Source organism: Macaca nemestrina, chromosome X (genome assembly GCF_043159975.1).
Source record: "Macaca nemestrina isolate mMacNem1 chromosome X, mMacNem.hap1, whole genome shotgun sequence".
Lineage (NCBI taxonomy): Eukaryota > Metazoa > Chordata > Mammalia > Primates > Cercopithecidae > Macaca > Macaca nemestrina.
Genome location: NC_092145.1, coordinates 104051847 through 104196025, shown reverse-complemented (window position 1 = coordinate 104196025; position 144179 = coordinate 104051847). Strand labels below are relative to the sequence as shown.

Genomic DNA, 144179 nt, shown 5'->3' with positions numbered 1-144179 from the left:
ATGATCGTCTCAATAGATGCAAAAAAAAAAAAAGGCTTTCAATAAAATTCAATGTCCCTTCATGTTAAAAACCTCAACTAATTAGGCATTGAAGGAAGATACCTCAAAAAAGTAAGAGCCATCTGTGACAGACCCACAGCCAACATCATACTAAATGCGCAAAAGCTGGAAACATTCTCCTTGAGAATCTGAAAAAGACAAGGATGCCAATTCTCACCATTTCCATTCAAAATAGTACTGGAAGTGCTAACCAGAGAAATAAGGCAAGAAAAAGAGAAAAAAAAGGCATCCATAGAACAGAAGAAATCAAACTATCTCTTTTCACAGATAATATGACTTTACACCTAGAAAAGCCCATAGTCTCAGCCCAAAAGCCCCTACATCTTATAAACAACTTCAGCAAGATTTTAGAATACAAAAATCAGTGTACAACATCATTTCTACATGCCAAAAACCCCCAAGCTGAAAGCCAAATCAAAAATACAGTCCCATTCTTAATAGCCAAAGAAACCTAGGAAGACAGCTAACCAGGGATGTGAAAGAAATTTTGTACAAAGAAAATTACAAAACACTGCTGAAAGAAATCAGCAACAAGACAAACAAATGGAAAAGCATTCCATGCTCATGGATAGGAAGAATCAATATTGTTAATGTGGCCATACTGCAAACCAATTTACAAATACAATGCTATTCTTATCAAACTACCAACAATATTTTTCACATACTTAGAAAAATCTCTTTGAAAATTCATATGAAACTAGAAAAGAGCTCAAATAGCCAAAACAATCCTAAGCAAAAGAACACAGCTAGAGGCATCACAATACCCAATTTCAAAGTATATTACAAGACTACAGTAACCAAAATAGTATGGTGCTCGTTCAAAAAACAGACACATAGACTAATGGAACAGAATGGAGAACCCAGAAATAAAACAGCACACTTAAAACCATCTGATCTTCAACAGAGTGGACTAAAACAAGCAATAGGGAAAGGATTCCTTATTCAATAAATGGTGCTGCAATTAAAATTGGACCCCTTCCTTTCACCATACACAAAAATTAAGTCAAGTTGGATTAAGACTTGAATGTAAAACCTAAAACTATAAACACCCTAAAAGAAAACCTAGGAAATGCCGTTCTGTACATAGCACATGGAAAAAATTCCATGACAAAGATTCCAAAAACAGTACCAAAAAAAGCAAAAGCAGGCAAATGGGACCTAATTAAACTAAAGAGCTTCTGCACAGCAAAATAAACTATCAACAAAGTAAACAGGCAACCTACAAAATGGGAGAATATAATTGCAAATTATGCATCTGACAAAGGCCTAATATCTATAATCTGTAAGGAACTTAAATTAACTAGCAAAACACAAAGAATCATGTTTAAAAAATGGGCAGAGGACCTGAACAGACTCTTCTCAAAAGAAGACATATGTGCAGCCAACAAGCGTATGAAAAAATGCTCAAGATTTCTAATCATTAGAGAAATACAAATCAAAATCACAAATAGATGCCATCTCATACCACTCAGAATGACCTTTATTAAAAAGTCAAAAAATAACTGTGCCAGCAAGATTGTGGTGAAAATGTAATGCTTGTATACACTGCTAGTGGAAATGTAAATTAGGTCAGCCACTGTGGAAAGCAGTTTGGCTATTTCTCAAAAAACCTAAAACAGAGCTACCTTTCAACTCAGCAATCCCATTAATGGGTATATACCCAAAGGAATATAAATTATTCTACCATAAGGACACACACACACCCGTACTTTCACTGAAGCACTATTCACAATAGCAAATACATGGAATCAACATAGATGCCCATCTATAGTGGACTTGGTAAAGAAAACATGATACTTATGTGTGATGGAATGCTACATAGCCATAAAAAGGAACAAGGTCATGTCCTTTGCAGCAACATGGATGGAGATGGCAGACATTATAAAAAGGTAATTAATGCAGGAACAGAATACCAAATAATGCATATTCTTTTATAAGTGGCAGCTAAACATTGGGGTACCTATGTACACAAAGAGGGGAACAGACACCAGGGCCTACTTGAGGGTAGATGGTGGGAAGAGGGTGAAGATCGAAAAACTGCTTATTGGGTACTATGTTTATTACCTGAGTGATGAAATAATCTCTACACCAAACCCTCATGACATACAATTAACCCATGTATGAAACCTGCACAAGTTCTAGCTCCACATAAAATAAAAGGTGGAAAGAAAAAAATGAAAACGCTGCACCTCCAGTAAAAAAAAAAAAAAAAAAAAAAAAAAAAAAATGCTATACCAATTTCCATACCCATCAACTGTGCATGTGCATAAAACTTTCTTCATACTCTTGCCAACACAGAGTATTATCAACTTTTTAAAAAATTGACAATCTAAGGGGCTAAAAACATCTCATTCTTTTTTACTTTGCATTTGTTTTTTGTTTTTTGTAGTTTTTGCAGTTTTTTGTTTTTTGTAGTTTTTTTTGAGATGTAGTCTCACTGTCACCCAGGCTGGAGTGCAGTAGCATGATCTCTAGTCAATCCTCACGCCTCAGCCTCCCAAGTAGCTGGGACCACAGGCGCATGCCCCCACACCAGGCTAATTTTTTTATATTTTTGGTGGAGACAGGGTTTCACTGTTGTGTTCAAGTTGGCATTGAACTCCTGAGCTCAAGTGATCCGCTTTCCTTGGCCTCCCAATATGCTGGGGTTACAGGCGTGAGCCACCATACACGGCCAGCATTTGCGAACAGTTAATTGAAGTTAAGACTCAGGTCATTTATATTTTCCTATGAATTGCCTGTTTGTATCCTTTGTTCATTTTTTTGTGTGTGGGTAGAGAGTGGATCATATTGTGTTAGGTAAGAATTTAACTTAGTTATTCCGAAATGAATAGCTGGTTTGCCAAGTGCAATCTAATTTATTTGTAAATTAAAGATTATTTAATTCATTAAGTAATTTATTTTTTCTAATTTTATATGCCACCACATTTATCCAATACAAACCCTCATATTTTTGAAATCTCTTATTTTCTTTAATCTGTTTGTTTAATCATGTTTCATTAGCACCCTGTTTTTGTATCTGTGAATGTATGGTATCTTTTTATGTTTGGAAGAGTAAAACTGTTCATATTTATGTTGAAATTACAGTTATAGCTTAACTGGGGGAAAACTGACATGGTATTAATGCTTACTTATGTAGTTTGAGGACAGAATCAAGCACAAGTGTATCCTTAATAAGTTATATGTGGTGATGCCTTCACTACCACCTGGTGATGATACAAATGACCAAAGATCTCACCTGAAATCCTGCTCTCATGCTGGAAATATAAACAGAAGTTGTATGAACAATAATTCAACTATTACCAAGACTTCACCTCTCATGAATGCTATGTTTTCAGCGAAGACAAATTGCTCATTGTGGCTCGAGCACAGTCTTGTGCAAATCAAGACTTCTGTGCCTTTTGCTTGTGCTGTTTCCTCTACCTAGAGTATCCCTTCTTTTCTTTTCCCAGCAAATTTCTATTTATCTGTCAGAACTCACTTCATTCTGTCCCTTCTCTGTTACGATTTCTCTAATAGGCAATTATAATTTTTGTGGAACCTATGAAGTAAACCAAAAAACTATCTTTTTGTTTGTTAGTTTTAACTATAGGATTTTATCCTTACCATTTCACTGAAATGTGCTTGTCAAGTTCGCCCATAACCTCCAAGTTATTAAATCCAGTAGTAAAATTTCAGTCCTCATCTTACTCAAAATTGTATGTAGCAAAAGATAGTTCTAGTCATTTGTTTTCTTGGAAACAGTTTCTTTATGTTACTTTTAGCTTCCTGTGCTCTCTTGGTTTTCCTCCAACCTCTCTGACTCTGGTTTCTTTACTGAATCTTCCCTATCTCATCCAACTCTAAACTTTGGAGTGATAAAAGGATCAATCTTTAGAGCTCATTTCTATGTATGCTCACTTTTTAGGTACTATCCTCCAGTCCCATGACTTCACATGCCATCTAAATGTCAACTATTCTTAAGTTGTATATACCTAGCTAAAACCATGCCCCTAAAATTATAACATATATCTAACCACCTACTTGATATCTTTACTTGAATATCTGTTAGGCATCTCAAACTTAACAAGTCCCAAACTTAAGTCTTGTTCCCTACCCTTTATCACCAAACCTACTTAACCTTCATTCTTCTCCATTTCAAATAATGACAATTCCATCTTTTCATCTGGCAAGGCTCAAAACCTTGAGGTCATCTCTTGGAAGTCTCTGTAACACTCTACACCCTATCCAACAGCATACTGAGGAAATTCTGCCTTGGAACATGATCTCAACACCTCTACCATTACTACTGTGATACAAGCTACCATAATCTCTCATCTGGATTAATGCAATAGCTGACTTAGTGGTCTTTTTCCTTGCCCCTGTCCTAAAGTGATACTTTAAAAACATGGATCAGACATTGTCACTCCTCTCTTTGTAACCTTTTGATTGCTTTCTATCTCATGCACAATAAAAGTCAAAGCCTGACCATGACCTCCAAGGCCTTATGCACTCTGGGCTTCTGCTACCTCTCTGACCTCATCTCTTGCTACTCTTCCCTTTTCTGTCTGTGCTTTTGCCACACTGGTCCCCTCACTGTTCCTGAAATGTAGCACACATGCTCTCATCTCAGGCCCCTTTCATTAGTTATTCCCTCTGCTTAAACCATTTCTTCTAGATTGTCCTATGTCTTTCTCTGTTATCTCCTTTATGTCTCTGCTCAAATGTTACTTTCTTTAAAAAGCCTTCCTTCATTAAGACAGCAGCCCCTAATCACTCACTGTCTTTTACCTTGCTTTAATTTAACACTATCTGACCTTAGATATTTGTTTATGTGTTTATATCTGTCTCCCCAACTTGAATGAAGGTAACACAAGGACAGGGATTTATTTTTCTTATTCACTAATATGCCCCCCAGTGTCTAGAATAGTGCCTGAGACATAGTAGGCATTCAACGAAGATATGATAGATGAACAAATGAATGAGTGGCATATGTAATAGACACCCTTATTTCATCCCACTTTCCCTTTCACATCCCTAAACTTAATTCCGTTACCAAGTTTCACCCCAACCCTTACCATTCTTTACTTCCTCCCATTTCTGATCCTATGAGGTAAATCTCAGTGATGGAATGAGAGTCATGAATGTGTGTTATATATGTCTCTTGAAAATAAAACAGGGAGAAAGAAAAATTTTATACTTTGTTGCAACCATTTAAACAATCTTGTCAATCTTGAACTGCTTTGATAAATTCAGTGCCTGATATATAGTAGAACTTCAATAAATGTTTATTCAATGAATAATTGAATAAAAATCCACAGGGTGAAATGCATCCAAGATAAGTGTCAAGTTCTGTACTTGGAAACGTTGAGTCAAGTATGGTATTACAAAATATGGGAAACCCAGAATTTGTGAAGAACAACAACAAAAGGGGATTTCATTCAATCACTAATTTAATATGACCCAACACTGGTGATATAACTGCCAAGATTATTCGATCAGTTGTGTACAGTTTCTTCACCAAATAGCCTGGGGCAACTGGATATCCCCATACAAAAGAATGTAGTGTATCTTACTTCTTACCATATACAAATATTAACTTAAAGATTAAAATGTAAGAACTAAAACAGTAACTCATAGGAGAAAATATAGGGGTATATTTTCATGACCTTGTATTTGGGATTGGATTTTTACATATAACACCAAAGCACAAACAATAAAAGAAAAAACAAATAAATTGAGCATCATCAAAATTAAAAACTTTTATGCATCAGTGGGCACTATCAAGAAACTGAAAAGGCAACCTGTAGAATAAAAGAAAATATTTGCAAATCATATATCTGATAAGGGTCTAGTATCAGAATTCATAAAGAACACTTTTCTTTCGGCTGAGTGTGGTGGCTCACGCCTGTAATCCCAGTACTTTGGGAGGCCGAGGCAGGCGGATCACAAGGTCAGGAGTTCAAGACCAGCCTGCCCAAGATGGTGAAAGCCCTTCTCTACTACAAATACGAAAAAAAAAAAAAATTAGCCAGACATGGTGGCGGGAGCCTGTAATCCCAGCTACTCATGAAGCTGAGGCAGGAGAATCGCTTGAACCCGGGAGGTGAAGGTTGCAGTGAGCCGAGATGGCGCCACTACACTCCAGCCTGGGCGACACAGCGAGACTCCTTCTCACAGAAAAAAAAAAAAAAAAGAGAGAGAGAGAGAAGAAAAGAAGTTTATTTCTTTGTTTGCTTTGAGATGGAGTCTTGCTCTGTTGCCCAGGCTGGAGTGCAGTGGCACCATCTCAGCTCACTGCAACCTCTGCTTCCTGGAATCAAGTGATTCTCCTGCCTTAGCCTCCCACATAGCTGGGATTACAGGCTCACACCATCATACCTGGCTAATTTTTGTATTTTTGGTAGAGACAGGGTTTCATCATGTTGGCCAGGCTGGTCTTGAACTCCTGACCTCAAGTGATCCACCCACCTTGACCTCCCAAAGTGCTGGGATTACAGGCGTGAGCCACGGCACCCAGCCAGAATACATAAAGAACTTTAGAAAACTCAACAAAAGAAAGACAAGCCACTTAAAATATGGGCAAAGGATTTGAAGAGACATTTTTCCAAAGATATACAAATGGCCAACAAGCACATGAAAAGATGATCAACATCACTAAGCATTAAAGAAATGCAAATCAAAGTTATATAGTGTGATACTACTTCACACCAACTAGATTGGAAAATAACAAGTGTTGATGAGAATATGGAGAAATTGGAACCCTCATCCATTGATGTTGGGAAAGTAAAATGATACACCTACTGTGGAAAACTGTGAAAAATAGTTTGGAAGTTTCTCAAAAAGCTACAGTTACCATATGGTTCAGCTATTTCACTCCCAGTTACATACCCAGAATAATTGAAAACAGATGTTCAAATAAATTCTTGCACACAAATGTACATAGCACTATTCACAATAACCAAAAGGTAGAACCAACACAAATATCCATCAACAGATGAAAAGATAAACAAAATGTAATATATCCAAACAATGGAATGTTATTCAGTTATATAGAGGAATGAAATACTGTTACATACTACAACATGAATGAACCTTAAAAACATTGTGCTAATGAATGAACAGGCAACCTAGAGAATGGGAGAAAATTTTTGCAATCTATTCATCGGACAAAGGACTAATATCCAGAATCTACAAAGAACTCAAACAAATTTACAAGAAAAAAAAAAAAACATCAAAAAGTGGGCAAAGGATATGAACAGACGCTTCTCAAAAGAAGACATTTATGCAGCCAACAAATACATGAAAGAAAGTTCATCATCACTGGTTATTAGAGAAATGCACATCAAAACCACAGTGAGATACCATCTCACGCCAGTTAAAATGGCAATCATTAAAAAGTCAGGAAACAACAGATGCTGGAGAGGATGTGGAAAAACAGAAACGTTTTTACACTGTTGGTGGGAGTGGAAATTAGTTCAATCATTTTGGAAGACGGTGTGGCAATTCCTCAAGGATCTAGAACCAGAAATACCATTTGACTCAGCAATCCCATTACTGGGTATATACCCAAAGGATTATTACATCATTCTACTATAAAGACACATGCACACGTATGTTTATTGTGGCACTATTCACAATAGCAAAGACTTGGAACCAACCCAAATGTCCATCAATGATAGACTGGATAAAGAAAATGTGGCACATATACACCATGGAATACTATGCAGTCATAAAAAACAAGTTCATGTTCTTTGCAGGGAAATGGATGAAGCTGGAAACCATCATTCTCAGCAAACTAACACAAGAACAGAAAACCAAACACCACATATTCTCACTCATAAGTGGTAGTTGAACAATGAGAACGCATGGACACAGGGGAGGGGAACATCACACACTGGAGCTTGTCCGGATGTGGGGGGTTAGGGGAGGGATAGCCTTAGGAGAAATACGTAATATAGATGACAGGCTGATGGGTGCAGCAAACCACCATGGCATGTGTATACCTCTGTAACAAACCTGCACGTTCTGCACATGTACCCCAGAACTTAAGGTATAATAAAAAAAAAAAAAAGAAGAAGAAGAAGAAGAAAAAAAAGAGGTTAAAGATTGTCTGTGAAAAATGTTCAAGATTCTACCCAGATGGGAGGAATTTTTCAGTTTTCAAAACCTTATCTAAAACAATTCTGTTGTGAAAAAGGTTTAAAACACATATTTTCTTTTGTTATATGAATAGAGACATAATCTTAGGGTCTCTTTAAACAGAAAGTACAATTCAGCTTTAAGTTGTACTCTAAGAACTTCCAAAATCTCAGCACCAATAGCAGTTGCTGTTTTCCCTGGGTGAGTGTATGACTGTGGGAATGCCTGTAGGGAGTTTGATCAAGATTCCATTTTAGGTGGCCTGGTGGAAGAAAGAAGAAAGTACTGTAAAAAAGGAAATTGCATAATAGCATCATGTTATTAGACACATTAGAATGTGGCATATTGCACCAGTCATCATATAATCAGGGGGAAATGGAGAGGAGAAACAGACTCTCATAGGGCAGGATTTGAAGAGAAGGAGCCTAAGGCTTGGAACTGCTGCTAGTGGTGACAGAGCATAAAAGAAAGTTTTCCATTCTGTACAGGTTCTCACCTGTGCTGAATGAAATTCGACTGTAAGGAGAATTTCTGGGAAACGTTGCTTTGACTATAGTGTAGTATTGTGGCATCTTAAAAGGGGCTTTTAACTCTCACAGATATTTCTAGACTTGAAGTCTTACATGTTTTAGAATAAAAGAAATCTTGATGGGATTTGTGCAAACAAAACAAAACAAAACAAAAAATAAAAAACATTGTGCTAACGAAAGAAACCAGTGACAAAAGGACACATATTTCATTATTTCATTTATATGAAATATCAAGAACAGGAAAACCTATAGAAGTAGAAAAGAAATTAAGAGTTGCCAGTGGGTGGGATTAGAGAAGGGTAAGCAGTGACTACTTAAATGGTATAAGGTTTATTTTTGGTGTGATGAAAACTTTTTGAAACTAAATAGAATGCTAGCATGGTGGCTTATGCCTGTAATCCCAGCACTTTGGGAGACCGAGGCAGGTGGATCACATGCAGTCAGTAGTTCGAGACCAGCCTGGCCAACATGGCGAAACTCTGTCTCTACTAAGAATACAAAAATTGACCAGCACAGTGGTGCACATCTGTAATCCTAACTACTTGGGAAGCTGAGTCACAAGAATCTCTTGAGCCTGGGGTGGCAGAGGTTACAGTGAGCCAAGATCATGCCACTGCACTCCAGCCTGGGCAACAGAGTGAGACTCTGTCTCAAAACAAAACAAAACTAGATAGAAGCAATGGTTGCACAACATTTTAAATGTACTAAATGTCACTCTAATTACATACTTTTAAGTAGTCATTTTTGTATTATGTGAATTTTACCTCAATAAAAATGTTTGGGCATAGGCTACATGCTGTGCACACCTCACAGATATGCATGCACACCCTCAGATATTAATAATGCACTTTTGGTATTAATTGTTCCTTGAGCGGATATTCAAAGAATGAAAAGATAATTTAAAACCCTACATAATAAAGCAAAATATGAATAACTTAAAATTAGGCCCTAATTCTTCCAAATATTCTTCCTTTTCTTTACTGTTGTGTTCTCCTACTCACAAAAGTTACAGAACTCATTAACCAACTCCATGTCTCTATTGTTGGTGAGTTTATACCATTTCTTAAGAACAAAAATACATTCGAATTTTAAAACAAAGGGTCCTCCACAAGCTTTTTTTTAGAGAAATACACCATAACTATACTCTATGCTCCCTATGAAGTAGAAGTAGCAAAAGAAAAACATGATAATGGCTCTGTGGATTTTGTTAAGAAATGTGTATTTGTCTGTTCTTACACTGTTAATAAAGAAATACTCAAGACTGGGTAATTTACAAAGGAAAGAGGTTTCATGGACTCACAGTTCCACATGGCTGGGGAGGCCTCACAATGATGGCAGAAGATGAAGGAAAAGCAAAGGGATATCTTACATGGTGGCAGGCAAGAGGGCATGTGCAGGAGAATTCCCCTTTATAAAATCATCAGATCTCTTGAGACTTATTCACTACCAGGAGAAGAGTATGGGGAAAACTGCCCCATGATTCACTTATCTCCACCTGGCCCTGCCCTTGACACTGGAGATTATTACAATTCAAGATGAAATTTGGGTGGAGACACAGCCAAACTATATCAAAATGGAAGGCTTGCGGAATGTAAATATTGATTCATTTACCAAAGGCAGCATCTATAAGCCCGGACCCATGAAGGGCTTCATAGCCCATATAAAGGGTTTTCATTTTATTCAAAATATAATGGAAGGCTTTAGGTAAATGAAAATTAAACTGTTGGGAGCAAGAATAGAAGCAGAAAGACCAGTGAAGGAGTGGTTACATTAGTTCCAACAACAGATGTTGGGTCTTGGAACTAGAGTGGTAGTGGAATAAATGAAGAGAATGGGGCATTTTTATATCTGTAATATCTGAGTAGTGACACCTGATGTCTATATCTACGTTGTATATTTAGACATAAAACTCTGGAACGTAGAAGAGAAGTCAAGGATAGAAGTTTAGATTTGGCGTTCATCTAATGTTATTGCATGAGATTCAAAGGGAGAGGGTATAAAGCAGAGGGTTGATATGTTCTCACATATAAGTGGGAACTAAGCATTGGGTACACATGGACATAAAAATGAGAACAATAGACACTGAGGACTACTAGAAAGGGGAGAGGGGGAGTGGGACAAGAGCTGAAAAGCTACCTATTGGGCACTATGCTCACTGCCTGCCTGATAGAATCATTTGTACCCCACACCTCAGCATCATACAATACACCCAACTAACAAACCTGCACATATATGCCCTGAATCTAAAATAGAAGTTGAAAGTGTAAAACAAAAAAAGAAATGCAAAAAACCCAAAATTAAAAAGAAGAATGTTGCAATGTGGGTAGTGTGCAGGTTCAAAATGTCTCAAAGATAACACCTAAAAATTGAGTTATTTGCTAATGTTAAAAATTATCAAATATTTCACAAAGGTCCAGATTTCTGATTTCTCCTAGAAAATCCAAAGATCTGGCAATACTGGGGCTCAAATCTCAGTAGGCCCTTAAGAACAGCCCCCTCCCAATTTTCCCTTTTAGAGTCACAGGCACACCATTTTTCTGATTCTCTAAGGCATACCTTAGAGAAACCTTTGCTTTTTTACATTTTTATTAACTTTAGAGACTTCTATTAATTTTTAAATGCTGAGTACTCCATGTAATTCAAAATATGTATTGTTAAGCACTGGATTCACCAAATATCTTTTCTCTACTTGAATGTTGGGCAGGAGGTCCACTTGGAGTAAAGACTCAGTCTTCTCTGTTGTACATAGCCCTGGAACATGAACTGATTTTAAATTTTAGATTCTCTTCAAGTCAAATGGCCATGTACAAAATGTCTTCCTTAGCCCTAGGCTGACGGCAAGGTCATCCTGACTTAGCTATGAGTGAACAGAAAGGAGAAGGAGACAGAGCCTTTAGTGAAGGTTCCTTAACACCTTCACCTCAGATGAAGTTCATAATAGATGAATCTGGAGCTTTATTTCCAGAAAAGCAAATGTTTTTCTCCCTGCCCTAATCTTAGCCCACCACAACCCACTCCTACTGACATGGATGCTTATTTTTTAAAACTCGCAATAATTTTAAGAACTTAGATACTGCTTTGATGTCATTTTTATGTGAAAGCTATCTGAAGGCAAAGAAGCTTTGGTATTTACATTAACTCCAGCACCTGGTACAACAGCTGGCATGTAGTGTGTATTTTGTCAAATGAGTAATGTGTCATCTATATCAATGAAGGAAAGGCAAGCTATCAGCGATGGATGGTTGAGGACCCCTCCACAGACCTGCTGTGTTCGATGCTCTGGGCCTGTAGTTCCTTAAAAATAGTCTCTCTTTGGTTCCCATTACGCAACCTCCTGGCTGCCCTCCTATCCCTGGGCTACTCTCACTAGGACTCTTTCTTCTCTTCCTCTTTATATGTCAAAAATATCTGTTTCATCCAGAATTGCAGTCATCTAAAGACTTGACTAGGATTACAGGATCTCCTTCCAAGATGTTTTACCTACATGGTTGCTGAAAGGAGGATTTATTGCTGATAATTATTATTAATCATACTAATATAAAACTGTAATAAGTTCAACAAAGAAAAATATGTTGTTATAAAATGCTAAAATGGATGATTTGCCCTCCTCAGAAGGTCAGAGAAGGCTTGACTTCTAAAGGATTAGTAATCTAGGCTAAACCAGGACAGAGCAGCATTCCAGAAAAAAGGGAACATCATAGGCAAAGACTATATGGAGCAGGAGGGAGTATGGTAAAAATAAGAACTCAAAGAAGTATAATGTAGCTGTTGCTGAGAGAACAAAGGAATTAGAAGCAAGTTGGCCCTACAAAGGTAGGGCCAAACAGTGTAGGGATTTGTATGTCTTGGTAAAGACTTTGTGTTTTCTTCTAAGAGTAATGAGAAAGCCCATTTGAAAGGTTTAAGTAAGGTAGGGATGTAGTCTTTTTTTCTCACTTAACAGCATCACTCTGGCTACTTATAAAGAATACAACTATAGATGTAATCTCTATAAGAGAATGGGGATGGAATATGAGAAGACAGTTAAGTGGTTACTGCGAGTACAGACAAGAGTATATTGGATTAAAGTAGAAGTAGAAATGAAGAGAAGTGAACAGACTTGAGAAAGATATAGAAAGTAAAATTGACAGTACTTGGTGATAGATTGGATGTGGGTGGTAGGAAGTATGAGAGAAGTGAGTGCCAGGATGATTCCTCTGATTTTTGGGCTTCTGTAACTGGGTGTGTGATGGTGTCCACACAAATATTGGGAACAGTGGAAAAGAACACAATGGGGAAAGAGTGCTGGGTGGGGGTGTGGAGATCACGAGTTCAATTTTGAACCAGTTCAGTTTGAGGTACCTTTGAAACAGCCAAGTAGAAAATTGGTTAAATGGATGTGAAATTGGAATGAGAGATATGAGTTGAAGATATAAATGTGAATACAGTGTTCATATACATTTGAGAATTTAAGTTCTAGGCATGCAGGAGCTCTCTTATTGGAGGGAGAAGAGAAAAGAGAAAAGGGCCTAGAGCTGAACCATAACACACCTTGGCATTTAATGGCCCACCTTGTTAAAGCATCACGGGAATGGAGAAGTAAATTTAATCTCTAGTATGGCATATTACAAAATACAAATAATCCATTATTTTAAATTTGATTTCTTGATTGACCCAGCAATTATGTTTTATAAATTTTTACATTTTCGTTTTCTCTTATATATTTTTGTTTTTAATTTGGAGTTTTATTATATAGTTAGAGAATATGACTGGCCTGCATTGATTTATAGTTTTAGGAATTTTCAGGGATTTTCTTTGTAGCTTAATACACAATGGGTTTTTATAAATGTTATACAGACATTTGAAAAGAATATATACTCTATTTTTATTTCTTATTCACCTGTACTTCCAGTTGTTGTCTAAATGAATTCAACAAGGTGCTGAACCTCTAACGTCTTTGTTGAATCAGATTATCTATAGGTAATTATATAAGGGGGTCATAGAGCATGGCAGATGTTACCTTCGTGTGAGATTTTCTTTGGAAGGTGGTCATTAGATATTAGAGACATAGAGAGCTTAGGCCTTGGACCTAAGCCCTGTAGACAAATGGGTCCTATTTGATGCTCTGCTGTGTAATCATAGAAGGTGGTTTTGCCAGAAGATAGTGACTTCTTTGAGACTTTCAGAAGAAGGGTTACCTGGGCAGTATAGGTCCCAGAGTTCTTTACTGCACAAAGACTTAGATAATAGTAGAGGAGGGATGACAAATACATTGTCTCGAAGTGGCACTTTTTCAATATTTTCTAAAGGTAATATATTCACATAACACATTAGTTAGAGGAAGCTGTGTGGAAATAAGTGGGTGAAACTTGGGTGGGGGTTAAGACAGAGAGAGGGAAAGGTAATCAAAGGTAGTGCTTTATTTTTTACTCTTTCTGGCACCAACCTAAAGCAGAGGCTTCACCTGCATCTCTGCACTCCTCAGATGTTAAAAGTCCTATACCTCTAAAAGATACTGTTTACTATGTATTCTAACTTCGCAGTGTGTACTAACACAGTTAATCCTTACTATGCCCAGTAAGCATTATACTCCTCTTCATTACACAGGAACAAGCCCAGAGAGCTTAAGTAACGTGTATGAGCTCACATAGCGTAGCATCAGAATCCAAATTCCTTAGATTGTTGACCAATATTCTCAAACTTTTTGGTCTTAGAGCCTTTCATACTTTTAAAAATCATTGAACACCCAAAGAGCTTTTGTGTATGTGAGTTACATCTATCAATATTTACCATAGTGGAAATAACAATGAGAAATTTCTAAAACATATATTTATTAAAAAATTTAATATGACATAAGTAAGCGAATAATATATGAATGTAAATAGCTTTTTTTATGTAAAATATTACATTTCCCAAAATAAATTAGGCTTAAGAGTAACGTTACCTGGGCATGGTGGTCCGTGCCTATAGCCCCAGCTACTTGGGAGGCTAAGTCAGAATAATCACTTGAGCCCAAGAGTTTGAAATGAGCTATGAATGCCCCACTGCGCTCCTGCCTGGGGAACAGAGTGAGACCCATCTCAAGAAGAAAAAAAAAAAAAGAAGAAGAGTAGTTTTGCCTTACATTTCAGCAGATCTCTTAATGTCTAGTTTAAAAGAAGACAGATGGATTCTCATACCTGTCTCTGCATTCAATCGGTAGCAATTTGTTTTGGCTCAAACATATGAAGAAAATATGACTTTAAAAAGATATGTACTTAGAAAAAGAAGTATCTTTTTTTAATTTCAACTTTTATTTTAGTTACAGGAGGTACATTGTAGATTTGTTACATTAGAATATTGCATGATGCTGAGGTTTGGAATACAAATCCCATCACCCTGGTAGTGAACACAGTTGCCGATAGGTGGTTTTTTAACCCCCACCTTGTCCTTCCACCCTCTAGTAGTCCACAGTGTCTACTGTTTCCAGATTTATTTCCATGTATGCTCAATACTTAGGTCCTACTTATAAGTGAGAACATGTGGTGTTTTATTTTCTGTTACTGTGTTAATTCGCTTAAGATTATGGCCTCCAGCTCCATCCATGTTGCTATAAAGAACATGATTTCATTTTTATGGCGCATCGTATTCCATGATATATATGTGCCACATTTTTTTTGTCCAATCTACCATCGATGGGCACCTAGGTTGATTCCATGTCTTCGCTATTGTGAATAGCACAGTTGCAAACATTCAAGTGCATGTGTCTTGTGTCTTTTTGGTAGAATAATTTGTTTTCATAACATTTTAAATACTTGTTTATATTCTTCTTTGATGTTACATCAAAACTTGACAAGCAGTAATTTCTTTTTTGTTTCTTTGTTTTCATTTTTAAGTTCAGGGGTACAAGTGCAGATTTGTTACATAGGTAAACTTGTGTCATGCAGGTTTGCTGTACAGATTATTTCATCACCCATGTATGAAGCCTAGTACCCATTAGTGATTTTTCCTGATCCTCTCCCTCCTCCCACCATCCACACTCCAATAAGCTCCAGAGTATGTTGTTCCCCTCTATTTGTCCACATATTATCATCATTTAGCTCCCACTTATAAGTGAGAACATGACATATTTGTTTCCTGGTCCTGCCTTAGTTTGCTAAGGATAATGGCCTCCAGCTCCATCCATCACCCTGCAAAGGACATGATCTCGTTCTTTTTTATAGCTTCATAGTATTCCATTCCATGGTGTATATCTTTATCCAGTCTATCATTTTTGGGCATTTAGGTGGATTCTATGTCTTTGCTATTGCAAATAGTGCTGCAATAAACACATGCATGTATGTATCTTTATAATAGAATCATTTATATTTCTTCAGGTATGTATCCAGTAATGGGATTGCTGGGTCAAATGGTATTTCTGTCTGTAGGTCTTTGAGGAATTGTCACACTATCTTCCACAATGCTTCAACTAATTTACACTCCCACCAACAGTGTATAAGCATTTCTTTTTCTCCACAACTGCACCAGCATCTGTTATTTTTTGACTTTTTAATGATAGCCATTCTGACTGGTGTGACATGGTATCTAACTGTGGTTTTCATTTGCATTTCTGTAGTGATAAGTGATGTTGAGCTTTTTTCATATGATTTTTGGCTGAATTTATGTCTCCTTTTGAAAAGTGTCTGCTTATGCCGTTTGCCCACTTTTTAATGGAGTTGTTTATCTCTTGTAATTTTTTTACGTTCCTTATAGATATTGGATATTAGACCTTTGTCAGATGTGTAGTTTACAAAAATTTTCTCCCATTCTGTAATTCTGTTTACACTCTTGATAGTTTCTTTTGCTGTGCAGAAGCTCTTTAGTTTAATTAGATTTCATTAGTCAATTTTTGCTTTTGTTGTAGGTGCTTTCAGGAATTATAGTTCTTTGTCACTAAACCTTTGCCCACTCCTAAGTCCTCAATGGTATTGTCTAGGTTGTCTTCCAGGGTTGTTATACTTTTGAGTTTTACATTTAAGTCTGTAATCCATCTTGAGTTAATTTTTGTATATGGTATAAATAAGGACACCAGCTTTGATCTTCTGAATATAGATACCCAGTTATCCCAGCACCACTTATTTAACAGGAAATTCTTTACCCATTGCCTGTTTTTGTCAGATTTGTCAAAGAGGCCGGGCGCGGTGGCTCAAGCCTGTAATCCCAGCACTTTGGGAGGCCGAGACGGGCGGATCACGAGGTCAGGAGATCGAGACCATCCTGGCTAACCCGGTGAAACCCCGTCTCTACTAAAAAATACAAAAAACTAGCCGGGCGAGGTGGCGGGCCCCTGTAGTCCCAGCTACTCGGGAGGCTGAGGCAGGAGAATGGCGTAAACCCGGGAGGCGGAGATTGCAGTGAGCTGAGATCCGGCCACTGCACTCCAGCCTGGGCAACAGAGCGAGACTCCGTCTCAAAAAAAAAAAAAAAAAAAAAAAAAAGATTTGTCAAAGATCAGATAGTTGTAGGTGTGCAGTCTTATGTCTGGGTACTCTATTCTGTTCCACTGGTCTATGTCTCAGTCTTTGTACCAGTATCATCCTGTTTTGGTTACTGTAGACGTATAGTATAGTTTGGGCAGTGCAATGCCTCCAGCTTTGTTCTTTTTGCTTAGAATTGACTTAGCTATTCAGGGTCTTGTTTGGTTCCATATGAATTTTAAAATACTTTTTTTAGTTCTGTGGAGAATCTCAATTGCAGTTTAGTAGGAATAGCATTAAAATTAATAAATTGCTTTGGGCAGTATCTGCAAAGCCAGAATCGAAGCCGACCAGGGGTGGAGGCAGTCCCCCAGCACAGCACAGTTGCTTTGCAAAATCATGGCTAGACAAGTAATTTCTTAAAGCTTGGTTGAAATGTATAATGTAAAACAATATCAGTGAGCTTTTCATAATCTGTTACATTAAAATCCATTGGTCTATCTTGCATTTTAAATGGATCTTTTTCCTATGCATGATTTTTTAATATCACCACGTTGGTGACTTAAAAAATATTAGTTCACTCAGTTGTGTGGGTCCTCAAAAGGTTGTCATATTTCATTGTACAATAACAAAAAATCTGTCTGGGCATGGTGGCTCATGCCTGTAATCCCCATATTTTGGGAGGCTGAGTTGAGGATTGCTTGAGGGCAGGAGTTCAAGACTAGCCTGGGCAACATAGTGAGACCTCATTCAAGAAAAAAATAAATTTAAAAATTAGCCAAGCATGGTTCTACATGCTGGTAGTCCTGGCTACTTGGAATGCTGAAGTGGAAGAACTGCTTGAGCCCAGGAGTTCAAAGCTGTAGTGAGCTATGATTGCACCACTGAACTCCAGCCTGGGTGACAGAGTGAGACCCTGTCTCAAAAAAAAAAACAATGCCTTATTTAATATCACTACCAATCTCTTCAGAAAAACATTTTAAGTTTTAAGAAGACTTCTGCCTCATAGAGGCAGATACAAATTTTTCAAAATTTTAACTTTTGCTTGAAAACTCAAATTTTACTTTTGGTAAACTCTCTATCAAAGACCCAAATCTGAATAATCACAATTTGCCTCCCAGTTGCTCTTTCAAGTAAAAACAGCATTCAATAAAAATAGTAACTAGTTCTACCTATACCCCAAACAATCACTTAAGTGCTTTTTTTTTTCTGAAACAACCATTGCACTTCAGTGTACAGTGTACTGAAGAAGTGCTTTTGGCCATATAGAATATTAAAAAGACTTTTACTTAATAGTTAATATTTAATAAAATTAGTACTTTATATAGTTTCATCAAAGTATTCTTAAGTGAAACTGATGTTTTTAAAACTGAAATATATGATATTCTTCTATATAACATCTACTAGTTCACTTTGCTGCTGCCTTGATTTGTGCTAAGATGCCAACAGTTTAATCGACCATTGCTCTTGCACCATCAGGACAAGTATCAATGCAGTGAAGAAGGCAAATAATGTCTTCATATTATTGTAAAAGTATTGTTTGGCCTCACAGACCCCTGAAAGTGTCTTGGAGATCCTGGGATATGTGTAGATACATTAAGAACCACTCATGTAGCAATAGAAATGAATGGAATTTGCGCTATAAATACTGTTTTTAATGGACATGTGGCATCTACAGATGGAGTGGCATATAGTGGTATTCTGTATATGCCAACTTTAAAGGTGAGTTCCATTTTCATTCAGGGCTCTTTAATGTCCCAAGATTTCCTGTTCATTGACACTGTAGGAAACTGTCAGATAGATTATACAGCTTTACTGTTAACTGACCAGCTAATAACAGCAGTAGGTGTTCTCTAGGAGTGTGATTTGTTTTCTGGGGAGAAATCATTTGTTAGCAGGCTGGGTTGAAGCCTACTATAGAGATGCTCCAGATGTAACAATTGCCAGGCTTTGAGAAACATCGTCTATTAATTGAGAACCCAAGAGGCCTATCCAAGGATTTCATGCTTGCAGTCAAGTGTCTATGAGTTCTGATGCATGTGTTTGGGAACATGATGTGTGTAAAAGCCATATGTGTTCCATTTTCTGGCCACTCTAAAAGGACAATGAGTGAACCTCTCCCTCATGATCTGAGACAAGAAATAATACTGCAGAAGGTAATGGAGTTGCCACATGTGACACATTGCTTTTTTTTCTTTCTTTCTTTCTTTTGGGCAGGGGGATGGAGTCTTGTTCTGTCATCTAGGCTGAAGTGCAATGGCACTATCTAGGCTCACTGCAACCACCGCCTCCTGGGTTCAAGCGATTCTCCTGCCTCAGTCTCCCAAGTAGCTGAGATTACACAGGCCTGTGCCACCACACCCAGCTAACTTTTGTATTTTTAGTAGAGATGGGATTTCTCCATGTAGGCCAGATTGTCTCAAACTCCTGACCTCAAATAATCCGTTTGTCTATGCCTCCCAAAGTGCTGGGATTACAGTGCGAGCCACCATGCCTGGCCCACATTACTTTCTGATTTGAGCTCTTCTCCAGTACCCTGTAATCGAAGAGACTGGGAAGTGGATTAACTCTATAGTATTGGCTGGAAGAACCCATCCCTGTTAAGCTTCATTCATGATGCTTGGCTTCAAGAGAGCCAACTAGGAAACCCCCTGAGAGTGAAACAGTGAACCTGTGGACTCCAGCTAAAGGACTACTGGGGAATTACATGATTGTTGGAGTCCTATTTAATAAGAGTAGTTGATGACAATGATTGAGCCCTTACCATGACAGGCACTGTGGCTGGGCATTTGCTATGTATATTTATGTGTGGTATGTATATGTATAATTTAATTCTCACAGTAATTTTATGAGTTGGATACTATCACCATTCTCATTTTACAGAAAATAAAACCTAAGCAAAGAAGATTAAATTACTTACCTAAGGTCACACTTTAAGTGACAGAGACAATATCCCAGTTCAGGCAATCTTTTTGTAGAACCACATTCTAAAATGTACTACCTCTTGATGACCTGTGGAAGTTTTAAAGCAAAATCAAACATATATTACTTAGCAGATTTTAAATGAGCAAACCAAAGTGGAGAAATTAGTTCCATCCGATATTCAGTTATTTTTAATGCTGAATTTTCATAGCAAATACCACAGGATACCCATAAAGGGAGCTATATCTCCACATATTTTTCCACCAGTGGAGATTTTTATCAGTTTGAAAGGCTGCCCTGAGGGATTTAAGGAACACAATTTTTTCCGATAAACAATGGAAAATTGGTGAAAGTCATAAATCTCATGAAAATGTGTATTTTTCTCGATAATGTCACAATTTTAGGCAAAAGTATTTTAGGCTTCTAAATAGTGTCCTCAAAAAACTGTTAGAACTGATGAACAAATTCAGTAAACAAAGTCAACAAACAAGAATCAGTTGCATTTTCATACACTAACAATGAATTATCCAAAAAGAAATTATGAAAACAATTCTATGGACAATAGTATCAAAAAGAATAAAACTTAGAATAAATTTAACAAAAATAAAATATCTGTGCACTGAAAACTGTAAGACATTGATAAAAGAAACTGAAGGTGACAAAAATAAATGGAAAGATATCCCATGTCCATGGGTTAGACAAATTAATATTGTTAAAATGCTTATGACTTTTAACACATAAATAGAAAAAATAGTCTTTTTTATTATTATACTTTAAGTTCTAGGGTACATGTGCACAACATGCAGGTTTGTTACCTATGTATACATGTGCCATGTTGGTGTGCTGCACCCATTAACTCGTCATTTACATTAGGTATATCTCCTAATGCTATCCCTCCCCCCTCTCCCCACCCCACGACAGGCCCCAATGTGTGATGTTCCCTATCCTGTGTCCAAGTGTTCTCATTGTTCAATTCCCACCTATGAGTGAGAACATGCGGTGTTTGGTTTTCTGTCCTTGCAGTAGTTTGCTCGGAATGATGGTCTCCAGCTTCATCCATGTCCCTACAAAGGACATGACCTCATCCTTTTTTATGGCTGCATAGTATTTCATGGTGTATATATGCCCAAATTAGTATGGTAGCACAAAAGACCCTGAATAGCCAAAGCAATCTTGAGCAAGAACAAGCTGAAGACAACACATTTCCTGATTTCAAAATGTATTGCAAAGCTATAGTAACAAAATAGTATGATACTGGCACAAAAACCGACTTCCATACCAGTCAGAGACATGAGGCCCCCTTTCAAGGCCCTGGCTTCTGGATGACATTTCTAGCCACACTCTGCCAGAAGGGAAACTGCTGCCTTAAAGGGAATGATCTGGTCCTGGCAGGATCCATCTCCTGCTGACTAAAGAGCGCTTGATCCATGAATAATCAGCAGTAATACTCAGGTAGTAACCCATAGACCTTGGATAAGACTCAGATTTACCAGCTTCAGATAAGACTCAGCACATTCCTACCTGTGGTGGCTACAGGAAGACACTCCTTTTTTGCCTGATAAAGGTGGAGGGAAAAGTAAAGGGGACTTTGTTTTGCACCCTAGGTACCAGCTTGGCCACAGGAGGATAGAGCGGCAAGTTCGCTCTTGGGGTCCTTGATTCCAGTGAAAGTCCAGAAATGCTCTTCCATGGCATTTCTGGACCTGCCTTGGACCAGAGTGGAGCCCACTGCCCTGAAAGGTGAAGTCTCAGGACAGTCATAAGCTGACTGAAGAGCCCTTGAGCCTTAAGGGAACATAAGCAGTAGTCTGGCAGTAGTCTCTGTGGACCTGTGATGGTGGTGGCCATGGAGTTAGGCTCCTCTGGCTGTGCAAAGGAAAGAGAAGAGTGGGAAGGACTGTGTCTTGTGGTATGAGTGCCAGCTCAGCTGCAGTATAATATAACATGAGGTGGACTTCTAAGTTTTTTTGACTCCAGTCCCTGGCTCCTGCATGGCATCTCTGGACCCACCAGGGGCCTGGGGTAACTTGCTACCCTGAAAGGAAGGACACAAGCACATCTGGCTTTGCCATCTTCTGACTGTAGTGCCCCAGGGCCTTGTGTGAACATAGGTAGTAGCTAGGTACTGGCTCAAGTGGGCCTTGGTTGAGACCCAGTGTTGTGTTGGCATAAGGTCTGACGAGCACAGTCTCAGTGGTCATGGTCACTGGGATGCTTGTGTCTGCAACCCTCAGTTGCAGGTGGATCAGAACAAAGACAGAGACTTTGTTTGGAAGAAAGTAAGGGAAGTACACAAGAGTCTCTGACTGGTAATCAATAGAATTTTTCTGGATCTTATTCAAAAATATCAAGATGGTACATCTGTTAGTCTAGAAAAACCACAGCATTAGTGGACTTGGGGTGCCCACTAATGCAAACATAACTTAGATCACAACAACCAAGTCCATTTAAATACCTGGAAAGCTTTCCCAAGCAGGATGGGTATAAACAAACACAAAATGTGAAGATTACAATAAATACCTAACTCTTCAATGCCCAGAACTGACAAATATCCACAAGCATCAAGACCATCCAGGAAAACATGACCTCACCAAATGAACTAAATAAGAAACCAGGGACCACTGCTGCAGAAACAGAAATGTGACCTTTCAGAAAGAGAATTGAAAATAGTTACTTTGACAAAACTCAAAAAAGTTCAAGGTAGCACAAAGAAAGGATTCAGAATCAGACAAATGTAACAAAGATATTGAAATAATTTAAAATAATCAAGCAGAGGTTCTGGAACTAAAGTGCAAATTAGCCTAGTGAGAAAGTCATCAGTCTTTTTATAGCAGAATTGGTCAAGCAAGAGAAATAATTAGTGAGCATAAAGACAGGACATTTAAAAATATACAGTTAGAAGAGTCAAAAGGAAAAAGAATTAAAAACAAATAACACCTACAGGATCTAGAAAATAGCTTCAAAAGGGCAAATCAATATTGACCTTAAAGAAGAAATAGAGAGATAGGGGTGGAAAGTTTATTCAAAGGAAAAATAACAGAGAACTTCCCAAAACTAGAAAAAGATATCAGTATCCAAGTACAAGTAGGTCATAGACCACCAAGCAAATTTAACCCAAATAATCCTATCTCAAGGCATTTAATAGGCAAACTCTCAAAGGTCAGGGATTAAGAAAGCATCCTAAAAGCAGTAGGAGAAAAGAAACAACATGCACTGGAGCACCAATATATCTGGCAGCAGACTTTTCAGTAGAAACCTTAAAGGACAGGAGAGTTCATTCTTCAGTCAGAAAGAAAAGGATGTTAATGAGCATTAAGAAATAATCTGAAGATACAAAACTCACTGACAATAGTAAGTCTGTAGAAAAACATAAATATTATAGTACTGTAACTGTGGTGTCTAAACCACTACATCTTTAGTAGAAAGACTAAACAAAGAATCCATCAAAAAATAACTACAATAACTTTTCAAGACGTAGACAGTACAAAAAGATATAAATAGAAACAACAAAAAGTTTAAAAGCAGAGGGATAAGTATAGAGTTTTTATTAGTTTTATTTTTGATTTTTTTTGTTTATGCAAACAGAGTTAAGTAGTTATTAGCTTTAGATAATAGGTTATAATATAGTATTTTTATTATACTTTAAGTTCTAGGGTACAGGTGCACAATGTGCAGGTTTGTTACATATGTATACATGTGCCATGTTGGTGTGCTGCACCCATTAACTCGTCACTTACTTTAGGTATTTCTCCTAATGTTATCCCTCCCCCCTCCCCCAACCCCACAACAGGTCCTGGTGTGTGATGTTCCACACCCTGTGTCCAAGTGTTCTCATTGTTAAATTCCCACCTATGAGTGAGAACATGTGGTGCTTGGTTTTCTGTCCTTGTGATAGTTTGCTCAGAATGATGGTTTCCAGCTTCATCCATGATGCTACAAAGGACATGAACTCATCCTTTTTCATAGCTGCATAGTATTCCATGGTGTATATGTGCCATATTTTCTTAATCCAGTCTATCATTGATGGACATATGGGTTGGTTCCAAGTCCTTGCTATTGTGAATAGTGCCTCAATAAACATACATGTGCATGTGTCTTTATAGCAGCATGACTTATAATCCTTTGGGTATATCCCCAGTAATGGGATGGCTGGGTCGAATGGTATTTCCAGTTCTAGCTCCTTGAGGAATCGCCACACTGTTTTCCACAATGGTTGAACTAGTTTACAGTCCCACCAACAGTGTAAAAGTGTTCCTCTTTCTCCACATCCTCTCCAGCACCTGTTGTTTCCTGACTTTTTAATGATCGCCATTCTAACTGGTGTGAGATATCTCATTTTGGTTTTGATTTGCATTTCTCTGATGTCCAGTGATGACGAGCATTTTTTCATGTGTCTGTTGGCTGCATATGTGTCTTCTTTTTAGAAGTGTCTGTTGATTTCCTTTGCCCACTTTTTGATGGGGTTGTTTGATTTTTTCTTGTAAGTTTGTTTAAGTTCTTTCTAGATTCTAGATATTAGCCCTTTGTCAGATGGGTAGATTGCAAAAACTTTCTCCCATTCTGTAGGTTGCCTGTTCACTCTAATGGTAATTTCTTTTGCTGTGCAGAAGTTCTTTAGATTAATTAGATGACATTTGTCTATTTTGGCTTTTCTTGCCGTTACTTTTGATGTTTTAGTCATGAAGTCCTTGCCCATGCCTATGTCCTGAATGGAATTGCCTAGGTTTTCCTCTAGGGTTTTTATAGTTTTAGGTCTAACATTTAAGTCTTTAATCCATCTTAAATTAATTTTTGTATAAGGTGTAAGGAAGGGATCCAGTTTCAGCTTTCTACATATGGCTAGCCAGTTTTCCCAGTATCATTTATTAAATAGGGAATCCTCTCTCCATTTCTTGTTTTTCTCAGGTTTGTCGAAGATCAAATGGTTGTAGATGTGTAGCATTATTTCTGAGGGCTCTGTTCTGTTCCATTGGTCTATATCTCTATTTTGGTATGAGTACCATGCTGTTTTGGTTAGTGTCGCCTTGTAGTATAGTTTGAAGTCAGGTAGTGTGATGCCTCCAGCTTTGTTCTTTTGGTTTAGGATTGCCTTGGCAATGTGGGCTCTCTTTTGGTTCCATATGAGCTTTAAAATGGTTTTTTCCAATTTTGTGAAGACAGTCATTGGTAGCTAAAGACAAGGAAGTATAACTAATTCTAATTTATAGAATCTGTAAATTGGCCGGGCGTGGTGGCTCAAGCCTGTAATCCCAGCACTTTGGGAGGCCGAGACGGGTGGATCACGAGGTCAGGAGATCGAGACCATCCTGGCTAACACGGTGAAACCCCGTCTCTACTAAAATATACAAAAAACTAGCCGGGCGAGGTGGCGGGTGCCTGTGGTCCCAGCTTCTTGGGAGGCTGAGGCAGGAGAATGGCATAAACCCGGGAGGCAGAGCTTGCAAGTGAGCTGAGATCCGGCCACTGCACTCCAGCCTGGGCGACAGAGCGAGACTCTGTCTCAAAAAAAAAAAAAAAAAAAAAAAAGAATCTGTAAATTACCTTGGGCAGTATGGCCATTTTCACAATATTGATTCTTTCTATCCATGAGCATGGAATGTTCTTCTATTTGTTTGTGTCCTCTTTTATTTCGTTGAGCAGTGGTTTATAGTTCTCCTTGAAGAGATCCTTCACATCCCTTGTAAGCTGGATTCCTAGGTATTTTATTCTCTTTGTAGCAATTTTCAGTGGGAGTTCACTCATGATTTGGCTCTCTGTTTGTCTGTTAATGGTGTATAGGAATGCTTGTGATTTTTGCACACTGATTTTTTTTTCCTGAGAATTTGCTGAACTTGCTTATCAGCTAAAGGAGATTTTGGGCTGAGAAGATGGGATTTTCTAAATATACAGTCAAGTCATCTGCAAACAGGGACAATTTGACTTCCTCTTTTCTTAATCGAATACCCTTAATTTCTTTCTCTTGCCTGATTGTCCTGGCCAGAACTTCCAACACTATGTTGAATAGTGGTGAGAGAGGGCATACTTGTCATGTGCCAGTTTTCAAAGGGAATGCTTCCAGTTTTTATCCATTCAGTATGATATTGGCTGTAGGTTTGTCCTAAATAGCTCTTATTATTTTGAGATGTGTTCCATCATTACCTCGCTTATTGAGAGTTTTCAACATGGAAGGCTGTTGAATTTTGTCAAAGGCCTTTTCTGCATCTATTGAGATAATCATGTGGTTTTTATCATTGATTCTGTTTGTGTGATGGATTACATTTATTGATTTGTGTATGTTGAACCAGCTTGCATCCCAGGAATGAAGCCGACTTGATTGTGCTGGATAAACTTTTTAATGTGCTGCTGGATTCGGTTTGCCAGTATTTTATTGAGGATTTTTCCATCGGTGTTCATCAGGGATATTGGTCTAAAATTCTCTTTTTTTGTTGTATCTCTGCAAGACTTTGGTATCAGGATGATGGTGGCCTCATAAAATGAGTTGGGGAGGATTCCCTCTTTTTCTATTGATTGGAATGGTTTCAGAAGGAATGGTACCAGCCCCTCTTTGTACCTCTGGTAGAATTCAGCTGTGAATCCATCTGTTCCTGGACTTTTTTTCGGTTGGTAGGCTATTAATTATTGCCTCAATTCCAGAGCCTGTTATTGGTCTATTCAGGGAGTCAACTTCTTTCTGGTTTAGTCTTGGGAGGGTGTATGTGTCCAGGAATTTATCCATTTCTTCTAGATTTTCTAGTTTATTTGCATATAGGTGTTTATAGTATTCTCTGATGGTAGTTTGTATTTCTGTGAGATCAGTGGTGATATCCTCTTTATCATTTTTTACTGCATCTATTTGATTCTTCTCTCTTTTCTTCTTCATTAGTCTTGATAGTGGTCTATCCATTTTGTTGATCTTTTCAAAAAACCAGCTCCTGGATTCATTGATTTTTGGAAGGGTTTTTTGTGTCTCTCTTTCAGTTCTGCTCTGATCTTAGTTATTTCTTGCCTTCTACCAGCTTTTGAATATATTTGCTCTTGCTTCTCTAGTTCTTTTAATTGTGATGTTAGGGTGTCAATTTTAGATCTTTCCTGCTTTCTCCTTTGGGCATTTAGTGCTATAAATTTCCCTCTACACACTGCTTTAAATGTGTCCCAGAGATCCTGCTATGTTGTGTCTTTTTTCTCATTGGTTTCAAAGATCATCTTTATTTCTGCCTTCATTTCATTATGTACCCAGTAGTCATTCAGGAGCAAGTTGCTCAGTTTCCATGTGGTTGTGTGGTTTTGAGTAAGTTTCTTAATCCTGAGTTCTAATTTGATTGCACTGTGGTCTGAGAGATAGTTTGCTGTGATTTCTGTTCTTTTACATTTGCTGAGGAGTGCTTTACTTCCAATTATGTGGTCAATTATAGAGTAAGTATGATGTGGTGCTGAGAAAACTGTATATTCTGTTGATTTGGGGTGGAGAGTTCTGTAGGTATCTATTAGGTCTGCTTGGTTCAGAGCTGAGTTCAAGTCCTGGATATCCTTGTTAACTTTCTGTGTCATTGATCTGTCTAATGTTGACAGTGGGGTGTAAAAGTCTCCCATTATTATTATGTGGGAGTCTAAGTCTCTTTGTAGGTCTCTAAGGACTTGCTTTATGAATCTGGGTGCTCCTGTATTGGGTGCATATATATTTAGGATAGTTAGCTCTTCTTGTTGAATTGATCCCTTTACCATTATGTAATGGCCTTCTTTGTCTCTTTTGATCTTTGATGGTTTAAAGTCTGTCTTATCATAGACTAGGATTGCAACCCCTGCTTTTTTTTTGTTTTCCATTTGCTTGGCAGATCTTCCTCTATCCCTTTATTTTGAGCCTATGTGTGTCTCTGCACGTGAGATAGGTCTCCTGAATACAGCACGCTGATGGATCTTGACTCTTTATCCAGTTTGCCAGTCTGTGTCTTTCAGTTGGAGTATTTAGCCCATTTACATTTAAGGTTAATATTATTATGTGTGAATTTTATCCTGTCATTATTATGTTAGGTGGTTATTTTGCCCATTAATTGATGCTGTTTCTTCATAGCATCAATGGTCTTTGCAATTTGGCATGTCTTTGCAGTGGCTGGTACCAGTTGTTTCTTTCCATGTTTCATGCTTGCTTCAGGAGCTCTTGAAGGCAGGCCTGGTGGTAACAAAATCTCTCAGCATTTGCTTGTCTGTAAAGGATTTCATTTCTCCTTCACGTATGAAGCTTAATTTGGCTGGATACGAAATTCTGGTTTGAAAATTCTTTTCTACAAAAATGTTGAATGTTGGGCCCCACTCTCTTCTGGCTTGTAGGGTTTCTGCCACAAGATCTGCTGTTAGTCTGATGAGTTTCCCTTTGTGGGTAACCCAACCTTTCTCTCTTGCTGCCCTTAACACTTTTTCCTCCATTTCGACCCTGGTGAATCTGACAATTATGTGTCTTGGGATTGCTCTTCTCAAGGAGTATCTTTGTGGTGTTCTCTCTATTTCCTGAATTTGAATGTTGGCCTGCCTTGCTAGGTTGGGGAAGTTCTCCTGGATAATATCCTGAAGAGTCTTTTCCAACTTGGTTCCATTCTCCCCATCACTTTCAGGTACACCAAACAAACGTAGATTTGGTCTTTTAACATAGTCCCACATTTCTTATACATTTTGTTCATTTCTTTTTACTTTTTTCTGTAATCTTGTTTTCTCCCTTTATTTCATTAATTTGATCTCCCATCACTGATACCCTTTCTTCCACTTGATTGAATCAGCTATTGAAGCTTGTGCATGTGTCACAAAGTTCTCCTGCCATGGTTTTCAGCTCCATCAGGTCATTTATGGTCTTCTCTACACTGGTTATTCTAGTTAGCCATTTGCCTAATCTTTTTTCAAGATTTTTAGCTTCCTTGCGATGGGTTTTAACATCCTCCTTTAGTTCGGAAAGTTTACTATTACTGACCTGCTGAAGCCTACTTCTGTCAACTTGTCGAAGTCATACTCTGTCCAGCTTTGTTCTGTTGCTGTCAAGCAGCTGCGATTCTTTGGAGTAGAAGAGGCGATCTGATATTTAGAATTTTCAGCTTTTCTGCTCTGGTTTCTCCTCATCTTTGTGGTTTTATCTACCTTTGGTCTTTGATGTTGGTGACCTAGCGATGGGGTTTTTGATGTAGATGACCTTTTTGTTGATGTTGATGGTATTCCTTTCTGTTTGTTAGTTTTCCTTCTAACATTCAGGTCCCTCAGTTGCAAGTCTCTTGGAGACACTATTTGCCTGGGTATCACCAGCGGAGGCTGCAGAAAAGCAAATGTTGCAGAACAGTAAATATTGCTGCCCAATCCTTCCTCTGGAAGCTTTGTCCCAGAGGGGTAGCTGCCTACATGAGGTGTCTGTCAGCCCTTACTGGGAGGTGTCTCTCAGTTAGGCTACACGGGGGTCAGGGACCCCCTTGAGGAGGCAAACTGTCCATTTTTGAAGTTCAAACACCATGGTGGGAGAACCACTGCTCTCTTCAGAGCTGCCAGACAGGGATGTTTAAGTCTGCAGAAGTTGTCTGCTGCCTTGTTTTCAGCTATGCCCTGCCCACAGAAGTGGAGTCTAGAGGCAGTAGGCCTTGTTGAGCTGTGGTGGGCTCCACCCAGTTGGAGGTTCCAGGCCGCTTTATTTACCTACTCAAGCATCAGCAATGGTGGACGCCCCTCCCCCAGCCAGGCTGCCACCTCACAGTTTGATCTCAGACTGCTGCACTAGCAGTAAGCAAGGCTCTGTGGGCCTGGGACTCACCAAGCCAGGCACAGGAGAGAATCTCCTTGTCTGCCAGTTGCTAAGACCTTGGGAAAAGTACAGTATTTGGACGGGAGTGTCCCGTTTTTCCAGGTAGTCTGCCACGGCTTCCCTTGGCTAGGAAAGGGATATCCCCCAACCCCTTTCACTTCCCGGGAGAGGTGACTCCCTCCCCTGCTTCAGCTTGCCCTCCATGGGCTGTACCCACTGTCCAACCAGTCCCAATGAGATGAACCAGGTACCTCAGTTGGAAATGCAGAAATCACCTGTCTTCTGCGTTGATCCCGCTGGGAGCTGCAGACTGGAGCTGTTCCTATTTGGCCATCTTGGAACGCCTCCCCACCCTGAGTTAGAGGAGACATTTTAATACAAGGATGCAATGCACAATAATCACATCAGGGTAAATAAGCTATCTAAAGTGTAAAGCATTTTTCCTTTGTGTTGCAAACAATACAGTTATACTCATCTAGTTATTTTGAAATGCACAATTAAACTATTTTTATTATAGTCACTCTGTTGTGCTAGCAAATACTAGGTCTAATACATTCTTTCAAATTTTTTTGTACCAATTAAGTATCCCCACTTCCCCACACCACTGAATTACCCTTTCCAACCTCTGGTAAACATCCTTCTACTCTCTATCTCCATGAGTTCAATTGTTTCAATTTTTAGTTCCCATAAATAAGCCTGAACATGTGAAGTTTGTGTTCCTGTGCTTGGCTTATTTCATTTAGTTTAATAGCCTCCAATTCCATTCATGTTGTTGCAAATGACAGAATTTCAATCTTTTTTAAGGCTAAATAATACTCAATTGTGTATATGTACCTTTTCTTTATCCATTCATTTGTTGATGAACACTTCAATTGCTTCCAAGTATCCGCTATTGTTGATAGTGGTGCAATAAATATGAGAGTGCAGATATCTCTTAGATATAATGCTTTCCTTTCTTTTGCATATATACCCAGCAGTAGCATTGCTGGATCATATGGCAACTCTATTTTTATTTTTTGAGGAACCTCCAAACTGTTCTCCATAGTGGTTGTACTAACTTACACCCCCACCCGAAATATATAAATGTTCCCTTTTCTCCACATCTTTGCCAACATTTGTTATTGTCTGTGTTTTGGATAAAAGCCATTTTAACTGGAGTGACATGATATTTCATTGTATTTTTGATTTGTATTTCTCTGATGATCAGTGATGTTGAGCACCTTTTCATATACCTGTTTGCCACTTGTATGTATTCTTTTGAGAAACATCTATTTAATTTTTTTGCTTTTTTTATTGGATTATAAGATTTTTCCCTACAGAGTTGTTTGAGCTCCTTATGCATTCTGGTTCACAAACCCTTGTCAGAAAAGTAGTTTGCAAAGATTTTCTCCCACTCTGTGGGTCATTTCTTCACTTTGTTGATTGTATCCTTTGCTGTGCAGAAGCTTTCTAACTTCATGTGATCCCATTTGTCCATTTTTGCTTTGGTTACCTGTGCTTGGGGAGTACTGCCTAAGAAATTTTTGCCCAGGTCAATGTCCTGGAGATTTTCCCCAATGTTTTCTTGTGGTAGTTTCATACTTTAAGATGTTTGACTCAAGTCTTTAATCCATTTTGATTTGACTTTTGTATATGGTGAGAGAAAGGGGTCTGGTTTCATTCTTTTGCATATGGGTATCCAGTTTTCCCAGCACCATTTATTGAAGAGATGGTCCATTCCCTGATGTTTGTTATTGGCACCTTTGTCAAAAATGACTTCACTGTAGATATGGATTTATTTCTGGGTTTTCTCTTCTGTTCCACTGGTCTATGTGTCTTTTCATGCCAGTATCGTGCTGTTTTGGTTAGTATAGATTTCACATAATTTGAAGTCAGGTAATGTGGTTCCTTCAGTTTTGTTGTTTTTCTTTAGGATAGCTTTGGCTATTTGAGGTATTTTGTGGTACCATATAAATTTAAGGATTGTGTTTTCTATTTCTCTAAAGAGTGCTACTAGTATTTTAATCGAGATTGCATTGAACCTGTAGATTGCTTTTTGTAGTATAGATATATTAAGAATATTGAGTTTTCCAATCCATGAGCATGGAATGTCCTTCCAGCTTATGTTGTCTTCTTCAATTTATTGCATCAATGTTTTATAGTTTTTGTTGTCAAGATATTTTATTTCTTTGGTTAAATTAATTTCTAGGCATTTTCTTTAACTTTTGCTATTGTAAGTGGAATTACTTTCTTGATTCTTATTTCAGGTGGTTTGATCTTGGCATTAAGAAATGCTACTGATTTTTGCATGTTGACTGTTTTATCCTGCAACTTTACTGAATTTGTTTATCAGTTCTTGTGGAATCTTTGGAATTTTCCAAATATAAAAAAAAGATTTTGTGGAATCTTTGGAATTTTCCAAATATAAAATCATATCATGTGCACACAAGAAATTCTGCCTTTCCAATTTCTATGCCCTTTATTTCCTTCTCTTGCCTGATTGTTTTAGTTAGGTCTTCCCATACTATGTGAAATAACAGTGGTGACAATGAGCATCCTTATTGTGATCCAGATCTTAGGCAAAGGCTTTAAATTTTTGCCATTCAGTATAATACTAGCTGTGGGTCTGTCATATATAGCTTTTATTAGTTTGAGGTGTATTCTATCTATACCCAGTTTTTAATTAATGTTTAACATAAGGTAATGTTGAATTTTTATTAAATGCATTTTCAGCATCATTTCCTTCCTTCAAAGAATGAAGGAATAATTTTGCCATTCATTCTGTTGATATGATGCATCACATTGATTAATTTGCACATGCTGAACCATCCTCAAATCTCTCAGATAAATCCCAGTTGGTTATGATGAAAGATTTTTTAATGTATTGTTGAATTCTTCCTGCTAGTATTTTCTAGATAATTTTTGCATCAATACTTATCAGTGATACTGGCCTGTAGTTTTCTTTGTTTGGTGTCTCTGTCTGGTTTTGGTCAATACTGGCCTCATGGAATAAATTTGGAAGTATTCCCTCATCTTCTAGTTTTTGAAATAGTTTGAGTAGGAGTGGTATTAGTTCTTTAAATGTCTGATAAAATTTAGCAGTGAATGTATCAGGTCCCAGGCCTTTCTTTGCTGGGACAGTTTAAACTACAACTTCAGTCTCATTACTTGTTTTTGGTCTGTTCAGGTTTGAAATTTCCTTGGGATTCATTGTTGGTAGGCTCTATGTTTCTAGCAATTTATCCTTTTCATTTAGGTTTTCTAATGTATTGGCATGTAGTTGCCCATAGTAGCCACTAATGATCCTTTGAATTTCTGTGGTATCATTTATAACATCTCCTTTTTCATCTCTGATTTTATTTATTTGGATCTCTTTTTTGTTTTTCTTAGTCTGACTAAAGGTTTGTCAGTTTTGTTTAAGTTTTCAAAAAACCAATTTTTGTGTAGTTAATCCTTTGTATTATTTTCTTTTTCTCAAATTCATTTATTTCTGTTGTTATCTGTAGTATCTCTTCTGTTCTACTAATTTTGGGTTTGGTTTGCTCCTGTTTTTCTAGTTCTTTAAGATGCATCATTAGATTGCTTATTTAAAGTTTATCTTGTCTTTTGATGTAAGCAGTTATAGCGATAAACTTCCCACTTCATACTGGTTTTGCTGTATCCGATAGCTTTTGGTATGTTGTGTCTTCACTTGTTTCAATAAATGTTTTAATTTTCTTCTTACTTTCTTTGTTGATTCACTGGTCATTGAGGAGGATACGTTTAATTTTCATGTGTTTGTATAATTTCCCAAATTCTTATTAATTTCTGGTTCTATTCCATTGTGTTCAGAGAAGATGCTTGATATTATTTCAATTTTTTGAGAGTTTTAAGACTTTTTTGTGACCTAAACTATGATGTTTCTTTGAGAATGGTACTTGTGCCAAGGAAAAATGTTTATTCTACAGCCATTGGATGAAATGTTCTGTAATTATTTATTAGGTTTATGTGGTCTATAGTGCAAATTAAGTTTGATGATTCTTTGTTGATTTTCTGTCTGAACCATCTGTCTAATACTGAAAAAGGGGTACTGGAGTCTCCAGCTATAATTGTATTGGAGTCTATCTCTCTTTTTAGCTCTAATGATAATTGCTTTATATATGTGAGTGCTCCAGTGTTGGATGCATATATATTTACAGTTGTTATATCCTCTTGCTCAGTTGACCCCTTTGTCATTCTATATTGACCTTCTTGTCTCTTCTTATTGTTCTGGTCTTGAAATCTATTTTGTCTGATAAAAGTATAGCTACTGGCAGTTTATTTACGTTTCCATTGGCATGCAATATATTTTTCCATCCCTTCATTTTTAGTTTATATGTTTCTTTACAGAGGAAATGTGTTTCTTGTAGGTAAAAAATCATTGGATCCTGATTTTTTATCGTTTGAGCCTCTCTCTGTGTTTTGATTAGAGAGTTTACTTCATTTACATTAAATGTTATTATCGATAAGTAAATAGTTACCCTTGCCATTTTGTCATTTGTTCTCTGTTTTGTCATCTTCTCTTCCTTCTTTCCTTTCTTCCTGTCTTCCTTATAGAGAAGGTAGTTTTCTCTGGTGATATGATTTAATTTCATGCTTTTTAGTTTTTGTGTATTATTTTGATTTGAAGTTACCATGAGGCCTGTAAATACTATATTATAGGAGGGTTCCAAGATGGCTGAATAGGAACAGCTCCAGTCTACAGCTCCCAGCATGAGCAGTACAGAAGATGGGCGATTTCTGCATTTCCAACTGAGATACTGGGTTCATCTCACTGGGGCTTGTTGGACAGTGGGTGCAGCCCACAGAGTGTCAGCTGAAGTAGGGCAGGGTATTGCCTCACCCGGGAAGTGAAGGGGGTTGGGGAATTCCCTTTCCTAGCCAAGGGAAGCTGTAACAGATTATACCTGGAAAATCAGGACACTCCTACCCTAATACTATGCTTTTCCAACAGTCATAGCAAACGGCACACCAGGACGTTATATCCCATGCCTGGCTTGGAGGGTCCCATGACCACGGAGCCTTGCTCACTGCTAGTTCAGCAGTCCAAGATTGAACTGCAAGGTGGCAGTGAGGCTGGGGGAGGGGCATCTGCCATTGCTGAGGCTTGAGTAGCTAAACAAAGCAGCTGGGAAGCTCAAAAAGGGTGGAGCCCACCACAGCTCAAATAGGCCGGCCTGCCTCTGTAGACTCCATCTCTGGGGGCAGGGCATAGCTGAATAAAAGGCAGCAGAAGCTCCTGCAGACTTAAATGTCCCTGTGTGACAGCTTTGAAGAGAATAGTGGCTCTCCCAGCATGGAGTCTGAGATCTGAGAATGAACAGACTGCCTACTCAAGTGGGTCCCTGACCCCCAAGTAGCTTAACTAGAAGACACCTCCCAGTAGGGGCCGACTGACACCTGATACAGCCAGGTGCCCCTCTGAGATGAAGTTTCCAGAGGAAGGATCAGGCAGCAACATTTGCTGTTCTGCAATATTTGCTGTTCTGCAGCCTCTGCTGGTGATACCCATGCAAACAACGTCTGGAGTGGACCTCCAGCAAACTCCAACAGACCTGCAGTTGAGGATCCTGATTGTTAGAAGGAAAACTAACAAACAAAAAGGACATCCACACCAAAATCCCATGTCTAGCTCACCAGCACCAAAGACCAAAGGTAGATAAAACCACAAAGAGGGGAGAAAACAGAACAGAAAAGCCAAAAATTCCAAAAATCAGAACACCTCTTCTCCTCCAAAGGAACACAGCTCCTCGACAGCAACAGAAAAAAGCTGGATGGAGAAGGACTTTGACAAGTTGACAGAAGTAGGCCTCAGAAGATCAGTAATAAAAAACATCTCTGAGCTAAAGAAGGATGTTCGAACCCATCGCAGAGAAGCTAAAAACCTTGAAAAAAGATTAGACAAATGGCTAACTAGAATAAACAACTTAGAGAAGACCTTAAATGACCTGATGGAGCTGAAAACCATGGCACAAGAACTGTGTGACGCATGCACAAGCTTCATTAGCCAATTTTATCAAGTGGAAGAAAGGATATTAGTGATTGATGATTAAATGAATGAAATGACAGTAGAAGAGAAGTTTAGAGAAAAAAGAGTAAAAAGAAACAAACAAAGCCTCCAAGAAATATGGGACTATTTGAAAAGACCAAATCTATGTCTGATTGGAGGACCTGAAAGTGATGGGGAGAATGAAACCAAGTTGGAAAAGACTCTTTGGGATATTATCCAGGAGAACTTCCTCAACCTAGCAAGGCAGGCCAACATTCACATTCAGGAAATACAGAGAATGCCACAAATATACTACTTGAAAAGAGCAACTCCAAGACACATAATTGTCAGATTCTCCAAAGTTAAAATGAAGGAAAAAATGTTAAGGGCAGCCAAGAGAAAGGTCGGGTTACCCACAAAGGGAAGCCCATCAGACTGAGAGTGGATCTTTCAGCAGAAACTCTAAAAGCCAGAAGACAGTGGGGGCCAACATTCAACATTCTTAAAGAAAAGAATTTTGAACCCAGAATTTCATATCCAGCCAAGCTAAGCTTCATGAGTGAAGGAGAAATAAAATCCTTTACAGACAAGCAAATGCTGAGAGATTTTGTCACCACCAGGCCTGCCCTACAAGAGCTCCTGAAGGAAGCACTAAACATGGAAAGGAACGACCAGTACCAGCCACTGCAAAGACATGCCAAATTGTAAAGACCATCGATGCTAGGAAGAAACTGCATCAACTAACAAGCAAAATAACCAGCTAACATCATAATGACAAAGTTACCCTTATAATGACAATATAACAATGTTACCCTAAAATGTAAATGGGCTAAATACTCCAATTGACAGACACAGACTGGCCAATTGGATAAAGAATCAAGATCCATCAGCGTGCTGTATTCAGGAGACCCATCTCACGTGCAGAGACACACATAGGCTCAAAATAAAGGGATAGAGGAAGATCTGCCAAGCAAATGAAAAGCAAAAAAAAAACAGGGGTTGCAATCCTAGTCTATGATAAGACAGACTTTAAACCATCAAAGATCAAAAGAGACAAAGAAGGCCATTACATAATGGTAAAGGGATCAATTCAACAAGAAGAGCTAACTATCCTAAATATATATGCACCCAATACAGGAGCACCCAGATTCATAAAGCAAGTCCTTAGAGACCTAAAAAGAGACATAGACTCCCACACCATAATAATGGAAGACTTTTACACTCCACTGTCAACATTAGACAGATCAACGAGACAGAAAGTTAACAAGGATATCCAGGACTTGAACTCAGCTCTGCACCAAGCAGACCTAATAGAACCTACAAAACTCTCCACCCCAAATCAACAGAATATACATTCTTCTCAGCACCACATTGCACTTATTCCAAAATTGACCACATAATTGGAAGTAAAGCACTCCTCAGCAAATGTATAAGGACAAAAACCGTAACAAACTATCTCTCAGACCACAGTGCAATCAAATTAGAACTCAGGATTAACAAACTCATTTAAAACTGCACAACTACATAGAAATTGAACAACCTCCTCCTGAATGACTACTGGGTACATAAAGAAATGAAGGCAGAAATAAAGATGTTCTTTGAAACCAATGAGAAGAAAGACACAACATACCAGAATCTTGGGGACACATTTAAAGCAGTGTATAGAGGGAAATTTATAGCACTAAATGCCCACAAGAGAAAGCAGGAAATATCTAAAATTGACACCTTAACATCACAATTAAAAGCACTAGAGAAGCAAGAGCAAACACATTCAAAAGCTAGCAGAAAGCAAGAAATAACTAAGATCAAGGCAGAACTGAAAGAGATAGAGACACAAAAAAACCTTCAAAAAAATCAACAAGTCCAGGAGCTGGTTTTCTGAAAAGATCAACAAAATTGATAGACTGCTAACAAGACTAATAAAGAAGAAAAGAGAGAAGAATCAAATAGATGCAACAAAAAATGATAAAGGGAATATCATAATTGATCCCACAGAAATACAAACTACCATCAGAGAATACTGTAAACACCTCTATGCAAATAAACTAGAAAATCTAAAAGAAATGGATGAATTCCTGGACACATACACCCTCCCAAGACTAAACCAGGAAGAAGTTGAATTCCTCGATAGACCAATAACAGGTTCTGAAATTGACGCAATAATTAATATCCTACTAACCAAAAAAAGTCCAGGATCACATGGATTCACAGCTGAATTCTACCAGAGGTACAAAGAGGAGTTGGTACCATTCCTTCTGAAACTATTCCAATCAACAGAAAAAGAGGGAATCCTCCCTAACTCATTTTATGAGTCCAGCATCATCCTGATACCAAAGCCTGGCAGAGACACAACAACAACATAAAAAGAGAATTTTAGACAAATATCCCTGATGAACATCAGTGCAAAAATCCTCAATAAAATACTGGCAAACCGAATGCAGCAGTACATCAAAAAGCTTATCCACCATGATCAAGTTGGCTTCATCCCTGGGATGCAAGGCTGGTTCAACATATGCAAATCAATAAACGTAATCCAGCACATAAACAGAACCAAAGAAAAAAACCACGATTCTCTCAATAGATGCAGAAAAGGCCTTCAACAAAATTCAACTGTCCTTCATGCTAAAAACTCTCAATAAACTAGGTGCTGATGGGATGTAAGTCAAAATAATAAGAGCTATTTATGACAAACCCACAACCAGTATCATACTGAATGGGCAAAAACTGGAAGCATTCCCTTTGAAAATTGGCACAAGACAGGGATGCCCTCTCTCACCACTCCTATTCAACATACTGTTGGAAGTTCTGGCCAGGGCAATCAGGCAGGGCAAAGAAATAAAGGGCATTCAATTAGGAAGAGAAGAAGTCAAATTGTCCCTGTTTGCAGATGACATGATTGTATGTTTAGAGAACTCCATCTTCTCACCCAAAATCTCTTTTAGCTGATAAGCATGTTCAGCAAAGCCTCAGGATAGAAAAATGATGTGCAGAAATCACATCCATTCCTATACAGCATTAACAGACAGATAGCCAAATCATGAGTGAACTCCCATTCACAATTGCTTCAAAGAGAATAAAATACCTAGGAATCCAAGTTACAAGGGATGTGAAGGACCTCTTCAAGGAGAACTATAAACCACTGCTAAATGAAATAAAAGAGGACACAAACAAATGGAAGAACATTCCATGCTCATGGATAGGAAGAATTAATATCGTGAAAATAGCCATACTGCCCAAAGTAATTTATAGATTCAATGCCATTTCCATCAAGCTACCAATGACTTTCTTCATTGATTTGGAAAAAAACTGCTTTAAAGTTCATGTGAAACCAAAAAAGTGCCTGCATTACCAACACAATCCTAAGCCGAAAGAACAAAGCTAGAGGCATCACGCTACCTGACTTCAAACTGTACTACAAGCCTACAGTAAACAAAACAGCATGGTACTGGTACCAAAACAGAGATATAAACCAATGGAACTGAACAGAGGCCTCAGAAATAACACCACACATCTACCACCATCTGATCTTTGACAATCCTGACAAAAACAAGAAATAGGGAAAGGATTCCCTGTTTAATAAATGGTGCTGGGAAAACTGGCTAGCCACATGTAGAAAGGTGAAACTGGATCCCTTCCTTACACATTATACAAAAATTAATTCAAGATGGATTAAAGACTTAAATGTTAGACCTAAAGCCATAAAAACCCTAGAAGAAAACCTAGGCAATACCATTCAGGACATAGGCATTGGCAAGGGCTTCGTGACTAAAACACCCAAAGCAATGGCAACGAAAACTAAAAGAGACAAATGGGATCTAATTAAACTAAAGAGCTTCTGCACAGCAAAAGAAACTACCATCAGAGTGAACAGGCAACCTACAAAATGGGAGAAAGTTTTTGCAATCTACCCATCTAACAAAGGGCTAATATCCAGAATCTACAAAGAACTCAAACAAATTTACAAAAAAAAAAAAAAAAAAAAAAAACCATCAAAAAGTGGGCAAAGGATATGAATAGACACTTCTCAAAAGAAGACATATATGCAGCCTACAGACACATGAAAAAGTGCTCATCACTGGTCATCACAGAAATGCAAATCAAAACCCCAATACCATGTCCTACCAGTTAGAATGGCAATCATTAAAAAATCAGGAAACAAGAGTTGCTGGAGAGGACGTTGAGAAATAGGAATGCTTTTACACTGTTGGGAAGAGTATAGATTAGTCCAATTATTGTGGAAGACAGTGTGGTGATTTTCCAAGGATCTAGAACTAGAATTACTATTTGACACAGCAATTCCCTTACTGGGTATATACCCAAAGATTATAAATCATGCTTCTATAAAGACACATGCACACGTATGTTTATTGCAGCACTATTCACAATAGCAAAGACTTGAATCCAACCCAAGTGTCCATCAATGATAGACTGGATTAAGAAAATGTGGCACATATACTCCATGGAATACTATGCAGCCATAAAAAAGGATGAGTTCATGTCCTTTGCAGGGACATGGATGAAGCTAGTAACCATCATTCTCAACAAACCATCAGAAGGGCAGAAAACCAAACACCGCATGTTCTCACTCATAGATGGGGATTGAACAATGAGATCACTTGGACACAGGGCAGGGAAAATCACACACTGGGGCCTGTTGGGAGGGCTGGGGCTGGGGAAGAGATAGCCTTAGGAGAAATATCTAATGTAAATGATGAGTTGATGGCTTCAGCAAACCAACATGGCACATGTACACCTATGTACCAAAACTGCTCATTGTGCACATGTACCCTAGAACTTAAAGTATAAAAAAAAAGTATCTTCTAACTCATAAACATATACGCCTTGTGTGTACTCACAAAAGCTAAAACTTAAAAATTATAAAACATGGTGACCCAATGAGTCTAAAACATCTACAAAAAATTGAATATAAAACACATAAATATATAAGTAAATATTTTAAATTAAAAATAATATTAAATGGTTTTGGGAAAATTGGACATTCACATGCAGAAAAGTGAAATTGGGCCTTTATCTCAAATGACATACAAAAATTAGCTTGCGTGGAATAAAGACTTAAATATAAGACCAGAATCCATAAAAATCCTAGAAGAAATCAATAGGGAAAATATCATTCACATTGGTCTTGGCAATGATTTTATGGATGTAAAACCAAGAACACAAGCGAAAAAAACAAGTGAACTACATCAAACTAAAACACCTCTGAGCAGCAAAGGAAACAAACAACAACAAAAAAAAACAAAAAGCCATTTTATGGAATGGGAAAAAATATTTGACAACCATATATCTGATACATGTGTTAATAATCAAATATATAAGGAATGACTACAACTCAACAGGAAAAAAATTAATAATAACCCACTTTAAAAAGGCAGAAAGGACCTGAATAGACATTTTTTCCAAAGAAAACATACAAATAGTCAAAAGGTATATGAAAGGCACTCAGCATTATTAATCATTAGAGAAATGCAAATCAAAATCACAATAACATCATTACATCACATCTTTCAGGATGGCTATTATTTTTTAAAAAATAAAAGATGACACATGTTGGTTAGCATTGTGGAGAAGGAAAAATTACTGTACAGTTTTGATGAGAGTGTAAGTTGTTACAGCCATTATGGGAAACAGTGTGATGTTTTCTCAAAAAATTAAAAATAAAACTACCATACGATTTAGCAATCCCACTTCTAGGTATTTAGCCAAAGAAATTGAAATCAGGATCTCAAAGAGTATTTGTATTTCAATGTCCATTGCAACATTATTCACAATAGCCAAGACAAGAAAACAACCTAAATGTCCATTGGCACATGAATGAATAAAGAAAATGTGACATATACATACAGTGAAATATTATTCACCCTTTAAAAAGAAGTAAATTCTGCCATTTATGACAACATGGATGGAGCTGAAGGATATGATGCTATGTTAAATGAGCCAGGCAAAGAAAAACAAACACTATATGATCACACTTATATGAAGAATCTAAAACAGGCAAACTCACACACAAAAACATGGTAGTTGTTAGGGGTTGGCAGGGGTAAATAAGGAGATGATCATCAAAGGATACAAAGTTTCAATTATGCAAGGCAATTAAGTCCTGGAGATCTACCATACAGCATAGTGCTTATACTTATCAGTATTTTATTGTATAGTTAAAATTTGGTAAGAGAATAGTTCTTATATTACGTGATCTCACAAGAAAGAATTATTATAATGAAAAATACAGAAGGAAACTGGGAGGTGATGGATTTGTCTATGGCCTTGATGGTTGTGATGGTTTCATGGATATATACTTATCCTCAGACTCATTTAGTTGTATACATTTAATATGTACAGTTTTTACATGTCAATCATACCTCAATAATGTGCAGCCATAAATTAAAATTACATTAATAGAGGCTCATCAAAAACTCAGTAGCCTAAGTATGGCTGGCCCTAAGTCAGTTTTCAACAAATTCTTGTTTTCCTGGACTTAAATAAAATACATGAGTTATTTCATTTATCAAGTGGAACAGAATGGAGCCATGAAAACTGATCATGGAGATCTGTGGATACCTTACCAATATTAAGAATTCAGGACTTTCTTGGGATTCAGAAAGTATGTCAACAACTTCTCCCTCATTGCCAAGCCCATTAAGACTTGACTTGGCAAGTATCTAAGCCTCCTGGAGAAGAGTATCGACTCCCAGAGAGTGAGTATGAAGAAAGGTGGTACTGTCCAGTAGTCCTCCAGGTGAACTGTTGGGTATTTATGAGAAAGAAGAGCTACAAACTGACTTTTGAGGCCCTACCTTTTTTTTTCACATTGCATGACTAAGTCTTTTGATTTGTCTTTTTGATTTGTTTGTTTGTTGGGTTTTTTGTTTGTTTTCTTGTTCTGTTTTGTTTTTTTATTTTTGTGGGTACATAGTAGGTGTGTATATTTGTGAGGTATATGAAATGTTTTCGTACAGGCATGCACTGTGAAAGAAGCACATTATGGAGGATTAGGTATCCATTCTCTCAAGCATTTATCCTTTCAGTTACAAACAATCCAATTACACTCTTTGTTATTTCTACATGTACAATTAAGCTATTGTTAACTATGGTCACCCTGTTGTGCTATCAAATAGTAGGTCTTATTTCCTCTTTCTAACCATTTTTTTTGTACCATTAACCATCCTCACCTCACCACCTGCACTCCATTATCCTCCCCAGCCTCTGGAAACTATCCTTCTACTCTCTTTGTCTATGAGTTTCATTGTTTTTATTTTTAGATCCCACAAATAAGTGAGAACATGTAATGTTTGCCTTTCTGTGCCTGGCTTATAACAGAATGATCTCCAGTTCCATCCATATTGTTGCAAATGACTGAATATCATTCTTTTTGTGTCTGAATAATATTTCATTTTTATATTTACCACATTTTCTTTATCCGTTTATCTGTTGATGGGGTCTTAGGTCCCTTCCAAATCTTAGCTATCATAAACAGTGCTGGAACAAACATAGAGGTTCAGATATCTCTTTGATATACTGATTTCCTTTCTTTTGGGTATATACCCAGCAGTAGGATTGCTGGATCTTATGGTAGCTCTATTTTTAGATTTGGAGGAACCTCCAAACTGTTCTTCATAATGGTTGTACTAAGTTACACCCCCACCCAAAATGTACAAGTGTTCCCTTTTCTCTGTGTCCTTGCCAACATTTGTTATTGTCTGTCTTTTGGATAAAAGCTATTTTTAACTGGAGTCGATGATATTTCATTGTAGTTTTGATTTATATTTCTCTAATGATCAATGATGTTGAGCACCTTTTCATATTCCTGTTTGCTATTTGTATGTCTTCTTTTGAGAAATGTCTATTTAAATGTTTTGATCTTTTTTTATTGAATTATAAGATTTTTCCCTATATTGTTATTTGAGCTCCATATACCTTCTGGTTATTAAGCCTTTGCCAGAAAGGTAGTTTGCAAAGATTTTCTCCCACTCTGTGGGTCGTTTCTTCACTTTGTTGATTGTATCCTTTGCTGTGCAGAAGCTTTCTAACTTCATGTGATCCCATTTGTCCATTTTTGCTTTGGTTACTTGTGCTTGTGGAATATTGCTCAAGAAATTTTTGCCAAGGCCAAAGTCTTGGATATTTTCCCCAATGTTTTCTCGTAGTAGTTTCATGGTTTAAAATGTTCGATTCAAGTCTTTAATCCATTTTTATTTGACTTTTATATATGGTGAGAGAAAGGGGTCCGGTTTCATTCTTTTGCATATGGATATCCAATTTTCCCAGCACCATTTATTGAAGAGACAGTCCATTCCCCAATGTATGTTATTGGCACCTTTGTAAAAAATGACTTCACTGTAGATGTGTGGATTTATTTCTGGGTTTTCTATTCTGTTCCACTCGTCTATGTGTCTTTTCATGCCAGTACCATGCTGTTTTGGTTACTGTAGATTTCGCATAATTTGAAGTCAGGCAATGGGATTTCTTCGGTTTTGTTGTTTTTGGTTAGGATAGCTTTGGCTATACTGCTTTTTTTTTTTTTTTTTTTTTTTTTTTGTGGTTCCATATACGTTTTAGAATAGCTTTTTTCTAGTTCCATGGAGAAAGTCTTTGGTATTTTAATAGGAATTGAGTTGAATCTGTAGATTGCTTTAGGTAATGTGGACATTTTAACATAGTCGATTCTTCCAATTTTGAACATAGAATATTTTTCCAATCTTTAGTGTTCTCTTAAACTTCTTTCATCAGTGTTTTATAGTTTTTATAATAGATATCTGCCACTTCTGTGGTTAAGTTAATTCCTAGATATATAATTGTATGTGTGGCCGTTGTAAATGGGATTACTTTTAAATATTTTTCAGACTGTTCACTGTTGGCATATAGAAATGCTACTGATTTTTCTATGTTGATTTAGTATACTGCAACTTTACGGAATTGGTTTGTCAGTTCTAATAGTTTTTTGTGGAGTTTTTAGGCTTTTCCAAATATATGATCGTATCATCAGCAAACAAGAATAATTTGATTTCTTCCTTTACAATTTGGATGCTCTTTATATTCTGCTCTTGTCTGATTGCTGTAGATAGGACTTCCAGTACTAGGTTTAAGAACAGCATTGACAATGGGCCTCCTTGTTGTGTTATGGATCTTCAAGAAAAGGTTTTCACTGTTTTCTCATTGAGTATGATACTAGCTGTGGGTCTGTCATATATGGCTTTTATTGTGTTGAGGTATGTTACTTGTTTCCCCAGTTTTATTAGGGTTTTTTTTTTATCATGAAGGGATGTTGAATTTTGTTAAATGCTTTTTCAACATCAATTGACATAATCATATGGTTTTTCTCCTTCATTTTTTTAAGTTCCTCTGTCAGACCTTCTGTTGTCCTATGAAAGTTCCAATGTAAGTTGCCCAGCAAAATACAAAGTTAAGCTTAATCTCCATAGTATGACATTAAACTGTCTCTAGATAACAACAGTTTGATTCTAAATGGAGACCACTGATCTGTTTCATTTTAAGGGTAACCTACCGCTTGGGGACGGGGTTGGGGGAGAGTATGTGTGACATACTTTACTGAATCTGTGTTAATCCCATCCTTCCCCACCTTCGTTCTAATTTTAGAAGCTGAGCAGAGAAATCAAGATGGAAAATGACATACAGATATTACAGTTTTATTCTGTGGAATATGGAGATTGTCTATTAGTGTGATGGTAACAATCAACTAATAAAATTTAGATACTAGACTGCTTGTTATGTCTGGGGTTCAATGGAAATAAATGATTCACTGGAACAATTCTCCCGTCAAAAAAAAATGAGGTTTATAACTTGCCCTAAGTATAACAAGGGATATATTTTAATATTGGATGTATTTTTTCTTAAGAAGCAACCATTTCTCAGCTTATACATAATAGCAATAATAAAAGCTTTGACCCTATTAATGATTTCCTTATTTTATCTTGATTTTTACAGTTGATCGCTGCATTCATTATGGGAAGATTTAAATATTAAATAGAAACTAGCTAGCTTAATAAAATCTGAACACAGTTAATGTCTGTCATAATACTCATTTTAATACATTTCTATCCTTCATTCTGTTGATATTATGTATCATATTGATTGATTTGCACACATTTCACCATCATTGCATCCTAGGGATTGCACTTGGTCCTGGTGAATGGTCTTTCTAATGTATTGTTGAATTTGGTTTGCTCATAGTTTGTTGAGGATTTTTGCATCAATACTCATTAGAGATATTGGCCTGTAATTTTTTAATGTGTCTTTGTCTGGTTTTGGAATCAGAGCAATACTAGCCTTGTGGAATGAATTTCAAAGTATTCCCTTTTCGCCCATTTTTTCTGAATAATTTGAGTAGGGTTGATGTTAGATCTTCTTTAAATGTTTGGTAGAATTCACCAGTGAAGCCATTGGGTCCCAGGATTTTCTTTACTGGGAGACTTTTTAATACAGCTTCCATCTCATGACTTATTATTTGTTTGTTTGGGTTTTGGATTTTGTATTAGTCTGTTTTCAGGCTGCTAATAAAGACATACCCATGACTGGATAGCTAATAAAGGAAAGAGGTTTAATTGACTCACAGTTCCACATGGCTGGGGAGGCCTTACAATCATGGCAGAAGGCTAATGAGGAGCAAGGTCACGTCTTACATAACAGCAGGCAAGTGAGCTTGTGCAGGGGAACTCCCACTTATAAAACCATCAGATCTCATGAGACTTAATTACTACCATGAGAACAGTATAGGGGAAACCACCCTATGATTCAATTATCTCCACCTAGCCCTTCCCTTGACACATGGGGATTATTACAATTTGAGGTGAGATTTGGGTGGGGACACAGCCAAACCATACCATCCCACCCCTGGTTCCTTTCACACCTCATGTCCTCATATTTCAAAACCAATCATGCCTTCACAACAGTCCCCCAAAGTCTTAAATCATTTTAGTATTAACTCAAAAGTCCACAGTCCAAAGTCTCATCTGAGACAAGGCAAGTCCCTTCTGCCTATGAGCCTGTAAAATCAAAAGCTAGTTAGTTACTTCCTAGATACAATGGGAGTACAGGCGTTGGATAAATACACCTATTCCAAATGGGAGAAATTTGCCAAAACAGATGGGCTACAGACCTCATGAAAGTCCAAAATCCAATGGGGCAGCCAAATATTAAAGCTCCAGAATGATCTCCTTTGATTCCATGTCTCACATCCGGGTTATGCTGATGCAAGAGGTGGACTCTCATTGCCTTGGGCATCCCTGCCTCTGTGACTTCTTAGGGTACAGCCTCCCTCCTGGCTGCTTTCATGGACTGGCATTGTGCCTACAGCTTTTCCAGGTGCATGGTGCAAGCTGTTGGTGAATTTACCATTCTGGTGTCTGGAGGACAGTGACTCTCTTGTCACAGCTCCACTAGACAGTGCTCCAGTTGGGACTCTGTGTGGGGGCCCCAACCCCACATTTCCCTTCTACACTGCCCTAGCAGAGTTGCGTGATGGCTGTATTCCTGCAGCAAACTTCTGCCTGGACATCCAAGCATTTACATACATCCTCTTAAATCTAGGCAGAGGTTCCCAAACTCTTGATTACTGTGCACCCACAGGCCCAAAACCACATGGAAGCTGCCAAGACTTGGGGCTTGAACCCTCTGAGGCAACATCCTGAGCTAGAGCTCAACATAGATGTTGGCCCCTTTTAGCCATGGCTAGGACACAATTCATCAAGTCCCGAGACTGCACAAAGCAGCAAGGCCCTGGGCCCAGCCCATGAAATTATTTTTTTTCCCTTTAGGCCTCCAGGCCTATGATAGAAGGAGCTGCTCTGAAGACCTCTGACATGCTCTGGAGACATTTTCCCCATTGTCTTGGCGATTAACATTTGGTTTCTTGTTACTTGTGCAAGTTTCTGCAGCTGGCTTGATTTTCTTCTCAGAAAATGGGTTTTTCTTTTTTATTGCGTATCAGGCTGCAAATTTTTCAAAATTTTATACTCTGCTTCCCTCTTAAACATAAATTCAAATTCCAAACCATTTCTTTGTGAATACATAAAACTTAATGCTTTTAACAGTACCCAAGTCACATCGTGAACACTTTGCTGCTTAGAAATTTCTACTACCAGATGCCCTAAATCATCTTTCTCAATTTCAAAGTTCCACAGATCTCTAGGACAAGGGCAGAATGCCACTAGTCTCTTTGCTAAAGCATAACGAGAGTCACCTTTGCTCTAGTTCTCATCTCCATCTGAGACCAACTGGGCTTGGACTTTATTGCCCATATCACTCTCAGCATTTTGGTCAAAGCCATTTAACAAGTCTCTAGGAAGTTTCAAACTTTCCCACATTTTGCTGTCTTCTGATTCCTCCAAACTGTTGCAACCTCTGCTTGTTATCCAGTTCCAAAGTTGCTTCCACACTTTGGGTACCTTTACAGCCACACCCCACTCTACCAATACCAATTTACTGTATTAGTCTGTTCTCATGCTGCTTACAAAGACATACCCAAGACTGGTTAATTTATAAAGAAAAGAAGTTTAATTGACTCACAGTTCCACATGGCTGGGGAGGCCTCACAATCATGGCAGAAAGTGAATGAGGAGCAAAGTCACATCTTACATCGTGGTAGGCAAGAGAGCTTGTGCAGTGGAACTCCCATTTATAAAACCATCAGATCTTAGGAGAGTTATTCACTATCACAAGAACAGTATGGGGGAAACTGTCCCCATAATTCAATTATCTCCACCTAGCCCTGCTGTTGACACATGGGGATTATTACAATTCAAAGTGAGATTTGAGTAAAGACACAGCTAAACTATATCAGATTTCTTTCTGGTTCAATCTTGGTAGTTTGTGTGTGTCTAGGGATTTGTCCATTTCTTCCAGACTTTCCAATGTATTGGCATATATTTGCTCATATTAGCCACTAATGATCCTTAGAATTTCTGCAGTATCAGTTCCAATGTCTCCTTTTTCATTTCTGATTTTATTTATTTGGATCTTCTTTCTTTTTTTCCTAGTCTGGCTAAAGGTTTGTCAATTTTGTTTAACTTTTTAAAAAACTACCTTTTTGTTTCACTGCTTTTTTATACTTTAATTTTAATTTATTTCTGCTGTAATCCTTATTTTTTTTCTTCTACTAAATTCTGGTTTGGTTTGCTCTTGCTTTTCTAGTTCTTTAAGATCCACTATTAGATTGTTTATTTGAAGGTTCGCTTGTTTTTTGATGTGAGCACTTATAGCTGTAAACTTCCCTATTATTACTGTTTTTGCTGTATCCCATAGGTTTTGGTATGTTGTGTTTCCATTATCATTTGTTCCAAGAAATTTTTCAATTTTAATTTTTTCATTGATTCACTGATCATTGAGGAGCATATTCTTTAATTTTCATGTATTTGCATAGTTCCAAAATTCCTCTTTTCAGTAATTTCTACATTCATTCCATTCTGTTCAGAGAAAATACTTGATATTATTTTAATTTTTTAAGAAATTAAGACTTGTATGTGATCTAACATATAGTCTATCCTTGAAAATTGTCCACGTGCTAAAGAATAAAAATGTGTATTATGCAGCTCTTGAATAAAATGTTCTGTAAGTATCTATTAGATCCATGTGGTCTGCCATGCAGATTAAGTCTGATGTTTCCTTGTTGATTTTCTGTCTAGAAGATCTGGCTAATGCTGAAAGGGGAGTGTTGAAGTCTCCAGCTATGATTGCATTGGGATCTGTCTTTTTAGCTCTAATATTTTCTTTATATATCCATTTGCTGTCGTGTTGGGTGCATATGTACTTAAAATTGTTATATCCTCTTGCTGAATTGACCCCTTTATCATTATATACTTACATTCTTTGTCTCTTATAGTTTTTGTCTTGAAATCTATTTTGTCTGATATTAGTATAGTTACTCCTGCTCTTTTTTTGGTTTCCATTGACATGGAATAGCTTTTTGCATTTTTTAATTTTCAGTCTCTGTGTATCTTTATAGATGATGTGTGTTTCTTGTAGTCAAGAGATCCACGGGTCTTGTTTTTTCATTCATTGAGCCAGTGTGTCTTTTGGTTGCAGAGTTTAGTCCATTTACATTCAACGTTATTATTCATAAATAAGGACTTTAGCCGGGCATGGTGGTGAGTGCCTGTATTCTCAGCTCCTCGGGAGACTGAGGTTCAATTGCTTGAACCCATGAGGCAGAAGTTGTGATGAGCTGAGATCATACAACTGCACTCCAGCCTGGGTGACAGAGTGAGATTCCATCTCCAAAAAGAAAAAAAATTAGTAAATAAGGACTTACACTGCCATTTTGTTATTTGTTTTCTGTTTTGTTTTTGTTTTTGTTGTCTTCTCTACCTTCTTTCTTTCCTTCCTGTCTTTATCTAGTAAATGTGATTTTCTCTGGTTATATGATTTTGTTTATTGCTTTTTTTGTGATTCATTGTATATTGTTTGGTTTGTGGTTACCATGAGGCTTGCAAATACTATCTTATAATCTATCATTTTAACCCAATAACAGTTTAACACTGTTTCCATAAACAAACAAACAAGCATAAATAAAACTAACAAAAACTGTATGTTTTAAGTTTGTCCTCCTGCTTTTTAATTTTTTATAGTTTCTATTTGTAGAAACTTATTTAACTTATTTAATGACTATGTCTTGAAAAGTTGTTGTAGTTTTTATTTTTTATTGGTTCATTGTTTATTCTTTCTACTTAAGGTAAAAGTAGTTTGCACACCACACTTACAGTGTTATAATACTTTATATTTTTCTGTGTATCTACTATTACCAGTGAGTTTTGTACATTCAAGCGATTATTTATTGCTCATTTATGTCCTTTTCTTTTTTATTGAAATGCTTTCTGGCATTTCTTGCAGGACAGATCTGCTATTCATGAAATTGTTCAGCTTTTTTCTAGGAAAGTATTTATTTTTTCTTCGTGTCTGAAAGATACTTTCACTAGATATGCTATTCTGGGATAAGTTTTTTTTTCTTTAACACCTTAAATATTTCATGCCACTCTCTCCTGGCCTTTAAGGTTTCCGCTGAAAAGTCTTCTACCAGAGGAATTGCAGCTCTATTATATGTCATTTGTTTATCTTATCTTGCTACTTTCATGATTCTTTCTTTATCCTTAACCTTTGGGAGTTTGATTTTTAAATGCCTTGAGGTAGTCTTCTTTGGGTTAAATCTGCTTGGTGTTCTATAACCTACTTGTACTTGGATATTGATATCTTTCTCTAGGTTTAGGAAGTTCTCTGTTATTATCCCTTTGAATAAACTTTCTATGCCTATCTCTTTCTCTACCTCCTCTTTAGGGTCAATTACTCTTAGATTTGCCCTTTTGACACTATTTTTTAGATCCTGTAGGCATGCTTCATTTTTAATTTTTTTTTTTACTTTTATCTCCTCTGTATATTTTCAAGTAGTCTGTCTTCAAGTTCACTAATTCTTTCTTCTGTTTGATGAATTTTGCAATTAAAAGTCTCTGATGCATTCTTCAGCATGCCAATTGCATTTTTCAGCTCCAGAATTTCTACTTGATTCTTTTTAATTATTTCCATCTGTTTGTTAAATTTTTCTGATAGAATTATGAAATCCTTCTCTGTGGTATTTGAATTCCTTTGAGTTTCTTCAACACAGCTATTTTGAATTATCTGTCTGAAAGGTCGCATATCTCTGTTTCTCCAGAATTGGTCTCTGGTGCCTTATTTAGTTCATTTGGAGAGGTTAAGTTTTCCCTGTCTGGTGTAGATATTCTTCGGTGTCTATGCATTGAAGAGTTAGGTATTTATTGTAGCCTCCACTGCCTGTACTTATTTGTAGCCATCCTATTTGGGAAGGCTTTCCATATATTTGAAAAGACTTGGATGTTGTAATCTAAGCTCTATCTGCTTTAGGGGGCACCCCAGACCCAGTAACACTGTGATTCTTGCAGACTTGTAGAGGTAAGCCTTGATGGTCTTGGACAAGATCCAGAAGAATTTTATGGGTTACCAGGCAAAGACTCTTATTCTCTTCCCTTACTTTCTCCCAAACGTACAGAGTCTGTCTCTTCTGAGCCACCTAAAGCTGGGAGTGGAGTGACACGAGAACCTCTGTGACTGCCACCACTATGAATATACTGGGTCAGACCTGAAGCTAGTACAGCACTGGGTCTTGCCCAAGGCCTGCTGTAACCACTCCATGGCTACTGTCTATGTTTGCTCAAGGCCCTAGGGCTCTACAGTTAGCAGGTTGCAAAGCCAGCCAGGCCTGTGTCCTTTCCTTCAGGGAAGTGAAGTCCCCAGGCCCCGGGTTGATCCAGAAGTTCCGTTAAGGAGTCAGGGGCTAGAGTAAAAAACCTTTGAATTCTACCTGGTGTTCTGTTGTATTCCAACTGAGCTCACACTCAAACTACAAGATGCAGTCCTTCCCAGTCTTTCCTTCCCTTTGCAAAGGCAAAAGTGCCTCACCCTATAGCCACGGTCTCCCCAGGCCATGAGGAGTACTGCAAGACTAACTCTGATGTTCCCTTAAGGCCAAAGTCCCCTTAAGTCAGCTTTTCATGAATACTGCCTGGCCTAGGACTCATCCTTTAGGACAGTGGGCTCCGCTCTGACCAGGGCAGGTCCAGAAATATCAACCAGCAGTCACATTTTAGAATTGAGGTCCCCAAGAGCCCACTTGGTGCTCTGTCTCTCTGTGGCCATGCTGGTACCTAAGGTACAAGACAAAGTCCCCTTTGCTTCTCTCAAGCAGAAGGAGTTTTGCCCTGAGGCCACCACAGCTGGTAATGTGCTGAGTCTCACCTGAATCTAGCAAATCTCAGGCTTACCCAAGGCCCTCAGTGTAGTACCTGAGTATTGCTGCTGGTCATTCAGGGCCCAAGGGTATTTCATTTAGCAAGTGATAAATGCTGCTAGGCCTGGGTCCTTTTCTTCAAGGCAATGGGTTCCCTTCTGGCCCAGGGTGTGTCTAGAAATGTTGTCTGGAGTCTAGGACCTGGAACGGGGGTGTCACAACTCTGACCAGTGTCCCATCTTGCTGTGGTTAAGCTGGTATCCTAGACGCAAGACAAAGTCCACTCCACTCTTCTCTCTCCTCTCCTCAATTGAAAGGAAGGGGTTTCTTTTGTAGCTGAGAACTGCGTAGCCTGGTGTTTCAGGTAGGGTGATGCTTACACTCCCTTGGCTGTCCCAGCTGGTGTTTCAGTATGTCGTGTGCCCCCACAATCCACTGTCTCTAGGCTTATTTCAACTCTAGGATTCACATAAGTGTTGCAGTCCTTGTGGCCTAGACTGCCTTTCAAGTTTACTTAGAAACCTAGAGCACTTTGGCCCTCAGTGATGAGGTTTGTGGGAACTCATGTTCGAACTGCTGGGATTGGCAATTCTTCTCTGGCTAGGGCTGGTTTAAATGCTCCTCCTGTGTATGGGTGTCAGCTGAGTTTGGTCTGGTTTTTATTTCTGCTCTAACAGGACCCCACTGAGTTTGATGCCTCAAATTGCTGTGTTTCCCCTCTCACAATGCCCAGAGACCACCATTGCTGCGTATTGAGGGAGGTGTGGCACTGATAACTCAGGGCTGCTTTTTCTATCTCTTCAGTGTTTCTTTCAAGGATAGGAAGTTAAAACCAGGTACTGTAACTGCTCACTTGATTTTTGCTCCGTATGATGGTGTTTTTGTCTGTGTAGATAGTTAACTTGGTGTCCTTGCAGGGAGAAGTGAGACGATTAGTGGATCTTTCTATTCTGCCATCTTGCTCCACCTCTCAGCATGAGTAGGTCTTTTGTTCTTAATGACATTGTTGTTAGCCTAGGTGGCCTAGAGGTGGTGTTATATTAGATTGATAAAGGATATATGTGATCAATTGCTTTTGCTAATCAGAGTCCTGAAGACAGTAAGATCCTGGGACTGATGCATGAAATAATTGACCATATCTGAAAATATTTCTCTGGCAGTCAGTTTCAAATAGACAGTAACCTAGTTAGTAATCACCTGGTGATGCTTTATGTCACCTGACGATGCTTTATGGTATAGTGAAACATGCATCAGCTTTGGGATTAGTCAGAGCTATATTGGAATAGTATATCGTTACTAGTTGTATGATGTTGAGTCTCATGTTCTCATCTTTTAAAATGACTTATTTATTTTCTTTCTTTTCTTTTTCTTTTTTTTTTTTTTCTGAGACAGTTTCACTCTTGTTGCCCAGGCTGGAGTGCAATGGCGTCATCTCAGCTCACTGCAACCTCTGCCTCCCGGGTTCAAGCAATTATCCTGCCTCAGCCTCCTGAATAGCTGGGATTACAGACACCCACCACCATGCCTGACTAATTTTTTGTATTTTTAGTAGAGATGGGGTTTCACCATGTTGGCCAGGCTGGTCTCAAACTCCTGACCTCAGATGATCCACCCGCCTTGGCCTCTCCAACTGCTGGGATAATAGGCATGAGCCACCGCACCTGGCCTAAAATGAGCTATTTCATATGGGTCATAGATGTAAGCATAAAATTAGGTAACATACAGCTTAATAGTTAATATTAAGACAATGTCTGGTTGGGGTTACCTGTGACCCCAGAAGCCCCAGAAGGAGTGTTACAGTCAGCACTCTTTTAGCTTTGCCCTCTGCAGATGGCTTAAATGCTTAACGGCTCAGTGGACCCTCTGCCTTTTCACAAGGGCACAGGATCAGTGTGATAGGCTTCTGTATCCTAAACTTTTGCCTGGCATCCAGGAAAAATCAGGTCACGCAAACCAATTGAAGGATAGTAAATTCAGGGGATTTTATTGCTGATGGAAGTGGCTCTCGGCAGGAAGGGGAGCTAGAAGAGGATGGAGCAGGAGGGTATGCTTCCCCTGAAGTCCAGCCATCTCCAGCTGGACTCTTCTCTGAAGTCCTGCCATGAAGCCATCCCTCTGAAGTCAAACTGCTTCTCTTTGATGTTCAGTTGCTTCTTCTCTTCTCCCCTTCTCTGCTCTTTGCCAGTGAAGCCTGGAGTTTTTATGGGTACAGGATGGGGGATGAGGGGGGCCAGATGTGGTTTTGGAAAAGGCAACATTTGAGTGGGAAAGCAAGGATATAAAGTTCTCAGTTTGGGCCGATTTTTCAATCTTGAGGGTGGGGCCCTTGCCAGGGACCCCAGCTTTTTCTCCCTAGAATTTCTCTGCCTCCTGTCCCTGTCACTGTTTTAAGTACTTTGTGGATTATCTCTTTAAAACTTCACAGCAATTCTATGACATAATGTTATGAACTGATTTGTGTCACACCCCTGCCTCAAATTCATATGATGAAGTCCTAATGCCCAGTATTTCAGAATGTGACCTTATTTTGAAATAGGGCTATCACAGATGTAATTAAGTTAAAACAAGGTCATGAGGGTGGATGAATGACCTCAGTCAATCCAATATGACTGGTATCCTTATGAAAAGGGGAAGTTTGAACACAGATACATGCTTAAAGAGATGATGTGAATAAGTATAAGAAGAACATGGCCATCTACAAGCCAAGGAGAAAGACTGGAATAGATCCATCCCTTACAAACCTTAATAGGAACCAGTGCTGCCAATGCCTTAACTTGGTACTTTTTTTGTTTGTTTGTTTGTTTGTTTCTAATAAAACTTGACATTTATTTTAAAAAACTGTCTGATATACAGAGAAATCTGAAAATAATTGAGTCATTTACTTTTTTAAAAAAAGAGAGCAGGCCGGGCGCGGTGGCTCAAGCCTGTAATCCCAGCACTTTGGGAGGCCAAGGCGGGTGGATCACGAGGTCAGGAGATCGAGACTATCCTGGCTAAAATGGTGAAACCCCGTCTCTACTAAAAATACAAAAAATTAGCCGGGCGTGGTGGCAGGCGCCTGTAGTCTCAGCTACTTCGGAGGCTGAGGCGGGAGAATGGCGTGAACCCGGGAGGCGGAGCTTGCAGTGAGCCGAGATCACGCCACTGCACTCCAGCCTGGGAGACACAGCTAGACTCCGTCTCAAAAAAAAAAAAAAAAAAAAAAAGAGAGAGCAACACTTTTATGGTTAGCCATAACATGAGGGGTTTGGACAAGAAGTTTTTTTTTTTTTAAGACAAGGTCTCGCCGGGCGCGGTGGCTCACGCCTGTAATCCCAGCACTTTGGGAGGCCGAGGCGGGCGGATCACAAGGTCAGGAGATCGAGACCATGGTGAAACCCCGTCTCTACTAAAAATACAAAAAATTAGCCGGGCGCGGTTGTGGGCGCCTGTAGTCCCAGCTACTCGGGAGGCTGAGGCAGGAGAATGGCGTGAACCCGGGAGGCGGAGCTTGCAGTGAGCCGAGATCGCGCCACTGCACTCCAGCCTGGGCGACAGAGCGAGACTCCGTCTCAAAAAAAAAAAAAAAACAAGGTCTCACTCTGTTGCCCAGGTTGGAGTACAGTGGTATAATCTCAGCGCACTGCAACCTCCGCCTCTTGGGTTCAAGTGATTCTCTTGCCTCGGCCTCCCAAGTAGCTGGGATTACAGGTGTGCACTACTATGCCTGGCTAATTTTGTATTATTATATTATTATATAATATATTATATAATAATACTATTGTATATTATTATACAAAATATACAACATGGCGACAGGGTTTCGCCATGTTGGCCAGGCTGGTCTCAAACTCCTGACCTCAGGTGACCTGCTCACCTTGGCCTCCCAAAGTGCTAGGATTGCAGGTATGAGCCACTGCACCTAGCCGATTTTGGACTTCTAACCTTTCAAACATGAGACAATAAATGTCTGTTGTTTAAGCCAATCAGTTGTGGTACTTTGTTATGTTAGCCCTAGCAAACTAATACACATAAGTACTGCAATTAGCCTCAATTTACAGGGGAAAAGACTAAAACACAGAATGGTTAAAAAATTTACTCAGCATCACAGAGCCAGGATTGGAATCCAGGCAGTCCAACTCCAAAGTCTAAACTATTAACCACTATCTCGTACTGCCTTCCTTGCATAAACACATCTTGAACCTCATAACCCATTTTATATTTGACACATAACAGGTGTTATGCTCAGCACATGTCATTATCCTTCAATTTAGAAAACTATTGCTAAATTATGTACTATGAGACAGAAGTAAGTTGCCAAGTTGATCAGTAGACTATGAGTCTTTTGCAGACAGTGGCCAGGTCTTAATTTATTTTGGAATCTCCAGAGCCTACCCCAAGATGCATCTCATATTAAGTGATCAATAACTGTTTGCCCTTATTGTTGTTATTGAGGGAATGTAAGTGACAACTTGAAACTACCACTGTTACATTGGTGATCTGTATATTAAATGAGCCAGTTGTCACTATTGTAGAGATGGTGAATTAATTCAATAAGAATTAGACGGAGGATTCAGGAGAGTTGCTTGGACAAAAGATAAAACAATGCTTGGCTCCAAACTAAATAAGTCTCACTTAATTCTAAAATACTGTTTGAAGAGAGGCCCAAGTTGAGGCTCAGAAAAGTGTGTATGTATAGAGTAAAACAACACTCGAGGTCTCCAGAAAGCAATTGCTGCTCTATGAGGTTTAGGTCCTCCATAGTGAGCGTACAGCTTCTCAGAAATGCACATATCCAATTATTGGCCAGGTGCAGTGGCTCACGCCTGTAATCCTAACATATTGGGAGGCCAAGGCGGGTGGATCACTTGAGGTCAGGAGTTCAAGACCAGCCTGGCCAACATGGTGAAATCCTGTATCTACTAAAAATACAAAAATTAGCCAGGCATGATGGCCAGCACCTTTAATCCAAGCTACTTAGGAGGCTGAGGCAGGAGAATCCCTTGAACCCAGGAGGTGGAGGTTACAGTGAGCTAAGATCACGCCACTGCACTCCAGCCTGGGAGACAGGGTGAGACTCTGTCTCAAGAAAAAAAAAAAAGAAGAAGAAGAAAAGAAAAAGAAAGGAATCCACATATCCAATTGTTTACTTGGCCTTGCCTATAAGGCATCTTAAACTCAAGTCATCCAAAACCAAATTTATAATATTCCCTCCCCAAACATGTTTCTTTTTTATTGTTTCTCGGTGAATGACACCACTATTCATCCAGTTGCTCAAGTTAGAATTCTAAGAATCATCTTAGACATTTCCCTCTCCCTCACCTTCAATATTCAATCTGTTCCCTAACTTTGTGGATTGGACCTCCTAAACTTATCTAAAATCAGCCTACTTCTCTTCATCTTCACTTCCTCTACCTACTGTAAGCTGTAATCCTTTATTGCTGAAGTCCTGCACTAGCCTCCTGATTGGTCTCCCCTAATTTGCCACATCTCCTTCCAATCAGTTCTCTATGATGCAACCAAAAATATGTTTTCAAAATGCATATCTTATCATGTTGCTCCTCTGCTTAAAATGTTGAGTGGCTCCTTAGATGAAAACAAAGCTCTTTGTTTTAATTAATGTATTTATTTTAGAGGTCTCTTTCCATCACCCAACTTGGAGTGCTGCGTGATTGTAGCTCACTGTAACCTTGAACTCCTGTGCTCAAGTGATCCTCCTGCCTTAGCTTCTCCAGTAGAGAATACCACCATACCTGGCTGCTGATTGATTGATTGATTGATTGATTGATTGATTGATTTTAGTGGCATCATCTTGTTGTGCTGCCCAGACTGGTCTTGAACTCCTGTCTTCAAGTGATCCTCCAACCTTGACCTCCCAAAGTGTTGGGATTGCAGTCATGAGCCACCACATCAAGCCAACAAAACTCTTTAGGATCACTATAAACTTGTGTATAGTGTGGCCCCTTCCTTTATCTCCAGCCTCAACTTATACTACATGTCCTCTTGCTCACTTTCCTCCAATTTTTCTGGCCTCTCCTGTTTTTGAACATGTATGGTCCTTCCTGCCGCAGGGACTTTGCTTATGAGGTTCCATCTTCCTGTTCCTTCCCTGTTAGCTTTTACTCATCCTCAGGTAACCCTTCCTTGATCTCCCTTGCTAGCTCAAATCTCTCTCATAGCATATAGTATGTGCCAAACAGGTATCTGTTTAATAAATAGCTGGATTTCAAGAGGGAAAGGCCTTAATGTTGCTTAGAATCTGGTTCTCCTGGCCCATGGTAGCCAGGAATGTGAATGTGTGCATGACTGTTTTACAGGGATAGTGAAAATATGTGCTGCCTACTTGGAGAGCATAACTAAGTAAAAATTAGTACTCATTGACTTCCTATCTTGGAGGCATACTCAAGAATAGTGAGCCATCTTGGTAATGCTTCATATGTAGCATGCATTAGAAATATGGTAAAAGGACTCATTATTGGTAGTGTTTTCCTGATATAACCAAATTAGAGGCTGATTGCTTCAGGTTCCATCTAATTGGATTTGTACAATCCAGGATTCTTCCATGCCATTCTCAATTGTACCATTTATTTATTTATGTATTTATTTATTTATTTTATTATTATTATCCTGAGACAGAGTCTCGCTCTGTCGCCAGGCTGGAGTGCAGTGGCACGATCTTGGCTCACTGCAACCTCCGCCTCCCAGGTTCAAGCGATTCTCCTACCTCAGCCTCCTTAGTAGCTGGGACTACAAGCTCGTGCCACCATGCCCAGATAATTTTTTAAAATATTTTTAGTAGAGACTGGGTTTCACCATGTTTACCAGGATGGTCTCAATCTCTTGACCTCGTGATCTGCCCACCTCGGCTTCCCAAAGTGCTGGCATTACAGGTGTGAGCCACCGCACCCAGCTGTCAATTGTACCTTTTAAAAGACTAAAGATATTGGTTGGACTCAAGAGTTGGAGCAGAAGCAGATATTTCAACAGGCAGAACATTGAAATAGAGAAGTAAATTAGGATTGGGAATGTGGATAGATAACATAAAGAAAGGGGCACTACCCTGAAGAAGGACGAGTGGTGGGTAGAAGTCCAAGCTTCTAGGCCCTTGATGACAGCTGGAGTCACTTGCTGCAGACCAGGTGAGAATGGAATCACTACTGGGGATGGAATTTGCAGCATCTCAGAAACTAGTCAGGTCAGAGATAAGACTACTGAGCGGCCATTGCATCAGTAGCACTAGTGTGAGGCAGACTCATTTGACTTGTTTTTACATACCAACAGCAGAAAGGAAAACCTGTACCAATGCCTGCATCTGTGTAGAGAGGATCCAAAGGTAACCTGTTCCAAAGGGCAGGGATAAAAGAACTGTGATGTTTTTGATTAAATTATTTTAGAACTCTATAAATGTCTGAGATATCAGATAAAGTATGTAAACTCACCCCTGCTACAAGCAGGCGATAGTGAGGTAATATACCTAGGCTAGAGTTCTGGGAGCTGAGCCAAGAGGTCTGGGTCAGAGTGATGGAGAGCAGAGTCCTGCTCAGTAACAGATACATCTTGGGGTATGATAAAAACAGTCCTTTCGCTGGTTCAAAACATGTTCTGTGATAGGAACTCCTAAATAAATTGACTGTTTCCTATGTACAAAACGCAATAAACATATCACCAATCTCCTCTTAAAACCAGTAACTCCTCTCTTTTATTATAAGCAGATTATCATTCCATCTGAGCAATATACTATGACAATCAAAGGAACCCATCATGTACTAGTGATATAGTCAAACTTAGAACATAAAAGTTAACCTAACACATGTTTACTGATACATATAATTGCTATTTTGCTTTAGAGTAATTAGTCATAAATAGTAAGGAAGGTTTAAAGATTGATGAAAAATTCAACTTTTTAAATTTTACACTAGATCCCAAAGGGGCAAATCTCCTTCTCAGAAACTATCCACTCAGATTTGTATAGCTGTAAAAGGGTTTGTGAGGATTAGGTTAGGCTCTCATCTTGAGAAAGTAGAGATGTGAGATTAAAAAATCCATTTGGTTTAGGAAAGAGGCTAACAGCATGAGGCCAAGACCTCACAGTGGTCAAAGGAATTTGTGCTACTTCTTTTTGTTGAGATTCTCATAATATTTTTTTAAATGAAATATCAAAAATAGTGTCTTCAAAATTGTGGCATATTTTAAATTGTCACACTAAACAAAACAACATTTTTTAACAAGCGCAAGCGCACAGAATGCTATTTACAAGATGATAAAAATATTCTTATATATAAATATAAATGTCATAATGTGCTGTAGAAGGTGTAGTCCTATCATAGGCTCCACGTTTGAACTTGTATGATGAAATATTCTTTCAGAAAAAAAGAAAGAAATATTATTTCAATGTTGTGATTTGGTGATAAAGGCAGAAATTTAAATTTAATAACTCTGGGGAATTTGAGGCCTTGACCAAGTGATTTTTCAGGACCCATCTCTGATAGTCCATGAAAGAAACCTCTTTTGAGGCCTCTCTGAGGAATGGAGTATCATTAAACACAGATGATTAGTGGCCAGTTATGACAGCTTCTCCAGCAGGAGGGGTCTGTGCGGGCATAGAGATTATTAAAATCAAGAGGTTCTGAGCCCTAAATATTAGCAACTGGGAATGAGCCATTGCTAAAGCGCCAGGCTTGTTTCTTGACCTATGCTGAAAATAACCTCCATAAATGGGAAAAAAAACAACAACAACAACAACAACAAAAAAAAACGAAAATGCTTCTTAGCTATCACAAGGCTAGTGTCCAGAAATATTCAGATAGGGACCAGTGCTGAAGATGCCTGCTGACCCCTATCCTCTCCCCAGTGTCCTCACCTTCTCCCACTTTTTCCCATCCTTGCCCCCCTACTTCAATTCAGAACTTTTGAAAGAATACAAAAATTAGCTGGGCATGGTGGCATGTGCCTGTAATCCCAGCTACTGGGAAGGCCGAGACAGGAGAATCACTTGAACCCAGGAGGCAGAGGTTGCAGTGAGCTGAGATTGTGCCACTGCACTCCAGCCTGGGCAACAGAGCCAGACTGTCTCAAAAAAAAAAAAAAAAAAAAAAAAAAAAAAAAAGCTGGTAAAAGGTTGAGACTAACTCTGAACATTGGGGGGCAGTAGAGATTACAATCTGGTATGTACTTGGCTATAAAATGGATAATAACTCAGTCCCTACTCAGGGTAAAATATGAATCTCAACGTTGTACTAAGCAGTAAATGAAGTAATGTATGTATAGTGCTAATTTGGTAGCTATTATTATCAGATGCTTTCATAAAATGGAGATTTAAAAAATTAGAAAATATTCTTTGCACTAAAGATCTACAAAATGTACTTCCTGTGGATCACTTGTTGGTTTATAACACCTGTAGAGCAATAATAGAATAACAGGATATATGTTCTTATTCCCTAAAGAGCAAGACCTAGGCCATTAGTACTCCAAGAATTGCAATCGTTGCTATTAGTCCTCAGAATAGCAACATCAGCATCACCTGGGAATTTGTTACAAATGCAAATTATTGGGTTCCACCCCTGACCTACTGTATCAGAAATTCTGGAGGTGGGACCCTGCAATCTGTGTTTTATCAAGAACTCCCAGGAATTCTGATGCATGCTAAAGTGTGAGAATCATAAGATACTGAAGTTGTTTTGCTTTTGTTTTTGTTTCCTTCCTTCCTTCCTTCCTTCCTTCCTTCCTTCCTTCCTTCCTTCCTTTCTCTCTCTCTCTCTTTCTTTCTTTCTTTCTTTCTTCTTTCTTTCTTTCTTTTGAGACAAAGTCTCGCTCTGTCACCCAGGATGGAGTGTTTGATCTCCGCTCACTGCAACCTCCGCCTCCCAGGTTCAAGTGATTCTCCTGCCTCAGCCTCCCGAGTAGTTGGGACTACAGGCATGCGCCACCACACCCAGCTAATTTTTTTTTTGTATTTTTAGTAGAGACGGGTTTCACCATGTTGGCCAGGCTGATCTCGAACTCCTGAGCTCAAGTGATCTGCCCGCCTCGGCCTCCCAAAGTCCTGGGATTACTGGCATGAGCCACTGTGCCCAGCCCAGATACTGAAGTTTTAAGTGTTGTCATAGAATCTTAATTCTTTGAGAGGCACTTCTTTTTCACACACACACACACAAAAAAATGTGCTATTATTCACATAAGCCTTTTATTTTATCAAATGTGTTCATGTTTCTCTCACAAATGTGTATTATACAACACTCTTATGTTTTTATTCTGTGCTTTGTCATAGTTTATATAATTATCTGAATAAAGAATCTGACATTTTGGGTTTCCATCTTTAATATACTAATTTGTATTCTTGGAAAAATAATTTAAGTTAAATTATACTTCCTTACTTGCACATAAGCATAATAAGCCATATCGATTATTTCATGGAAAAAATAAATCTGTGCATTTCTGGAGCTCTAAAATGGGAAAAATAATACTGGCTAGAATCGTCAGAACTAGTTTTGAAGTAAACTTTAAATTAAAAAATAATTCTACAGCAAATGACTCTTTTGGTCATCTTGGAAAAGTGCCTCCTGTTTTATTCCTTCTTGGATCATGACTAGAGGCGGCTCCCCTGGCCTTATTCCAACACAGTGTGGCCAAGGACAGATGTGAACATGCAAATAGGATTGTCATTTGGCAAAACTTGTACAGGTTTATAATAGTTACTTATCCAGACCTCTAGGGTTCATTTCTGAGGATCCATGTCATGTCCTATGGTCCATGTTCTTTGAATCCAGCTACAATCAAAACAACTGAAAGGAGTGATATGTTATGTGATCTTGGCAAACTCACTTAACTTCTCTCTGCCTCAATTTTCTCCTCTGTAAAATGGAGATAATGGTACTAGCTTACTACATGTAAAGCACCTAGAAAAATGACTGGCACATAGCAAGCACACTATTCATGTTAGTTATTATTACAGAAATGTAGACTAATTTCAGCCTCAAACTCTTACTCCAATTATCATTAATAGGAATAAATAACTTACTACAATCTAACCTACCCCCAACACTATGGCCCCTTGCCATCCCAGCACATTCAGGAGCTTTGTAGATCAGAGAAGTCAAAGATGAACACTGCAATAAAAAGCAAATGAGGATATCATGTAGTCAGTCAGTCGATGAATTTAGCAAATATTTATTGAGCAACTACTTTCTTTCAAACAATGGATCACATTTGTGAGTAAAGTTCACCTAGATTCTGCCTTCACAGTAAGGATTCTAGTGGGAGAGACAGGCATAGAAAAAATAATCACACAAATACATAACATACCTAATTACAAATTGTGATTATTGTTACTAAGCCAAATTTCTAAGCAGAGAGAAAGATGTAGCCAGGATTTGTGTACTTTCCCTTGCAAAGCATTGTCTTGAGCAAGTGGCAAATCCTAGTTGGGGAGATGAGACTAGGGAGAAAAGCACAAGCTATTTCTGAAGGCTTTTTTGTTGTTGTTTTTTGTAGATAACATTAAGAGATTTTAGTTTTTATCTTACACTTGTTATATTTTTTTGTCTCTTTTTTTCTTTTTGTGGAGAACAGGGTTTCACTACATTGTCCAGGCAGGTCTTGAACTCCTGGGCTCAAGCTATCCTCCTGCCTCTGCCTCCCTAAGTTCTAGATTACAGGAGTAAACCATGGCGTCTGGCTTACATTTTATCTTGAGGGCAATGAGACACCTTTGAGAAATTTCTGATTTTGGAATGATAAATTTTAGCTGCGGTGCATGAGGGCAGAAACGGTTAGGGAGACCAATTAGGAGGTCATTTTGATAGTGTAGGTAAGAAATGTTATGGTGGGTCTTGTTACTAGTATTACATACTCATGCTCCTTGAGTATTCTTTCCTAAAGCTGATATGACCCAGGTAAATGAACATTATGATAAGATGTTGCTTTAAAAACAGTTCATCTTGTTTTATCTAATTATATCAATACTACAAATTTGTCATAGAAAATTTGAAAAATGAAGAAGTGTAGTAAAAGAAATAAAAACCACCATAATCCTTCAGCTACCTACAACTACAGTACTATGTCCAACTTGATTTTTTTATTATAAAAGCAATACATGATCTTTATAGAAAAATTTTTAAATAAAATAAAATTTTCTTATAATCCTACTAGATATCCTTTGTTTTAATGCTAAACTGTGTTTGTTTCTGTGGCAAAGATGAATGACATGTGTGTAGGTCTAGTAAAATGTAAATGATAGTGTAACTATACTTCTATGTCCTGTTTTTACACTTAATATTATTATGCAAATATTTTTCTGTAGTGATTGAGAATTCTTGAAAAACTTAAATTTTAATGGCTATATAATGTCTATGTCTTACTCTGTCCTGCTTTTACAACAAAATACCCCAGACCTGGTAATTTATACATAATAGAAATTTATTTCCCCACAGTTCTGGAGATTGGAAGATCCAAAGTCACTGTGCCAGCAGATTTGGTGTCTGGTGAGGGCTCGCTGTTTCCAAGATGGTGCCTTGTTGCTGCATCCTCCAGAGGGGATGAACACTGCCTCCTCACATGTAGGAAGGGACAGATGGGTAAAAAGGGGTGAACTCATTCCCTGAAGCCCTTTTATGAGGACACTATTCCCATCTTTGCAGGTGGAGCCCTCATAACCTGATCACCTTCCAAGGCCCTACCTCTTAATACCATCACATTGGAAGTTAAGATTTCAATATATGAATTTGAAGGGCACACATATACTTAGACCCTAGCAGTGCATCAATCATATGGGTGTATTATATTTTAGTTACTCAATATCTCAGTATTAAACATTTAGATCTTTTCAATTTTTTCATTATTATGTTTAAATCTGGGGTGACCATCCTTTGTTTCCATCTCTGACTTTCTGGTAATAGAGACATTTATTCTCAACCTTGCACTTTTTTACCCGGTAAACTATATGGTAAAGCACCTTGGTCTCTGTGAGATGGCATCCCTGGCCTAAGAGTCTTTATTATTTTACTGTAATCAACCAACTAATAGGTGGTAAGGGGGTGTGACAACTATGTTATGCAAGAGATAGATTATGCAATCAGGGAAATTTATGGGAGAGGACAAAAGGTGAGACCTTTGAGGGATCATGACATGGAAGGAATAGACTTGTTCTATGTTTCTCCAGGAATGAGTCCCAGGACCAATAGGTGGAAATATTAAAAAGGCATATTTCAGTTCAACATAATAGTAGCAAAAGTTTATATCGTGCTTAGTCTGTGGCAAGTACTCCTCTAAGCATGTTTATGTACATGTATTAAGTTACATAATTCTCTCAATATCCTGTGTGGTAAGTCCTATCATTACGCTCACTTTACAAAGGAGGAAGCCAAGGCTCAGATAGGTTAAGTAACTTGTCCTAGGTCACACAGTTAGTAAGTGGCAAAGTCAGTATTCACATCCAGGCATTTGCAGCTCTAAATTATTCCATTCTACAAACTTTTATTACTTGTCATATGACAGGCACTGTGTTCCGAGTTGAAAGCATAAAGGTGATTGAACTACTAGACTCCTGGCCTCAAGGAGCTGACAGTCAAATGGATAAGACTGCCACATAAAAAGAAAGGTATACTACGTTGCAGTGAGCCCTCTGAGAGAAATATGTCAGAGTGCTGTAAGAGTCAGAAGAGGGCCCATTAGCCCAAACTGGAGGTTCAAGGAAGAAGAGTAGAAGGCTTCACCTAGGCTCAGTGGAAAAATGTCATGTTCTGTTCACAATTCTGCCATGCACACAGGAGGAGGAGGCAAGCTTGCTTCATATTTATTGATTTTGGGGTTAGACTCTCCTCCAGACCGAGGTGTCTAAATAAGGGAACTCCTGAATTGGGAGTAGAATTTAATTCAATCATGGTTTGCTAACGTTCAATTATTTATGTTTTAACTTCATGATTTAGACCATATCTGAGTACTACCTATATCATTAGTTACTTAATATGCTTCTTTAAATACACTGACAAGTTTTACTTAAATAAATTTCATCAAAAATAGCATTACCATAAATGGAAAGCTAGTTTTACTCTCCATAAATAGAAGGTAACCATACAAATAAATATATACTATTAGAAAATATTTATCTATGTACCACCTAAATCACCTGGTATGAATGCCACTGGATGAAATAACCTCTTTGGGTCCTTCTTATGCCAACATTCTGTGATTGGATGACTAAATCTTGCTAGTATGTGTGTATGCATTGTTTTATTTTCAGTATATTTGTGTATATTATCCCCACAGGTTCACATACTCCTGGCCATTTAGTTGTGTGTTTATATCATGTAAACAGGTATGATTGCCTATATCTCCATAACATACTAATTAGATTCTCATCTTGGATCAAATAATTTATTTCACCTTAGGAAGTAAATTACTACTGCTAATCTGCCTGGCATACTCTTAAATACCCTGCTGGCCTGACTTGAGAAGGGAATATCCTGTTATTGTGGCTCCAGGGTAAACTGCTCCAACTATATTTGTGGTATTGACTTGAGGGAAAAGGACTACCACAATGCAAGGCCATTTGGGCAAACAAAGGACAGAGGAAATGAAAAATAAGGCTGCAGTAGTTCAATAGGTGTGTTGGCAGAAAGGTTTTAAGAAAGCACCAAAGACATCCTCCCCACCCTCTTTCTTCTCTCCCTTTTACTTTCTGAGGGAAGTGATAAGACTGCAATGGGAAGAAGGGTGAAGGCCAATCTCCTGTTGGCTTAGGGGACAGTGAAAGATGGATACCACCCCTCTGTTGGGGAAGTGAGAGCTGCTTGTGGTAAGTAACATAAGGATGATAAGCATGAGCCTGCCTTTGGGAGCCTTCAGAGCCCTGGCGCCTCTCTGGATTAGCTCAGTGATAAAAAAGTTCCTGTTCTATTTATACATTTCCTTAGACAATCTCATATATTTATTTGTTTAATATTAAAGCAGTAATTCAAGTCTTTTTCTTTTTGTTTTTTTGAGACAGAGTCTCACTCTGTGGCCCAGGCTGGAGTGCAGTGGTGCGACCTCAGCTCCCTGCAACCTCCGCCTCCCAGGTTCAAGCGATTCTTTTGCCTCAGCCTCTTAAGTAGCTGGGACTACAGGTGTGCGCCATCATGCCTGGCTAATTTTTGTATTTTTAGTAGAGACCAGGTTTCGCCATATTGGCCAGGCTGGTCTCGAACTCCTGATGTTGTGATCTGTCCGCCTCGGCCTCCCAAAGTGCTGGGATTACAGGTGTGAGCCACCGTGTCTGGCCTGCAAGTCTTTTTCTCGTATACACAATAGGCTCTTTCCCTGACTCAGGAATATACACTTTGGGGACAAGGCCAAGGATATTATCCCTTTTCTGCAGGTGCAGTTTTTCTGGTTTGACTTGATTGTTGATTATAAAGCTTCTTCTCTCTTCCCTCCTCCAATTTAGGGGTGTGGTGGTATCTAGGGTCCAAAATGGAGTTAAAAAACCATACACACTCAACCCCCAGCCCCAACACACACACACACACACACACACACACACCCCTACCGAGACTAGGAGACTCAACCTAAAGCTGGTAGTTTTCACAGTTGCCATTGCCATGAATATTAGTTAACCTTTACTGAGAGCTTTCTTTGTGCCAGACACTGTGCTTTGTAGGCTATAATCTCATTGGGGGCCTAGAAATCTAGGTTTTGTGGGGCTGGAAGCTTATACCACTTTGGGGACCATCTTTAAGAAAAACACGGTGTTTGATCCCTCCCGGAGTCTTGGAAAGGGGAGTAAAGCTTAAGCTTCATTAATTTTACTGTAAAGCCACCTCTGCATCTTATTTAATCTTTTTGACAATTCTGTGAAGTAATAAGATATCTTTAAAAGAAATAGGTGAGGAAACTGATGTTTTGAGATGTGAAGGCACTTGCCCAGCGTTGCACAGTTTGCAATCTAAATCATTGTTTTATTCCCGCAATCTCCTTCCAGGCTTTTTTCTCTCAGCTAACTAGATTTCCTTCTCCAAAATATCTTTATCCTTTGCTGTCAGTAACCTTAGCACCGTCCTCTGGGGCATGTGAGGAACTTAACCCTGGTTCAACATTAGCAGAGGGGCAAAAGGTCTTCTTCTAGCTGAGCTCGCAGAAGGAATATGCTCTCTGGGGAACTGTGGAATAAGAAGAAAAGTGGGTGAGGAGGACAATTTTGTTCCCACTAGGTCTGAACCATGCCCTGGTTTTAGCTACATTTTTGTTGTTCCACAAACAACAGTGATTTAATGAATGCAGATTTTTCTGTTTATATATTGCTTGACTTCCCTCCCAACCCCAGGCCAGCTTTACCCAGCTGAGGTCCTAACTCCCCTCCCATCTACCCACCCTTCCTCACTTTGCCCTTTTCTGCCCCACCTTCCTGTCAGCCCCAGCTTCTCAAGCCTTCTTTTTTTTATTGTTGTTGTTCTACTGGGAGCAGAGAGGGTGGAGTCCTCTTACTGAGGCTTTTCCTCCTCCCCTTCCTCCAGCCCTCAGACTGGGCTCCACCCTGGTAGTTTGTCAGCAGGCTTTCAGGAGGAGGAGAAGCAGGATGATGAAGAGGAGAAAGAGAGGAAGGGAAGAACAGCATTTGTGGGCCCAGAATCGCGTCTGCATATTTATCAGCTGCTTTTCATTGGGTTCCACACTTAATTTAATACTCCTCATCTAATTCCTTGGATATATAGAGGAAAGCACAGGCTGCTTCTTCAAGCAGTCTCCCTCAGGCATAAGGTGGTATGGAAGGAGTTGAAAATATCGCAGGTTGCTATTTGGTTCCTGTTTATTCTAGCCAGCTAAAGAAAGGAGAGCCTGAGGTGCTTCCTAGAAGGACAGGGAAATTTATCAAAACTTCTAGTTCTCCATACCTACTCCTTCACACCCTTTCGTGTGACATAGAGAACACCAACCACATGCTGATTATTTTTATGTGTCAAGAGTAAAAGAATATAAAGGCAAACTCCCGCCTTTGACATTAACTGTGGTCATGGGTTTCATAGTTCCCTGTGAACCACCTTTGGGTCCTAATTTGATTGAGACAGAGGCCATCTCTAAAAGACTTAAAGGGGAAATGTGGACTAATAGGCTGTGTGCATACAGTGGAATTGAGGGTTCCTCCACTGGAGCCTCTTAGAATGGATGTTCTCATTCCACCTCCCCCGCCCCCAACACCTAGCATTGTTCTTGATGAAGCACAAGTGCTCAATACATTGTATTGACCGAATGGATGGAAGAACAGATGGGAAAGGATCTTGGGTTTGTTTTTCCAAGTTTCACTAACTTCAAGTTTTGCAAAAACTGAATTTGCCATCTAAGGTCTAAGTTTTCCCCACAAATAAAGTTGAGGCAGTATTTCTAAAACAAACAAAAAACTAGAGCTTAAAATAAATTTGTTAACAATAAAGACTTTTAATAAAATATAAACTGTTCAGCTATCTGTGTATGAATCGACCTTCTTGAAAAGCTATTTCAGACTGAATAAGTAACTCGATGACCTTAAGGCACACCCACTGTATTCAGGGCTAGTAGTGGCTACTCTTTTCAAAATGTTACTTCAGCAATCTACTCATTTTCATCTGCACATCACGAAAAATGCATTTATTATTGATATAAACTGCTTAATGTATTTTACACACTTGAATCTAAGAGAAAACTTTTCAGCTTTGCTCAAAATAGCCTTCGCTGTAGTGGTGAGAATCCTATGTTGGATAATACTCCCCAAATTTTATACATTGAAAAACAAAGCCTCCAAGGAATAAAGTAAAATTTTCAAATGAAGGCGTAGAGAATTGTACACTTCTCTGTATGATTCCATCTCAATATATCTTACCTTGTAAGCTTGGCAGGGGTATAGGTGGTAATGAAGAGATATAGTGAGATAGAGAGTTATTTATGAAACCCCTACTACAGGGACATTCTTTTATGAAACAAATACATATGCATATGTATTTGTTTAACCTCTGTCACTAAGTTTCCTCATCTGTAACATGGGAATAGCAATAATGTCTACCCATAGGATTGTCAGAAGGATTCAATGAGTTAATATACGTAAGAGGCTTACAACAGAGTTTAGTACACAGTTAATGCTCAATAACTATTATTATTGTTAATAATAATATAACCTGGCATCCAAGTTACAGAAAGGAGATCACCTGATGCTTCAGCTCAAGGACTTTATAGTTTAGTAGGGGGAGGCAATTATACCAACAAATATGTGCCCCGAGGTAGAGAAGGGTGCAGAGGAAGCAATGGTCAGTTTTGCCTGAAGAAATTAAGGAGGGGAGATGACCTTGAGTTAGTCCTTTCAAGAAACTGGACGGATTCATTGGAAGGACATGCAAAAAAGAAAAAAAATGGTGGACAGGGAGCTTCATCTATTTCAGTCAGAGAAAGTAAAGCAACCCAAGGCATAGAGATTAGAAACAGCTTGGAATTCCCAGGGATTTGTAATCCAGGTAAAGCCCAGGAGAACAGCAAAATCCCTCCTGTTTGAGAGGTAGACAAAGGCCAGATCACAGCAGGTTAAAGGATGAGTTCCAGGGTGCTGCCTTGGATGTATGGTGGTGCCATTCAGGTAGTTGGTGAACTACAGGAGGAAGAACAGAGTGTTTTGGGGAAAGGAAGGTAGATGAGATGCACAGAAGACATTCAGGCAGAAATATCAACTAAGCAAGTGGACCTATGTGTTCAAAAGTACTGGGCTGTGGGCCTCCGTTTCCTTATTTTTTTTTAAATAAAGGGCACAGAGAATATAACAGTGCCTAGTTTCCAGGGTTGTTATTGGGACTAAATGAGGATATGATGAATGTAACAGCACCTGGCCCAGGGACTTGCCCATATTAGGTGCTGAATACATGGCAGATATTATTTCTACTGTCTCTTTGCTTTTCCTCCCTCTGCTTTGTTTCTTGTCTCTCTTCTTTTTCCTCCTCTTTAAAAGAATTGTGGTAGGGAAGAGGCACTGAAAATGGGCTGTGGTTGCTTGTGACTTCCTGGCCTCCCATTAAAATGAGCTAGAGAGAGACTTTCAGGCAAGTGTAAAGAAATCCTGGAAACATGGCTCCTATCCTGTGGATTCAGCTTTACGGGGATCTTCGCCAATGCCTGGCTGAGAGGCGGTCTCAGGGGGTTGAGAACTCTATTCTTAGAGGTCTGGTATCTGGGAGACTGAGAAAGCCTTTCTTAAGTCTCCCTGCTGGGCCACGCTGTATTCACAGATCATCTTCAACTCCTTCTTCCCCACCTACTCCTTCGCCCTCACCTCCTTGGCTTATCTCTTGCTAGAAAATGCACCCAGCTCCAATCTCCGTTCCTTTTAGCTTCCTCCCTGAGAAGACATTGTGACCTCGCTGTCCTTGCTCGTGTTACCATGGAGAGGTAGGAGGATAAATATCGCTTCCAGTTGCCAGCTTTTTTGTTTTCTCCTTTCCCTATCCTTTCCCTCCTAGACAGCCTCCAGCCCCAATCCCAGTACCCGTTTCACCACCCTCCCCTGGAGAGTTAGCATAACCGGAGTAAATAGGTAATCAAGCAGTGTGCTTGCAAGCCTTAATTTTGGGACAGATAAGGAACTGAAATTAATTGGAATTATACCTGCTGCTGCTGGAGGCTGAGGGAGGCGCCCGCCGGGGGCGAGGCCAGCTCTCTCGGCCCAGGGCCCCGCCCCACCCCCTCCTTCCTCCCTCCCTCCTCCTTCTCAGCCCCACCCTTCTCCACCCCTCCCACTTTGCACTCTCCTCTAGCGGCCGCCTGTCCTTTTTAAGGAACTCCACCCTAGGTGGAGTCCTCACGATAGTCACACCTCTCCTTTGGGCCTAGCAGGGCCAGAGAAAGACGGAATCACTCCATCCACTCAGGTTGCCCAGAGAGCACTTTAGGTTCTGACCCGCGTGGGGCGCGAGGTCCCCCGTGGGTCAGCTAGGTGCCTCCAAGGAACCCCGCCCCAGAGAACCCGCACGAGTTGCTGCCATTTTTCGCTGAAGCCCCTGCCCTGGGGCTGGTGTTCTTCTCTATGATTCTACCAATCGTCGGCATTTTTCTCCTCCCTTCTTTCTTTTTAGGAAGGCGCTGGGGTGTGCGGCGGCAACGGCGGCGGTGAAGGGATCCTCTTGTGGTATCTCCTCGTGGGTTCCCGGCTTGAAGGATTTCTTCTCCGCCTCAACTTTGTGTTCAAGTAGTGCTTTGGGGGTTGGGTTGGTTTTCATAGCCCCCACCCCCGGCCCTCTCCTTTTAAAGGGTGTGTGGAGTTCAGAGGATGGGTGGAGAGCGGGCTTGGCCGGAACTGAATTGGTGGAGGTAAAAGGGGAAGGGAGGACCTTAAGCTCTGGCCACTTCGGCCCAGCGAACCCACTTTATTTTTGTCCAAGGAAAAGCTGCAGGGGGAGGATTCTTTTCAGAAAGTCTACTCTGCCGGCCCCTGATTTTTGGGTTAGATGCTTGAGAGCTTTGTTTCCCTTGTTCCGAGAGTGGCCCAGCTGGGTCTGAATCGACTCCCTCCTCCCCTTTCAATCCCCTCCTCATTTTCCAGCCCGGAGAAAGAGGGGAGTGGGGGGCCAAGAACGAGAAGACGGGAGCGCGTCGCCCTGCGCGATGTCAGAATGGGGCGGGAGTGAGGGGAGCAGCTCTCTTGCGATCAGCTCAGGAGTATGAGCCTCCCGGAGGACGGCATGAGTTCTGGACACTTCAGGAGTCCTCGGCTAGTGACATGGTCGGTAAGTGACTCTGGGACTAATACCCACCCACTCCCACCTCTTTCTTTTAGATTTTCTCCCCCTCTCAGTCGCCCTGCTCCCCCCCCCCCCCCACACCCCACTTGAGGTTTCAATAGTGGGGGCGGGACCGAAAGGTTAAGAACACGGTATGGAATCAAATGAAACTCAAGGGAAAATGACTTTACTAAAGGGTTGGGCAAAGAGGAAGAGGGGCTAAGAAGGAGAGAAGAGAGCTTGGTGGAAGAAGTGAAAGGGGGCAAGAATGGATAATTTGTCTAGTCTAGTCTGCCCTGGCTCGGCACTCCCAATACTCCTTAAGCGGTAAGGATTGTCTTTGACTTAACCGCACACAGCCAAAGTCACAACCAGAGAGAACAGGATTCGCAAGGCCAACGCTCCCAGGTAACCCCCTGAAACCATAGCGGGTACCTAGAGAAGCTTCTGAAAAGAGGGAGGAGGGGACAGTGGTTTAAGGTGCAAAGTTAGGCTATTGGAGGCACAGAGTGAGGCCTGGAAGCAGCTGCAGGGGAGGAGCTGCTTTGGGCGTGCCAGCTCTTTAAGGAGGGGCTGAGCTTGGTTGAAGAAGGAAGCCAGAGCGTAGGTTCTGCTCCGGCCCTTTAAGACGTGGCCAAGGCAGTTGGTTCGTCTGTGTAGGTGGAAGACTGATTGGGCCGAGTTGCTATGATTGCTGAAGTGAATCTATTTGTTCAGCCACTTGGCGGAGCTGTCTTTTTGTGTTTTTGTTGTTGTTGTTGTTTGTTTGTTTTTAACCCTAAGAATTTGGGAAAAAATAAATCACATCCAAACAGGTGGCCGAAGGCGCCATGTCTTGTTTCTTTTGGTATTGTCTTCATCGTGAAGAAAGGCATTTATTAAGCACCTGTCATCCAGTGTGGTAATAATTGAGCAAAAAGAATAACCTTTAAATTTGGATTTGAAACTGATGGAGATTGCCATGGTTTGGAGTAATCTGCTTTAAAACCCTAGTATCACCACTTATTAGCTACATCACCCTGGGCTTTGTTTTTCTCTTCCATAGAATGCAGATTAGTAACTCTATCTCAGTAGATATTTGGGTGGGTGAAATATCTTGTGTATGTGGCAGAGGTTGCCACTTGTATCTTAGTTTAACTTACTTTTTCTACTCAGTTTGGAACTCTTTTTCTGGAGCACAGCTGATAAAATTAGTGTTTTTCTGTCCTTAAAACACCTTCCAGATGTGGTAAAAGGAAACAGGAAGACTGAATTAGTTTGTCCAAAGACGGAGGTTAGAACACAGGTTTTATTTGCTTCTGATTTAAAGTTGTTTCCACTAGACTTCATCACTTCTGAAAGAAAGGGCTACTAGCCTGCCTTTCCTCTCATTCTTTGGGCAACTTAACCAGAATGATATAACCAACAGGACTTTTGGACAACAGAAACAAGTGATTCATAAGTGACCTCATCCCATTCTTCAGAGTTATGGGGAAGCCCTTATGTGAGAGTTGTTTCCCTTATTCATACTCTGCTTAACAATAAGATAGTAATCATACTAGATGATCATCTATGTCAATCATCCTAATCAAATTTTGTTGCTGGGGACACAGAGAATGGGTGGGGAGCAATGTCTTCAGGTAAGCCTGGAGGGCAGGCAGGCAGAAAATGTAGGAAGAGTAGAAATAATAACTTCAAAAGTAAGAATGACAGGTGCATCTATATAGTCCACCCTCAAGACCAACTTACTTAATGGCTGTACCTTCAGAGCCCTCAGGAGCTATACATCCCTCTTGTTTAGACTTTTCAGGACACATTGGAAATTGGGAAAAAAACATGAAGCAGACTACCATCACCACTCTCATTGTTCTAATACATGCATTTCTGAGATGGGGTTCTCATTGGCTGAGTTAAATGAATTCCAATAACCAAAGTAGCAAACAGAGTCTAGTCATCTTTGATCTTGCCAGATTGTCTGTGTCTGGTGTGGTGGGGGCAGTAGATGATCTTCTAAGATCTAGCTTTACATTGCCATGATTTTGTGAATGAAGGAAAATTTGATTAGGATGATTGACATAGATGATCATCTAGTATGATTACCATCTTATTGTTAAGCAGAGTATGAATAAGGGAATAACACTGTGGTATTGGGCTTATTTGTTTATTCAAAGACAGTATGAGATCATGTTTGGTATTCTTCCTGATTTTTTTTTTTTTTTTGACACGGTGTTTCACCCTTGTTGCCCAGGCTGAAGTGCAATGGCGTGATCTCGGCTCACCGCAACTTTCGCCTCCCGGGTTCAAGCAATTCTCCTGCCTCAGCCTCCTGAGTAGCTGGGATTACAGCATGCACCACCACACCCAGCTAATTTTGTATTTTTAGTGGAGACAGGGTTTCTCCATGTCGGTCAGGCTGGTCTCGAACTCCCAGCCTCAGGTGATCCATCCACCTCGGCCTCCCAAAGTTCTGGGATTACAGGCGTGAGCCACCGCATCCGGCCTCTTCCTGATTTTTATATGCTAATGTTTACTATCCTCAACTGAGTTTCATCATTTAGCCTCAGTTTCCTCCTCTCTAAAATGATGTGGTAATTTGTGATTATAATGTAAGTAAAGCATTGAACCCAGTGCCTGATATCTAATATGTTTCATAAGTTGAGGGTCTCATCATTTTTGTTATTTAAAAAATTTTCTTTTGTTTAAATACTGCTGTGTGTTTGCAGAAGTGGAATATAGACAGGAAGCTGGATTTAAATATCTGAAAGATGCTAGATGCTCTGTATAATATACTAAAAGATGTTATCTGTATATTTAGACAAAGTAGATGTGATGTGGGCAAACCAAGCTCTAGGATTATTAAGGAGCAATAACCTAACTCAAGAGCCCAATCCAAATATTTCAAATCACTAGCAATTTGACATTTTGTTGTAACCTCACACTCACCATTTCTAATATACAGCCCATCATCACCTCTGGACTCTTCACTCATCCCTCATTCAAGACTCTTCACTTCTCTGGTACTGCAACTTATTATGACCATAGTAATGGTGAACTGATTTAAACTCTGTACTTTAGTTGTCCCATCTGTGCATTGGGGATAATAATAGAAACTACCTCATAAGGTTGCTGTGAGGAATAAGTGTGTTAATTTTGTAAACACTTAGAAGGCAGCATAAAAGTGAAGCAGTGGGAAAATGTAGCTGTTGTGGTACTCATGTCCCGTGCTCAAATGCTGGCACTAAACTTTCCCCTCTTCCTCATTTTCTCATTTAATTAGATGCTCCTGAATAACCTTTCTACTCACTGCCTGAGCAGTGGCTCAGGAGCACCAAGACAAGGCATCCTAGAAGAGTCTTGGACCATTTCAGTTTGTAGAGCTCCAGAAAGTGAGGTTAATGCAGTAGCCAATTCAACACTACACATCTATTCTAGGATCTAGCTACAAAATTAAGGAATAGGTGTGTTATTATTCTTTTAGCACCAACTGTTATGTATATTTATCAGAACTAGTTTAGCAAACAAGAAATAAATATATTCACATCACATCCCCGCCCATCCTAACTGAAGATGAAACAACCCCATCATTGAACATATAGGAAGAAACAAGAGATGGAATAATTAGCTCCAAATAATCAAAGTTAATATATGCTCAGCATCATGTAGACCTTTCTGAAGACACTGTATTTGTGATATACAATATTTCAAGAAAAAATGGTAAATAGAAGAGAAATGCAGAAAAAATTGAAAGAAACTCTAGAGAAATAATCAATTTTTAAAAAATAAAATGGAACTAGATCAAGAAATGTAGATGATTACATCTGGCAAAAAGGGGGACAGGGAAAAAGAAAGCTGGCCTGATAATTGTCTTCAAAGGCACATGTTAGGTATTTGGAGAAAGCAGAACTGCTATGTCATTTACAGGACATCATGGTCAACTTAAAGGGGAACTTTCGGCCGGGCGCGGTGGCTCAAGCCTGTAATCCTAGCACTTTGGGAGGCCGAGACGGGCGGATCACGAGGTCAGGAGATCGAGACCATCCTGGCTAACACAGTGAAACCCCGTCTCTACTAAAAATACAAAAACTTAGCCGGGCAAGGTGGCAGGCGCCTGTAGTCCCAGCTACTCGGGAGGCTGAGGCAGGAGAATGGCGTGAACCCGGGAGGCGGAGCTTGCAGTGAGCTGAGATCCGGCCACCGCACTCCAGCCTGGGTGACAGAGCGAGACTCCGTCTCAAAAAAACAGAAAATAAAATAAAATAAAATAAAGGGGAACTTTCTGATGGTAATCAAGTCTTTACCAAGTACCTACTAAATAGCCAACACTACCTAGTAAATAGCCAACACTATAGTAGATATTGTATGGGAAGGAGGGAGGAGGTACTGCCAGAAGGAAGAAAACAAACTTCATGGTCTCTGGCCTCTATCCTCAGTAAATTTGCAGTCTAGGTCAGATAGAGAAAACTGGCAGCCCGCTGCAGATGTTGGCCTGGTTCTCACAGTAATGTTAAAGATTAAAACAGAAACATCTAACCAGAAATGGCTGCGACATTCTTAATTGTCAGCTCTCCCTGTTATACTATTTTACTAAAATATTTGTGATATAGGAGGGCCAAGAAGTATTTTTCAGGCTCCTTGATTGTTGCTATTAAAGGTTTTGAAGATGGGTAGTTATAGTTCTGGCTATGGCTCTATCTTCCCGCATTTCCATGATCATTCATTCCTTTATTCACTGGACGTTAGTACATAGTATATAGGAGATGCTCTGCTAAAAGATAGGGATACAAAAAAAGGAAAAAGACTAGGTAACTATTGAAGGGCTCACCTGGTGGTGGAGGAAACAGACAATTCCTCTTTGTGCCAGGTACTGTTATAAATACTTGAACATATATCAACTTGATACATCCTCATAGTAACTCTGTGACCTGGTACTATTATTATTCCCATTTTACAGATGAGAAAACAGACACAAGAGGCTGGAAAAACTTTGCCCAACTTCTTACTGTTAAGAAGTCACAGATGTACCCTAGAACTTAAAGTATAATAATAAAAAAAAAAGTCACAGAATCAAAATGTGATTCTAGGCACTTACTCCAGAGCCCACATGTTTTACTACACTTTGATAGCTATGTGGAGTATTTACCAGAAGGGGAAGGAAATGACTAAGAAATGATGAAGGGCTAGATTTAAGAGATATATCTGTGGGAGAATTATTATAGCTGATAACCAACTGGCTGAAGATAGGGAGGGAGGAGTCAAAGGTGTCTGGCCCCTAGGTTTTTAGACTGATAGACTGGGTTTATGGTGGTGCTAGAAATTAAGATTAGAAATATAAGAGGTGGAGCAGGTTTGTGAACTCATGGGGTACAAAAGTCCTATTTGATACACAGGAGAGATTCTTTGGGCCAGAGTTCAAGATTCTGATAATCAACAATAATAATGGTAGTGATAATAGCTAGTTGAGAATGTTTTATATGCCAGGATTTGTTTTAAGTATATTTATATGTACAGTTATTCGTCATAGAACGTACTAACATAAACCTAGATGGTATAATCTACTACAACCTAGGCTATATGGTATAGCCTATTGCTCCTAGGCTACAAACTTCTATAGGATGTTACTGTACTGGATACTGTAGGCAATTGTAACATAATGGTGTGTATTTGTCTATCTAAACATAGAAAAGGCACAGTTAAAATATGGTATAAAATATTTTTAAATGGTGTACCTGAACACCACTTAACATGAAGGAAACTTGCAGAACTAGAAGTTGCTCTGAGTAAGTCACTGAATGAGTAGTGAGTGAATGTTAAGGCCTAGGACATTACTGTACCTTACTTTAGACTTTTTAAACAATGTACACTAGGCTACACTAAATTTATAAGCAATTTTTTTCTTATGAATTAACTTAGCTTACTATAATTTTTTTTAGCTCAAAACACAAATCCTGTACAGCTGTACAAAAATATTTTATTTCTTTGTATTCTTATTTTATAAGCTTTTTTTATTGTTAATTTTTTTTTCTTTTTTTTTTTTGCTTTTTACAAGTTTTTGTTAAAAACTAAGACACAAAGACACACATCAGCCTAGGCCTGCGAGGGTCAGGATCATCAATATCACTGTCTTCTACCTTATATCTTGTCGCAGGGGTAATAACGTGCATGGAGCTGCCATCTCCTATGACAACAATACCTTCTTCTGGGATACCTCCTGAAGGACCTGCCTGAGAATGTTTTATAATTAACTTTTTTTTAATAAGTAGAAGGAGTACACTCTAAAATGATGATAGAATGTATAATGTAGTAAATACAGAAAACAGTAACATAGTCATTTATGATCATTGTTCAGTGTTATATACTGTATATAATTATATTGACTGACAGCACAGTCAATTTGTTTACACCAATATCACCACAAATACGTGAGTAATGCTTTGCACTGTGACATTACAGCGGGTATGATGTCACTAGGTGATAGGAATTTTTTAGCTCTGTTATAATCGTATAGAATCATTGTCGTATCTATGAGAACACTTGGACACAGGAAGGGGAACATCACACACTGGGGCCTGTCATGGAGTGGGGGAGGGGGGAGGGATAGCATTAGGAGATATACCTAATGTAAATGGTGAGTTAATGGGTGCAGCACACCAACGTGGCCCATGGATACTTATGTAACAGACCTGCACGTTGTGCACACGTGTACCCTAGAACTTAAAGTATTAAAAAAAAAAAAAAGAATAATTGTGGTATCTGTCTATGGGTCATCATTGACTGAAATGTCATTATATGGCCTATGAATGTATTAACATGGAATGTTCACATTAACTCTGTTAAGGCAATACTGTGTTCCCCTCTTTTGGCAGGTGAAGAAACTGAGGTTCATAGAAGCTAATGTAGTTTCTCAGAATTACTCTGCTTCCTCAACCCTGCTGTCTCTTAATCCATAGGAATCGAAGAACAGATTGGAGATGGCTCTCTTAAGTTGTACTTGCTAGAAATAATGAAGCCTGTTGAAGGTGTTGTGTGAATGCAGAGGGAGAATCGAATCTTCTCCACTCCTACAGATGTTTCTGGCAGCAACAAAGAAAGCTCTCCTGGCATTTTGGTGCCCCCCTGTGGGCTGTATGAGAGTTACCTGACCTCACATTCTTTTTCCACCATCACACCTCCTTTTCCTGTCGTAGAAATCAGAAAAAGCTTAGCTACCCTCTCCACCACCTCTCACTTCATAGTTAATTACACCTCAGGCATCTTTCATGCATAAATTCTCTAATTTTCTTTCATTCTTTTCCACTCTTTTCCAATTTCTGTACTTGAGAAAACACATTCCCTCACTCTCCATTTCTGTCACTGTCATCAAAAACCTTCAGAAATGTGATTAAACACCTACCATGTACCAGGCAATGTTCTAGGACCTTGGAATACATTAGTGAAAAAAAACAAAGATGAAAGTATCTGCCTGCAAGGAGCTCAGATTCTATTGGAAGTCAGTTTTCTACTATTGTTATTACTTACTACAGTTCCTCCATTAACCTGTTACAAGAGAAACTTTAGACAAATTACAGTTAACAATTTAATCGAGCAAAGAATGATTCATGAATCAGGCAGCCCCCAGAAGAAATAATAGATTCAGAGCAACTCTGGGGCTGCCATGTAGTCAGATAATATTTATGGACAGAAAAAGGAAAGTGACATATAGAAAATGGAAGTGAGGTATAAAAACAGCTAGATTGATCACATCTCAGTATTTGCCTTATTCAAACACTTCGAGTTGTTGACTGCCTGTAATTGGCTGAAACTCTGTGATTGGTGCAAGAGTAGCTTACACTCTGTCTACACATCCAGTTAGGTTATGGTTCATTATGGATGGGGAAACCTTTAGGCTGAACTTGAAATATGTAAGGAGGAAGCTTTAAGCTAACCTTAATTTAACAAACCCCACCCCCAAGTTCCATGGAAGCCTTAGGGCTTTGCAGAGGATAGTCTGAAATCTTTTAATCATAGATGGACAAGTTGAGGCTTAGGAAAAAAAAAAAAAAAGGCCTTGCCAAAGATTACGGGATGTGAATGCTGCACATCTAACTCCCAGAAAATCTGGTTGAGGAAGAAAGCTAGTAGGTGCTTCTAGTATGAATGACTGATGGTTTAAGGCAGCTGAATTAGGTCACCAGTTGCTTTTCCATAAGAGGAAAAACTAAAGAGGAAAGAGAAAACTGTTTTTATTACCCCACCTGGCTTGTAGATTTAAGAGATGTAGATAGATAAAATATGTCTAGAGAGATTTGGCCTTGACGTGTAAATAAGTTCACTGGGGTAAATATACATATAGAAGCTTAGAACTTAGAACTCCTTCAAGCAAGAACTAGACCAGGAAGGTAGGATACTGAAAACTGTAGCTATGCTGATGTTCCTATGAAGGCAGAGCGTGTTGGAGAAATAGGAAGAAACAGATTACCTGCATGCAGTTTGGTGGAGGGGAGTGGCTAATATTTTTGGGGAAAAGTTAGGGCCATCTTGATGAGTAAAATAAATCAGAATATTTCAATGGCTTATCAGTATCTAGCAAGTACTGAAAGATAAAGGTCATAGAACACACATAACATTAATGGCGTACTTACGCATATAGTGGGTTAGATTTTATTCTGAAAGTTGTCTTTTCCTTTTCTCTTTTCCAGATATGGATCAACTCATAAACAACTTGGAGGTCCAACTTAATTCAGAAGGTGGCTCAATGCAGGTATTCAAGCAGGTCAGTTATCAGGAAAATAGGGTACTAATATTGGGCCATAATAGTATTGAATACCTGGTAGTGATTACAGAATTTAAACTCATTTTTCTTTCTATTACATGTTTGGGGATTGAGAAGAGGTGAAGGAAGACATATTTCTAGAAAGTATATAAATACCTTGGTTTCATGTTCAACTAGGGAGTAGATCTGGCCTACAAGAAACATAGCCTCTGGAATCAAGGCTATAAAGACAAGAGTAGACCTTTAGTAGACAATAGCAACTATTTATCTAGCACTATTTCATATAGGATGAAGATTAAATGCATTGTCTTATTTAATCTTCACCATAATCCTGTTGAACAGTGTATTAATTAGTGTTCTCCAGGGAAACAGAACCAACAGGATATGTGTGTATGGTGTATGTATGTGTGTATGTACATGGAGAGAGAGAGAGATTTCAAGAAATTGCCTCATTAGATTGTGGAGGCATGGCAAGTCCAAAACCCCATCGGGGCAGGCCGGCAGCCTGGAGATTCAGAAGGAGTTGCAGTTTTGAGTCCAAAAGCAGATTGTGAGAAGAATTCTTTCTTGCTCTATGGAGGACAGTCTTTGTTTTACTAAGGCCTTCAACTGGATGAGGACCAATCACGTTATAGAGAGTAATGTGCTCTATTTAAAATATGATTATTTAAATGTTGGTCTCATCCAAAAAAATACCTTCACAGAAACATCTAGAATAATGTTTGACCAAATATCTGGGCACTGTAGCCCAGCCAAGTTGTCACATAAAATTAATCATCATTATTCTTAGTTTCCCCATTTGATGGAAAATAAAACTGGCCTTGAACACTCGAAGAATTAGGATTTGAAACAGGTTATCTGGATTTTTATATCCCAGGGCTCTGTGCTAGATGTTGAAGTCCCATCTTTCTTGGGGTTGCAAAATCACTCCATGCGTGAAACTCAAATACAATCAAAATTAACCTTGAAAATTCTTAAATCACCTATAGACTTGAGTATACAGTGTTGTATAAACAAACTTGTCTGTTTCTTTATTTAATTCATCAGATAAAGTATCTAGATTACATTTAGGAATATTTTTTTGTTATAATTTCAACTTTTATTTTATTTTTTGAATTTTTGAATTTTTATTTATTTTATGTATGTATTTATTTTTTTATTTTTTAGACAGAGTCTCACTCTGTCACCCAGGCTGGATTGCAGTGGCGCAATCTTGGCTCACTGCATCCTCTGCCTCCCGGGTTCAAGCTATTCTTCTGCCTCAGCCTCCCGAGTAGCTGGGACTACAGGCATGCACCACCACCATGCCTGGCTAATTATTGTATTTTTAGTAGAGACGGGGTTTCACCATATTGGCCAGGCTGGTCTCAAACTCCTAACCTCATGATCCGCCCACCTCAGCCTCCCAAAGTGCTAGGATTATAGGTGTGAGCCACCGTGGCTGGCTTTATTTTTAATTTTTGTAGGTACATAGTAGGTGTATATATTTATGGGAAACATGAGATGTTTTCGTACAAGCATGCAATGTGAAATAATCACATTATAGAGAATGGGGTATCCATCCCTGCAGCATTTATCCTTTGTGTTACAAACAATGCAATTACACTCTTTTAGATATTTTTAAGTGTACAGTTAAGTTATTATTGACTCTAGTCACCCTATCATGCTATCAAATAGTAGGTATTATTTGTTATTTCTAACTTTTTTTTTTTTTTTTGAGATAGAGTCTCTCTCTGTTGCCCAGGCACCCTAGTCACCAGATCGTGCTATCAAATAGTAGGTCTTATTTATTATTTTGAACTTTTTTTTTTTGAGATGGAGTCTCTCTCTGTTGCCCAGGCTGGAGTGCAGTGGTGGCTTCTCAGCTCACTGCAACCTCCGCCTCCCAGATTCAAGCAATTTTCTTGCCTCCGCCTCCTGAGTAGCTAAGACTACAGGCACACACCACCACGCCCAGATAATTTTTTATATTTTTAGTAGAGACAGGGTTTCGCCATGTTGGCCAGGCTGTTCTCGAAATCCTGACCTCAGGTGATCTGCCCACCTCGGCCTCCCAAAGTGCTGGGGATTACAGGGGAGAGCCACTGCACCCAGACAATTTCTAACTATTTTTTTGTACACATTCACCACGACCACCTCCTCCTCAACACCCTACTGCCCTTCCTAGCCTCTAGTAACCATTCTTCTACTCTCTATGTCCATGAGTTCAATTGTTTTGATTTTTAGATCCCACAAATAAATGAGAGCATGTGATAGTTGTCTTTCTATACCTGACTTATTTCACTTAACATAATAATCTCCAGTTCCATCCATGTTATTGTAAATGACAGGATCTCATTCTTTTCATGGCTGAATAGTACTCCATTGTGTATCTGTACCACATTTTCTTTATCCATTCATCTGTTGATGAATACTTAGGTTGCTTCCAAATCTTAGCTATTGTGAATAGTGCTACAACACACATAGAAGTGCAGATATCTCTTTGATATACTGATTTCCTTTCTTTTGGGTATACACCCAGCAGTGGGATTGCTGGATCATATAGTAGCTGAATTTTCAATTATTTGAGGAACCTCCAAACTGTTCTCCATAGTGGCTGTACTAATTTACATTCCCACCAACAGTGCACAAGTGTTTTCTGTTCTCCACATCCTCACCAGCATTTATTATTGCCTGTCTCTTGGATAAAAGCCATTTTGAATGTGGTGAGATGATATCTCATTGTAGTTTTGATTTGAATTTCTCTGATGATCACCAATGTTGAGCACCTTTTCATATACCTGTTTGCCATTTGTATCTCTTCTTTTGAGAAATATCTATTCAAATGTTTTACCCATTTTTAAATTGAATTATTAGACTTTTTTCTATTGAGTTGTTTGAGCTCATTATATATTCTGGTGATTAATCTGTTGTCAGATGGGTAGTTTACAAATATTTTCTCCCAATCTATGGGTTGTCTCTTCACTTTATTGACTGAATCCTTTGCTGTGCAGAAGCTTTCTAATTGATGTGATCCCATTTGTTCCTGTTTGCTTTGGTTGCCTGTGTTTGTGGGGTTGCTCAAGAAATTTTTGCCCAGACCAATGTCCCGGAGATTTTCCCAAATATTTTTTGCAGCAGCTTCATAGTTTGAGGTCTTAGATTTAACTCTTTAATCCATTTTAATTTAATTTTTGTATATGGTTACAGGTAGGGCTCTGGTTTCATTGTTCTGCATATGGATATCCAGTTTTCCTAGCGCCATTTATTGAAGAGAACACCCATTCCCCAATGTATGTTCTTGGCACCTTTGTAAAAAATGAATTCTTTGTAGATGCATGGATTTATTTCTGGGTTCTCCATTTTGTTCCACTGTGCTATATGTTTGTTTTCATGCCAATACAATGCCATTTTGGTTACTATAGCTCTGTAGTATAACTTGAAGTCAGGTAATGTGATTCCTTCAGTTTTGTTCTTTTTGCTTAGGATAACTTTGGCTATTCTGGATATTTGTGGTTTTATATAAATTTTTGGATTTTGTTTTTCTATTTTTGTAGATAATGTCTTTTTTTTTTTTTTTTTTGAGATGTTGTCTCACTCTTTTGCCCAGGCCAGAGTGCAGTGGCACAATCTCGGCTCATTGCAACCTTCACCTCTCGGCTTCCAGCAATTCTTGTGCCTCAGCCTCCCAAGTAGCAGGGACTATGGGCATGTGCCACCATGCCCAGCTAATTTTTTTTTTTTTGGTAGAGATGGGGTTTCACCATGTTAACCAGACTGGTCCCAAACTCCTAACCTCAAGTGATCCACCCACCTCAGCCTCCCAAAGTGTTGATATTACAGATATGAGCCACTGCGCCCAGCCAAGAATGTCATTGGTATTTTGATAGAGATTTTATTGAATCTATATTGTGTTTGGGGTAGTATTGAAGCGGGATATTTCCCTGACCCCTTCATGGGTGGGAACTGGAGTGCACTGGTGCTGGACCTAGCTGGCACTTTGGCACTAGCAGGGACGAATTCCACTCACTTAAACCTGCTGCATTCTAGCCCTTGTGGGACGGGAAGCACAGGTCACTGGGTGCAGGAGCTGGGGTGAGTGCCTTTGGGCACCGGCAGGAGCAAAACTCTATGCGCAGCCTGCAGCAGGGTCTGGTGGGTGCCTGCGACCCCTGAGGCCCCAGAAGGAGTGTTACAGTGCCCTTTTAGCTTTGCTGTCTATGGATGGCTTAAGCGTTAACAGCTCACCGGAGGGTCAGTGTGACAACCTTTTGCACCCACACTCAAGTTCTTGTCTGGCATCCAGGAGGAATGAGGTTACACAATGAATCGAAGGTGGCTAATGTGGGGGATTTTATTGCTGATCAAAGTGGCTATCAGTGGGAGGGGGAGCTGAAAAGGGGATGGAGCAGGAAGGTAATCTTCCCCTGGAGTCCAGGTGTCCCCATCTGGACTCCTCCCCAAAGCTATGCCGTCAAGCTGTCCCTCTGAAGTCAAGCTGCTTCTCTCCAACATCCAACTATAATCTCCAACGTTCAGCTGCTTCTCTCTCTGCCAGCTGAGCCTGGGTTTTTATGGACACAGGATAGGGGGCAGGGTCAGCCATGGGTGGTTGTGGAAAAGGCAACATTCAAGCAGGAAAACGGAAATGTAAGTTCTCACTTTGGACCCCGTGGTTCCAGGCTTCAGGGTGGGGCCCTCACCAGGGACCTGCCCACTTCTGCCTAGAATTTCCCTGCCTCCTGTCCCTGTCAGTATCGACATATCAACAATATTGATTCTTCCAATCCATGAGCATAGAATATTTTTCCATTTTTTGATGTTCTCTTCAATTTCTTTCATCAGTGTTTTATAGTTTTCGTTGTAGACATCTCCCACTTCTTTGGTTAAGTTAATTTGCAGGTATTTAATTTTATGTGTGGCTATTGTAAACAGGTTTACTTTTATTTCTTTTTCAGATTGTTCACTGTTGGCATAAAGATGCTACTGATTTGATTAGTTTGATTTTCTATACTGCAACTTTACTGAATTTGTTTATCGGTTCTAATAGTTTTTTGTGGAGTTTTTAGGTTTTTCCAAATACAAGATCATATCATCTGCAAACAAAAATAATTTGACTTCTTATTTTCCAATTTGAATGCCCTTTATATCTTTCTCTTTTCTGATGGTTCTAGCTAGGATTTCCAATACTATGTGGAATAACAGTGTTGACAATGGGCATCCTTGACATGTGCCAGGTCTTACAGGAAAGGCTTTCAGTTTTTCCCCATTCAATATGATACTAGCTGTTGGTCTGTTTTATATGACTTTTATTATGATAAGGTGTTACCTGTATCCCCAGGTTTTTGAAGGGATGTTGAATTTTATCAAACACTTTTTCAGCGTCAGTTGAAATAATCACGATTTTTATCCTTCATTCTATTGATATTATTTATCACATTGATTGATTTGTATATGTTGAACTGTCTTTGCACCCAGGGATCCCACTTGGTCAGGATGAAGGATCTTTCTAATGTATTGTTGAATTTGGTTTGCCAGTAGCTTGTTGAGGATTTTTGCATCAGTATTCATCAGAGATATTGGCCTGTAATTTTCTTTTTCCTTTTTTTTTTTTTTTTTTTTTTTTGATGTGTCTTTGTCCGGTTTTGGTATCAGGGTAATACTGGCCTTGTAGAATGAGTTTGGAAACAGTCCCTCCTCTATTTTTCAGAATAGTTTCAGTAGAACTGGTATGAATTCTTCTTTAAATGTTTGATAGAATTCAGCTGTGAAACTATCAGGTCCTGGGCTTTTGTTTTAGGAGACTTTTTTATTATGGCTTCAATCTCATTACTTGTTATTGGTCTGTTCATGTTTTGGATTTCATGGTTCAATCGTGTTAGGTTATATGTGTCTAGGAATTTGCTCATTTTTTTCTAGATTTTTCAATTCATTGACATGTAATTGCTCATAGTGGCCACTAATGATCCTTTGAATTTCTACAATATCAGTTTTAATGTCTCCTTTTTCATTTCTGATATTGTTTATTTGGATCTTCTCTCTTTTTTTTCTCATTAGCCTGGCTAAAGGTTTGTCAATTTTGTTTAACTTTTCAAAAAACAACTTTTTATTTCATTGATCTTTTGTATAGTTTTATTTCAAATTCATTTATTTCTCCTCTCATCTTTGTTATTTCTTCTACTAATTTTGGGTTTGGTTTGCTCTTGCTTTTCTATTTTTTTTCAAAAAGAATATGCAGGTATCATTGCTTTTCTAGGTCTTTAAGATGAATTATTAGATTGTTTATTTGAAGTTTTTTCTGTCTTCTGATTTAGGCACTTGTAGCTATAAAACTTCCCTCTTATGATGGCTTTTGCTATATTCCATAGGTTTCGATATGTTGTTTTCCATTATTATTTGTTTCAAGAAATTTTTCAATTTTCTTCTTAATTTCTTCATTGACTCACTGGTCATTCAGGAGCAATTTTTGTTTGTTTGTTTGTTTGTTTGCTTGAGATGGAATTTCACTGTTGTTGCCCAGGCTGGAGTGAAACGGTGTGATCTCAGCTCACTGCAACTTCCGCCTCCTGGGTTCAAGTGATTCTCCTGCCTCAGGCTCCCGAGTAGCTGGGATTACAGGCATGCACCACCACGTCCGGCTAATTTTGTATTTTTAGTAGAGACGGAGTTTCTCCATGTTGGTCAGGCTGGTCTCGAACTCCCGACCTCAGGTGATCTGCCCACCTCCACCTCCCAAAGTGCTGGGATTACAGGCATGAGCCACCGTGCCTGGCAGGAGCATATTTTTAAATTTCCCTAATTAAATTATAGTTTAATATTATTAAACATTAATAAATTCATGTTTTATAATACTAGTGGTGTATGGTGTTTGTATAGTTTCCAAAATTCCTCTTGTTATTAATTTCTAGTTTTATTCTATTGTGGTCAGAGAAGATGCTTGATGTTGTTTCAGGTTTTCTGAGTGTCTTAAGATGTGTTTTGTCACCTAACATACAGTCTGTCATTGAGAATGATCCTTGTGCTGAGGAAAATAATGTGTATTCTTCAGCCATTGGATGAAATGTTCTGTAAATATATATTGGATCCATTTGGTCTATAGTGCAGATTAAGTCTGATGTTTCTTTGTTGAGTGTCTTCAACTTTTATTTTAGATTCGGGGATACACGTGCAGGTTTGTTACATGGGTGTGTTGTGTGATGCTGAGGTTTAGGATATGGAGGTTTGTCACCATGGTAGTGAGCGTAGTATTCAGTGGTTTTTCAACCCTTGTTCTCCTCTCTCCCTCTTTCTTCTAGTAGTCCCCAGTGTCTATTTTTGCCATCTTTATGTCCATGAGTACCCAACATTTAGCTCTCATAAATAAGAACATGCAGTATTTGGTTTTCTGTTCCTGCATTAATTCCCTTAGGAGAATAGCCTCTCCTGACCTCGTGATCCGCTTGCCTCGGCCTCCCAAAGTGCTGGGATTACAGGCGTGAGCCACTGCATCTGGCCAAAGCTACCTTATTTTGAAATCTCAGTGTACCTAAGTATAATTCTAGAAATGGTTTTCTATGCATTCTTTAAGCATACTGAACTTCCAGAATTTGGAGGCACTTTGAAATTGGTTCAGTGTATAGAAAAGTCTGGATAGTAAGGGATCTAAGCACTTTTTTTGTTTGTTTCTTGGCATTTCCAGGATATCTTTTTTTTAGAAAAGCCAGAGTGCTTGTGACACATGGCCACAGCACACTGGCCATGTCTCAGGTGACAAGGGCTAGGAGTTTGTGTTCTGCAACTACACAATGCTGGCATCATTCTAGTGTGGAGAAGCCTCCTGGTTTGATTCATTATAGGATTTGTTTATGTCAAAAGATAGGATTACTGGGTGGGTGTGTAGCTCAGGGCACATATGCTGCTCTCCCTTCTCTAAATTTCTTTTTTTTTCTTTTTTTTTTTTATTATACTTTTAAGTTCTAGGGTACATGTGGATAACGTAAAGGTTTGTTACATATCCTATATCAACATACCATACAGTGAATGAGCACTTGGTTGTCACCTGCCCTTTAGTTTTCATTTCTGATTACTTCCTACAAGTGGGATGTCTTGGTCAAAATGTATGAGCAGTGTTAGGGTTAAATTTTATCATACATGTCTCTCCTTTACCCTAATTTAATATTGTTAATATTTGGCACATATTTTCACACAGCCTAATTCTCTCTCTCCCCCCCATTTTATTACTATTGTAAGTTGCATCAAGAAACTTCACCCCTAAATTATTCTGCATGCATCACCTACAAATAATGACATTGTCCTACATAACTACATCAACACTCTCACGCCCAAGAAAATGAACAATATTTCCATGATACTATCAAATTGGCTCATACATTTCTTTTTTTTTCCTTCTCTCTTTTTAAAGCTGGGCTGCATTCTGAGGCTTCACACATTTCTGTGCCACTTTTCCCCACACTGTTTTTTCTAAATGCATTGTGCCTCAATGAGCTTGTATAGCTCACCAAACTCTTCACTTTTCTTAGGACTCAAATTCCAATTCCATCTCTTCCATGAAACATTCACAGAAAACCCCAACTATCACGAATCTCTAGTGAACTCATGCTCCTGGAACACTAAATTATCTGTATTAGTCACTAATGTGGTACCTGTTCTCTATTGTCAACTGCTTTATGTAAATATCTCTTGTCTCCCCTGTAATATTTTTTGTCTCCCAAACTTCAGTTATTTACTTACCACATTCATGATTTTTGCCACATCCTTGCCATCAATATTATTTACATACTTTACAAATTATTTAAATAAATAAAGAAAACTATATTAGTTTTGTCCTAAGCTATCTGGAGAATTCTTGGTTTGATGTGAGGTATTACTTTCCGAGAATTGCTGAAACAAACTACCACAAACTAGGTGGGTTAAAACAAGAGAAATGTGTTCTCTCACAGTTCTAGAGGCCAGAAATCTGAAATCAAGTTATTGTCAGGGTCATGCTGCCTCTGAAGGCTTTAGTGAAGAATCTTTTCCTTGCCTCTTCCAGCTTCTAGTACATACAGGTGTTCTTTGGCTTGTAGCCCAATCACTCCACTGTCAGTCTACATCTTCACATTACCTTCTCCTCTGTGTCTTTGTGTGTTATTCCTCTGTATGTCTCTTAGAAGGACACTAGTCATAGAATTTAGGGCCCACCCAGATAATCCAGCAGGCTCTCTTCAAGTTCTTTAATTATATCTGCAAAGATACTTTTTCCGAAAAGATTCTGGGAATTGAAGTGTGGACGGGTCTTTTTGAGGGTAACCATTCAGCCCACTACAATGTGTTATATATATTTTCCAACGTACAGTACAACAGAGGAAACATAAATATTAAAATAACTTCATCCATGTATCACCTAAAAACAACCTTAGATTACTTGAGGAAGAAAAACTGAGTTAGTATTTTTCACATTTTCTATAGTTTTGTGCTAGGTACTAAACAAATACCTAGTGAACAAATATATGCATACATATACATATATACATACATATGTACATTTCTGATCTCATTTTGCCTGATTGTGGCTGCTACTATCCCAATCTCTTAAAATTGCCAGGTTTGTTAGATTAAGTCTAGCTTTCTAATAATACCCATTTCCATCCACCTCTCCTTTTTCTAATCACAAACACATAACGCTCTTATTGGAAAAAGACTTGGGTTTTAGAAGGTTAAACAGACTTTTTGACCTAAACAATGAATGTGTACAACATATGTGTGCATATGTATCCAGGCATAAAACTAATTGGTTTAACCCAGAGCAAAGCTGGAAGGCAACTGTTTACAAAAACAGGTTTCCTCTTTCTGTTTGGGAGGAGCCTAGGCTTTATCGTGTTTCTATAACATGCCTTCCTCTCCTTCCACCTACTGTGCTGTCTATAGTATTTTGTTCTTTTCTTTCTAATCTTGCATTACCACTTTCTTTTTTTTTTAATTTTTTTTATGATTATTATACTTTAAGTTCTAGGGTACATGTGCATAACGTGCAGGTTTGTTACATATGTATACTTGTGCCATGTTGCTGTGCTGCACCAATCAACTCGTCAGCACCCATCAACTCGCCATTTACATCAGGTATAACTCCCAATGCAATCGCTCCCCCCTCCCCGCTCCCCGTGATAGGCCCCGGTGTGTGATGTTCCCCTTCCCAAGTCCAAGTGATCTCATTGTTCAGTTCCCACCTATGAGTGAGAACATGCGGTGTTTGGTTTTCTGTTCTTGCGATAGTTTGCTAAGAATGATGGTTTCCAGCTGCATTCATGTCCCTACAAAGGACACAAACTCATCCTTTTTTATGGCTGCATAGTATTCCATGGTGTATATGTGCCACATTTTCTTTCTTTTTTTTTTTTAATTTATTTATTATTATTATACTTTAAGTTGCAGTGTACATGTGCATAACGTGCAGGTTTGTTACATATGTATACTTGTGCCATGTTGGTGTGCTGCACCCATCAACTCGTCATTTACATCAGGTATAACTCCCAGTGCAATCCCTACCCCCTCCCCCCTCCCCATGATAGGCCCCGGTGTGTGTTGTTCCCCTTCCTGAGTCCAAGTGATCTCATTGTTCAGTTCCCACCTATGAGTGAGAACATGCGGTGTTTGGTTTTCTGTTCTTGTGATAGTTTGCTGAGAATGATGGTTTCCAGCTGCATCCATGTCCCTACAAAGGACACAAACTCATCCTTTTTTATGGCTGCATAGTATTCCATGGTGTATATGTGCCACATTTTCTTAATCCAATCTGTCACTGATGGACATTTGGGTTGATTCCAAGTCTTTGCTATTGTGAATAGTGCGGCAATAAACATCCGTGTGCATGTGTCTTTATAGCAGCATAATTTATAATCCTTTGGGTATATACCCAGTAATGGGATGGCTGGGTCATATGGTACATCTAGTTCTAGATCCTTGAGGAATCGCCATACTGTTTTCCATAATGGTTGAACTAGTTTACAATCCCACCAACAGTGTAAAAGTGTTCCTATTTCTCCACATCCTCTCCAGCATCTGTTGTTTCCTGACTTTTTAATGATGGCCATTCTAACTGGTGTGAGATGGTATCTCATTGTGGTTTTGATTTGCATTTCTCTGATGGCCAGCGATGATGAGCATTTTTTCATGTGTCTGTTGGCTGTATGAATGTTGTGCCACATTTTCTTATTCCAGTCTGTCACTGATGGACATTTGGGTTGATGCCAAGTCTTTGCTATTGTGAATAGTGCCACAATAAACATACGTGTGCATGTGTCTTTATAGCAGCATGATTTATAATCCTTTGGGTATATACCCAGTAATGGGATGGCTGGGTCATATGGTATTTCTAGTTCTAGATCCTTGAGGAATCGCCATACTATTTTCTGTAATGGTTGAACTAGTTTACAATCCCACCAACAGTGTAAAAGTGTTCCTATTTCTCCACATCCTCTCCAGCACCTGTTGTTTCCTGACTTTTGAATGATTGCCATTCTAACTGGTGTGAGATGGTATCTCATTGTCGTTTTGATTTGCATTTCTCTGATGGCCAGTGATGATGAGCATTTTTTCATGTGTCTGTTGGCTGTATGAATGTCTTCTTTTGAAAAATGTCTGTTCATATCCACATCAGAGCTGTTTTAAATACATGAAAAGTGGAAACTTTGTAGCAGTTGATTCCACTGATTCTCAGGGCTTCTCTACCTATCTTAATCAAATGCTTAAATATTTGTGAAATTGACCAACTTTTCTCAGAGTTTATTTCTAGAATTGAGAGGGGTGTTTCCTAAGAACTGAAAGGGTCTCATCTTTAGTAATTTATGAATAAATAACTCTTTTTATAATTTTTTGTCCACTCAAATTGGCTTAAGGAAACCTGATAAGGATTCTGTGTATTTGAGGAGTAGCACTGTGGAAATGCAAGCTTGTCTTCAAACCACTCCTAAGTTTCTTTGTTTTCTTTCGTGCACAACCTTCTTCATAGATTCAGAAATCCAGGAATTCAGGATAAAGTCTTAAAATACCTAATGGGGAAAGTAGCTATTCTCTTTGATAGTGATTGACTAGAGAACCCTTAAAAACTGAAGCCATCACGCCACGCTAAAGATGAAGAAAGATTACTTTAAAAGAAAAATCTGGTGGCAGAACAATCTTTGGATGAGCTTTCAAAGCGGAAGTGATTACATTCAGTGAAGCGTGAAATAGGTAGCCATCCCGAGTCATCTTAGTGAGGATTCTTAAAATCACCAAAATTCTAGGGACAAAAACTCACTCAATCAAGACCTGAAGGTCTTCTTCAGAACGTTCAAGCATAATATGCTATCTACAAAGATAAGGTAAAGCAAATAGTGTGTTGGGTTTTTTTTTAACCATAGGGTGGGTTATATTCAAAATACAGAATAAGTTAGACTGTATAGCAATATTTCTATTAAAATTATTTTGATCATATTGAAAAAAAGAATCCTCAGTGCACACAAAATTTATTCAGCCTAATAGTGTATAGATATGGAATGCTTGTCTTTAGGCCACAAAGGAAGGAGCAGTAAGGTCAACCTTGAGACCTAGTTTTAAGAACAGTCTGTTTTCTCAAGAAAGCTTGCATTCAGAAGACAATATTTACACCCAGAAAATACTTGCTACAAGATAGATTCACTTAGACATAAGAGGCATACTTGGATGATATGTACAGAAAAAAGTATGTGTTGATATGCTTTGAGGAAGTTACTATTAAGATACTAAAACCCAAACAACTGGCATTCCAACTTTTCTCTCAAAGCCTTTTGATGGCAGGAGAGAAGTAGTGATTGAAGCCCTGCTGCAGACAGGGTTTGGTTAAGAATTGGCAAACCACAAAATAGGTTTAGTCTATAAAAGGACAACTAATGATGGCCTGTTGGAGCAGGACCCTGTAACACTGTATCTCATCAAGGCAATAAGAATAGACTATCAGTTCTTCAGTTTCTTGACTTTCATCAATCAGTTTACATTTTAGATGTTCCTAGATAATGTTTTTCAATAAAATGCATACCTGCAGATCAAGTGTCAGCTAAGCACAAGGCCTTGAGCTAGTAACATTGTTGTAGGCAGCACTCAGCTCACTGAAATGGCCTTTCTTTGGCAAAAGAGAGTAAACGTTGCCAAAGTAGTGTTTATTTTATAGTTAGGATTCAAAGCTTCAGCTTTTTCAGGTTTCTGGGCCTAAAGCTTAGAGTCCAAAAAGTCCCTAAAATTTAGCTAAATCCTTTCTTAATCTCAATGACAAGTTGTGTTTATTTATACACCTGCACCCACAACTGTATTCTTATAGAAAATGATATTACAGTGAATTTTTTTTTTTTTGAGACAGAGTCTCTTTCTGTCGCCCAGGCTGAAGTGCATTGGCAATTTTCCTGCCTCAGTCTCCCGAGTAACTGGGACTACAGGTGCATGGTACCACACCTGGCTAATTTTTGCATTTTTAGTAGAGATGGGGTTTTACCATGTTGGCCAGGCTGGTCTCAAACTCCTGACCTCAAGTGATCCACCTGCCTTGGCCTCCCAAAGTGCTGGGATTACAGGCATGAGCCACTGTGCCTGCCCTACACTGAACCTCTTCTTATGCTTTCTATTGTAACTCTATTTCTCACTGTTATTGACAGCAATGATAGAGAGACTATGGAAAGAGATAACATAACATTTTTTCTTTTGAAGTTTCCTTGGATTCTATCTTTTTAATCTGGGAATAGAGCTACTCAAGTGAAGAGATATGTGGGAAATGTAGGAAAAATAAGACCTTAAGTTGATTTGAGGGATTCTGAGAACAGGGGAGTTTTATGTTCAGCAGAGCCAATCTTGACAACTTCCTCTCCCTGTCAACAGGATTCTACTCCCCCCTTATCTGGATGGTTCAAATCCACCCATGAGGGATGGGTTACATTCGCAGTATGTGAAACAGTGGGACAAATCACAGAAATCATGTCCTGGAGGAGCAGATTGAAGCAATATTTGGACCACAAACAAGGGCTGAGTTGGGATAGGGGCTTGCAAATCAAGAAACCAAGAGTGTTGTAGCGTAAAAGAAGGGAAAAGAAGATGGTAGTTTGGCTAAATTCTGGAGACAAAGCACGGATGGGTTTTTGGTGCTGTTACTCATTCCCAGCCTGCTCTGAGGGTTTTTGTCATGTGTTTTTGACACAGAGTCTTGCTCTGTCACCCAGACTGGAGTGCAGTGATGTGATTATAGCTCACTGCAGCACTCTGAGTGTTTTTAAAATAAAGTCAGAGCAAGAAGACACTGCCTCCCCTGCCACTTATTACTCTCTGAATTCAGACCCTTATTATCTCTCACCTAAATTTTAAAAAATCGTAAGCATAACGTAATTATCACACCTTAAAATCAACAATAATTCATTAATATTGTCCAATATCCAGTCAATAGTCAAATATTTTTACGTCTCATCGCTATTTTTCCACGTGCTTTCTTTTGAATTTCTTTTAATCTAGTTTTATTCCTCTTTCAATCAATCTTCATTGAGAAGCTAGTTAAATCTCACAGAAATACTTCTTCCCTTGTTATTCCTCTCTTCCAAACAATTATCTTCTATCAGCCAACCTTTCATTGAACTCTACCTTTCCTCATCTTCCAAATATACAAAACTAAAAGTGGCTATGTTTTATATAAAGGATGTATTCCTTAAAATTTTTCATAATTTAAAACTCCAATAATTCAAATATAGTGCTAATAGATAATGGAGGCTTGTTTGTTTACTGGCTAAAGAGGTACCACCATCTCCAAACTCATCTTCAAGATCCAGAGTGTTGCTTGGCAGTGGCATACACAGTTCGTTATATCCTTGACCTTTGAATTCATGGAATTCTTAGAAAGTTTTTAATTAGGTTAAGGCTTTACTTCATATATTACATATAAAGTTATCATTTATTAGCTTTTTAAAAAAATTTATTAGTTTTTTAAACTAATAAAATTATTTATTAGTTTAAATCATTTATGATCATTTAAATCATTTATTAGTTTTCTTAAAAAATCCCAGAATTAAAAAGTTACAGAGTTCAATTTTGCATATAATACAACTAACTGTATTGCAAGTTTATTTCATAGTTTATTCTGTAATTATATTGTCTGTTGTTATGGCTCTATAGACAGGAATAGCTTTCTTATCTCTTATCTGCCTAGAAAATTTCTATTAATTTTCTATGACTCATCTGAAGTATCATCTCCTCCTTGAAGCCTTCCTTTTCTAGACAGAATGAGTCATTCCCTTTTGTTTTTCTAAAACGCCTTGCTTGTATGCCTGTTACATTATTTAGTATGGAATGATTTATAAACTAGTCACATTATTCTATCATTATATTTAGTATGTTAGTATGTACTTATTGGCTGTACTTTATTCATGTGAGCTGCCACTAAGCTTATAGTGGATGCTCATAAAGTGTTGACTTTAAATAGTTTTGCAAGATTGTTGTGAAGGTTAAATGAAATAATTTTTAACAATTGCCTGATACAGTACCTGGTACTTACTGGTACTCAGTAAAGTTTCCCTTCCTTTTTTCTCTTTAGTTTACTCTTGCCTTATTTCTCCCAGCACCATGTATTCCTTCCATGTGAAATGAATAGAGATTTCTTTTTTACATTGCTTGCATGTCTCTTCAGGGTACTAACACTGACTTACGCATCTCTCATTTGTTTATTTAAGGTCACTAGTTCTGTTCGGAACAGAGATCCCTCTGAGATAGAATACAGAAGTAATATGACTTCTCCAACACTCCTGGATGCCAACCCCATGGAGAACCCAGCACTGTTTAATGACATCAAGATTGAGCCCCCAGAAGAACTTTTGGCTAGTGATTTCAGCCTGCCCCAAGTGGAACCAGTTGACCTCTCCTTTCACAAGCCCAAGGCTCCTCTCCAGCCTGCTAGCATGCTACAAGCTCCAGTACGTCCCCCGAAGCCACAGTCTGCTCCCCAGACCCTTGTGGTGTCCACGTCAACATCTGACATGAGCACTTCAGCAAACATTCCTACTGTTCTGACCCCAGGCTCTGTCCTGACCTCCTCTCAGAGCACTGGTGGCCAGCAGATCTTACATGTCATTCACACTATCCCCTCAGTCAGTCTGCCAAATAAGATGGGTGGCCTGAAGACCATCCCAGTGGTAGTACAGTCTCTGCCCATGGTGTATACTGCTTTGCCTGCAGATGGGGGCCCTGCAGCCATTACAGTCCCACTCATTGGAGGAGATGGTAAAAATGCTGGATCAGGTAAGTAACAATATTGCCCCTTTCCTGGCCTTCCTGAATCTATTCCCTTTTTGAGTCATCCTATCTCCTGTCTCTCTTCACCTCCAATTATTCCTGGACACTGCTTCAACAGTAATCTTTCATAAGTACTGTTTTTATCATGTCTTTTTAATGCTTAAGAATGTACAATGACTCGGCCGGGCATGGTGGCTCATGCCTGTAATCCCCGCACTTTGAGAGGCCGAGGTGGGTGGATCATGAGGTCAGGAGATCGAGACCATCCTGGCTAACATGGTGAAACCCCATCTCTACTAAAAGTACAAAAAATTAGCCGGGCGTGGTGGCAGGCGCCTATAGTCCCAGCTACTCGGGAGGCTGAGGCAGGAGAATGGCATGAACCCAGGAGGCGGAGCTTGCAGTGAGCCAAGAGTGTGCCACTGCACTCCAGCCTGGGTGACAGAGCAAAACTCCGTTTCAAAAAAAAAAGAATGTACAATGACTCTTGATTAGACCATGCTTCTCGACCAGGTATGCATATCTATCAGTGACATATCAAACAACTTCCTGGAACTTCCATATTATTTGATATTAAATAATTTAAAGCATTTTATATTTAAAATATGATTATCTTGTATTACAAAATGCAAAATTTGCAAAACCTGTTAAGATAAACCACACACTTCAAAAAGAGGTTAAGCTTACTAAAGGCATCCACCCTCGGACTTTTCAGGATAATGTGTTTATTTTACGCCTTCAGAATGCTTTGGTGGAAAAGCTGAGAACAATATTTCTATCTCAAACATACTTAGCCAGTATTAGCTCCTGTCTCTACCAATACTTTCCCTTTTCTCTTCCCTACAAAAGAAGTAATTGAAATATTGTCATCTTCCTTGTGTTCTTCCTCATTTGGCATCTATCACTTTCCATTTTACTTATTTATTTGCCTGTATCACAAGTGTCTGGGCATTATTTTCACAACTGAATTGTAGATTCCTCAAAAATAATACTCTATATTAATTTTTTTAATGTATGCCTCCAGAGAACTTAACACAGTGCTAGTAGTTGTCTTAGTTGTCTTGCAACAGATAATTTGATAAACAAACTTGAAAATTTGTCCAAGAGAGAATTCAAATGCTATAATCTTCCATTTTATTTTTAAAATAAGTTCAAAAATTCAGAAAGGTATAAATTAAGTCTGTCTTCCACCACTATTCCCCAACCACTAGTTCTCCTCCCAGAGGTATATCTGTTTTAGTTTGTAATCAGGAATGATCAAGGAAAATTATGTGGCCTCTAAAGCAGGTTGATAAAGTTTTGCATATATCGAAAAGGGCAAGGGGTGGAAATGATTAGGAAGCAGATTTCAGCTTAGTATAAAAGAGTCTCTACCTTTGAAATTTGATGCCCTATACTAAATGTAGGAGGCTGAAAAACAATATACTACTAAGCATCAAGTTGCTGAGACTGCACTGGTCTTCTGAATACAAATATTATCATTGACTAGTGGTTAAGTGTGGTAATGATAAGTGTTCACAATCTTATTTTGAGATATGAGATCCATTCCATATACGAAAGGAGAGCCAAACAAACAAACCAAAAAAAAGGAAACAAATAAAAAAGGAAATAAAATTTCCCGTATGATAGTTTGCTGAGATAAAGGCAGTGGTAGCATCAAGGGATGGTTTGAAGGAGCTTTGAATAGTCTCCATAATATCATCAGTCCATCAGAGCCACTCTAAATAAACAGAATAAATTTTAAATGTGCTCAATGTGGTTCCAAGCTAAGGGCATTGGCCCAATGGTATCTGTATTAGTTCGTTTTCATGGTGTTGATAAAGACATACTCGAGACTGGGAAGAAAAAGAGGTTTAATTGGACTTGCAGTTCCACATGGCTGGGGAGGCCTCAGAATCATGGCGGGAGGCAAAAGACACTTCTTACATAGTGGCAGCAAGAGAAAAATAAGGAAGAAAGAATAGCAGAAACCCCTGATAAACCCATCAGATCTCATGAGACTTATTCACTATCATGAGAATAGCAGGGGAAAACTGGCCCTTATGATTCAATTACCTCCCCCTGGGTCCCTCCCACAACATGTGGAAATTCTGAGAGATACAATTCAAGTTGAGATTTGGGTGGGGGCACAGCCAAACCACATTGGTATCCAAAATGGTGGGCTTACTAAACCTTAGGGGGCACATATAAAACAATTGGAGTGCAAGAAGAACGTATCAAAATTTGTATTTTCTTACCCTTAAAAATTGACAGGTAATATTGTATGTTTTATCATCTATAGCATGATGTTTCGAAGTATATATGCATTCTGGAATGGTTAAATCTAGCTAAATAACAAATGCATTACCTTATTATCATTTTTGTGGTGAGAGCGCTTAATATCCATTCTCTTTACAATTTTAATAAAGTGTATCATCATTAACTATACTCACCTTGCTATGCAATAGATCTCTTGAAATGTATTCCTCCTATCTGATAGATCTCTTGAAATGTATTCCTCCTATCTAACTATAATTATGCATCCTTTGACCAACATCTCCCCATCCCCCTCCCCACTAGCCACCCCAGCCTCTGGTAACTACCTTTCTACTCTACTTGCATGAGATTAAATTTTTGGATTCCAAATATGAGTTAGATCATGCACTATTTGTCCTTCTGTGCCTGGCATATTTCACTTAACATAATGTCCTCCAGGTTCATCTGTGCTCTCACAAATGTCAGGATTTTGTTCTTTGTTATAGCTGAATAATATTATATTGTATATGTGTGTGTGTGTGTGTGTCACATTTCCTTTATTCATTCATTTGTTGATAGATATTTTAGGTTGGTTCCACATCTTGGCTCTTGTGAATAATGCTGCACTAAACAGGGATGCAGATATCTTTTGGGCACATGATTTTATTTCCTTTGGATATATACCCAGAAGGGAGATTGCCAGATCATACGGTAGTTCTAATTTTAATTTTTTGAGGAACCTCCATACTGTTTTCCATAAAGGCTATAACTAGTTTACATTCCCATCAACAGTGCGTAAGGGTTCCCTTTTCTCCACACACTCACCAGCACTTACTGTCTTTTGTCTTTTTGATAATAGCCACTTTAACTTAAGTGAGATGACGTACTACTTTTTGTTTGTTTTCTTATAATGCATATAAAATTGTAGGATACCAGTACCTGTATATCACATACATGCACAAACATGCACACCTCAAGATACATGCTTAAAACTTTTTAATGAATGATATGCAAAGTATAGGACAACTCTTTTAACCAAATACTTGTTCCCCACCTTATCACCACCCCCAAGTTTCTTCTCTATAGAAATTTTGAAGGTTTCACTGGATCTAGGAGACTGTTGAGCACCTGATTGAGTTTTGTTAGGAATCAGAAACATCAGTGTTTGATAATAAGGAATATTTGACAGCTTCTCCCAACATAGGTGGAAAGGAAGGTTGTATCAAGCACCTACTAGGTGGTAGGTGTATGTTTCATCTCATTGACTCATTTCTGTTTAAGAGCACAAAGGCCAAGGTAGATGTTCTCACATCTGGACTAATCCTATAATTTGATTTTAGGACAGCCAGGAGCTATTCAGTGAGTTCAATTCAACACACACACACGTTGAAACTAACTTTTCAGCAGACCCTGTCCTGGTAGCTGGAGATAGAGATGAATCATACCCAAACCATATCCTACAGACACTCTCATTCTAGTGGTATCAGAACTCTCCATACTACTCTTACTTTAAAGGCATTTCTGTTCCCTGCTATGCAAAATAATAAAATAAAATGTTATTCTCTTCCTTCCATGCAAATACACTTCCTTCATCTTTGTTTTTTTCTTTATTTTTCTATCTTGCTGCCACTTCTTTAGGTGGGACAAACTGGGAATTCTGAAAATGATTAAAGAGGCACATATATTTTTAGCTCACACTGCTCCCTTTCTTTGCTTTTAGTGAAAGTTGACCCCACCTCCATGTCTCCACTGGAGATTCCAAGTGACAGTGAGGAGAGTACAATTGAGAGTGGATCCTCAGCCTTACAGAGTCTGCAGGGACTACAGCAAGAGTGAGTACTTTTTGTCTTCAAGTCTGTCTTTGTGTATATGTGTGTGTGTATGTGTGTACATTTGCACAGATGTATAGGTGGAACCAATGATCAGACACAAGAGTAAGAATTTGAGGACAAGAAATGTAGGGAGACTACCTTTCCAGTGAAAGTATACGAGTTTGTGTGCATACATGTGCATGTACATGCATATTATGGTAGAGCTATGTTCTAACTGTAAATCATCAATTTTTCTTTTGAAAAGTCTTCAAATTTCCCACAAAGTGTAGTTGTGTATTGTTTCTCTCTGTAAGTTTAAAACAGCTTTGTCTTTCAATATCAGAACTAATTGGAAGTAGTTGGCTTGTGTTTAGCAACAACTGTTGTATGAAAATCAAATTTCTTTAAGCAGGAGAATGAAACTTATTGAAGTGAAATGCTCACACTATTTGGGAACACAACCACTGAAGGAAACACTACCACCTCGCATGCTTTCTCTGAGCACCTACTGAGAGATCTGTACCTACTGAGCAGAATGGCCTAGTTGACAGATTTTTTTTTACTATTCCAATTATTTCTTTTTGGGGGGACCTAGCATTAAATTCGCATAAATTAAAAGCAGATATGAGGTGGCACCAATGAATGTAAATTCATTTTTTTAAGCCTTCACTGTAAAGTCACTGTTTGGCTTTATCTCTATTTCTTTGATCAGACCAGCAGCAATGGCCCAAATGCAGGGAGAAGAGTCGCTTGACTTGAAGAGAAGACGGATTCACCAATGTGACTTCGCAGGATGCAGCAAAGTGTACACCAAAAGCTCTCACCTGAAAGCTCACCGCAGAATCCATACAGGTCTGCCCACTCCCATCTCACCCCTAACACACACACACACACACACACACACACACACGAGAGAGAGAGAGAGAGAGAGAGGGGCAGCGAGAGAGAGAAAATTTCTGAGAGACAGAGAATGAAGTATTGAAACAAAGACTGATGCATTTATACTTGTGGGCACAGGCTCCATTCATGGTTTTTATCCCTATTTCTTGTCCCTGCTCTAAGGCAAATTTTATAAAACCGGACTAGGAAAACACTAAACTAAATCTGGTGTCTTAATAGTCATCATTCTCAGTGAGCCCCTGTGGGTCTTTCTAATTGTGGAGTCAACACTTAAGCAAAGATTAAGGTATTACTCCCTTCCTTACTACCAGGGTCTCACAAGTTTTACTAAGCATGGAAAAGCACAAGAACAATTTAAACTATCTGAAATTAAAGCAGGCTTTAATCCACTAACCATTAACGTGTCTTTGTTCACATTAAAAAAAATAAAAGGGTGCACATAAATAAATAAAGCAGACCCGGTAGTGATCCTGTCAAACTGGACAGCACATACCTGATCTGAAGAAGGAGAGCTGCCACTCAAATCCATCTCACTAGAGTCAGCCATCAATATTCTTGGATTCCACATCCATGGATTCAACCAACCACAGATCAAAAATATTTTTTAAAAAACAGCAAAAATAATAATACAACAATAAAAAAATACAAATTTTAAAATACAGTATAACAATTACTTACATAGCATTACATGGTATTAAGTAACATAAGTACATCTAGAGATGACTTAAAATATAGGAGAGAATGTGCATAGATTATATGCAAATGCTGTGTTATTTTGTATCGGGGACTTGAGCATCCATGGATTTCATTATCCACCCAATGGGTGGGGTTAGGAATGTAGGTGGCTCTGAAATCAATCCCCCATGGATACTGAGGGACGACTGTATTAGTAAATTTCATTGTTAAAGAAAAGCAAAAAAAAAAATCCGGATTATGTGAAATGTTCTTGATTTTGAATGTTGGCATCTAGTTCAAAAATTTTTTATAACCCCAGGAATTCAAAGAAACCTGCCTAGAAGCCAGATGCAGTTTGTTGTTTATCATTGTGTGCCCTTTGCCTTGGAGACTCCTTCTCCATAGTGGTCTCCAAGCTCAGAATTGGGACTTAGACACTTTGGACAAGGAGGAAGCCCTCCTTTCTTGTAAACATCTGCTATGTTACATTTGCTATGTTAGAATTTGTGTAGAAGGACCCAGAGCCCTAGTTGTTGTGCCTAGAGACTATGAACAGGTGAGTGATTTTTAGGCTGCATTATTCAAACATTCCCATGACACTATTATTATTTAGTGATGTATTTGTTTGCTTTTCTTCCATGGGAAATGGATGCTGACTATATGTATATTCCATATATTCCAAGTCTCCAATTAAGCTGCTGTGGGATCTGATAAGTCTTCCTACCTCTTTGATCTTAGGTTTCCTCAACTGTAAGATGAAGGGTTTGGACTAGGTGATCCCACTTGACTATTTTAATCTGGAACTCTATGGATTGAATTTCAATGTAACCTATTGTGTGGCTACCTTCTAGGAGTTCTTGGAAATTGCTTTATAATATGCTAAAAGTCTGGCTGTCTTTCCTATGTCACCTCTCGACTCTTAAACTGAGATAACAGATATAATTTACTTTTATTTACTTTTCAGATTTCAGTACTGTTTTTCTCCCTAGTGGTGTAAGCTTCCCATATGAAGGGAAAAAATCGCCCTAAAATACCGACAATTCTTAGCTTTGAGTGTTATAGGCGAATGCCTTATCTGATAAGAGATCATGACAGCCAGATGGCTGGTGGTTGAATGAAGACAACGGATGTCTACATGAATCTCAGTACTTTTTTTTTTTTTTTTTTTTTTTTTTTTTTTTTTTTTTTTTTTGAGACAGAGTTTTGCTCTGTCACCCAGGCTGGAGTTTAGCCTGGTATAATCTCAGATCACTGCAACTTCTGCCTCCTGGATTCAAGTGACTCTTATGTCTCAGCCACCCAAGTAGCTGGGATTACAGGCATGTGCCACCTTGCCCAGCTAATTTTTCTGTTTTTAATAGAGATGGGGTTTCACCATGTTGGCCAGGCTGATTTCAAACTCCTGACTTCAAGTCATCTGCCTGCCTCGACCTCCCAGAGTGTTAGGATTACAGACATGAGTTACTGCCCCCAACCTCACTTTGTTTATATTCAGAATTGTTCTTATTCTACTCAGGTTTTAAGACTGACCCATACCTTTGCCATGGGTATGTGACCATAGGAATGCTCACTTGAAGGCCTTTCACAGCAACATTTAATTTGCCCCAACTGCTTGACTTACAATAGGCTTAGTTGCTTTAGGAAATAATGTGGCAATTGTGTAAGTACCCCCATCCCTGCAATATTGTAACAGGCCTTCTTTCCTCACTACAATTCATTCTCCACACAGTAGCCAAAGGATTTTCATCTGTTTGCTTTTGTTTTGCTTTGTTTAAATATAAATAAGATTATATAACATCTACTTAAAATCTTCCAAGGACTTCCCGTCACACTCTGAATGAAATCCAAATAGAGTACCCTAAAAGGCCCTATAGGATCTTGCCTCTTATTAATTTTACCTCATGACATTTCTTATCCTTTAGATCTCAATTTGAATGTCTTCTGCCCAGAAAATTCTTCCCTAAACCTATCTTAAGCAGTGTCCACTCCCAAATATCTGTATAAGAAAACCCTACTTAATTTCTTGATAGAGTTTTCTTTTCTTTTCTTTCTTTTAAAAATTTTAATAATACATATTTTAACCCAATATATCACAAATATTATCACTTTACAACCTAATCAGTATGAATAATTATTTTTATTTTATTCTCATATTTTGTGGGTACATAGTAGGTTTATGTATTTGAGTTACATGAGATATTTTGATACAGGAATGCAATGTGTAATAGTCAAATCAGGGTAAAGGGGTGTATCTGTCCCCTCAAGCATGGGGCATTCTTTGTGTTACAAACCATCTAATTATACTCTTTTAGTTATTTTTAAATGTGCGATTAAATGATTTTTTTTTACTATAATGATGCTGTTGTGCTATCAAATGGTAGACCTTATTCATTCTTTCTATTTTTTGTACCCATTAACCATCCCCACTGCCCTCTGACCCACTGACATCCCACCATCCTTCCCTGCCTCTGGTAATCATCCTTTTTCCTCTGTCTACGTAAGTTCAATTATTTTAATTTTTAGTTACCACAAATAAGTGACAACATGTGAAGTTTGTCATTCTGTGCCTGGCTTATTTCACTTAACATAATGACCTCCAGTTTTATCTATATTGTTGCAATTGATAGGATCTCATTCTCCATGTGTGCCCTTTGCCTTGGAGACTCCTCCATAGTGGTCTCCAAGCTCAGAATTGGGACTTAGATACCTTGGACAAGGAGGAAGCCCTCCTTTCTTGTAAACATCTGCTATGTTACATTTGCTGTGTTAGAATGTGTATAGAAGGACCCAGAGCCCTAGCTGTTTTGCCTAGAGGCTATGAACAGGTGAGTGATAATGTCTTTTCAGCTGTTTTGCCCATATGCACCACATTTTCTTTATCCATTCATCTGTCGATGGACACCAGTTACTTCCAAATTCTGGCTGTTGTGAATACTGCTGCAATAAACATGAGAGTGTAGATATCTCATTGATAGACTGATTTCCTTTCTTTTGGATATATAACCAGCAGTGAGATTACTGGATCTTATGATAGCTCTACTTTGTTTTCTGAGAAACCTCCAAATTGTTCTCTATAGTGATTGTACTAATTTACATTCCCACCAACAGTATATGAGGGTTCCCTTTTTTCCACATTCTCACCAGCATTTGTTATTACCTGTATTTTGGATAAAAGCCATTTTAACTGAGGTGAGGTGTTATCTCATTGTAGTTTTGATTTACATTTCTCTGCTTATCAGTGATGTTAAGCACCTTTTCATATGCCTGTTTATCTTCTTTTGATAAATGTCTTTTTAGCTCTTTTGCCCATTTTTAAATTGGATTATTAGATTTTTCTCCTATAGAGTTTTTTGAACTCTTTGTATGTTCTGGTTGTGAATCCCTTGTCCGATGGGTAGTTTGCAAATATTTTCTCCCATTCTGTGAGTTATCTCTTCACTTCATTGATTATTTCCAGAAGATTTTTTAACTTTATGGCACCCCATTTGTCCATTTTTGCTTTGATTGCCTATGCTTGTGGGGTATTGCTCAACAAATCTTTGCCCAGTCCAATGTCCTGGAGAGTTTCCCCAATATTTTCTTGTAATAGTTTCAGATCTTAGATAGAAGCCTTTAATCCACTTTGATTTGATGTTTGCATATGGTGAGATATAGGGCTCTAGTTTATTCTTTTACCTATGATATCCAGTTTTCCCAGCACCCTTTATTGAAGAGACAGTCCATTCCCCAATGTATGTTCTCAGCACCTGTGTCTGAAATGAGTTCACTATAAATGCATAGATTTATCTCAGGGTTCTCTATTCTGTTCCACTGATCTGTGTGTCTGTTGTATGCCAGCACCACACTATTGTGATTACTATACCTCTATAGTATAATGTAAAGTCACATAATGTGATTCCTTCAGTTTTATTATTTTTGCTTAAGATAGCTTTGGTTATTCTGGGTTTAAGTGGTTCCATATAAATTTTAGGATTGTTTTTTCCATTTATGCAGAAGAATGTCATTAATATTTTGATAGAGATTACATTAAAATTGTAGATTGCTTTGAGTAGTACAAACATTTTAACAAAATGTGTTCTTCCACTCTATGAACATGGAATATCTTTCCTTTTGTTTCTGCTTCAGTTTCTATCCTCATTGTTTTATAATATATATTGTAGAGATCATTTCTTTTCTTGTTTATGTTAATTCCTAGGTATTTCATTTTATTTGGAGCCATCGTAAATGAGATTATTTCTTGATTTCTTTTTCAGAATGTTCACGTGTTGACATATAGAAATGTTTTAGATTTTGTATGGAAGTTTTTTATCCTATAACTTTACTAAATTTTTTTTTTTGTCAATTCTAATAGCTCTTTTTCTGGAGGCTTTAGGTTTTTCCAAATATAAGATTATAAAGGATAATTTGTCTTTTTCCTTTCAAATTTGGATGATCTTTAATTCTTTTCTCATCTGACTCCTGTAGGTAGGACGTCCTGTACTACATTGAATAAAGGTGAAATTGGGCATCTTTGTCATGTTCCCAACCTTAGAGGAAAGTATTTCAGTATTTCCCCTTCTAGTATGATACTTATGGGTCAGCAATTAATGACTTTTATTATGTTGAAGTATGTTTCTCCTATACCCAGTCTTCTGAGGATTTTTATTAGGAAAAGATGTTGAATTTTATCAAATACTTTTTCAGCATCAATTGAAATGACCATATGATTTTTATCTTTCATTCTGTTGATATGATGTATCACATTAATTGATTTGCATATGCTGAACCATCCCCACATCTGTGGGATAAATCCCATTTGGCCATGATGAATTATTTTTTTAATGTGTTGCTAGAATTTTGTTGAGGATTTTTGCATCAATATTCATCAGTGATATTGACCTATGGTTTTCATTTTTTCATGTGTCTTTGTCTGGTTTTGGTATCAGGGTAATACTGGCCTCATAGAATGATTTTGGAAGTACTTCTTCCTGTTCTATTTTTCAAAATAGTTTCAGTAGAATGGATATGAGCTAGTCTTACATATTTGTTAGAATTTGACAGTGAAGCCATCAGGTCCTGGGCTTTCTTTCCTGGGAGACTTTCCCACCGCCCCCACCACCCCCCACCCGCCACCCCTCCGAGACCGAGTCTCACTCTGTTGTCCAGGCTGGAGTGCAGTGGCATGATCTCAGCTCACTGCAACCTCCACCTTCTGGGAGAGTTTTAATTATGGCTTTTGTCTCATTACTTGTTGATTAGTCTGTTCAGGTTTGGGATTTCTTCCTGATTCTGTGTTTTTCCTTGTCCTCAATATTACCAGTGAGTTGTGTACCTTCAGATGATTTCTTATTGCTCATTAATGTCCTTTTCTTTCTGACTGAAGTACTCCCTTTAGCATTTCTTATAGGATGAGTCTGGTATTGATGAAATCCCTCTGCTTTTGCTCATCTGGAAAAGTCTTTGTTTCTCCTTCGTGTTTGAAGGATATTTTCACCAGATATGCTATTCTAGGGCAAAAGTTTATTTTTCCTTCAGCATCTTAAATATGTCGTGCCACTCTCTACTGGCCTTTAAGGTTTCTACTAAAAAGTCTTGTCAAAGGTATTGAAACTCCAGCGTATGTTATTTCTTTCTTTTCTTTTGCTTCTTTTAGAACCCTTTCTTTATCCTTGACCTTTGGGTGTTTAATTATTAAATGCTTTGAATGGTCTTTGGGTTAAATTTGCCTGGTGTTCTTTATCCTTCTTGTACTTGGATATTGATATCTTTCCCTAGGTTGGGAAGTTCCGTGTTATTATCCCTTTGAATACTTCTACCCCTATCTCATTATCTACTTGCTCTTTAAGGCTGATAACTCTTAGATTTGCCTTTTTGAGGCTATTTTGTAGATACTATAGTTGTTGCTTCATTGTTTTTTATTCTTTTTTTTTATTATTATACTTTAAGTTCTAGGGTACATGTGCACAATGTGCAGGTTTGTTACATATGTATACTTGTGCCATGTTGGTGTGCTGCACCCATCAACTCGTCAGCACCCATCAACTCATCATTTACATCAGTTATAACTCCCAGTGACATTCCTCCCCCTCCCCCCTCCCCATAATAGGCCCCAGTGTGTGATGTTCCCCTTCCCATATCCAAGTGATCTCATTGTTCAGTTCCCACCTATGAGTGAGAACATGCGGTGTTTGGTTTTCTGTTCTTGCAAAAGTTTGCTGAGAATGATCGTTTCCAGCTGCACCCATGTCCCTACAAAGGACACTAACTCATCTTTCTTTATGGCTACATAGCATTCCATGGCGTACATGTGACACATTTTCTTAATCCAGTCTGTCACTGATGGACGTTTGGGTTGATTCCAAGTCTTTGCTATTGTGAATAGTGCCGCAATAAACATACGTGTGCATGTGTCTTTATAGCAGTATGATTCATAATCCTTTGGGTACATACACAGTAATGCTATGGCTGGGTCATATGGTATTTTTAGTTCTAGATCCTTGAGGAATCGCCATACTGTTTTCCACAATGGTTGAACTAGTTTGCAGTCCCACCAACAGTGTAAAAGTGCTCCTGTTTCTCCACATCCTCTCCAGCACCTGTTGTTTCCTGATTTTTTTCTCTTTTTTTTTAATTATTATTATACTTTAAGTTCTAGGGTACATGTGCATAACGTGCAGGTTCGTTACATATGTATACTTGTGCCATGTTGGTGTGCTGCACCCATCAATTCGTCAGCACCCATCAACTCGTCATTTACATCAGATATAACTCCCAGTGCAATCCGTCCCTCCTCCCCCCTCCCCATGATAGGCCCCGGTGTGTGATGTTCCCCTTCCCGAGTCCAAGTGATCTCATTGTTCAGTTCCCACATATGAGTGAGAACATGCGGTGTTTGGTTTTCTGTTCTTGCGATAGTTTGCTAAGAATGATGGTTTCCAGCTGCATCCATGTCCCTACAAAGGACACAAACTCATCCTTCTTTATGGCTGCATAGTATTCCATGGTGTATATGTGCCACATTTTCTTAATCCAGTCTGTCACTGATGGACATTTGGGTTGATTCCAAGTCTTTGCTATTGTGAATAGTGCTGCAATAAACATACGTGTGCATGTGTCTTTATAGCAGCATGATTTATAATCCTTTGGGTATATCCCCAGTAATGGGATGGCTGGGTCATATGGTACTTCTAGTTCTAGATCCTTGAGGAATCGCCTTACTATTTTCCGTAATGGTTGAACTAGTTTACAATCCCACCAACAGTGTAAAAGTGTTCCTATTTCTCCACATCCTCTCCAGCACCTGTTGTTTCCTGACTTTTGAATGATTGCCATTCTAACTGGTGTGAGACGGTATCTCATTGTCGTTTTGATTTGCATTTCTCTGATGGCCAGTGATGATGAGCATTTTTTCATGTGTCTGTTGGCTATATGAATGTCTTCCTTTGAGAAATGTCTGTTCATATCCTTTGCCCACTTTTTGATGGGGTTGTTTGTTTTTCCTTGTAAATTTGTTTGAGTTCTTTGTAGGTTCTGGATATTAGCCCTTTGTCAGATGAGTAGATTGCAAAAATTTTCTCCCATTCTGTAGGTTGCCTGTTCACTCTGATGGTAGTTTCTTTTGCTGTGCGGAAGCTCTTTAGTTTAATTAGATCCCATTTGTCAATTTTGGCTTTTGTTGCCCTTGCTTTTGGTGTTTTAGACATGAAGTCCTTACCCATGCCTATGTCCTGAATGGTATTATCTATGTTTTCTTCTAGGGTTTTTATGGTTTTAGGTCTAATATTTAAGTCTCTAATCCATCTTTAATTAATTTTTGTATAAGGAGTAAGGAAAAGATCCAGTTTCAGCTTTCTGCTTATGGCTAGCCAATTTTACCAGCACCATTTATTACATAGGGAATCCTTTCCCCATTTCTTGTTTCTCTCAGGTTTGTCAAAGATCAGATGGCTGTAGATGTGTGGTATTATTTCTGAGGACTCTGATCTGTTCCATTGGTCTATATCTCTGTTTTGGTACCAGTACCATGCTGTTTTGGTTACTGTAGCCTTGTAGTGTACTTTGAAGTCAGGTAGCGTGATGCCTCCAGCTTTGTTCTTTTGACTTAGGATTGTCTTGGCAATGCGGGCTCTTTTTTGGTTCCATATGAAATTTAAAGCAGTTTTTTCCAATTCTGTGAAGGAAGTCATTGGTAGCTTGATGGGGATGCCATTGAATCTATAAATTACTTTTTCACAATATTGATTCTTTCACAATATTGATTCTTCCTGTCCATGAGCATGGTATGTTCTTCCATTTGTTTGTGTCCTCTTTTATTTCACTGAGCAGTGGTTTGTAGTTCTCCTTGAAGAGGTCCTTTACATCCCTTGTAAGTTGGATTCCTAAGTATTTTACTCTCTTTGAAGCAATTGTGAATGGAAGTTTGTTCATGATTTGGCTCTCTGTTTGTCTGTTACTGGTGTATAAGAATGCTTGTGATTTTTGCACATTGATTTTGTATCCTGAGACTTTGCTGAAGTTGCTTATCAGCTTAAGGAGATTTTGGGCTGAGATGATGGGGTTTTCTAACTATACAATCATGTCATCTGCAAAGAGAGACAATTTGACTTCTTCTTTTCCTAACTGAATACCCTTGATTTCCTTCTCTTGCCTAATTGCCCTAGCCAGAACTTCCAACACTATGTTGAATAGGAGTTGTGAGAGAGGGCATCCCTGTCTTGTGCCAGTTTTCAAAGGGAATGCTTCCAGTTTTTGCCCATTCCGTATGATATTGGCTGTGGGTTTGTCATAAATAGCTCTTATTATTTTGAGATACGTTCCATCAATACCGAATTTATTGCGAGTTTTTAACATGAAAGGCTGTTGAATTTTGTCAAAGGCCTTTTCTGCATCTATTGAGATAATCATGTGGTTTTTGTCTTTGGTTCTGTTTATATGCTGGATTACGTTTATTGACTTCCGTATGTTGAACCAGCCTTGCATCCCAGGGATGAAGCCCACTTGATCATGGTGGATAAGCTTTTTGATGTGTTACTGAATCCGGTTTGCCAGTATTTTATTGAGGATTTTTGCATCGATGTTCATCAGGGATATTGGTCTAAAATTCTCTTTTTTTGTTGCGTCTCTGCCAGGCTTTGGTATCAGGATGATGATGGCCGCATAAAATGAGTTAGGGAGGATTCCCTCTTTTTCTATTGATTGGAATAGTTTCAGAAGGAATGGTACCAGCTCCTCCTTGTACCTCTGGTAGAATTCGGCTGTGAATCCATCTGGGACTTTTTTTGATTGGTAGACTATTAATTATTGCCTCAATTTCAGAGCCTGTTATTGGTCTATTCAGGCATTCGACTTCTTCCTGGTTTAGTCTTGGGAGAGTGTAAGTGTCCAGGAAAATATCCATTTCTTCTATGTTTTGTAGTTTCTTTGCATAGAGATGTTGATAGTATTCTCTGATGGTAGTTTGTATTTCTGTGGGGTTGGTGGTGATATCCCCTTTATCATTTTTTATTGCATCTATTTGATTCTTCTCTCTTTTTTTCTTTATTAGTCTTGCTAGCGGTCTATCAATTTTGTTGATCTTTTCAAAAAACCAACTCCTGGATTCATTGATTTTTTGGAGGGTTTTTTGTGTCTCTATCTCCTTCAGTTCTTCTCTGATATTAGTTATTTGTTGCCTTCTGCTAGCTTTGGAATCTGTTTGCTCTTGCTTCTCTAGTTCTTTTAATTGTGATATTAGGGTGTCAATTTTAGATCTTCCCAGCTTTCTCTTGTGGGCATTTAGTGCTACAAATTTCCCTCTACACACTGCTTTAAATATGTCCCAGAGATTCTGGTATATTGTGTCTATGTTCTCATTGATTTCAAAGAACATCTTTATTTCTGCCTGAATTTCGTTATTTACCCAGTAGTCATTTAGGAGCAGGTTGTTCAGTTTCCATGTATTTGTGCAGTTTTGAATGAGTTTCTTAATCCTGAGTTCTAATTTGATTGCACTGTGGTCTGAGAGTCAGTTTGTTGTGATTTCTGTTTTTTTACATTTGCTGAGGAATGTTTTGCTTCCAATCATGTGGTCAATTTTAGAATAAGTGCAATGTGATGTTGAAAAGAATGTATATTCTGTTGATTTGGGGTGGACAGTTTTGTTTATGTCTTTTAAGTACGCTAGGTTCAGAGCTGAATTCAAGTCCTGGGTATCATTGGTAATTTTCTGTCTCATTGATCTGTCTAATATTGACAGTGGGGTGCTAAAGTCTCCCACTATTAACAGAGGGAGAGATGCTCTCTGATTTTTTGAATTTCCAGCTTTTCTGCACTGCTTTTTTCCCATCTTTGTGGTTTTTTCTGCCTTTGGTCTTTGATGACGGTGACAAACTGATGGGGTTTTGGTGTGGGTGTCCTTTCTGTTAGTTTTCCTTCTAACAGTCAGGACCCTCAGCTGTAGGTCTGTTGGAGATTGCTTGAGGTTCACTCCAGACCCAGTTTGCCTGGGTGTCAGCAGCAGAGGCTGCAGAAGATAGAATATCGCTGAACAGCGAGTGTTGCTGTCTGATTCTTGCTCTGGAAGCTTTGTCTCAGGGGTGTACCCTGCTGTGTGAGGTGTGAGGTGTCGGTCTGCACCTAGTGGGGGATGTCTCCCAGTTAGGCTACTCAGGGGTCAGAGACCCACTTGAGCAGGCAGTCTATCTGTTCTCAGATCTCAACCTCCGTGATGGAGATCCACTGCTCTCTTCAAAGCTGTCAGACAGGGGCATTTACCTCTGCTGAGGTTTCTGCTGCTTTATGTTTAACTGTGCCCTGTCCCCAGAAATGGAGTCTACAGAGACAGGCAGGCCCCCTTGAGCTGCGGTGGCCTCCACCCAGTTCGAGCTTCCTGGTGGCTTTGTTTACCCACTGAAGCCTCAGCAATGGCGGGTGCCCCTCCCCCAGCCTCGCTGCTGCCTTGCAGTTAGATCTCCGACTGCTGTTCTAGCAATGAGGGAGGCTCTCTGGGCGTGGGACCCTCCCATCCAGGTGTGGGATATAATCTCCTGGTGTGCCATTTGCTAAGACCCTTGGTCAAGTGCAGTATCAGGGTGGGAGTTACCTGATTTTCTAGGTGTTGTGTGTCTCAGTTTCCCTTGGCTAGGAAAAGGGATTCCCTTCCCCCTTGTGCTTCCCAGGTGAGGCGATGGCTCGCCCTGCTTCAGTTCTCACTGGTAGGGCTGCACCAACTGACCAGCAAAGATTGTCTGGCACTCCCCAGTGAGATGAACCCGGTACCTCAGTTGAAAATGCAGAAATCACCTGTTCTCTGTGTCGCTCGCGCTGGGAGCTGGAGGCTGGAACTGCTCCTGTTCGTCCATCTTGCTCTGGGAAACTGTTTTTTATTCTTTTGTCTCCTCTCTATGCATTTTCAAATAGGCTGTCTTCAAGCTCACTAATTTTTTCTTCTGCTTTACTCTATGTAGTTGTTTCAATCTCTTTGTTAAATTTATCTTATGGGATTCTGAATCCCTTCTCTGTATTATCTTGAATTTCTTTGAGTTTCCTCAAAACATATTTTGAATTCTCTTTCTGAATGGTCACATATCTCTCCAGGATTGGTCCCTGGTGCCTTATGTGGTTCATTTGGTTTGGTCATGTTTTCCTGGATCGTCTTGATGCTTGTAAATGCTCATTAGTGTCTGGGCATTGAAGAGTTAGGTATTTATTGTAGTCTTCACAGTCTGGGTTGGTTTGTATCCATCCTTCTCAGGAAGTCTTTCCACATATTCAAAGGGATTGGGTGTTGTGATCTAAGCCATCTCTGCATTAGGGGGCACCCCAAGCCCAGAAACCCTATGGTTGTCACAGACTTGGGGAGGTTCCACTTTAATGTTCTTGAATAAGAGCCAGAAGAATTTTCTGGATTACCAAGCAGAGACTCTTGTTCTTTTCTTTTACTTTATCCCAGACAAACAGTCTCTCTCTGTTCTGAGCCACCTAGACCTGAGGGTGGGTTGACACAAGCATCCCTGTGGCCACCACCACTGAGTCTGTGCTGGGTCAGGCCTTAAACTAATACAGCACTGGACTTCAGCCAAGACCCGCTGTAACCACTACCTGGCTACTGCCAGTGTTCACGCAAAGCCGTGGGTCTCTACAGTCACCTGTTGGTGAAGCCAGTCATACCTATGTCTTTTCCTTCAGCACAGTGAGTTCCCCTAGGCCCTTGGTAGGTCCAGAGATGCCATCTGGAAGCCAGGAACTCGAGTCAAAAACCTTAGAAGTCCATCTGGTGTTCTATTGTACTGTGACTGAACTGGCACTCAAGCCATGAGACATAGTTCTTCCCAGTCTTCCCTTCACTTTCCATAGTCAGAGGAGCCTCACCCCTTGGCCATCACTACCATAGGCTTACAGGGGGTATTGCCAGGCTACTGATGATGATTCCGTAAGGCCCAAGGCCTCTTTATTCAGCTTATCATGAATGCTGCTTGGCCTGGGACTCATGCTTGAGGGCAGTGGGCTCCCCTCTGGCCCTGGGCAGATCCAGAAATGCCATGCAAGAGCATAATCCTGGAACTGGAGACCCCAATATTTTGCCTGTGCTCTATGCCTCTGTGGCCAATTGGTATCTAAGGCACAAGACAAAGTCCCCTTTACTTTTCTTTCCTCCTTTCCTAAGCTGGAGTGTCTCTCCATAGCCATTACAGCTTGGGAATGTGCTGAGTCTCATCTGAAGCCAGCACGTCTCAGAGTCTCATCCTAGGCCCATGGTGTACTACCTGAGTTTTGCTACTGGTTATTCAGGGACCAGTAGCCTTATAAAGGGCTCTTTAGTCAGTAGATGATGGGTCCTGCCAGAACTGGGTTCTTCCCTTCAAGGCAACAGCTTCCCTTGTGGCCCAGGGTGTGTCTAGAAATGTCATCCATGAGCTAGGTCCTGGAAAAGGGCATCACGACTCTGAATGATGCCCTATCCTACTGTGGTTAAGCTTGTATCCAAGATGCAAGACAAAGTCCTTTTTACTCTGCCCTCACCTCTCCTCAAGTGGAAGGAAGGAGTCTCTTTTGAAACTGTGAGCTGTGCAGCCTAGGGTTGGGGAAGGGGTGGTGCAACCGCTGTATTATCCGATCCAGCTGATATCTTAATATGTCATATACTCCCCGCAAGTCCACTGGCTCTGAGCCCAGTTCATCACTAGGACTCACCTAAGACTTGAAGTCCTTGTGGCCTATACTGCCTTTCAAGTTAATTCAAGGCCCCAGAGCACTTTATCTCATAGTGGTGAGTCTTCCAAGAATTCAAGTTCTGATTTCTGGGATGGGTGATTCCCCTCTGGCTCTGTCTGTTTTAAATATTCCCTCCATGGGTGGGAGTCAGCAGACTTCAACCTAGTTTTGCTTTCTGCTGTGACAAGGCAGCACTGAATTTAATGCAATGTCTCGCAAGTGCTATACTGTCCCTATCTGAAGCACACAGATTCTCTCTCCACACCATGTAGTCACTGCAGAGGGATGGGTGAGGGGTGGTGTTCGTGATCCAAGACTTTTTCCTACCCTCTTTCAGTGCTTCTTTTAACAATATGAAGTTAAAACCAGGTACTGTGAGTGGTCATCTGATTTTTCGTTTTTATGAAGGTCCTTTTTTGTGTAGATAGTTGTGAAATTGGTGTTCTTTTTGGGGCATGATTGGTGGAGCATTCTATTTGGCCCCCTTGCTCTGCCCCACTTCTCCATTTATTTTTCAATTGTAGAAGTTTAAGGGGTACAAGTGCAGTTTTGTTACATGGATATGATACATAGTGATGAAGTCTGAACTTTTAGTGTAACTAAGGAAGTTTTTTAAAGTAGGGAGAATAACAATCAATATGGGAAGGAGCAAGCTGTGTAAAAAGTGTGGCAAAAGACTATTCTTGTCTAGGCAGAGTACAAAACTAGTGAGATGGGAATAAGCTTGCCTTGTTCTAATAACTGATACTAGTTCAGCTTGACTAGGACATATTGAGCACAGCGGTGGGTGGAGAAAGCATTGAGGTGCAAGAGTGGAAGGGGGAAGATCAGTTAAGAGGATAATGAAGCAATCCAGGCAAAAAATGATGACAGCCCAACTAGTATGTTGCCAGCGGAGATGGAGAGAAGATGATTGAGGGGACGTTGGTGACTCTAAGGTTTCTGTTTTGGGTGACTGGGTGAATGGAGGTGCCATTTATAGAGCTAGAGAATTTGCCAATAGTTACACAGGTAGTAAATGGGTAAAGCCCCATAGGATTAGACCTTTGTACCTAACCTAGGTATACTTTTCTCTATTGCTAGTATTCCACAGGTTCCCTGGGACTGAGGCAGCTACAGAAATGCCTGATTCATTGCCCTCCAAAGATTGTGATTCATTGTTAAGGGTCCTAGAGAGTGCTGTCTCTGTCTTTGGTAGATATTTTTCCAGCAGAGAGCCATGAGACTCTTGCTTATCTGCAAACACCAGGCATGCAATGCAGCACTTCATCTCCCCTGAGTTTGCAATCATATAAAGCAGGAAACATAGATATAACAGTTCTCATTAAACATACTGTGTTCATACTGTCAAGTCCCAATATATTTATAATGGCATCACCCATTTCCCCAGGCTCCAAATGTGTCATTGATTCTTACCATTATCTCTTTTTTTTTTCCCTCAAGTCAGAGTCTCACTCTGTTTCCAATGCTGGCATGCAGTAGCACAATCTCGACTCACTGCAGCCTTGCTCTCCCAGGCTCAAGTAGTTCTCTCACCTCAACCTCTGGAGTAGCTGGGATTATAAGCACATGCCACCACACCTGGCTAATTCTGTTTATTTATTTATTTTTTTTTTGTAGAGACAAGGTCTCACTATGTTGCCCAGGTTGGTCTCAAACTTCTGGACTCAAGTTATCCTCCCACCTCAGCTTCCCAAAGTGGGTGGGATTATAGGCATGAGCCTTTAATATTCTCTTATGTCTCGAGTTATTTGTTTCTAAAGTTCTATTATTTCTTTCCAATTTTGAACAGCCTTTTTATTCATAATGGCTAAGGCTATGTATTGTGAAACTAGTGTCATGATTTGACATCTCAGTCTGCTACTCACTGCTGAAAGTTGCTTCACCCCTCTTTACCTCCATTTCCCTATCTTGGAATATTAATAGTGTAAAATACTTAAAATAGTATCCAGCATATGGTGAATACTCAGTAAATGCTAGGTTTTATTAATGTTTTTCTTTCAATTCCAATCTCTTTTTCACCTCCTTAGGTTTTATTCTTATATTTATTATTGATTCCTTCATCAATTCAATGAAAAACCAATTTGAGCTTTATATGCCAGACAAATAGATTACCCCAGTAGGCTTCTAGTCATTGTAGTCCACCTTACACAGCATGGATAAATAATTTTAATGTACAACTTTGACCGAGCCATTCTTGAGTTAAACAGACTAAATTTTAGTCTGTTTTATTATTGTTTTAAAGTTCTCTATTGTCAATGCATCCCCATTATTGCTCACACCTAGGACAGACTGCTCTCTCACACACCGCCTTGGGTATATCATTGACTTTTATGCTTAAGTCCAAATTCTCTTTTAAAAAATAATCCCAAGTGTTTCATCTGTCTTTTATAATAAGGATCATCTCATAATACTCTTGTAAGGATGCTCCATGCTCCAAGATGGCTGACCCTATGTGTACCATTCACTGCACCGCCTTACCAAGACCTTGCCACCAGCTGCCCGGGTTGCTTTCTTCATCTAAAAATTACCCATGCCTCCATATTTGTGCCTTCACAGTAACCCAGAGGTTATTAACTAGCCTTGGAACTGATATCACACTTATTTATTTTTTTGAGATAGAGTCTTGCTCTGTCACCCAGGCTGGAATGCAGTGGTGCAATCTCAGCTCACTGCAACCTCTGCTTCCCGGGTTCAAGCAATTCTCATACCTCAGCCTCCCAAGTAGCTGGGACTATAGGCACGCACCACCACACCCGGCTAATTTTTGTGTTTTCAGTAGAGACAGGGTTTTACTATGTTGGCCAGACTGGTCTCAAACTCCTGACCTCAAATGATCCACGTGTTTCAGCCTCCCAAAGTGCTGGGATTACAGGCATGAGCCACCGCACCTGGCATTTCACACTTATTATCTTTGTCACATAGTTAATATATATGCTTTATATTATGAATTCTTTTTCTGCATATATACTTTGTTCTTTAATTCAAATGATAAGTTGATGGAGATTACAAGTTGTGTTGTATGATGTTCATTGGCACAAACAGGAGCTTGTTCAATGATAATACAAGGGTAAATGCTTTTGAAATAGGAAAATGGGCCTCACTGCTGAATTCCTTTACAATAATTTGTGTGTTCTAGAAATGAGCTCTGATCACCACAGGGTGTCACTGATTTACAAGTCAAATTTTCCTCAGTTGGTTGAGGTGTAGATAAGAATTCTCAGAAGACATTCTTGAGAGATCACAACAAAATATATAGATAGCAATGCAGCCGTTGGGAGGTATGGAGATGCTGTAAAATCACATAGAACAAAAAGTGAAAATTTCATTTACACACTTTAAACATCCCCTGAAATCCTATTCTTCTCTCTGTTAACAATTTGTTGTATAGCCTTCCAGATCTTTCCTCTTGAGAGAGAGAGAGAGAGAGAGAGAGAGAGAGAGAGAGAAAGAACAGGCACAAGATTTTAAAAACATAAACGAGATCCTACTCTCCATGAGCATATGTGTGTATGTTTGTTCAGTATCTTTTTTGATTTGATAACATTTCATTGGCCATCTTTTTGTCTCATTATATCCAGCTTTATCTCATTCTTCTTAGCAGCTAATGCAACTATTTCTGAATATTGAAATGATCAGCAATTGATGTGTTTAATCCTTGAAATGTTTGCCTGGGTATAGTCCAAAGCTGTGATTCAGACTGGATTTCATACTGTTGCTCATTATGTGAACACTATACAGTTAATTAGCAAACACTTGGGAGGGTTGGTAGGTGGTGTGTAGTAAGTTGGAAAACAGTTTATGCAAGCCAGATTGCCACCAGAATTTAGAACAGCATAAAATTAAATGCCCTAGGTAATTTACAGGGAGAAAAGGGGAAAAGACTGAGAGAAAGAGACTGTTAGAAAGAATACCAATACATTTTTGTGTCTGCATTATTGCTTGTTTCTGATTATAAAATAATACATGCTCGTTATAGAAGATGGGAAACAGAAAAATGTATTAAGAAGAAAGCAAACATTACCCTAATCCTACAACCCAGACTTATCCACAGTTAATATTTATTGTTGCTCATATAGCTTATTTCCTTTTTAAAAATTTTTATTATAAGATAAAACATTATGATTTTAAAGCATTTAAAACAGTACAAAAGGGTATAAAGTAAAAATGAAAAGTCCTCTTCCCACTATCCCTGGTCCTCACTTTCCACAAAGTCATTCACTGTTAACAGTTTCTCTCATACTGTACGTTTAAGTGTATTGATACTGGCTTTATTATGAGTATACAAATGTATTGCGTGTGATCTACATACCATAATGCGGTCATACTGTGTTAATTTTTTATACTATTTTTTTTCCATTTAGCTTTCTATCTTGAGCATACATATCCTATATATAATTCAAATACAACCCAAAGATTCTGGGCATGGAGCTATTTCAAAAACTTTGGCCTGACACTGCCCCCCGTGCCATTACATGCCCTTGAGTTTCTAACCTTACACAGAAGACCTGTAGCCTTTGCTGAGGGCCCTTTCCAGTGAATCACACATTCATCCTGTGTATATATGGCTCTATTTTACTTTATTTATTTATTTATTTATTTATTTATTTATTTATTATTGAGACGCAGTCTCACTCTCTCCCAGGCTGGAGTGCAGTGGCACGATCTCAGCTCACCGCAAGCTCTGCCTCTCGGGTTCACGCCATTCTCTGCCTTAGCCTCCTGAGTAGCTGGGACTACAGGCACCAACCACCATGCCCAGCTTATTTTTTGTATTTTTAGTAGAGGCGGGGTTTCACCGTGTTAGCCAGGATGGTCTCGGTATCTTGATCTTGTGATCTGCCCGCCTTGGCCTCCCAAAGTGCTGGGATTACAGGCATGAGCCACTGCACCCAGCCATATGGCTCTATTTTAGACTGTTTGATAGGAGATATTAGAGGAACAGATATTTTAAAGTGCCAAAGACCTGAGTTTAAATCCCAGTTGCATTGGTTGCTAGCTATCTTTTAAAAAGAAAATGTTTTGAACAACTTTGTAGTATATTTTTATCCTTTAGAAATGAGAAAACAGAGACCAAGCCAGGGAGAAGTGATTATGTAAGATCACACAGCTAGTTTATAGTAGAGCTGGATCACACAAAGGCCTGTTTGAACAAGAGGCTATGTGCTTCCCACTCTAACATCTTGGCCTTTCTTTAGAACTCCTGTAGGTAACAATGTGTTGTATTATTGAAAATCAGGAACACTGTTACATTGTTGGTGGGATTGTAAACTAGTTCAACCATTATGGAAAACAGTATGGCGATTCCTCAAGGATCTAGAACTAGAAGTACCATATGACCCAGCCATCCCATTACTGGGGATATACCCAAAGGATTATAAATCATGCTGCTATAAAGACACATGCACACGTATGTTTATTGCGGCACTATTCACAATAGCAAAGACTTGGCATCAACCCAAATGTCCATCAGTGACAGACTGGAATAAGAAAATGTGGCACATATACACCATGGAATACTATGCAGCCATAAAAAAGGATGAGTTTGTGTCCTTTGTAGGGACATGGATGCAGCTGGAAACCATCATTCTCAGCAAACTATCGCAAGAACAGAAAATCAAACACCGCATGTTCTCACTCATAGGTGGGAACTGAACAATGAGATCACTTGGACTCGGGAAGGGGAACATCACACACCGGCGCCTCTCACGGGGAGGGGGGAGGGGGGAGGGATTGCATTGGGAGTTACACCTGATGTAAATGACGAGTTGATAGGTGCTGACGAGTTGATGGGTGCAGCATGCCAACATGGCACAGGTATACATGTGTAACAAACCTGCACGTTATGCACATGTACCCTAGAACTTAAAGTATAATAATATAAAAAATAAATCAATGAGAGAGTAGATTTCAAGTGTTCTTACCACAACAAAAGATAAGTATATGGGTAATATGTATGTTAATTAACTCGACTTAGCCATTCCACAGTGTATATACATCTCAAAACATCATGTTGTACATTTATACGGTGCTTCTCAATCAATTAATTAACTTAAAAGATTTATTAGCATATACCTTCAAGGTTATTGCCTAACCTTTTCACTTGACACAAGTTATGTATCTATTATCTTTCTAGTATCCAATCCCCCTCTCTCTGATTCTCTTTTTTTTTTTTTTTTTTTGTCGCATTCCCTTTTTAGGAGAGAAGCCTTATAAATGCACCTGGGATGGCTGCTCCTGGAAATTTGCTCGCTCAGATGAGCTCACTCGCCATTTCCGCAAGCACACAGGCATCAAGCCTTTCCGGTGCACAGACTGCAACCGCAGCTTTTCTCGTTCTGACCACCTGTCCCTGCATCGCCGTCGCCATGACACCATGTGAGCTGCACAGATCACACTAGAGAAGCTGCGCTGGTATCTTTCCTGTTCGTGTGCTGAGGTTGGGACAATTTTTTCCTCTTTGACTTCAGCTTGCATCTGCAATGGGGTTGAAGCAGCCCACTGAGCCAAGTTGAGGAGACTGGAGGAAAAGAGAGCTGGTCTCCCGGGGGGAGGCTCTTCATATTCTACCTTCACTTCTCCACTGTCCAGACCCGTTTTTTTCAACCTCCATGTGGGTTGAATTCCAGTGTGGCACCCATGGCTGCCTTCCCATCCCCCCTGCTCTGAAATAGGACATTTTTCCTACAGTAACAAAACAGGAATCAAACTCAAGGCTGTGAACAAACATACGCTGCTTTTTTCTTTCCAATTTTTCTCTTGTTTTCTAGAACTCTCATCCATATGTTTTTTAAATAAGTACCTAAAAGTGGTTTGATAGTGTCCTAAATGACTTTTTTAACTTCCTAAATGGAAAGAGCATAACGATGTAGTTGATTGGTAAGATTTACAGGGATTTGGTTTCTGAGTAAGAGGCACACTCCCAGTGAATAAGCTGAGTCCCATACCACACTCAAAAGGTTTTAATAAATCTAATCCTATTTCTTCTTAAAGTTTGGTTTGCAGATAGTGCTGGTGCTTCTGCTTCTTAAGTTCATCAAGGGAATGAGGAGTTCTTGTACTTCTCCTCTTTTTCTTCTCTTCCACTTTCTCCTTCAGGATTAAAGATTTTGCTGCACAATTATTATTTGTTAGGTTAAATTTGAACAAATATTCAAAGCACACATGGACATATCAGTAAGGAGAAAAATGTTCCAGGAGAGTAGGTTGGGCAGAGGAACAAACAGACCTAAGATGATCCTGAGAACAAATAGAGGAGTTCATTTATTTGGATAGGATATCAAAAGTGCTGTTAATCACAAACCTCATTCAAATGGCAGGCTGTTGAGACAGTGTCTTGAGGGGCTGGCTGTACTGTTTATTTTTTTGTTTACACAAAGAAACAATTGAGTATATTGCATGATGAGAAATCACACACTAGGGGCATGTTATACAGAAGTGAGGGGTTGGAAGAACGGAATGTTTTCACTCCATGGAATTATTGGCATTCATTCCTGTGTTTCAAATGAAACATAAGATGCTTTTCATGAAAACTGACATACAAAAAGCAATTTGATGTTCTGCAACTGCTATGAAGACCTAAGCCATTTGTTTTAGCTATTATAGCAGGTTGCATAATATACTCATTTGGCTGCCCAATCAGATTGTTTTATAATATTACCTGGGGCACAAAATCCTCTGTTCCTGGCCCTGGACCATAGATCTACCTCCACATGGCATATTTCCTTTCCTGGGGTCAGGGGTGGGGAAGGGGGCTTTGCATCACTTGAATTTGGACTCAGCCTCTCTTTTAAAGATTGTCTTTATATTGAACACCTTTTTCTTTTCAACCCTGCTTGAATACTTTAGGTTACTATTTCCTGAGGCTGTCCATTCTCACTAAATTGTAGAATTCTAGCACCAAGAAGGGATCCCGTTAACCATCTAGTCCTGCCCATCCCTCATATTTTACAGATGAGACAAATACGGGTCAGATTTTTTCTCTAGATGTTTCCTTGAGCCCTTATACACCTGCATGATTATTCTCCTAGGGATCATATAATTTTATTTATTTATTTTTTGAGAGACAGTTTCACTCTGTCACCCAAGCTGGAGTGCAGTGGCATAATCTCTGCTTACTGCAACCTCTGCCTCCCATGTTCAAGTGATTCTTCTGCCTCAGCCTCCCAAATAGCTTGGATTACAGGTGCGTGCCACCACACCTGGCTAAGTTTTGTATTATTAGTAGAGATGGGGTTTCACCATGTTGGCCAGGCTAGTCTCAAACTCCTGACCTCAAGTGATCTGCCTGCCTCGGCCTCCCAAAGTGCTGGGATTACAGGAGTGAGCCACCACGCTTGGCCAGGATCACATTATTAAACCAAATTAAAGTTTATGTGATTGGTTGCAATATTTGTCTAATTTTATATGTTATTCTTCAGAAAAACTTTAGAACTCAAAAATCATTTACAGCTGATTAAATAGCAAGTAAAATGTACTTGTGGTCATTGCCATATAACATCAGGCACATAGTTCTAACACTTCTATAATGTCTAGATTTTTTTTTTTTTTTTTTTTGAGAGGGAGTCTCGCTCTGTCTCCCAGGCTGGAGTGCAGTGGCCAGATCTCAGCTCACTGCAAGCCAGATCTCAGCTCACTGCAAGCTCCGCCTCCCGGGTTTACGCCATTCTCCTGCCTCAGCCTCCCAAGTAGCTGGGACTACAGGCGCCCGCCACCTCGCCTGGCTAGTTTTTTTTTGTTTTTTTGTTTTTTTGGGTTTTTTTTTGTATTTTTTAGTAGAGACGGGGTTTCACCGTGTTAGGCAGGATGGTCTCGATCTCCTGACCTCGTGATCCACCCGTCTCGGCCTCCCAAAGTGCTGGGATTACAGGCTTGAGCCACTGCGCCCGGCCTAATGTCTAGATTTTATTTACCTCATTTTAACTTGCAGTGTCTGTCTAGATCATGAACTCTCCATAAATCCAAGGACTGCCTGTAGTTTTCAAAATGACGTGTGGATTTTTACTGTTATCATTGTTATTTCGATCAAGGCTTTTTCCTGACTTTTGGTATACAAGTTCCAAACTTGCATAATAATTGCTAACACACTAGGCGATATCTGGGGCCAGTGTGTTAAAGGGGACCTCTGATGTAGCTGTAAGACAGATTGGTAAAGATGAACTAACTTAAGTTAGTATTTCACAGTACAGCCCAGGCTTACTCATTTTCTTCAAAATTTGGATCCTGATACTCCTTTTTCAGAGTTCAGAACTGAACTGCTCCCCACAGAACTCAGAATCTTTTGCATTGAGACATATGATCTACTCATAAATAAAGATTATCAAATATCTTGTTGAACTAATTAGGTTGATCAAATTAGGGTCCCAAATATTAGGGTTCCTGACATCTGAGCCTTTATCTAAAAATGTTTCTGTAACATAATGACAGCCTTTATGTTTGTTAATTGTCTATAGTAAAGAAGCAATTTTAACCCTATTCTCATTTCCCTCTCGCCTCCAAAAAACGATAAAAGCTTCCCAATTACTTACATATGCTCTAAGAAGTGTCTCAGGATTCATTAACAGAATCTTATAGAGTACAGGAATTCAAATATAGCACAGTACAGAGTTTACCAAAAACACATAAAACTTTGCTAGATGGACAGTGAAGTGGAAAGGAACTAAAATGTATCTCTTGAATAGCATTTGGGATTCAATTGAATTTGTTGTTTTTACAACAGCAAAGCACCTTTAGCCTGGACAGTTGCTTAGGGCATCGATATGATTGGATAATATTCTGGGATCTGTTGCAGCAGAATTCCTCTATCTGATGATCAGCAGTTGAACATAAACTTCATAATTACAGTAAAATTTAGGAAAAACTAAGAGTGTGAAGAGTGTGAACTGATTGGGTAGATTAGGCAGAGTGCATTATGGGCAAGACAAAGGTTTTCGATGTTAATTTCTTTTAAAATAAACTTTTTATTTTCAAACAGTTTCAGATTTACAGAAAAATTGTGAAGCTAGAACAGAGAGGTCTCATTTACCCCACATCCAGTTTCTCCTATTATTGACATCTTACATTAGTGTGATATATTTGTTACAATTAATGAAACACAATGATATGTTAATATTATTAACTGAAGTCCATACTTTATTCAGGTTTCCTTAATTTTTACCTAATATCCTTTTTAAAGAATTGTTTCGGCCAGGCATGGTGGCTCACACCTGTAATCCCAGCACTTTGGGAGGCCGAGACAGGCGGATCACGAGGTCAGGAGTTCTAGACCAGCCTGGACAATATGGTGAAACCCTGTCTCTATTAAAAATACAAAAAATTAGCCAGGCGTGGTGGTAGGTATGTGTAATCCCAGCTACTTGGGAGGCTGAGGCAGGAGAATTGCTTGAACCTGGGAGGCGGAGGTTGCAGTGAGCCAAGATGATGCCACTGCACTCCAGCCTGGGTGACAGAGCGACACTCCATCTCAAAAAAAAAAAAAGTTTCAGCATCTTGTTCAGGATTCCACATTACATCTGGTAATCATATCTCCTTAGGTTCCTGTAGGTTGTGACAATTTCTCAGACTTTCCTTGTTTTCAGTGACCTTGACAGTTTTGAGAGATATTTTCCTCAACTGGGATTTGTCCATTGTCTTTCTCATGATTAGACTGAGGTTATGAGTTTTTGAGAGTAGGACCACAGAGAAGAAGTGCCATTTTCATCACATCATACAGGCATACTTTGGAGACAATGCAGATTTGGTTCCAGATCACTGCAATGAAGCAAATATTACAATAAAGCAAGTCACACAAATTTTTTGGTTTCCCAGTGCATATAAAATGTTATGTTTACACTATCCTGTAGTCTGGTGAATGTGCAATAGTGTTATGTCTAAAAAACAATGTACATACCTTATTTTAAAATACTTTATTGGTAAAATGTTACTGGCACAAACACGAAGTGAGCACATGCTATTGGAAAAATGGTGCCAATAGACTTGTTGGTCACAGGGTTACCACAAACTTTTAATTTGTAAAAAATGCAATATCAGCAAAGTGCAATAAAGCAAAGCACAATAAAACGAGGTATGCCTGTATTTACATGACTCATCACTGTTGTTTAACCTTGATCACCTGACTGAAATAGTCATTGTCAGGTTTCTCCCCTGTACTCTTTTTTCCTCCCCTCCATACTGTAGTCTCTGAAAGGAAATCACTGTGTATAGCCCATGCAGAGTGGTAAGTTATATGCCACACCCTTCAGAGCAAGTATCTTACATAAATTATTTGGAATTATTTTCTAAGGGAGATTGTCTCTTCTCCCCCATTTATTTATTTATACAATATTTATATCAGCATGGACTCATGGGTATTTATTTTATACTTCGAGTTATAATCTAATACTACTACTTTATTTCATTGCTCTAATTGTTCCAGCTTTGGCTATTGGGAGCTCTTTTGGGTGATTCTGAAGTCCTTTTGACATACCCCCATCAGTTTTGGTTTTTTGTTTTTTTTTTTTTTTTTTTGGCACATTCTTACTTTCTGCCACTGCAAGATGTTCCAGGCTCATCTTGTATATTTTGTGGCCTACTCCTATAATCAGCCATTTCTTCAAGAAGTCCTGGTTTCTTTTACTGGAAAATTGTATTAGAAACCAATATCTGGGCATTAGGTATGTTCGTTGCTCCTGGGTTATTGTTGCTTCTAGGGCATCTCAGCTAACAGAGCAAGGAAACATATGTGTATACTATCCTATGTATATGCACATTCTATAAATATTTCTATATGTAATCATCCAGATTTTTATTTAGCTAAACATGAGTTCATATTGATGTTTTCAACTCTAACGTGTTACCATGTGAATCATTCTAGCTTCTTCCTCTTAGTTATATGAAGCCTCCCACACTAATACTGAGAAACCTGCCTCTCAACCTCTGTCATCTATTTACTTATTTTTTTAAATTCAGTGTGCATATACAGCAGTATCTGAATTGTTAACCTGTATACCCATGGGAAACAACTTTATCAACTACAGCACAGTGTGTGTGCACATGATAGTAATATTTTTGAACTCCAACAGCTCTTTGAAACAAAGTGGTCTGCAAAATTCTGGAATTAGGGATTTCTGTGATCTGAGTTCTAAGATTCTGGGGTCTATCCTGCCCCCAAAAAGTTTTCTCATGAACCAAACCATCAAGAATGTACCTAACCTTAAATAAGCCAAGGGAACTTACTGATGCTCCACAGTTTGCTAATTCTTGTATGAGGTACTGCAGAGTGATGGACACAGAAGGAACTGGGTGGGCCAAGTTTAAATAAACACATAGCACTATCTTTTCTCACTGTTAAATATGGCTCTCTCACAATGGTAATGCCACCCTGAGTTACCTCTCTTCCGTATTTTCCCAGGTCTCACTTGTTTGACCTTAGGCAAGTCATATCACCTCTCTGTGCCTCAATTAATCCATTTGCAAAATGGGGATCTCAATATCTACCTCACAGGAATGTTGTGAGGCTTTTCATAAATTGATGTTGGCAAAAATGATGAAAGATCTTTAAGTGAACAACCAAGTATTATAACCATTGTTAATATGATACTTATAGTACCTTATATTTACCCTATGTAAAAGAGAAGATTAGGCTTCCTAGGTGATAGATAGATTTGAGTCAGTAAGAAGGATAATTAAAGAGTGGCCACTGGAAGCAATATTATTTATTCTTTTACTTTCACTTTCCCTGTATCTTCTTTGTTACTAACAATAGGATTATCATCTGTTTCCGTACTTGAAATGTATTAGGACCTAAAGGAAGAGGTAGGCAAAATTCATTGCTTCAAAAGCTATATTCTTCCCCCTTTGTCACTCTGCTTGGACCACATTACATGTCACATTCTCAGAAGCACAAAGGCAATTTTCCAGAGCCCTTTAAGCTTTGGCCAGTTCAGTTTCACCACTTATATTTTCTCTTTCCCAACTTACTTTACTCTGAATAGTATAGGTAGGAGGAGGGAAGTTGGGTAGGGTGGTTGGGGGTGGGAGTGGGTTGGAAGAGGATGGGATTTATACCAGTGGCAGGATATTTCTTTGTTTTCCAAACACTGGTTTTACTTTCCATTTCCTTTTCTGGTGTTGGGGTGGGGTCAGGGGAAGAGATATTATTTTGTCAACTGTTAAAAACTCCTTCCTTTCCTAGAGTCACTACAAGTAGCTGTGTTGGACATTACTTTATAACTATGCTGTATGCAGTGCTGTTTTCATTGTATTACAGAATTAAAAGGGGAAGAGACTTCCTAGTGGTGTCCATCCCTGTTTTTTGACAGGAGGTCACGCAGGTGAGCAGTGCCAGAAACTGGTTCTCTTTTTTTGTGTTGGGGAAAGGAGCCTGCAGTGAAAGGATAGTTGGATTTTTTGTCATTGTTAGTTTGTTTAAATAAATTATAAAACAGTATATTAAGCTTTAGTCTCTGTAACTCTTATGTTTGTGCCTCATTATTTTAGTGCTTTAGAGCAACACCTTATTTTTTCTCTATTTTATACTAGTTCTTGCCTCAGAGGCATGGCTCTGAGGCTAAGATCATGAGCAATCTCTCATAAACAAGTCTGTTATGAACCTGGAGATACTCAAGATTTGCCTCTGTTAGCATGGCCACTTAGAGGTTACTCTGTTCTACTTCAGAGACTCTCCCATTATGGCATCCATGCAGGGTGTGTGCTTGGGTACTAAGCAATCTTGTTCAGTTTAATTATTGTACTTTTTTATTAATAAAAAGATCTTAAACTTCAGAAATCATGGCTATTTTCTTGACTTTGTCTCCAATCTGTTTCTTCAGCATGACATGAGTAGATCACTTTTTTCCGCCTAGCTGGGTAAAGTTGTGATGAAACTACTGTGTAGTATCATGGGATGAAAAAGGAAGCCATGTTGTCTTAAACATGACAGTTTCTCTGTTTAATCATATGAGGTCCTCCCCATTTTGGGGAATCTATTCAGCCGTGTCCCTGAATGGAGCTTCATGAAGGCTTTGTGCTCCTTTTGTGTATTTCCTACAAAGGATTTGACAAGAGTTAGTGGGATACAGACATAGTTGGCTATATTTTCTTGCTCAGCTCTGCTCTCCTCACTATTTTGTTTGTGTTTTCCTAAGATGTAAGGAGGGAAAGGAGGGTGTTGGGACAGCTTTAAACTTCAAAGACACCACAGTAAAAATTCTAGCCCTGAATGAAGATGTGGAAGTTGCCTCACCTTTCAGAGAAACTCTGGGAGAAAAGTAGAAAGAGGGAAATTCTGTGCTGGAGATTGAGGCCAAGAGCAGGAAGAACAAATTGAAAAGTGACTGTTCCTGGGGCTGCCAGAATGAGGTTTTCACTACAAATGATAAAAATAAGAAATCTCACAGTCTTTTTTACTCATTTCTTTATTCTAAGAGCCAATGTCATCCCTTTGGGCCATAGGCATTATCAATTCAATGCTACCAGTATTGACTGAAAACCTACCAATAATCCAGTCTCCTTTCTGGTTGCTATGGAGATGAATAAAACCCAGTTCCTGCTCTAAAGAAATTCACTCCCTAGCGGAAGAGACCAGCATGTGAAGAAACACAGTGGTTTTTTAAGTGTTTTCATGGAGATAAGTTTAATATTTCCAAAGATTAAAAACATGTGAACAATGATAGCCACATATGTAATGCAGGATTTCTATCCAGAATGTATTTTTTAAAATCCTACAGATCAATAAGAAAAATACAATGTACAATAATTTAAAAAGAAATTAACAAATAATTCAGAGGATTACATGTAGTCAATGAACATATAAAAAGATGTTCAATCTCATTAGTAATTAGGGAAATAAAATGAAATTGAACTATTTTCTATTCATTTGACTGGAAAATGTTTACAAGTTTTATAAGACCAAGTGTTGGCAAATGATTAGGACGGAGAAATTATAAATTATTGGTTGAAGATAAAAATGGTAGTCGTTTTGGAGGGGAATTTTTTTCATATTTATTATGACCAAAAAGGCCATATGCCCTATGTCTCAGAAATTTCACATTTTGGTGTCTATAGTAGAGCAACTCTCAATTATATACAGTTTAGTCCATATGCCATAAATATGTTAATTTTAGCATTGCTTGTAATTGTGCAAAATTATAAACAACCTAAATACCTATCCAAAGGGGAATGGCCAATTAAACTATATGGTATGTTATATTGTGTGATACAGTGCAGCAGTTTATAAAAATGTGGTGGATCTATACTAACCTACATGAAATGATCTTCAAATCACATTGTTGAGAAAAAAACCAAATCATATGGTTCGGAAAGAATTCATACGAACCAGATTACCATGCCTATGTATTGAGAGAAGTAAAGGGCCTGAGTTTGAGGTCTTATAATCAGTCTGTGAGAATTCAGGAAGGAACTCCATAGGGCTGGTGGAGGATATGGTCAAGAGAATAGTGAATGCAAAGGTACCTCTTCTCTGAAATCTGCTATTGAAAATGCTTAGGAGTTACTTAGGAGAGTTAATATGTAAATTTATGTTTGAGCACACATGAGGGTATTAGCCCGCTTTGTCTATGAGGTTAGGAGCAGTAACCTGGCAGAGAATGAGCATGGGTAGGAGACAATGGTACCAGATACATTTTGAAAGGAACTAGGATAGGTCAGCAAGGGGAAGGTACATGTCCTGGTAAAAACAAAGCAAGCAATCATTGCCTCTTAGCTAATGCAGGCTATGAAGCCAGAACAGCTGAGGGTGAGGCCCAGAACACATGTTTTGTACCCCTCACCAGGTGAAGAGTGAAAGGAGAGCGTACCTGCTTGCTTGCTTCGTTCTTCATGCTAGATCTCTGGATCTGTTGCTTTACAGTAATACTTGTGGGCCGTCTGTCTTCCCTTAGCATTTTCTCTAAATCATATTTTCAGTACAATGTGGCTGAACCTTGATAAAAGTGGATGATCATCTCTAGGCACTTATTTTCCTTTTCTTACTTTGGTTCTTGTCATTATGAAATATAAAAACAGAGGAACGAATAAAACATATCTACAATTGAAAGAATAATGATAGCATAAAGCTACATGTGTCCACAACTCAGGTTCAGATGTAACACCTTTATTGCCCAGACCTTCAGAAGCATCCAGGCACCTCTTGCTTACCACATGATCTCCTCCCTCTCCTCAAAGGTAACCTCTATCTTATTTTGAGTGATAATTATTCCCTTCTTTGTGAAAAAAAATTTTTTTGCCAATGATGAATGCAAACTTAAATCATAGCTTAATTTTCCATATTTTTGAACTTTAAATAGATTGAATCATATTGTATGTGTCCTTTTATGCTTTATTTTTCTCAGGAGTGGTTGCACAATTTATCCATGTAGATATTTGTAACTGTAGTATTTTTATTTCCGTAGCTCTGTGGTATTCTATTATATAAACAACTACGTTAATCACATTGAGCTTTGAAGTTCCCTCGTGTTGTTTCAAGTTTACAGGTAACAATGTTAAGAGAAACAATATTTCTATGAATGTTCTTTCAAATGTCTGAGGGTGTACATGTGCAAGAATTTCTCTAAGGAAAATATCTAGGGGTGAAATCGCTGAGACAAAGGCATTTGCTTTTTTGTTGTTGTTGTTAGCTAGATTATGCAAAATGTTTCTCATTGCAGTTGCATGAACTGGCATTTCCACCAGCAGTGTATGAGGATTTTAATCTCTCTACATCTGTGCAAATATACGGTACAGTCTTTTTTTAATTTTTACAATTTAATGGTGTATAAGTGTATTTTACGGGGTTTTGGCATTTCCTTGTCGACTAATAAGGAGATAATTTTTTCATGTATTTATTGACCTTTTGGATTTTTCTGTTGAAGTGTCTGTTGAACTCTATAGGGGATGCTATCATGTGCCTCCCAGATACCCCTCTCCAGGACAGAAGCACTCATTGTCAAGCTACTGAGAGTGTTGGCAACAGATAGATCTCAGCTGAATTTCTCCCCAAGATAGGGCTTATCAAAAGGTACATACCTTTCTCAGGGTCGGCCTGCATCCAATGGCTGTTTGATGTGAGTATATAAAGGCCCTGACCTCCATCCCAATTCAGGACAGCTTTGAAGGGCCATTCTAGCTCCAAAAGCCCCATAGGATGGTCTGAGGTCTTTGCTGTGACTGCATTGCAGTTCTTCCTTTCCTTGTGTCCTGTGCTGCTTCTTCCACTTCCCCATAGGTTCCGATCCTGAGATCGTGTCCCAGTGCATTTTCTATGTTATTTGTAAAATCACTACATTTCTGGCCGGGCACAGTGGCTCATGCCTGTAATCCCAGCACTTTGGGAGGCCAAAGCGGACAGATCGCTTGAGGTCAGGAGGTCAAGGTCAGCCTGACCAACATGGTGAAACCCCATCTCTACTAATAATGCAAAAGTTAGCCAAGTGTGGTGGCTCACACCTGTAATCCCAGCTACTCAGGGGGATGAGGCAGGAGAATCTCCTGAACCTGGGAGGCGGAGACTGCAGTGAGCTTTGATTGTGCCACTGTACTCCAGCCTGCACGAGAGTGAGACTCTGTCTCAGAAAAAAAAAAAAAAAAATCAATCAAGTCGCTACATTTCTATCTTTCAAATTTAGATCTTAATTCATCCTGTAATTAATTTTTGTATGTGATGTGATAGAGGTCTTGTATCATTTTTTTCTACATGGACGATCAGTTGTCCCAGCACTATTCATTGAAACACCCACCCTTTCCCCAACAATATGCACTACCATTTCTGTTACATTAAGTAATGCAAGTGTCAATTTTGGGGCCTCCATTTTTGTTTGAATACTATACACACTGTTACTTATAATTGCTTTAAAATTAGGCTTGATACCTGGTGGAGAAAATTGCATGAGTATCAGTTAAACCATTAATTGAGTAGATTGTATTTTTGTAATGTTAAATCAACTTTGCATTCATAGAATGAACTCACTTTGATCATAATATATTGTCCTTTATATACATTGGTATACATTTCTGAATTGGGTTTGATAACATTTAGACCATGAATAAGATTGGCCTGAATTTATTTTTTTATGAATTGTCCTTGCCAGGTTTGAGGATCAAAGTTTTATTGGTCTCATAAAATGAATATGAGACAGTTCCAGAGTTTTCTATACTTTTTGGATAAGTTTGTTTAAGACTGGAATTATTTATTCCTTGAATATCTCAGAGGTTTTTTTTGTGGGAATAATTCAGGCTATTAGCTCAACGTTTTGGATATTTTATTCTTTCTTGAGTTAATTCTGATGTTATATTTCTCCTGGGGATTTGCTGGTTTCACTACAATTTAAAATTTACTAGCATAAAGCTGTTAATAATTGCTTCATTTATTCTACAATTTCTTTTGAAATTTTTCCAACCTATAGAAAAGTTGAAAGAATATTGCAATAAACACCCACATGCCCTTCATCCAAATGTACCAATGCTCATCATTTTGCCGCATGACTCTTACCTGTTTATCTATCTATCCACATGTGCACGCGCGCGCGCGCGCGCACACACACACACACACACACACACAAACTTTTAGTTGAACGATTTGAAAGTCAGTGGAATAGAGGTCATGACAATCGACCAATAAATACTTTTGTATGCATCGCTTAAGAACAAATATATTCTCCTACATAACCATAATGCATAATTGAGAGAATAAAAATAATTCCATAATTTTTTACCTACTATAAAGTTGTATTGAAATCTATCTAATTGCCCCTAAAATGCCTTCGATCTTTTTTTTTTTTTTTTCCAGCCTAGGATTCGGTGAAGTTTTACACATTACATTTGGTTATATCTCTTTGGTGTGTTTTAATGAAAATGAAGTATCTTGGAATTTTGTTTACTTATTAATGACATTGAATATTTTTTAAGAGTCTAAGCCAGGTCTTATAGAATGTTTCTCATTCTGGATTATTATGATTGTTTCCTTATGACATTCAGATAAAATAATTTTTGTTAAAATACTACATAAGTTATATTATGTAATTCACATTTCATCTTATGAGGTACATAATGTAAATTTATCTCAGTATTTGAAATGCCACATTTGATCACTGCATTAACTGACTTTCCAGATTTCTTCATTGTGAAAGTACATTTTCCTATGTAATTTGTAAGAAATTAATGGGATGATATTCTGTTCTCCATCAATTTCTCTGAGATTAATGCCCAAGAGTACTATATTTTAGTGAAATGCTAAATGTGTATTGAGTTTTAACCTTAGTTCTATGGTTTTATTTTTTTTTAATTTCTAGAAATTCCATTTGGTTATTGTATAAATTTGTGGGATCATTCTTTATAGTGTACTGTTCATTACAGATATCTTAAGCTCATATTTTACCTCTTTAAATGTAACAAGCATAGTCATTATATATTTTTTCTCTGAGAATTCCAACATCAGAAGTTTTTGTGGGTCTTTCTCTACTATCAGTTTGTTTATGACAGTTCTCCCTCACAGTTCCTTATTCTGCTCTGTTACTAGTTATTTTTTTGTGTGGTGGGCAGCCTATTCTTGAAAATTTATTTGTAGGACTTCTTTAAGAGCTTAGATGATGGAACATTTTTCCATAGGGAATTGGTATTTGCTTCTTTCAGGTCTCTTGGGGTATTATTAGTGTAGAATGACATTAAATAACAGCTAGAGGCATTTAGGGCCACACAGATTATGGGAATTTGGGTTGTAATTCTAATAAGGGTGTGCTTGAGTTATAAAATCTCAGTGATGGCTTCATCCCCTGCATTGCGTAGGAACCAGGCAACTTTCTTTGCAGTTCTCTGGGGGCTGCTGTGGGTTGGATATGTTTTTATCTACTTCATTCTTTCACTGAAAATATAGCTCTTTAGGGTTCCAAATTTGTGGAATCAGGGTCTGTTGTTAGATTTCTCATCTTACATGGAGTCCAGACTTTGTCTTCCATCCCTTTAGAATACCAAACCCATGAAAACAAGTGTTCAATGTGCAAAAGTGGCTTCGATGCTCCTGTGATTTTTGTGGACTGCCACATTTTGTAGATTTTGGCCTGAACAAAAAATCATACTATTTTGCCAGCTCTTTATGATATAAGAATAATTTTTGTACATTATTTGCACTTTAGTTGTTTTCAGCATAAGCATTAGTCAAGACACCTAACCTGCTATTTTACTGATATTGGAAGACTTATCTCTAAATACTTTAAATTTCATCCATATGTGGCTATTTGTTGCCATGGGATAAGATAAACCAAAATATAGCAGTATAGCATAGTGCTTAAATACACAGTCTTAGGAGTCATAGAAAAGTGGGTTTAAATCACAGCTCTTTCCCTACCTGTGTCAATTCAGCTAACTTTTAAAATTGTTCTGCTGAATTTTAATTTTTGTTTTTTCCTTTTCTCATCACCCACATTTTACTAATTTTAATCCTTTTCCATGTTTTCTTTCAGTCTTCTTTTTTAAAAACATATTTTAGGTTGAGAATTACATATGCTGGTTTGTTACATAGGTAAATTGCATGTTTGGTTTGGTTTGTAAATTGGGGTTTGGTGAAAAGATAATTTTGCCACCCAGGTAATAAAGCATAATACATGATAGTACACGATACGGTAGTTTTTCAATCCTCATCCTCCTCCCTTCCTCCACCCTCAAGTAGGCCCCAGTGTCTGTTGTTTCCTTCTTTGTGTCCACATGTACTCAATATTTAGCTCCCACTTATAAGTGAAAACATGTGGTGTTGGGTTTTCTCCTCCTGTGTTAGTTCACTTAGGATAATAGTCTTTAGTTTCATCCATATTGCTGCACAGGACATGATCTTGTTCATTTTTATGGCTGTAGAGTATTCCATGATGTATATGTATCACATCTTTATTCATCCTACCACTGATGGTCATTTAGACTGATTTCATGTCTTTGCTATTGTAAATAGTGCTGCAGTGGACATACATGTGCATGTGGCTTTATGGTAAAGTGATTTATATTCCTTTGGGTATATACACAATAATGGGATTGCTGGGTCAAATGGCAATTCTGCTTTGAGTTCTTTCGGAAATTGCCAAACTGCTTTCCCCAATGGCTGAATTAATTTACATTTCCATCAGCAGTGTACAAGCATAACCTTTTCTCTGAATCCTCACCAGCGTTTATTATTTTTTGACTTTTTAATAGCCATTCTGACTGGTATAAGATGGTATCTCACTGTGGTTTTGATTTGCATTTCTCCAGTGATTAGTGATGTTTAGTATTGTTTTCATGTGCTTGTTAGCTGTATGCATGTCTTCTTTTGAAAAGTGTCTGTTCATGTTATTTGCCCACTTTTTAATGGAGTTGTTTGTTTTTTGCTTATTGATTTAATTTCCTTATAGATTCTGGATATTAAACGTTTGTTGGATGCATAATTTTCAGATATTTTCTCTGATTCTGTAAGTAATCTGATTACTCTGTTGATAGTTTCTTTTGCTATGCAGAAGCTTTTTAGTTTAATTAGGTCATATTTGTCAATTTTTGGTTTTGATAAAATTGCTTTTGGTGTCTTTGTCATGAAATTGCTGCCAGGGTCCTTATCCAGAATGGTATTTCCTGCATTATCTTCCAGGGTTTTTATAATTTTAGATTTTACATTTAAGTCTTTAATTCATCTTCAGTTAATTTTTGTATACTGTATAAGGAAGGTATCAAGTTTCAGTTTTCTGCATATGGCTAGCGAGTTATCCCAGCACAATTTATTGAATAAGGAGTTCTTTCCCCACTGCTTGTTTTTGTGAACTTCGTTGAAGATTAGATGGTTACAGATGTGTTGCATTATTTCTGGGCAATTTTGTTCCATTGGTCTAATGTATCTGTTTTTGTACCAGTACCATTTTGTTTTGGTTACTGTAGCTTTGTAGTATAGTTTGAAGTTGCATAACATAATGTCTCCAGCTTTGATCTTTTTGCTTTGGATTGCTTTGCCTTATTCAATTTTTTTTTTTTTTTTTTTTTTTGGTTCCATATGAATTTTAAGAACTTCTGTGGAGGCCGGGAGTGGTGGCTCATGTCTGTAATCCCAGCACTTTGGGAGGCCGAGGTGGGTGGATCACGAGGTCAGGAGATCGAGACCATCCTGGCTAACATGGTGAAACCCCGTCTCTACTAAAAATACAAAAAATTAGCCAAGCGTGGAGGCAGGTTCTTGTTGTCCCAGCTACTCAGGAGGCTGAGGCAGGAGAATGGCAAGAACCCGGGAGGTGGAGCTTGCAGTGAGCCGAGATCGTGCCACTGCACTCTAGCCTGGGTGAAAGAGTGAGACTCCATTTCAAAAAAAAAAAAAGTTCTGTGGAAAATGTCATTGGTACTTTGATAGGAATAGCATTGAATCTGTAAATTGCTTCGAGTAGTATGGTCATTTTAACAACATTAATGCTTCCTATACATAAGCAAAGAATGCTTCCATTTGTTTGTGTCATCTCTAATTTCTTTGAGCAGTGTTTTGTAATTCTTATTGTAGAGAACTTTCACCTCCCTAGTTAGCTTTATTATATTTCTAGATATTTTATTCTTTTTGTGGCTATTGTGAACGGGATTGTGTACTTGATTTTGCGCTCAGCTTGAATATTGTTGGTGTATCGGAATCCTGCTGATACTTGTACATTGACTTTTATATCCTGAAATTTGCCAGCATTGTTTATCAGGTCAAGGAGTTTTGGAGTGAGACTGTGGGGTTTCTAGGTATAAAATTATGTCATCTGCAACCAGGGAGAGTTTGACTTCCTCTCTTCCTGATGGAATGCCTTTTATTTCTTTCTCTTGCTTGGTTGCCCTGCTCAGGTCTTCCACTACTATGTTGAATAGGAGTGGTGAGAGAGGGCAAGAGGGCAACCTTGTCTTGCCGCAGTTCTCTAGGAAAATGCTTCCAGCTTTTACACATTCTCAGTATTATATTTGCTATAGGTTTGTCATAGGTACCTCTCATTATTTTGAAGTATGTTCCTTCAAGGCCTAATTTGTTGAGGGTTTTTAATATGAAGAGATGTTGAATTTAATTGAAAGCTTTTTCTGCACTATTGATATGCTCATGTGGTTTTTCAGTTCAGTTCACGTCGTGAATCACGATTACTGATTTGCCTATGTTGAACCAACCTTGCAACCCAGGGATAATGCCTACTTGATTGTGGTGGATGAGATATTGATGTGCTGTTGGACTCCATTTGCTACTATTTTGTTGAGAATTTTTGCATCTATCTTCATCAAGGATATTGGCCTGAACTTTTCTTTTTTGTTCTGTCTATGCTAGATTTTTGTATCAGGATGATGCTGGCCTCATAGAATGGAGTTTGGGATTAGTACCTATTCCTCAGTTTTTTGGTATAGTTTCAGTAAGAATAGTACCAGCTCTTCTTTATATATCTGGTAGAAGTTGCCTGTAAATCCATCTGGTTCTAGGCTTTTTCTCGTTGCTAGGCTTTTTATTACTGATTCAATTTTGGTATAAACTCTTGGTCTTTTCAGGGATTCTATTTCTTCCTGTTTCAATCTTTGGAGGTTGTATGCTTCCAGAAATGTATTCGTTTCTTCTAGGTTTTCTAGCTGGTATGTATAGAGGTGTTTGTAGTACTTTCCGAGGTTTTTTTGTATTTCTGTGGGGTTGACGGTAATGTGTCCATTGTCATTTCTGATTGTGTTTATTTTAATCTTCCCTCCATTTTTTCTTATTAGTGTAGCTAGGGGTCCATCTCTCTTACTTATTCTTTCAGAGACCCAACTACTAGGTTTATTGTTCCTTTGTATGGTTTTTCACATTTCAATTTCCTTCAACTGGGCTCTGATTTTATTTCTTGTCTTCAGCGAACTCTGTTATTGGTTTGCTGTTGTTTCTCTAAATCTTCTAGGTGTGATATTAGGTTCTTAAGTTGAGATGTATCTGACTTTTTGAGGTGAGGGTTTACCACTATAAACTAACCTTTTAATATTGCTTTAGTTTTGTCCAGAGATTCTGGTATGTTGTATATTTGATCTCATTAGTTTAAAAATAATTCTCGATTTTTGCCTTAGTTTCTTTTTCTTTAAATTTACTTTAAGTTCTGGGATACATATGCAGAACATGCAGGTTTGTTACATAGGTATACATGTGCCATGGTGGTTTGCAGCATCCATCAACCCGTCATCTAGTTTTTTAGCCCCGCATACATTAGGTATTTGTCCTAATGCTCTCCCTCCCCTTGCCCCCCACCCCCAACAGGCCCCAGTGTGTGATGTTCCCATCTCTGTGTCCATGTGTTCTCACTATTCAACTCCCAATTATGAGTCAGAGTATGTTATGTTTGATTTTCTGTTCCTGTGTTAGTTTGCTGAGAATGATGGTTTCCAGCTTCATCCATATCCCTGCAAAGGACATGAACTCATCCTTTTTTATGGCTGCATAGTATTCCATGGTGTATTTGTGCCACATTTTCTTTATCCGGTTTATCATTGATGGGCATTTGGGTTGGTTCCAAGTCTTTGCTATTGTAAATAGTGCTGTAATAAACATATATGTGCATGTGTCTTTATAGTAGAATGATTTATAATCATTACTTTGGTAACCATTACAATGGGATTGCTGAGTCAAATGGCATTTCTGGTTCTAGATCCTTGAGGAATTGCCACACTGTCTTCTACAATGGCTGAACTAATTTACACTCCCACCAACAGTGTAAAAGCATTCCTATTTCTCCATATCCTCACCAGCATTTGTTGTTTCCTGACTTTTTAATAATCGCCATTCTAACTGGCGTGAGATGATATCTCATTGTGGTCTTGATTTGCATTTCTCTAATGACCAGTGATGATGAGCTTCTTTTCATATGTTTGTTGGCCATGTAAATGTCTTCTTTTGAGAAGTGTCTGTTCATATCCTTTGCCCACTTTTTGATTGGGTTGTTTGTTTTTTTCTTGTAAATTTGTTTAAGTTCCTTGTAGAGTCTGGATATTAGCCCTTTGTGAGATAGACACATTGCAAAATTTTTCTCCCATTCTGTAGGTTGCCTGTTCACTCTGATGATAGTTTCTTTTGCTGAGCAGAAGCTCTTTAGTTTAATTAGATCCCATATGTCAATGACTTTCGTTGCAATTGCTTTTGATGTTTTAGTCATGAAGTCTGCCCATGCCTATGTTTTCTTTTAGGGTTTTTATGGTTTTAGGTTTTACATTTAAGTCTTAAATCCATCTTGAGTTAATTTTCATATAAGGAGTAAGGAAAGGGTCCAGTTTCAGTTTTCTGCATATGACTAGCCAGTTTTCCCAGCACCATTTATTAAATAGGGAATTCTTTCCCCATTGCTTATTTTTGTCATGTTTGTCAAAGATCAAGTGGTTGTAGCTGTGTGGTGTTATTTCTGAGGCCTCTGTTTTGTTCCATTGGTCTGTATATCTGTTTTGGTACCAGTACCATGCATTTTTGGTTACTGTAGACTTGTAATATAGTTTGAAGTCAGGTAGCGTGATGTCTCCAGCTTTGTTCTTTTTGCTTAGGATTGTCTTGGCTATACTGGCTCTTTTTCGGTTCCATAAGAAATTAAAATAATTTTTTTCTAATTCTGTGAAGAAAGTCAATGGTAGCTTGATGGGAATATCATTGAATCTATACATTATTTTGGGTAGTATGTTTTGCCTTAATTTCATAGTTTACTCACTGATCATTTGGAATAAGGTTGTTTAATTTTCATGTAATTGTATGGTTTTGAGTGATTTTCTTGTTATTGATTTCTATTTTCATTGTGCTGTGGTCCAAGAGTGTGGTTGGTATGGTTTTAGTTTTTGTGAATTTGGTGAAGATTTTTTTATTCTGTGGTCGCTTCTATAGCATGTGCCACATGTGGCTGAGAACAGTATACATTCTGCTAATTTTAGATGGAGTGTTCTGTAGATGTCTATTAGGTCCGTTTGGTCAAATGTCGAGTTTAGATCCTGAATACTTTTGTTAGGTTTCTGACTCAGTGATCTGTCCAGTACCCTCAGTGGGAAATTGATGTTTCCTAGTACTGTTATGTGGGAATCTAAGTCTCTTTGTAAGTCTCTAAGAACTTACTTTATGAATCTAGGTGATCCTGTGTTTGGTGCTTATTTATTTAGGATAGTTAGGTCTTCTTCTTGAAATGAACCCTTTACCATTTTATGGTAAATGCCTGTCTTTGTCTTTTTTGATCTTTGTTGGTTTAAAGTCTGTTTTGTCTGAAATAAGGATAACAACATCTTCTTGTTCTTGTTTTCTATTTGCTTGGTAGATTTTTCTCCATCTTTTTTTGTTTGAGCCTATTGCTGTTGTTCCATGTGAGATGGGTCTCTGGAGGACAGCACACCATTGAGTCTTGCTTCTTTATCCATCTTTCCACTCTGTGAGTTTTAATTGGGGAACTCATTCCATTTACACTTTAAGTTAATATTCATATGTGTAGATTTGATCCTGTCATGTTCTTAGCTGGTTATTATGCAGATTTGATTGTGTGGTTGCTTTATAGCATCAATGGTCTGTTTACTTAAGTGTGTTTATGCAGTGTCTGGTCTGTCCCTACCATATTTAGTATTCGTTTTGGGACTTCTTATAAAGCAGATCTGGTAGTAAAGTAGTCCCATGGTATTTGCTTGTCTGAAAAGGATCTTATTTCTCCTTTGCATGTGAAGCTTAGTTTTACTGGATATGAAATACTTGATTGGAAATTCTATTCTTTAAGAATGCTGGATATTCACCTCCAATCACTTCTGGCTTATATGGTTTCTGCTGAAATGTCTGCTGTTAGCATGGTGGAGTTCCCTTTGTAGGTGACCTGCTTTTCCTCTCTAGCTGTCTTGAACATTATTTCTTTCATTTCAATCTTGGAGAATCTGATGTGTATGTGTCTTGGGGTTGACCTTGTGTAGTATCTCATAGGGATTCTCTGCATTTCCTGAATTTGAATATTGGCCACTCTACCAAGCTTGGGGGAATTTTCATGGATAATACCTTGAAATTTGTTTTTTAAGTTGCTTGCTTTCTCTCCCTCTCTCTCGAGGGCACCAATGAGTCTTAGATTTTGTTTCTTTACATAATTCAATATTTCTCAGAGGTTTTGTTCATCTTTTTGTTATTCTTTTTATTATTGTTGCATGAGTTAGTTCAGAGAAACAGTCTTGAAGATCTGAGATTCTTTCCTCAGCTTGATGTATTCTGTTGATAATACTTCTGATTGCACTATGAAATTCTTACAGTGTGCTTTTCAGCTGTATCATAC

General features: G+C 38.7%; 1 protein-coding gene across 4 annotated transcripts; it reads left to right on the top strand.

Annotated features, from left to right (window-relative positions):
- The first annotated feature begins 71881 nt into the window (after positions 1-71881).
- On the top strand, positions 71882-128049 carry LOC105465862 (KLF transcription factor 8). 4 transcript variants are annotated; one of them, XM_011714506.3, is made up of 7 exons: positions 71882-71899; positions 72583-73233; positions 81882-81955; positions 97627-98191; positions 102141-102252; positions 102944-103083; positions 123177-128049. In XM_011714506.3, exons 2-7 carry the CDS (start codon positions 73227-73229, stop codon positions 123356-123358), a joined length of 1080 nt encoding a protein of 359 aa, XP_011712808.1. In that variant the 5' UTR covers positions 71882-71899; positions 72583-73226; the 3' UTR covers positions 123359-128049. The 4 variants fall into 4 exon arrangements, with proteins under 4 accessions (XP_011712808.1, XP_011712810.1, XP_070945074.1 ...); XM_011714508.3 differs by lacking the exon at positions 71882-71899 and having other exon boundaries at positions 72268-72695; positions 73050-73233; XM_071088973.1 differs by lacking the exon at positions 71882-71899 and having other exon boundaries at positions 72268-73233.
- Positions 128050-144179: the final 16130 nt, after the last annotated feature.

Coding starts and splice junctions, on each gene's coding strand:
- LOC105465862 (XM_011714506.3), top strand. Junction 98,192..102,140: donor TGGTAAAAATGCTGGATCAG/GTAAGTAACAAT, acceptor CTTTGCTTTTAG/TGAAAGTTGACCCCACCTCC. Junction 102,253..102,943: donor CTGCAGGGACTACAGCAAGA/GTGAGTACTTTT, acceptor TTCTTTGATCAG/ACCAGCAGCAATGGCCCAAA.